At 49.5% G+C, this 117399-nt stretch overlaps 7 protein-coding genes across 17 annotated transcripts; 3 read left to right on the top strand and 4 right to left on the bottom strand.

Moving 5' to 3' along the window:
• Positions 1-1599: 1599 nt before the first annotated feature.
• Positions 1600-17906, top strand: RARG (retinoic acid receptor gamma). 2 transcript variants are annotated; one of them, XM_007081369.3, is made up of 8 exons: positions 1600-1908; positions 12936-13084; positions 13306-13447; positions 14078-14238; positions 14427-14603; positions 15000-15204; positions 15648-15806; positions 16606-17906. In XM_007081369.3, the coding sequence occupies exons 1-8, from the start codon at positions 1722-1724 to the stop codon at positions 16803-16805; spliced, it is 1380 nt and encodes a 459-aa protein (XP_007081431.1). In that variant the 5' UTR covers positions 1600-1721; the 3' UTR covers positions 16806-17906. The 2 variants fall into 2 exon arrangements, with proteins under 2 accessions (XP_007081431.1, XP_042848318.1); XM_042992384.1 differs by lacking the exon at positions 1600-1908 and adding an exon at positions 8235-8507.
• Positions 17907-20050: 2144 nt separating this feature from the next.
• On the top strand, positions 20051-34404 carry ITGB7 (integrin subunit beta 7). Of its 5 annotated transcripts, none has more exons than XM_042992380.1 (16): positions 20051-20141; positions 24759-24835; positions 25782-25985; positions 27683-27884; positions 27977-28147; positions 28877-29118; positions 29511-29669; positions 29983-30078; positions 30243-30332; positions 31331-31477; positions 31783-31976; positions 32339-32562; positions 32803-33022; positions 33163-33371; positions 33700-33857; positions 34125-34404. In XM_042992380.1, exons 3-16 carry the CDS (start codon positions 25785-25787, stop codon positions 34203-34205), a joined length of 2394 nt encoding a protein of 797 aa, XP_042848314.1. In that variant the 5' UTR covers positions 20051-20141; positions 24759-24835; positions 25782-25784; the 3' UTR covers positions 34206-34404. The 5 variants fall into 5 exon arrangements, with proteins under 5 accessions (XP_042848314.1, XP_042848317.1, XP_042848315.1 ...); XM_042992381.1 differs by having other exon boundaries at positions 20075-20260; positions 24759-24881; XM_042992379.1 differs by having other exon boundaries at positions 20076-20260.
• Positions 34405-36263: 1859 nt separating this feature from the next.
• ZNF740 (zinc finger protein 740) lies at positions 36264-44717 on the bottom strand. Of its 2 annotated transcripts, none has more exons than XM_042992378.1 (7): positions 44569-44717; positions 43175-43687; positions 40599-40748; positions 40157-40246; positions 39585-39708; positions 39160-39278; positions 36264-38190 (listed from the first exon to the last, which is right to left on the bottom strand). In XM_042992378.1, the coding sequence occupies exons 2-7, from the start codon at positions 43181-43183 to the stop codon at positions 38101-38103; spliced, it is 582 nt and encodes a 193-aa protein (XP_042848312.1). In that variant the 5' UTR covers positions 43184-43687; positions 44569-44717; the 3' UTR covers positions 36264-38100. The 2 variants fall into 2 exon arrangements, with proteins under 2 accessions (XP_042848312.1, XP_042848311.1); XM_042992377.1 differs by having other exon boundaries at positions 43375-43687.
• On the top strand, positions 44605-74025 carry CSAD (cysteine sulfinic acid decarboxylase). 2 transcript variants are annotated; one of them, XM_007081368.2, is made up of 15 exons: positions 44605-44673; positions 60421-60557; positions 60819-60945; positions 61028-61118; positions 61477-61583; positions 62013-62128; positions 62615-62694; positions 62998-63052; positions 70992-71108; positions 71185-71249; positions 71515-71596; positions 72043-72242; positions 72450-72501; positions 72666-72755; positions 73647-74025. In XM_007081368.2, exons 2-15 carry the CDS (start codon positions 60432-60434, stop codon positions 73818-73820), a joined length of 1482 nt encoding a protein of 493 aa, XP_007081430.2. In that variant the 5' UTR covers positions 44605-44673; positions 60421-60431; the 3' UTR covers positions 73821-74025. The 2 variants fall into 2 exon arrangements, with proteins under 2 accessions (XP_007081430.2, XP_042848310.1); XM_042992376.1 differs by lacking the exon at positions 44605-44673 and adding an exon at positions 44700-44909.
• Positions 74026-75211: 1186 nt separating this feature from the next.
• Positions 75212-75661, bottom strand: LOC102956274 (40S ribosomal protein S17-like). Its single transcript, XM_007081549.2, has one exon. The coding sequence runs from the start codon at positions 75659-75661 to the stop codon at positions 75212-75214; it is 450 nt and encodes a 149-aa protein (XP_007081611.2).
• Positions 75662-90669: 15008 nt separating this feature from the next.
• SOAT2 (sterol O-acyltransferase 2) lies at positions 90670-101215 on the bottom strand. Of its 4 annotated transcripts, XM_042992375.1 has the most exons (16): positions 100175-101212; positions 99969-99974; positions 99641-99696; positions 98980-99116; positions 98566-98625; positions 98171-98278; positions 96415-96691; positions 95912-95981; positions 95060-95144; positions 94509-94554; positions 94173-94302; positions 93097-93194; positions 92574-92672; positions 91932-92067; positions 91292-91437; positions 90670-91089 (listed from the first exon to the last, which is right to left on the bottom strand). In XM_042992375.1, the coding sequence occupies exons 1-16, from the start codon at positions 100275-100277 to the stop codon at positions 91039-91041; spliced, it is 1608 nt and encodes a 535-aa protein (XP_042848309.1). In that variant the 5' UTR covers positions 100278-101212; the 3' UTR covers positions 90670-91038. The 4 variants fall into 4 exon arrangements, with proteins under 4 accessions (XP_042848309.1, XP_042848306.1, XP_042848307.1 ...); XM_042992372.1 differs by lacking the exon at positions 99969-99974 and having other exon boundaries at positions 100202-101211; XM_042992373.1 differs by lacking the exon at positions 99969-99974 and having other exon boundaries at positions 100205-101211.
• A 354-nt stretch (positions 101216-101569) lies between these two features.
• IGFBP6 (insulin like growth factor binding protein 6) lies at positions 101570-105699 on the bottom strand. The gene is made up of 4 exons (XM_042992371.1): positions 105164-105699; positions 103029-103168; positions 102724-102843; positions 101570-101924 (listed from the first exon to the last, which is right to left on the bottom strand). The coding sequence occupies exons 1-4, from the start codon at positions 105489-105491 to the stop codon at positions 101802-101804; spliced, it is 711 nt and encodes a 236-aa protein (XP_042848305.1). The 5' UTR covers positions 105492-105699; the 3' UTR covers positions 101570-101801.
• Between the last annotated feature and the right edge of the window lie 11700 nt (positions 105700-117399).

Below are 117399 nucleotides of genomic sequence, written 5' to 3'. Positions count from 1 at the left end.
CTCTGGGCCTGCCCATGCCATGGTCTCTGTGTTTCATTCTTAGTCCTTCTCTGTCCTGCATCTCAATCCATTATGGTTCTGGCTGATAGAGGAGTTACCGAGACTGGGGTGACTTTCTTTCCCCAACCCCTCACTCCCTAGAGGGTGGTTCTGGGGCTCCTGAGAAAGCCAACGTTTCCCTTATCAGAACAGCAGGAGAGAAACCACCTGCCTAGCACTAGGATTCCCATTTCCTCTCTTCCTCCTTCCTTTCTCCCTCCCTTGAGCTCGGGTTTAAAATCTCAAGGGGCAGGCTACATTGGAGGGAGGATAGGATGTAGGGAGGTCTTCCTGGAAGCAGAGGGCTCAGAGAAGACAGAGAAAAGGAGATGGAGAAGCAAAGTAAGGAGAGGACAAGGAGAGGAGCTCCCTGGCATCATACCTGGCACACAGTGGCCATCAGCATCTATGGATTTGAAGGAGAGAATGCAAGACTGGTTAGGGAGTGAGGGAGGGGTAACTGGAGACAGAGAACTGGGAGAGGAAACTGGGAGAGGAGTATTGAGGAAGACAGAGACAGAAGGAAATGCTAATTACAAGAGAGGTATTGAGGAAGAGAAGGTACAAAGAGAAATAACATGAGACACACAGCATGTAATATTTGCCCTATATCATTCAAAACACTTTACATATGTTAAATCATTTAATCCTCGCAACAGCCTTATGAAGTGGGCCCTATTATTATTCCCTGTTGACAAATGAGGAAACTAAATTCAGCAAAGAGAGATTAAGTAACACGCCCAAGGTCCGGCTAACAAGTGGTGGGACCAACTCAGGGCACCTGGCTCCAGAGTCAGTGTTCCTACTCACCGGACTGCAACTCCTCTTCAGAGAGGTGTAGGGCCCCAAATTTACAACAGAGATGTTTGCTTTTCCCGGGGTAATAGAGAATTTGAATATATATATATACACACACACACACATATATATGTATATAGACACACATGTATGTGTGTGTGTGTGTGTGTGTGTGTGTATATATATATATATATATATTTTTTTTTTTTTTTTTTTTTTAAATAAAGTAAGGTCTACACCCAACATGGGGCTTGAACTCACGACCCCAAGATCCAGAGTTGCATGTTCCACCACTAAGCCAGCCACGCGCCCTGAGAGTTTGGATCCTGGCTCCACCACTTACAGCCATGGGACCTTAAGCCAGTCACTTAACTTCAGTTTCCTGCTCTGTGAAATGGGAATCATAATTCCTACTTCACAGGGTTGATGTGAAGGTTGAATCAAGTGTCTAGCCCACTGGTGCTTAATGGTCCCTTCTCAGCTTGGGAGTCCTCTCTGCCAGGAGTCCTAAGACCATTATTCACTTTGGAAACCAGTCTACCTTTCCCTGGGGAGTTTTTCTCAACCTGTATTAGCTCCTGCCCTGCCCTCTACCATGTGGTAGAGGGCCCTGAGGCAGGGCAGTACAGACCCTGGAAGCATACTGGGAAAAGGCTCCAAGTGAGAGAGGGCCATGGGGCTTGGAACCTTAGGGTGATCATTCTCTCATCCCTCCCTTTCCTCTCTTTCTCCCTAGGACTCTTGGAGACCCAGTGGGCAGGCCAGGAAGGGCGGGCACGGAGCCTCCCAGGCTGGGGCAGTGGGCATGGGCGGGGGCTGTGGCTGAAGACCTCCCCCGCCCACTGCAGACCCCAGGGGATTCAGCCTCCCTCAGCGCAGCTGCCATGGCCACCAATAAGGAACGACTCTTTGCAGCGGCTGGTGTCCTGGGGCCTGGATCTGGCTACCCAGGGGCTGGCTTCCCCTTTGCCTTCCCAGGGGCTCTCAGGGGGTCTCCACCTTTCGAGATGCTGAGTCCTAGCTTCCGGGGCCTGGGCCAGCCTGACCTCCCCAAGGAGATGGCCTCTCTGTGTGAGTCTCAGGGGCCTTGGGGGATGAGGGCAGGTGGCAGTAGGAAGACTTTTGGAGGGTGGGTGCTATAGAAAATTGGCACCCTAGTTAGCGAGACTGGCAGGGATGGGGGTTTGATCTAATGGAGTAGATGACAGGGGTGGCCATGACAGGAGGGGGTTTGGATGTGGAGCAAATGGCATTGTTTGCAAATGAGAGTTCTCTTGCCCAAGATGTCTAGAATGTTGGGGTCTACAATCGCCTCCTGAGTCAACCGGCAGTGGGAAACACTTTGCATGGGCAGCCAAGGCTGGGTCTGGTGAAGTCTGAGGCTTCTGCCTGCATGCAGTGGTGGGTACCAGGAAGCACCCTGGGGAATGGAGGAGTCTGGAAGGCCAACCAGCTGACTGTGATAGAGAGGTGATATTGTTCTGAATTAGGGGCAGGCAGCACAAAAAGGAAATGAAATGGAGCCAGGTGCCCAAAGATGTGTGGGGTCAGGAAAGTCTCTTGTTGGTGCTAGGGAGGGTGGAATCAGTTGCAAAGAAGGTGGCTCTTGCACCATAAGTAATCCAGGGAGGTGGAGGGGGTGTTTCCAGAAGCATCCTCTCCTCCAGCCATGTGTGTTCTGGATGCCTCCCCTCCCTCTAGGTCTGGCATGGTGCCCACGTGCTGCAGATCCCTACTTGTCCCTCAGGCCTGCCCTCTTTGGGTTAAGCTTTTGAGTGCTGACAGCAGACAAGCCTTAGGCCTCTCCTCTTCCCTCTGGATCTCCTTTCCTCCCACTTGGTAGTTGGTCTTCTTGACCAAGCCATTACAGGCGTGGGTGCCCATGAGCTGGAGGGCTGGACCGCCGGGTTCAGTGGGGTAAAGGGTGAACATGTGAGAAGCCCTCACCTGGAAACAAAGAGAGGTGATGGGAGGAGAGACACAGAGAAGGGCAGCTCCAGAGGCACAGAAACAGAGATGGAGAAAAAAAGACAAAAAGATAAAGACATCCTTTATAAGTTCCGCAAGCTCAGGGAGAGGGAGGTGGGAGAAAGGGGCCCTGCCTTCAGGAGGGGCAGTTGGAGGGTCGTGTGTATGTGCAAAGAAAGGGGTGACTAGATGGGGCTGGCAGCTTTAGTGGAAAGACTGTGCTCATCTGGAGAAGGCGTGTGTGTGTGTGTGTGTGTGTGTGTGTGTGTGTGTAGACCACATGCAGTTGTGTGTGCACAGCATGTCCCCGAGACTCTGCTCATATACAAAATTCCAGTGTGTGCAACAAAGAGTCAGTGTGAGGAGTGAGGCGGTATTTAATAGGGCTGCTGACGGTGTGTCTGGTGTTTGGTGAGACCTGCCAGTGGCATGTCTGTAGCCCAACAGGGGTTATTTGGGTGGCATGCAGGTGAACAGGAGAGCACAAAGCCCCCCTTTTTGGAAACCTCAGCTGGGCTTCCCCTACCTCATTTACACCCCATGAATCTGTCCCAGGGCCTGGGGAGGTAGGAAGAAACCATCCTCCCACATGAATGCACTTCTTGCAGAGAACCACACGACTCGGTCCCTTGGGACTTGAGTTTCTCAGGTTGTGGGAGAAGCCACTAAGGCAGAGGGAGGAAGGTGGGAGAGGAGAAAAAGAATGGTAGTGGGGGAATGCTGAGAGCCAGTGGCCAAGCCCCCAGGGAAGCTCTCCTTGGGCCCCTGTGCCCTGGACGCATGGAGATCAAGGTCAGGGATCAAAGTAAGGTCAAGACTGGGGGAGGGGTCACCCTGGGCTCTATCCCCCAAGGCTGCCCTGAAGGAGGGGGTGGGGGCCAAAAGGAGAAATCCAAGGGAGGAGCCAGAACCAAGGCAGGTAGCTGGGGAGGGTGCGGCTGGCAGCAGGAGACAGGCCCGGGCAGAGAGATGTTGGTGGGGTGGGGAGGAGGGGAAGGCTTGGGTCCAGACAGCCTGCACGAGAGTGGGGCATGCAGCACCCAGTGGTAAATGAGGAGGCAGAGGGGAGAGGAAGGGATCCTGGAGTCTGGGAGACCTCCCACAGTGGGAGAGAAGCTGAGGGGTGAAAAGGTCTAGTCTCTCATTTCTCTGACCTGCTGTCCCTTTTTTGCCTGGAGCCACCCAATGGAGGGGGATTGGAGGCCTAAGTCTGATGCCAAAGCCACACTCACCTTGAGTCTGTGTCTCTCTCTTAGTCTATGGGAGGGAGGGTGGTCCATGAGGGAACCTGCAACTTCTCCCTGAGGCTGCCTCCAGGATCCTACTGCTGGGTCCCTAGCACCTTGGAGACATCCACGTTGAGAAGGGAAATCTTGCCCCACCCCTTGGGGTTCTCCAGGGGCCTGAGTGGGTAAGGCAGGCATCTCAGAACCCTGTGGTGGAGGAGAGGAGGGGCGGCGGGAGGGGGGGCATGTGCTGCAGAGACAAGCACAGGCCTGTGTGCATGGGAGAGCAGAGGTGTGTATGTGTGTGCACGTGCGTGTGCTCACACGTGTGCATGAAACCCTGGGCTCCGTGTCTCTTTGTATCTCCGTGCTTATGAACACTGATGTGTTCTGTTTGCTTTGACAAGACTACAGGGAACAGAGTGGGTCGGGAGGGACCCACTTCCCTCTTCCCCCTCTCGAGGAGATGTCTGTGGTGGTGAGGACCTAGCCCTGTTTATCCTCTGAACTTGGTGACGGTGTCTCTGGGGCAAGGAGCCCAGGCGGCACCACACTAAGTCACATGGAGAAACTGAGGACAGGCTGGCACAGGAAGAAAAAGAGTTCTACTTAAAAGCAACTGAAAAAGAGAGACTCAGAGACCTAAGCAAGGTGACAGAGCACTACACAGGCCAAAAGGCACAGACACAGAGAGAACCCAGACGCTGGGAGAGGCCAGCAGAACAAGCAGGCGGGTAAGGGTGGCAAGCAGGCGGCAGTGAGGCCTCCTCCAGGAAAAAACCCCAGCCGACTGCCTCCTTCCCTTCCCCTCCCCTCCCTGGTCTCCACCGCTCAGGCTCGGGCTCCAACTCCAGGCCTACACAAACGGGGCTTTGATTGCAACAGGAAACCTCTCCGGCGGGGGGAGCTGGGCAAGCCGCCGCCGCTGGGGCCCAGGCTGCACCCCCCCTCTCCTGGCCCCCTACCCAGTCCCAGCCCCCATCCTGCCCAGCGCTCCTTACACCCCTGCTTTGGGCCCCGTCCCCCATTCACACCTCCCTTCTCTCTTCTGCTGCCCCCTCCTCCAGAGACCCCTCCCCACCGCCCTTCAGGTGGGACTCCTAAGTTAGGACTTACCCTTGGGGCGGGGCTTCTTGCTTTGAAATGCCCCCTCTTCACCTTTTTGAGGGAAGGTTTTGGAAGAAAAGGAGAATTTAGTGGGAGGAATTCAGAGCCAGTTATCCTCCAGCCCCATCCAGAAGGTGGCAGGAGGGGGGAAAAGGAGGGGTGCATAAGGAGTTAGCTGTTCCTCCCTCCACAGTCCCTCGTTGGCCAAACTCATCCTTGCCAGGGTTGTAGAGGCTCTGAGGGGTGACCATACAAGACTCTCAGTGCTAATGGCCTTGTTAGTGGGGGAGGGGTATGCTTCTCTTTGCCTCCGGGGTCTTGACTTTGTGGGGCTCTAGCGGGGAGGGGTGCACTGTGATGGTGGGGATCATAGATGGGGACAGGGGTGAGTCAGGCAGCAACCCCCCCTCATACTCCCACCAGGCTGGTGGAGAACATCTGGTTCCCATGAAATGCTAGAAGGCTAATGGGTCTAATTGCTGCAATAAGGGCTGGGGGGACTTTGGGGATAAGAGGGGGCACTAGATCCCCCCCATCCTCTTACCTTCTCCTCAAGGCTGTACTAAGACTGCCTAGAATGGGGGGTTGGGGTTGACGGGAAGGGTGGGCCTGGCACTCTAATGCCTTGTCCCTTAAAGGCCCCCTCTCCCTGCAATGCCTGGGAAGCACCACAGATGGGGTGATGAGGAGTGGGGTGCATCTGGTGAAGAGAAAGCGGGGGCTATTGAGGACTCATGACTTCCTGGAGCCCTCCACCCCCCTCCTGTGCCCCACTCCCAACCCCCCTCCCTGTGGCCTGGCCACTTCTGGTTCTAATTACCAACCAGGCAGGCTTGACTTAATTGGGACCTTTCAGATTTGGGAGGAGAGGGGGGGTACTGACAGCCTGGAGTTGACTAATCAGGGCTCTTTCCCCCTGGTTGGGGGGTATTTCCCATTTTGTACCTTTTTTTTTTTTTTTTTACCACTGCCCAGATTCTGATTCAGAAATCTATCATCCCCCCCTTTTTTGGGGGTGGGGGAACTGGCTTCAGAAATGGGGTATTTCAGGTTGGGGGCAACAGCAGGGAGCTCACACTGGGTTGGAAAGAACACTGCAGTCCCGCTTCATCCCTACTTCGAGCCCCCCAATCAGGCCTGGCACCCCGCGCCGCCCCCCGCATCCACAAGCCTGGCCCTCCTTCCCAGCCCTGCCCCCCCCCCTCCCCGTACCCGGCCGCCACCCCGGCCCCTCCTCCGCGCCCGCCTTCCCTTCCCTGCCTACTCTGGCACCCCTTCCTGCTTTTTATTCTTCCAAACTGGCGCCCCACTCCTGCAGCACCCCCAGTGCGCCCCCCACCCGGTACAACAGATTCTTAGAAAAGCGCGCCCCGCCCTGGCCCAGCCACAGCCGCCAGGCGGGGGAAGGGGCCGGCCGGGCGCCTCTCCCGCTCCCCCGGCGCTCCCCGTGTGAGCCGCGCTGACAGAGCCGGCTGGGCCGGCCCGCCGGGCGGCCCGGCGGCCGGGCGGGCGGGGCGCGGGGGAGGGGGCGGTTTCCGGGAGTCGCCGCCGCTGGAGCTGTCCCGGGGCCAGGGTCCCCGATTCGGCCGGGCGGCTAGGGCAAACTCTTGACGTGGCCAACCCCCCGCCCCCCTCACCCCCTGCTCCGCCGGGCGAGGGCGCTCAGTGCCCGGAAGGGGCTACCGAGGGGACAGCGAGGCGGCCCTCTGAGATCTGAAGGGCACTCAGTGTGGCACTGAAGGGGAGAAGGGGCTGTTATTGCCAATAGGGGGGGATGTGTAATGGCTGTGAGAACAGTTGACGACCGGACCCGCAGTTACAGCCGAGAGGGGCCCTTGGCAGTTTGGGGCAACTGGCACGGTAGAAAGCCTGGGGGAGGGGAGTTGGCACTCAGCAGGGCAGCTTCGTCGGAGGCGCGGTTGGCACCGTAGGGGCAGTTTGGGGTGGGAGTTTTGTGCTCTGAAAGTGAAGTCAGGTTCGAGAAAGGGGCAGTGAGAGACGCGGTGGAGCGCCTGGGGAGCGTCGGTCGCGCGACGGGGCTACGGGGACTGGGGAGGGAGGCAGCCCGGGCCGCGGCGGAGGGAGGACAGCTCGGGCTAGGAGGAGTAGACTCCAGGCAGCGCAGGAGGGGGCGGGGGACTCCGCGGCGGCGCTGGCGACGGCCTGGGCGGGGTGGGGCGGGGCCGGGTCAGGAGGAGGTGAGCGCGCCCGGCCACCCGCCCCGAGGGGGGTTCCCGGAGAGTTCACGGCGGGAGCGCGCTCCGGCCCTTCGACCGGGGGTGGGGAGAACGGGAAGGAAGGAGGAGGCCGCGCGCGCCGAGCCGCAGGAATGTACGGTTCGGCCTCGAAGCGCGCGCGCGGAGGGAGAGGGAGGAGCCAGGCCTGGGAATGAGGGGGTGGAGGTAGTGCAGGTCCCCGGGCCCGGGAGAACTGCCCCGCGCTGGGAACCCGCATGTTCCCCTCTCCTCCGTCTTCCCTGACACCCCAGCCTGTAATGACTGGTGTGCAAAGAGTGTTGGGAGGGATAGGGGGAAAACTCAAAAGGAAATGCGTGTGCTTGGTTCCTCTATTCCTTCCCCCCATCCCGGACCAGGGCACGCGCCGAAGTGCAAATGCGTGCAAAGCCTCGGGGCTGTGGAGAGAGAATGCTTGCAAGCATTTTCCCGAGCCAGATGTGCTTGCACAAATATGTGCTTGCATAGATGTCTGTGTGCCTCTGTGATTTTATGTGCGTGCAGAAAAAATGCATGCGCACTATTGCATATTTGCAAATATGCGGCGCCTGCCTAGATAAATGCATGCACGGGTATGTGTCTAAGCAAGCGCGCGCGCCGGGTGCGAGTGTGTGTAAGTGTGCGCTCCACTCCCAGCTCAGCTCGTCTTAGTGCCCGGCCCCCTTCGCTCTCCAAGCCCCACCCCCCACCCCTCCGGGCTTCGCTTTTACAAAAGGTCTCCCCAGTGTTAGCCGCGGAGGCGCCCAGAGCGAGCCGGCCCGCGGCCGAAGCGGCGGCCCTGGCTTTGCGCCCCGCCCAGTCCCTTTCCCCTGCTGGGGATCCCCCTCTTCCCCGCCCACCCCTTACCCCCCATGCAGCCTGGCGCCCTATGCTAGCCCTCCCCCTCCCCCCCTCCAGGAGCGGGGCGCCGCCGGGGGAGGAGGGGGAATCGGCTGCGGGTCCTTGGTGTTCCTAGCACCCAGCTTCCCTCCAAGCCGGGTCGCGATGTACGACTGCATGGAAACATTTGCCCCGGGTCCGCGACGGCTGTACGGGGCGTCGGGGCCCGGGGCCGGCTTGCTGCGCAGAGCCACGGGCAGCTCCTGTTTCGCCGGATTTGAGTCTTTTGCCTGGCCGCAACCCGCCAGCCTGCAATGTAGGTACCAGAGCCCAGGGGTGGGGGGTGGGGTGCAGGAGAAGCAGCGGCTCACTCTTTCCGTGTGTAGAAGGTGGAACTGGGGTGCAAGCGGAGATTCTCACCCTCTCTATGTGAGGGGCGGGTGTGTACGAAAGAGAGGTACTGGCCCTTTAAACGTGGGACTTCAGCGACTCCTTTGGGTGTGTGCATTAGTGTTTGGAGTGTGTGTGGTTTTTATGGTGGGTGTTTAGGTAGGAGCTGTGGTTGATGCCACTCCAGAATTCCTGGGGATAGGGAGAAACCGAGGTGTTATTGGTAGCTTGTGCCCGCAGGTCCGTGGCCCCGGAGAGATACAGCACCCAGGGCCGTGGGTGGCATTAGTAGGGTCCATGTGGGAAGTTGAGAGCGTAAAAAATATTTGCAGAGCGTGTGAATCCCTGGAGTGTGCGGCGCCTGGCGTCGGCGGTGTGGGTGTGAGGGTAGGGGGTCTCTCCACGCAGTGTCGCCCTCCGACAGCGTTGGCAGGTCCTCCGCACGGCCCTATGTAGGGATGTTTGTGGCGTGAGGCCGGGAAGGCGGGTGCCCCTGCGTGGCTGCGGGGGCGGTTTTGGAAAGTGCTGCGTTCGAGAGTTCATCCTGTGTGTTCTTCGTGCGGGGTGCACCGGGTTGTGCACACAACCAGGAGAAGGCTCGGCTCTGGCGCCCCCTCCCCCATCTTAAAAAGCACTGTGTGGTAATGTGTATAGGATTGTATGCAGAGAGATGACTTTTTCCTAGGGCTCCAACACACACAACTTCAGTAGGAAGCGTAAAGTTTAAAGCAAAGCCTGTTTATGGTGGGGGGCGGTGGCCTGGAGGAGGCAGCGGCACGGAGAGTAAGACTACTGGGTCCCCAAATATCCATCTTCCCCTCTCTGTGAAATGGGAGATGCCAGGCCTGGGGCCCTGGAACCCCTTTCCAGAGCGGTAATAAAAAGCTGGGGACTGAGAGGCAGTAAAAATGAAGTCCAGATGAGAGGCGGCTTTGAAGCCTGGGCCGAAGTGCCTGGCGGGGGTGGGCGTAGGGAGGAGCCGAGAGGGGAGCCTGGAACACCCCCCAAATTTACCCCGGGCTGGGACCGCGCTGGTAGCCCGGTGCGGACGCCGGCGCGAGGGGCTTGGGGGCAGCTGGGAAGGGGCGGGTGGCGGGCGGGGCGGCGGGCGCTGGGGGAGTGCGCTCGCGGGGTCACCGAGCCCCCGCCAACGCGCCTCGCTGCTTGGCACTCGGCAGCGCTGTTTACGAGTTCGGCTTTTTTTTTTTTTTTCTTTTTCTCTCCTTCTTTCTTTTTTTCTTTTCTTCTTTTCTTTTTCTTTCTATCTTTCTTTTTTTTCTTTTTCTTTTTCTTTTTTTTTTTCTTTTTTTTTTTTTTTTTGGTTCCAGGGCACAGCTGCTCAGATTTAACAACTCCGAGACTGAAGGAGGGAGGTGGCAAACAGGAGACGTACTTTGGGGTGGGGTGCGGCAAGAAGTAAAAGTGTGGCATTTATAGGGTGGAGAAAGCATGGAACTGTTCTTGCTTTGCACCAAATCCTGGTGAATTCTTAACCTTCCTTTCACTGTCCAATAGAAAGGGGAATTGGGGTATGTTGGGAGGGGTGCTGAGGTGGAGAGACTCCCAGGAGGGCTTTTTGTGGGGGCTGGGTAGGGATCCAGCCCTTTCCAGGAGCATGGCAGCCCCTCCCCCTCCCCCCCCCCCCCCCCCCCCCCCACTTGGCTGGCAGTATGGTTTTGCATTTCAATTTGGACCAATTAATTTGGCCTCTAGGGTCTCTGTGGGCTTCAGGCCTGCTCCACACACTTTTAGAAAGTAGTTGAGACCTGTGTCTAAAGCAGGGAAGGAAAGAGGTCCCTTGAGGGGAGGGCCACATGGTGTGTTTGCGGGTGTTTGGCGGTGTCCTGGTGCTGTGCTGGCAGGCCCGGGTGTTTGTCTGGTAGCTGAGCTGCTGTCTTGCAAATGGGAAGCTGGATGTTGGGGGGCAGCCTTATGATTTGTGCATTCACTTCCACAGTGTGGCTGGAGTGAGTGTGCCTTTACGCCCGCCTGTGTGCTCTTCGGTGCCAGGGGCCTGTTGGGATATAGGAAGCCATTGGTAGTATGTCTACTTTTGTGCCCTGACTGTTGTTGATGTGTGAGAGTGTCTCCAAGGAGGTGTGTATCAGATTGTGAGTCTGGGCTTCTCAGTCCTGCGCCTCGCAGCTGGGAGCGTTTACAGCCGGTTATAAAGAGTTTGTTTGAAGCTCCGCTCAGCCTGGCCAGGAATTTCCTCAATTTCAGCAATTTGGGCTTTAAAAGGAGAAAAACCCAGAGCCCACCCCCCTCCTCCCCAGCAGGGGCCCCTGCCTAGCCTGGGAGCAGCATCCCGATAGTGGGGTCTCAGCCCAGGGCTGAAGAAGGGAATCTGAGCAGGCTTGACCCAATTAGCCTTCTTGTGCCCTTCACCCTCAGATTGACCAGAGCCACTGGGGCGCACTCGAGGGTTCAGGGGGCCGAGTTGTGCCAGAAGGGTGCCCAGAAGGGGTGACAGTACCACTCAGACAGGAAAAGCTGTCCCCAGGCCTGTCTCCTTGCGGCCCCCAGTCTTTATAATTGCCTGGCACTGCCCTATGCCAGTCTGACCGCACCCAGGGCCCTTTCGCAAGAGAGGAAATGAGGCAGCGCTCTGCGGGCAGGGAGGGCGTCAGCGCCTGAGTGAGCACCACCCCACGCACTGGCCTGCGGGCAGCACGTGTGCCCTCCTAGGACTCCAGGAGGGGTCCTGAAAGGCATTCCAGCCAGCCCCACGTCTCTCAGTGCCCCTCCTGGAGTCTCCCTCCCTGGGGCCTGAATAGACTCGAGGCACCTTCTTTCCTCCCCTATTCTCTGCCCTTTTCCATTGGGGAATCTCACTCCAGCAGGATTCTTATGCTAATCGTGTCGGTGTGTGTTGGGGGGTGGGGAGGGCTTCCCTCCTGTGGGGTGGGTGGAGCTAGCCCGGAACCCCGGCATCCTGGGCATTCCTTCTGCCCTTCTGGCTGTCTGGGGCGGACTTTTGACCAGGTGGGCTGCAGCGGGTTAGAAGGAAGAAGGTGCTCTTGAGGTGGGTGCGTGGGACTCTCCTTAGGGAGGGTCTTAGCGTTTTCTTGCGTTAACTTGGGCCCTCTAGGTTTGGGCAGCGGGTCCTACAGGTTGAATAATTTCTAGGTTTTTCTGCCTCTGAAGATGAACCACAGACCCCAACCCCCCCCACACACACCGAAAAAGGTTTACTGAGCAGCCTCCTGAACAGAGGGTGCCCACTCCCACCCCTTCTGTGTGGTGTGGGCCGAGGCCCCGTTTGAGCTGCGATTGGGTATTTGTGGGGAAAGTTTAGGAGTGAAGACATAGGCTCAGAGAGGGTCCAGAGATAGCTCCCCTCCCCCTCCCCCAGGAGCCCTGTTTACCCACTGTCACCTGACTTTTCCCGCTTTGCTACACCCCCAACCGCTTCTCAACCTGAGGCTCTGAGCAAATACCTCAGTCTCTCCTTCCCCGACTTTTTGACTTCTCAGACTCCCTGCCTGGCCACTTAGGTCTAGTCAGAGAACCTGAGAGCCTGGGCTCCACCATCAGTTGGCAGTGTGTCCCTGGGCTGGTCACTTCCCCCCCTTGGCCTCAGTTCCTTCAGGTGTAAAATCGGGCTGTTGCATATCTGCTAACCTACTTTTCTTGATACCTGTGTCCCCTTTGCTCCACTGCCTCAGTGGTTTCTGGGAAAAAGCACATTGGCCGTTATCTGGGGCGGGGGGGGGGTGCGGGTATGAGAGGGAGAAGTTGGAGGATTATTTACCCCGTACTACTTGAGAGAGAACAAGGTCCTCTTTGACCTCGGGGTACCTGGGGTACTGAGTCATTTATCCAGGCGCGAGCTACAGGTGGCTGGTGCTTGCCTACCCAGCCCCAAATCTATTGCCTCAGGAAGAGGAGGATGATGGGAAGTAGATAACCCAGCAAGGTGTACCGATGTGACAGAGAGTGACTGAAGGGTGCAGAGCCACAGCCCATAATCCCTCCACCTACCCACTTCACAGCTGGGGAGACTGAGGCCCAGAAGTTAACTTCCAAGATGGCCTTGGCCTGGAATTTGAGGAACCTCGCAGTGTCATGAGGGCTGGAAGTATCTGAGGGCTCGGGCTGGCACTGTTGTGCAGGGAGACGGCCAGACTGCGGCGGGAGGTGCACTGGTAGCCGTCGTTCGGGGCTTTCTGGAAGTGTTTACTATGGGGCCGTGCGTGGTTGTTGGGACTTTAAGCCGCTGTGGTGATGATGGTGTTGTCATCTCTGAGCTGGAGGGACAAGTGGGAATGGGGTGTGCCTGTGTAGTGAGGATGCCGGGGAGATCTGAGGGGTCCTTTTCCCCCGACCCTCATGTCATTGCTTTCCCCCTCAGCGGTGGAGACGCAGAGCACTAGCTCAGAGGAGATGGTGCCCAGCTCGCCCTCGCCCCCTCCACCTCCTCGGGTCTACAAGCCGTGCTTCGTGTGCAATGACAAGTCCTCTGGCTACCACTATGGGGTCAGCTCCTGTGAAGGCTGCAAGGTGTGTGCATAGTGGGGGTGGGGCGCGCTGGGCCTCCGGGTCCAGACCAGAGGGGCAGGACGCTGTGCGTGGGTGGCCATTCCCGCGGAGTGGGGAGGAGCTGCTTTGCACACACGTGGCTCGCAGGCTGGGTCCAGCCTGGGGCGACCCGAAGGGCCTGTGAGAGAGGCTGGTACTCCCAGCATCCTGCTTCACTGCCCACCCCCCACCCCCAACTCCAGGGCTTCTTCCGCCGCAGCATCCAGAAGAACATGGTGTACACATGTCACCGCGACAAAAACTGTATCATCAACAAGGTGACGCGGAATCGCTGCCAGTACTGCCGGCTACAGAAGTGCTTCGAAGTGGGCATGTCCAAAGAAGGTAGGTCCCTAGCGCTGGCCTGAGCAGGAGCCCTCCCGCCCTCCCCTGTCATTGCTGCCCTCTTCCCACTGGCCACCCCCACTTCTCTGACCTCTGAGACCTGGCCTGCCCTGGGATGCTGCCTCCTCCCTGGCCAGTCCTGTTTGGTTAGTGCCATTCACCTAGGAGGCCCCACCCCTTGCCATTCTCCCCTCTCAGAGCTTAATCCTTCCTCTGAATGAGTGAGTGGGGGTTACCTACCGGCTCACTTTGCCCTGTTTTATGGGGAGGTTGTGGGGGGGGGGGCTTGCCAGTCCCCTCCCCTGCGCCATTGTGCTGCCAAGGCTATAAGTGGATATCCTGCCGCCCGCATATCCTGCCCCCCCTCCCTAGCTCCTGAGGGGTGACAGGAAGGGCAGGATGGAGCCGAATGGCTCTGGAAGGGAGCAGGGGCTGCAGGCCCTGGGTGGGGCTGGAGAGAGCCAGCCTGGGAATGGGAGCTAATGTAGGAGCTAGGGAAACTGAGGCAGTGGTTAGGGTCCCGGGGAATAGATGTTCATGATAAGGACTGAGCGCATGATATTAGGATGAGAGGGGATACCCAGAGGGAGGTTCTGAGGGTCCCGACCCTCCCGTGCCTTTGCCCCCAAGCTGTGCGGAATGACCGGAATAAGAAGAAGAAAGAGGTGAAGGAAGAAGGGTCGCTTGACAGCTATGAGCTGAGCCCTCAGTTAGAAGAGCTCATCACCAAGGTCAGCAAAGCTCATCAGGAGACCTTCCCCTCACTCTGCCAGCTGGGCAAATATACCACGGTGAGTCCAGTGAGGTCAGGGGATTGTTCGCTTTGGGGACTAGGTATGGGTTGTATTGAGGCCATGGTCTGGTGCTGAGGGACAAGGAAAGGCAACAGAATGCAGAGGGGGGAGCTGGGGGTTTGGGTGGAAGGAAGATAGCCCCCAGGGTGGGGCTTAGCTTGCATTCCAACCTGCCCTCCCTGTAGAACTCCAGTGCAGACCACCGGGTGCAGCTGGATCTGGGGCTGTGGGACAAGTTCAGTGAGCTGGCCACCAAGTGCATCATCAAGATCGTGGAGTTTGCCAAGCGGCTGCCTGGCTTTACAGGGCTCAGCATTGCTGACCAGATCACTCTGCTCAAGGCTGCCTGCCTAGACATCCTGGTAAGTTAAGCCCTGTGGCATGTCTCCCACTAGGCCTGACCCTCATGTGAGGCCAAGGAGTTGGTTTACCACAAAGATTTCATTATCTCTCCTTCCCCCTCCATTCTGGGACTCCCCAGATCGCCTTTAAACCCAAGCTGTTTTTTTTTTTCATCTTAACTCCCCTCCCCAAGACTCGATCCTACGCTTCTGGATGCTCTGCCTCCTTCTGACTCCCCTTCCCTCCCCAGACTTCAGATTCTCCACCTCTGCCTTCCTCCCCATGCCTGCTGCAGGTTGCCCTCTTTCTGGACTTAACCTCCTCACCTTCCACGTACATCCCATTGCCTCTTCTCCCCACCGGACATGTGGTCCTCCCCAGAAACAGCACTAACCCTCCCCCTTGCCCACCTCCAGATGCTGCGGATCTGCACAAGGTACACCCCGGAGCAGGACACCATGACCTTCTCTGATGGGCTGACTCTGAACCGGACACAGATGCACAACGCCGGCTTTGGGCCCCTCACAGACCTCGTCTTTGCCTTTGCTGGGCAGCTCCTGCCACTGGAGATGGATGACACGGAGACAGGACTGCTCAGCGCCATCTGCCTCATCTGCGGAGGTGCAGGGGCGCCCCCTGGCGTTTGCTCAGACTCCTTTCCCACCACAGCCCACACCTGATCTCTGACCCGGCAGGAGACCTTGGTCCCTCTCCCTGGGATTGTTGCACCTGCCCCATCCACAGACTTCTCAGACCCAGGACAGGCCCTCTAGCACCTTGGAGCATAGAACAAAAAGGAGAGAGGAGCCAGAGAGAGCTGAGGAGGTCCCAGATACTGGTGCTGAGAGAGGGGTGTGGGCAGGAGTGATTTACCAGAGGGGAGAAGGTACAGGGCGTGGAGCAGGGGAAGTGGCCTGGGTAGGCCCAGGAACAATAAGGCAAAGGGCTGATAGGACAGAGTTTGGGGCTTGGAGTGCCATAGGTCAGGGACAGCTGGGGATCAGCCACTTGTCACTGTGTCCCCCATTTCTTTCTCTTTCACTGCACTGTGCTTGTTCCTGTAGACCGCATGGACCTGGAGGAACCTGAAAAAGTAGACAAGCTGCAGGAGCCACTGCTGGAAGCCCTGAGGCTCTATGCCCGCCGGCGGCGGCCCAGCCAGCCCTACATGTTCCCAAGGATGCTCATGAAGATCACTGACCTCCGGGGCATCAGCACCAAGGGTTAGTCATGAGGGAACCTCCCCTCTCTCTCCCTGGAGCTGTTGGTCTCCCAGCACAGGCAGGCAGACAAGCAGAGACAAGAACAGAGTGGGTGCGAACCGGGCGGCCTACGCTCTGGAATCCTAGCTCTGCCACGGGCTCGTGGGGAGACTCTGGGCAAATTCCTTTACTTTTGGTACCTTGTTTTCATGTTTGTAAACCGGGCTATACTTACATCTACCTCATAAGCTATCGAGAAGGCTAAACGAGTTAACACAACGGGCTTAGAACCGCCCTGAATTAACGATGCCATTCCCCAGTTGCGGTAGCTGCATTTCAAGTGCTCAGTGGCTAGTGATGACTGTACTGGACGAAGCAGATAATGCCATCATCGCAGAAAGTTCTGTTGGACATTGATGGTTCAGAAGGGTGCCTGGCAGATAGTAGGTGTTCAATAAATACTAGCTATTGTTACGAATGTGAGTAAGAACAGGCCTAGCAACAATTGGCGAGTCGCAGACATGGGAGGATGGAGTGCCTGGGGAGTGGAGGTGACAGTTGGACTCGGTGTGATCTTTGAGGAGATGGTCTGAAAAATGGGATGGCTTGAAAGAATGGCAACGGGCTTGGCAGAGAAGGCAGGTAGAAGCTGCAGGCAGAGGAGTGGCCCCCAGGAACTCTGCAGAAGGGAGAGGGTGAATCTGAGACAGACAAGTGGCAGGCTTGTGCTGGGAGCCCCTGGAAGGCCAAGAAAGGTTAGCGAGTTGGCCTCAAGGGGCATGGGCCTCTGTCCCCCTGAACCTTTGTTCCTCTGTTGCAGGAGCAGAAAGGGCCATTACCCTGAAGATGGAGATTCCAGGCCCGATGCCTCCCCTAATCCGAGAAATGCTGGAGAACCCTGAAATGTTTGAGGACGACTCCTCGCAGCCTGGTCCCCATCCCAAGGCCTCTAGCGAGGATGAGGTTCCCCGGGGTCAGGGCAAAGGGGCCTGCAGCCCCCAGCCTGACCAGGGCCCCTGACTTCCCCTGCCGTGGGGGTTGGGGCTCCAGGCAGCAGACTGACCATCTCCCAGACACCGCCAGTGACTGGGGGAGGACGAGCTCTGCCCTCTCTCCACCCCTTCCAGTGAGCTCCTTGTTTTTGCCAAAGTTTCCAGGGGTGCCTCTGTGTTCATCCCCTTCTTGTTCTAACTGGCTCCCTTTCCTGTCTCGGGGTCTGCCCTTCTCCCACCAGGAAAGAGGGCAGAGGGGTGAGCCTGGGTTTGGACTCTAAAATCTCGGCGCTGCCCCTCAGACACCAGGGTCCCAGGCTCCCCAGGGCAGGAGGAAGACCCTGCCAGTTCCAAAGCCCCTTTCTCTGCCAGGTGCTTAGGCCTCTGGGAGCAAACAGGAACACTAGAGACCAAAAAAGGGGCACAGGGGGAGGGCTGAGCCCACCCTCTTGCCCCTGCCCTTGGTGCCTCATGCTGCGTAATGCACCTGCCGGGCTCACACTGCCCTCTGTGCCCCATCCTCGTGCCAGGTCAGGTTGGGGCAGGCTGGGCCCTGCATTTCTGTGGAGGGCCAGAGGGTGAAAGGGACAGATGCACGTACATTCGGCACCTCTTTGCTTGGGCCCAGAGTTGACCTTGTGCCCTCCGTTATAAGCCCCTCCCCGAGCCCTGTCATGTGCCTTGGGCTTCCCCTGCCTCCCATCTCAGCCACCGGGGCAGGGATGCTCCTACACTACAGAGGGGCCAGGGGATCCCTCTCCCCCTAGTGCCTTACCCCCCTTGATCTCCAGAGCAGCTTGGCCCAGGGAGTGGGGGGTGGGCGCTGCTTAGCTGGTCCTTCCCTGACCCAGAGGAAACCTCTATTTATTTATTAGCTTTTGTTTACACCCTGGACTTGACCCCTTCCTCCAGGGGTCTTGGGAGGGGGAGCCCAGGGCCCCTGTGACCCCTCCCTTCTTCCTCCAATCCCCAGTTTGTATTTAGCTGCCAAATAAGATTCCCACTGGCTCCCCTTTTTCTCTGGGGGGTCAGGGTGCTGTTCCCTCCCCTCTGTTTACATCTCCCCTTCCCCGCTGTATCGCATATTGCTGAGTTTTCTATTTTTGCAAAATAAAGTGATGGAAACTCATGGCATGTGGCTCCCTCTGGGAAGTGGCAGGGGACATGACTAGCTGACCTGGAGAGGGACTGGGTGAGGAAGGTGAGCTCCCAATCTACCGGATTTTGCAGCTTTCTTAGGGAAACCAAGGAAATCGGATGAAATGTGCCTGGATGGCGGTGGTGGGAAAGTGGGGTAAAGGGAGCCCCCAGGAGCTTACCCCGGGAGGCGGGTGTCTGGGCCTTCCACAGCCACCAGGTGTGTGTGTTCTTAGACTGGATGCGGTGGGCCTCTGGGGAGGTGTGAATGGGCCCGGAGGTCTTTTAAGTTGTCCCCACCCCCAGTTATGTGTATGTGCATATCTGCCCATCTCTGGGGAAGGGGTTCATGGAAGCTGCACTTGGTTCTCGTGAGGGTCTCTGGCACCAGAAGAAAAGAACGGCAGCCTGCATCTAAGTTACATTGTTTCTGTTTTACACCACCCCTCCCTTTACTTAATGAGCTCCCTGACTCTACGACCCCACTATCACCTTACAAATTACTCCCGCTGCCCCTTCTGACCCCACCCCACCCCGTGACCTCATCCCCATGACCCCACTGTTACCCTCTGTACTAACATCCTTGCCCCTCCATGCCTCCCCTCTGCAACAGCTCCCATCCTCAGCCCGCTCAGGCCTTCCCACTGTGCCCCTGGACTCTCCCCCCTCCCTCTGTGACTCCCCCTCCACGCTGCCCTCCCCCCACCCTGGGGCCCACCTTCTTCCCTGGGATAGCACCCTGCCTACCTTGTACCTTGCCACCTTCAAGAATGACCTGTGCTTGTGGGAGAGAGAGGGGTTGAGGATGAGGGAGTAGGGGAGAGAGAAGATTGAGGAAAAGCAGAAGAAGAAAGTGAAAGAAGCTCTAGAGGAAACCACAGGGCCTGTGGGGAAGAAGGGGTCATCACCATGGTAACCCCTGGTTGTGGGGGAAGGGTATAAGGTCCGGTAGCCTGAGGCCAGCCGAAGAAGCCCACCTCCCCCCACCCCTGTCCCCAGTTGCTCCTTCCGGCGGCTACACTCCTAAGACCCACCTGATGCTCCCTGTGCACCCACTAAGAGATGGGCACCTGGCTCGGTGCCTCGCTTGTCAGTCCCTGCTGCCCAGAGTGCCCCTTCGGGCAGATAAGACAGACCTGTGACAGATCTCACATCCAGTTCCTTCTGAGTTCCCTGTGGTCAAGTGTGGGCCAGGGCCAGGTATTTTCCACACCCTCTTCTCCAGACAGGCTTCATCCTTGCCATTACCGCACTCTCTGCCTCCTCTACGCCTTTCCCAGCCGCCACTGCTGTCTCTGCGCAGTGGCCTCCCAGTCTCATTCTCTGAGCCCGGCCCTGTGTCTTTCTCCAAGTTCCCAGTGCCCCAACCTTGGATTTCTCAGCCTCTCCGCTTCTCACCGTGTTACTTCTCAGCCACTGAGTCTATTTTCAAGCCCTTAGGTTGTGCCAGGCTCTCTTGTAAGCAATTGGTAGGAGTCACCTCATTTGATTCCCGCAACAATCCTGAGTGCCACTTGACAGATGAGAAGAAGCCACAGGAAGGTTAAGCAACTACGTAAGTTCCCACCGCTGTAAGTGATAGAGCCAGGATTGGAGCTCAGGCAGTTTGGCTCCAGAGCCCATGGAGTTAAGCATCCACCATCATACAGTGGGCACTCGTTTTTCAAAATTAGAGCCTGTCGCCACTGATTTCCCCCTCATTCCAGGACTTACTACCTCCATATTTCTAACTTGCTATCGTGTTCTTGTGTGAAGAAGTGGAAGGGTCCCATCGATTTGCCAGGCAGGCAGACCAGGGTTGAAAACCCAGACCAGCTAGTTATTACTATGTGGCCTTGGGCAAGGATATTTATTTCTTACCTCTGAGCCTCAACGTCCACCTTTCCCTCTTAGCCTCTACATCTGTAAAATTTGACCCCGGGGGGACATTAACATATGGATATGTCATGAAGTTGTTGCAAGGATTAATGACAATATTGTGATATGCCCGGCATGTAGTAGGTGCTCAGTAGACAGACGAGCCTCCGTGCTTCCTTTCAGATCCCTGTATTGTCAACCCCCTTGGCCCAGTTCCACCCCTCTGGGCCCCACCTTCTAGATCAGTTACCCCACCACCCCGAAATCTCCCCCACCCCACCCCAGGGTGTGTCACTTCCTCCTCTGCAGCCTCCCAGATCAGTACACAAAGGCCGCCGCGGCTGGAGGAAGGGCTGCTTTGCACGCACCTGTGAGTACCAGGGCACCAGCCCTCCAGCCTCCTCTCCTTACTAGCCCAGCCCCCACCCCTGCTCCCAATCTCCCGGGAAGAGGACGCTGGGCTCTGACCCCAAGACACCCAGGGTTCAGGTGAGACTCGAGAAAGGCTCTGAAGTCCTTTCTGCATTCCTGAGATCCTCATCCCTGTTCCCTCCAGCTTCTCAAGCTCTCTCTCCCCGCCCCCCCCCCACACCCCGTACCCTCCTCACCTCTCTCTCCTGCATGTGTTTCCCAAAAGTGGGCCTGGAGGGAGGCAAAGAAGGAAGGGGATGTATGACTGCTATCATCTGAGTGCCTGCCATGTGCCAAGGGTTATGTCATGGTAGGGCTCTCCCAAGAGGACTCCCCAGCTGCTATCCCTGCTGCCTAGTGCCTGGTGCTCAGCTCAGATCTGCCAGTGGCACCTTGGCTACGGTGTCCTGGGAGACTGTGGCAGCATGGCTCGGTTCTCTTCCCTCCTTGGGACACTGAGTGGGCAGCAGAGGATTCCACTTGATTTGGAAGATCTGGATAGGTTGGGAAAATGCTCTGTTTCTCAGGTGCTGAAGGGGGTGTTAGGGTGTTGGAGTCCAGGATAGAGCCCAGGAAAAGGGAACAACCACAGGGGGGAAAGAAGACTGACTGAAGAGGACCCATCAAGGGAAGAGAAAGGGGATTAGGTGGAGCCCACTGGAACTGGAAGGGAGAAGGCACGGCTTTTGATGATGATGGTGCCTGGGTTGGAGGCGAGGAAAGTGGCAAACAGACCGAGTCCCGACCTGTCTTCATCCCTGTTCGTTGTGTGACTGTGGGCAAGTCACTTATCACTCTGGGATTCAGGTTTCCATTTGTAAGAGGGGATTGAGTTAGACAGCTCTGCCTTCCTTTGGTTAGGGTAGGAGAGGAAAAGGAAGTAAAACAAAGAACCGTAAAGACACGGAGAAGAGAAACGCAGCAGAGGGATGTCATCAAACTTTTGAACAGGAGGGTGGTGGGGGAGAGAGAAGGAGACAGAGAGAGGGAAATTAACAAGTGGCAGGCCATGTATCCCCAAGTAAGAAATGAGGGGGACAATTGGGAGAAGGGGGTGGGGGAACGCTGTCCAGAGAGTCCCAGGGGCTCCCTTTAGGGGACATGAGTGGGCTTGAGGTCTCTGGTTTGTCTTATCCTGGGGGCCCCACCTGTAACACATGAGTCAAAACTGGGCTTTGTGCTACAGCATCTCAGGCCTCCTCGACCACAGGCGTGCAGAGCAAGCGGGGCTGAGGTTACAGTGAGGCTGAGCCTGAACCGGCCTCGCATGGGGGTGGAGGTTCCAAGACATATATATACTACACCTGAGGTCCCAAATGGTGCACAGTGGGGAGCAGGACAGCTGAGGTCACCCCACCCCTTCCCCATTCTGAATCTAAGCCCAGGCTGGGGCGGATGCAGACGTTTTGGGACAAGGAGTTAGTTGGCCTTTCTCATACACACACCGCCAATAGGAATATAAACTGGCATAGTTGCGAAGGCGGTTGCGTCAGCAATCACTCGCCAGCATTACAAATGATGCCAATTTATTGACCCTACAAATCCTCTTCCCAGGATTTATCCTCCGGATTCACTTGCACACATGTGAAATGATAAATGCATGGGTTTTCACTGCAATAGTTTTATTTATTTATTTTGAGAGGGGGCAGAAGGCAGAGAGAGAAAGAGAATCCCAAGCAGGCTCAGCAGAGACAGCACAGAACCCAGTGCAGGGCTCGAATCCACAAACTGTGAGATCACGACCTGAGCGGAAACCAAAAGTCAGATGCTTAACAGACTGAGCCATCCAGGCGCCCCCAGCATTAGTTTTAACAGTGAGCAATTAGAAACAATTTAAATCCCATTGAGAGACTAACTGGGATATGATACATCCATGCCACGGAAATGTATACCGCTGTGAAAATGAACAAGGAAGTTCTTTATTTTCTTGAGTAGCAGGATCTCCAAGAAAAGCAATTAAAAGAAAAAAAGGGGCACCTAGGTGACTCAAGTCAGTTAAATGTCTCGATTTCGGCTGAGGCCATGATCTCACGGTTCATGGATTCGAGCCCCACATCGGGCTCTGCGATGACAGCATGGAGCCTGCTTGGGATTCTCTCTCTCCCTCGTCTCTCTGCTCCTTCCCTGCTTGTACTCTCTCTCTCTCTCTCTCAAAATTAATTAAAAAAAAAAAAAACATTAAAAAAATCTTTTAAAAAAAGAAAAAAGGGGGACAAACCCGCATGTATTCTAGAATTGTGATTGATTGTAGACTTCTGTCATGTGATTCTACCATTTGGAGAGAATATGTTTTTTCACATTAGTTTGTGTATGCATAAAACAATCTCTAGAAGGATTATCAGCAACAAAAGATAACTTAAAATGACGGTTATTCATTTAGGGTAAGGTGTGGAAATGGGAGGAGGAGGATGGGCATGGGAGATTTCTCACTATCTCAATGTTTTGATTTTTGATAAGATACACATAAAATTGATCATTTAGCCCATTTTTAAAGTGTACAGTTCAGTGGCCTTAAGTACATTTATGATGTTGTGCGACCATCACCACCATCTAGTTCTGGAACTTTTTCTTCACTCCAAAAGAAGACTGCCCATCAAGAAGTTATTCCTCATCCTCCCCTCCCTCCCCAACCCCTGGCATCCACTTTCTGTCTCTGTGGATTTGGGGAATCAGAATACTTCACATAAACGGCATCCGACAAGATGTGGTCTTTTGTGACTGGTTTCGTTCACTTAGCCTAGTGTTTTCAAGGTCATCGATGTTGTAGCCTGAATCAGCACTTCGCTCCTTTTTAGGGCCAAATAATGCTTCACCATATGGATGGATCACATTTTGTTTAGCTATTCATCAGTTGATGGACGTTTGCTCTGTTTCTACCTTTAGGCCACTGTGAATAACACTGCTTTGAACAGTCACGTACCAGTTTTTGTTTTAATTTACTGAGGAATTATCAAATTGTTCCCCACAGTGCCGTGCCACCAGCAACGTATGATGGTTCCATTTTCTCCACATCCTCACCAACACTTATTTTCTGTTTTATTTTATTTTATTTTATTTTATTTTATTTTATTTTATTCTAGCCATTCTGCTGGGTGTGTGGTGGTATTTCACTGTGGTATTTGATTTGCATTTCCTTGATGACTAATGGTGTTGAAAATCTTTTTATGTGCTTGTTGGTTATTTGTCTATCTTCTTCAAAGAAATGTCTATTTAAGTCCTTTGCTGTTCAAAAACTGGGTGGTTTGCCTTTTTGTTGTCAAGTTGTAAGAGTTCTCTATATATTCTGGATACTTATCAGATACATGATTTGCAAATATTTCCTCCCTTTCTGTAGCCTGTCTTTTCATTTCATAGTGCTCTTTGATGCACAAGAGTTTTATATTTTTATGAAGTCCAGTTTATCTATTTTTTTCTTTTGTTGCTTGCGCTTTTGATGTCATAGCTAGGAATCCACTGTCAAGGCCAAGATCACAAAGATTTACCCTGACATTTTCTTCTAAGAGTTTATAGTTCGAGGGCTTACATTTAGGCCTTTGGTCCATTTTCACTTAATTTTTGCATATGTTGTGAGGTAGGGAATGAACTTGATTCTTTTACATGTGGATATCTAGTTATCCCAGCACCATTTGTTGGAGACTGTTCTCTCCCCATCAAATAATTTGGCACCCTTGCTGAAAATCGATTGGCTATAAATGGATGGATTTATTTCTGGACTCTCCATTCTATTTCATTGATCTATATGCCTATCTTTATGCCAGTATCACGTTGTCTTGATTACTATAGCTTTCTAGTGAGTTTTGCAAGTGAGAAGTGAGAGTCCTCCCATTTCATTCTTTTTCAAGATTTTTTTTTTTTTTAATGTTTATTTTGAGGAGGGGGAGGGGCACAGAGAGAGGGAGACACAGAACCAAAGCAGGCTCCAGGCTCAGAGCTGTCAGCACAGAGCCCGACCTGGGACTCGAACTTATAAACTCCGAGATCATGACCTGAGCCAAAGTTGGACGCTTAACCAACTGAGCCACCCAGACACCCCACAATTCCATATAATTGAATCAATCCATATAATGGATCCGTATAGGATCAGCTTTCCCACCTCTAAAAAAAAGGCCATTGTGATTTAACTTTTTGAGTTTTAAAGTATGGTTATGGATTGCTTATTCAAAATTTTAATTAATACATTTTTTAAAATTAATATGTTTTTTAAAATCAGAAATTTGCCTAGAGGTCATTCCAGGAATTACCCTGCCACAGGCTCTTTCTCCAGTCTATATTTGCTTTGTGCAAAGGACAGGAAAAAGAAAATTTTGTCAACCATGGCCTGCCTTCCTCCGTTATCCCAGACCTTCAGAAAGTTTTCTTATGGTCTAATTTTCCTTCCTCTTGCTACCGTGTCGGCTACCCTTCCCTGCTTCTTTCACACACTTCTTCATCAGCTCCAGCCTTCCTTCCTCTCATTCCTATTCCCCGACCTTCCTCCTTTATTTAGAATCCTTGACCTTCTTCCTGTACTTAGAATCCAAGATTATGAAAGCTGCAAGGACTGCCAGATTATTTATTCAACTCTCTCTCTTTACAGATGTGGAAACTAAGGCCCAGAGAAAAAGTCTGACTTGCCATACAGCCAGTGAGGGACTGAAGCAGGACCAGAACCCGGTCTGTTTCCTGTTCGGTTCTGATTCCACTGTGGCTTGCAATCTTGGTGAATAGACCTGGGCAGATGTAGACCTTAGTGCTTCCAGGCCTACTCCCCAGACTCTTGTTAGGCCGTTTTGCCCACGTTGGCCCTAGGGAAGTCTGCACACAGGAGGGACAGGGTTTGTCTGAGGCTCCTACCTAGGCCTGGGACCTGCCCCTTCCCAACATTTTGAAGAAACTGCTGAATCCACAGGGGAAAGTGAAACTATGAAGGGAGATAAAGATTTGGGGTAGAGGTTTTTTTATTTTTTTTCTTGAGTAAGCTCTACACCCAAGGTTGGGTTTGAACTCATGACCCTATGAACAAGACTCGCGCTCTACCGACTAAGCCAGCCAGGCACCCCTGGGGTAGAGTTTTGAGAGTGACAACCACAGACTCACTTTATTTTATTTTGTATTTTTTATTCTTTTTTTATTTTTTACATTTATTTACTTTTTGAGAGACATAGACAGAGCACAAGTTGTGGAGGGCAGAAAGAGAAGGAGACACAGAATCCGAAGCAGGCTCCGAGCTGCCAGCACAGAGCCCCATGCGGGGCTCAAACTCACAAACCGGAAGATCACGACCTGAGCCGAAGTCGGATGCTTAACCGACTGAGCCACCCAGGCGCCCCTTGACTTACTTTATTTTATTAAAAAATGTTTATTTATTTTTGAGAGAGAGAGAGCAAGTGGGGGAAGGGCAGAGAGGGGGACAGAGGATCCTAAGCAGGCTCCGCGCTGACAGCAGCAAGCCTGATGTGGGGCTAGAACTCACAAACCCTGAGATTATGACCTGAACCTAAGTCGGACACTCAACCCACTGAGCCACCCAGGTGCCCCAACCACAGACTAATTTTAGAGGACTGAGAACCTGGAGGTCCTCCCTAAGGACCCATGTGTCCCCCTTTGTATCGTATTGCAGGCCATGGTGGCTTTGTCAATGGTCCTTGTTTTCCTGCTGGCTCTGAGCCGAGGTGAGAGTGAATTGGATGCCAAGATCTCATCCCCAGAGAAGGTCACAGAATGGGGGGATCCTGATCTGTCCCTGCCGGGGTCCTGCCAGCCGGCCCCCACCTGCCAGAAATGCATCCTCTCACACCCAAGCTGTGCCTGGTGCAAGCAACTGGTAAAGATGGCTCTGTGGCCTTTGAACCCTGTGTATGTGTATGTGCAGGACGGAGATAGGTTTGCAACTGCGTGGTTTTCCGGGTGCTCTCTGCAGTCCTGTGCGTGACTGAGTTTGTGCACATAGGACTCCTGTGTGTGGTTGTGTGTGTGTGCATACTCAAGCATGCAAGTTTCCTGTGTGTATATGTTTGTGTACCTGTGCGTTTGTGTATATACGGAAAAGACTTGTAACCATAAATTTGGAGGAAGTGTGTCTGTGCTGGAACTCATGCTTGTGTACAGGGAGAGGGACCTGTGGTACGTGTATGCATGTGAGGAAGTGCGTTTGTCAGCCTGGGCAGCCATAACAAAACTGGGTGGCTTAAGCAACAGGAATTTATTTCTCATTGTTCTGGAGGCTGGGAGTCCAAGATCAACATGCCAGCCAATTTGGTTTCTGGTGGCAACCCTCTTCTTGGCTTGCAGGCAGGCTGTAGACAAGCTCTCTGGTGCCTCTTCTTACAAGGGCATTAATCTCATCATGAGGGTTCTACCCTCATGATCTCATCTAACCCTAATTTCTTCCCAAAGGCTCCATCTCCAAATGCCATCACACTGGGGGTTAGTCTTTAGCAGAAAGTGTGTGACTGGGTTTCTGAGTCTGTGTTGAGGGTGTGTGTACCTCATAATGTTCCTAAGGTATGTAGCAGCCTGTGGCTGGGGGAGTAGAAGGGAAGGAGTTAGAAGTGTGTACACCTCGCGGAAAGGCTTGATCTGCCTAAGTGGCCAGGAAGGATGCTGGGGAGCAGGTGTCTCCCTGGCTGGTCAAACAAGGCTGTTCTTTGCTTTATGCCTTAAAGAGACAGGGCTCATGGAGTGACAGAGCATGGCAGGTAACTGAGTTGGGGGCGAGGGTGAGAACAGAACTGTCTCCCTCAAAGGAAGAGGGAGAGTTAGATGAGAGATGAGGGCAAACTCACCAGAAGGAGAAGGCACAGCCACAGTGACTGAGCAGAAGCTGAGCCAGCCCAGGAATCTGGGAGGACCGGAAGAGGAGACTCAGAGTCAGCAGGAGGCAGAGAACAGAGGTGCCAGGCAGGGGCTTTGGGGACAGTCAGATATGTGTCTGCCTCCTTCAATCTCTGGACCTGAGTCTGGCACCAGGGCCAGTTGAGAAGCCATTGTAACTATTTCCTTCCTCTGCCACTTCCCAGCCAGTCCCAGGGGTGCCAGCCAACTGGGGGGAGGGGGTGTCTCCTCTTCTGTCCCTGTCCTTCCCCTTCCCAGGAATTTAGCCTGGGTCTCAGCCTGACCCCCTTCCAGTTTGGGCCTAAGCATGCAGGGGAGGTTGGACTAGGAGGCCAGGCTCCTCTTTTTCTTGTGGTAGTGAGGTCCCTGAGATCTCAACAGGAAGTCTGTGGCCCTAGGGGGAGGAGAAAGGTAGGTGGCTAGGGAAAGGGGGTTGTCTAGATAAGGTGGGGGCTGGTGGGGTGCTAGAGGAAGCGGGCTCTGACAAAGACAGGACGAGGTGGCTGTTGGGGGGACCGGGAAGGGAGGGCATCCTAAGGGCTCAGGGAACTGACCGCGAGGGGAGGGTTAGGAGCGGCCGGCATCCCGGGGGGTCAGGGGGAGGTGGGGGAGAGGTGGTCTGGGAACAGGGCTGGTGGGGGGGGTGTGGAGGACTAGAGTCCCCGACGCGCCTCCCCTTGGGCGCAGAACTTCACCGCGTCGGGGGTGGCGGAGGCGCGGCGCTGCGGCCAGCGACAGGAGCTGCTGGCCCAAGGCTGCCCCCCAGGGGAGCTGGAGGAGCCCCGCGGCTGGCAGGAGGTGCTGCAGGACCAGCCGCTCGGCCAGGGCGATCGCGGCGAGGGGGCCATCCAGCTGGCGCCGCAGCAGGTCCGGGTCACGCTGCGGCCGGGTGAGTCAGGGGGCGGCGGGCTGGGCTGGAGGTCCGGGCTGAGATTCGATGGCGCTCGCTGACCCGCGCCATCCCCCACCCCGCTTCCCCAGGGGAGCCCCAGCAGCTCCGGGTGCGCTTCCTCCGGGCAGAGGGCTACCCCGTCGACCTGTACTACCTTATGGACCTGAGCTACTCCATGAAGGACGACCTGGAGCGCGTGCGCCAGCTCGGACAAGACCTGCTGGCGCGGCTGCAGGAGGTCACCCACTCCGTGCGCATCGGTGAGCTCGGCCTCTACCTGCAAAAGCCGCTTCTGTCTCTGCCAGCGTCCTGGGCGCACAGGGGCCCTGCCTGCCCTCTCCCGGTTTTTAACAGACCTGGCCAGGCCCTGGGTTTCTGGCGTCTCTCTCCCAGAACATCCACCTTCTAGGACAGAACTGGAGGGGATTTAAGAGACTACGGGTGGGGGTAACCGAGGCCCAGAGTCTGGCCAGACCGCGTTCAGACAGCTCCCAGGGGTCAGACAGCACACTCTGGACCTGCCAACCCAGATACTGCCCTGATGCCACTTTCTCAGCCCTGTCTGTGTCTCTAGGAAAAGGTCTAAATGTCCCTGTCCCTGGCTGCGGCTTCCACACTCACACCTGCCCTATTCAAGATCCCCTCCTTTGCCTCATGCTGCTACTACACCTACACCCTCTCCTTCTTCCTCGGGAGAGAGAGATCCTGCCTGACCCTCCCCTCATCCTCCTCTTAATCTCCTCCATCCCCCACTGCCCTGAGTCAGTGGCCTAAACCCTTTGTCCCTGCCAGGTACTCAGTCCCTGTGCTCTAGGAGCACCCGCTCTCGTGATCTCCTCTGCTCCTCTCTGACTGTCCCCCTCACCCCCCACTTCCCATGGACCTTTGCCTTCTGAGTCCTCAGCAGCAGACCTCCTTCCACCCTGCTGCTGGCCAGTGACTTTGGGGACAACCTTCGCCATTCTCCCCCCCCCCCCCCCCCACCCCAGGCTTTGGCTCCTTCGTGGACAAAACGGTGCTGCCCTTTGTGAGCACAGTGCCCTCCAAACTTCACCACCCCTGCCCTACCCGGCTGGAGCGCTGCCAGCCTCCCTTCAGCTTTCGCCACGTGCTGTCCCTGACCTCGGATGCTAAGGCCTTCGAGCGGGAGGTGGGACGCCAGAGCGTGTCTGGCAACCTGGACTCGCCTGAAGGTGGCTTTGATGCCATTCTCCAGGCTGCGCTCTGCCAGGTGAGGAGGCGAGGAGGGGATCTGAGTCTGAAGAACCCTTTGGGGCCAAGACTGCCACCTAGGGTCATGCAGTGCCTGGTTCTGGGGGTGCTCTTTGTACCATAGTCACTGGAGTTTGCATATTTATTTTAATAATTTCCTGGTGGATTGGAGTAAAATATCTTGAGGAAGAGGCATGTTTTTCTAATTCATAAGAAGGCCTCCGCTAGCAGCAGCCCTGTCTGGGGGATTGGGGGGAAGCAGGGAGCTAGAAATGGGGGAGGGTGGGATGGCGGAGGGGGGGGTCTGGGTATGGAGATAGACAAAGTGACTCAGAATGAGGCTGGCAATCCTTGGCTCATGGAGCCCAGGTGCACAGCCTACCTCCACCCCCACCCCCACCCCGATTCCAGGAGCAGATTGGCTGGAGAAATGTGTCCCGACTGCTGGTGTTCACTTCAGATGACACATTCCACACAGCTGGGGATGGGAAGTTGGGTGGCATTTTCATGCCCAGCGACGGGCACTGCCACTTGGACAGTAATGGCCTCTATAGTCGCAGCCCAGAGTTTGTGAGTCCCCACCCTGGCTCCACCCCTCCCCATCCGAGCCACACCTCCTCTACTCCCAGACCCCCCTCTCCCCAGCCTCCTTGTCCTTACCAGTGACCACCCTGCCATCTTTCCCACCAGCTCCTCGCTCCATGTGCCCCCACTGCTTAGACAGAACCCTGTGCCACCCCACTCCCTAGCCCCTTCTGCCTTCCCGAGCCTCCAGGGTTCCTCTAGCTGGTGGAGCCCTGGTTCCTGGATTTCCTGGGCTGAGGGCACCTTGGATGTTATGGGGGAGACCTGTGGTGCTCACCTTTCCCTGCTCCCTGCCCAGGACTACCCCTCTGTGGGTCAGGTAGCCCAGGCCCTCTCTGCAGCAAACATCCAGCCCATCTTTGCTGTCACCAGTGCCACACTGCCTGTCTACCAGGTGAGAGCTGATTGAATGCCAGACCTTCCCACTTCAAGCCTTTCTCAACTTCCTCAAAGACCCCATTCTCCACCCCCCACCCCATATGCCCTCCTTCAAGACCCGCAGAAGCCCATTTCCCTAGAGCTGTGACCCACCATTTCCCTGGACTCCTCTTAACTCAGGAGCTGAGTAAGCTGATTCCTAAGTCCGCAGTTGGGGAGTTGAGTGAGGACTCCAGCAACGTGGTACAGCTCATCATGGACGCCTATAATGTGAGGGGCTGGGACCGGGGGAGCATGGAGAGGGCGGGCACTGGGAAGGGGCCTCAGGTGGGGGGCAGCAGAATTATCAGGGACTGATCACTTTTAGCAACTACCTACGGTTTGCCTGTGGCTGTCATTCCTAGTTCATCTGCTCAATCTTACATTCTCAAATCTGAAGTGTCTGGTTTGGGCCGAGCATGGAGCCCTGCACTGGGCAAGGAAGGGAAGGAACACTCACTGAGCTTGTCTTTCATGCCAACCACTGTCCTAAGTGCACATACTGTTTGCCGTCTCATTTAACTCTGCTAAACCCCTGGTTGCTATTATCATCCCTATTTCATAGGTGGGGATACAGACACAGGTCCCTGAATGACTTGCCCGAGGTCACATAGTTAATGGACGGAAGGGCTGGCATTCGTGCCCCAGTCAATCTGTACAGAAAGAATGTGACATCTAGAGCCTACTTTCACTAAGCTTACAAATAATTCAGAGATATTCTTCACAGGAACCATAGAGTTTTACAGGTAGAGGGAACCACAGAGATTCTTAAGTGCTTCTTGGGTTTAGGTCCTATCTCTAACCATGCTCTAGGCTTCTTAGGACAGGGACCACCATGTCCTAAACCCATGGTGAGAAAATTTGAGATGGTACCAAATTTCCCAGGGCAAACTCGATTTAAAGACTCTGCCCTTTATGCACACAGGTTATGTGTCGTCATTTGGGGTTTGAGAAGCAGCCACCGCACATTGACAGGGCCCCCCCCCCTCCACAGTGGGGCCCTTGCTGCAGCCGCAGTGAAATGCTAACCGAGAGGCCTCTAGCTCCTGTGTGATGCACCCAAAGTTCTCACAGTGCCCTTCCTGCAGAAATGCCTCTTGACTGGGCAGAATGCAAGGGGTCCCCAAAGCAGGCTGGGGCAGGTCATGGCAGAATTTGGAAAGGCTGGAGAGGACACGAGGTGGGGTTTGGAGTCCTGCCTTCACGTGGTTACTTGCTCTCTTCCACAGAGCCTATCATCCACTGTGACCCTCGAACACTCTCCACTCCCTCCTGGGGTCCACATCTCTTATGAATCTCAGTGTGGGGGTCCTGAGGAGAGGGAGCGTGAGGCTGGGGACCGGGGCCAGTGCAACGAGGTCCGAATCAACCAGACGGTGAGAGCCAGCCGAGATAGGCAGAAGGAAGGAAGTGGGGGTGGGGGGTGGGAAATTGAAGCAGGCAGGAAAAGATGGGGGGCAGACACAGAACAATGCAAAAGCGTGGGGTAGTTCTCCATCCATCCTTTCTAAAAGGCTTTAATGAGCAGCTTCCTCCAGCAGGCTTCTACGAGATGGGTGTTAGCATGGGCTTATCCCTTAATTTCCTAAGGAATAGGTTTCTGGATGATCAATGGGTTTGGTGTCATGTGTATGTGTGGGTGCAGGATCTCAAGTCTGATTTCTGCCTGCACTGTCCTCAGGTGAATTTTTTGGTTACTATCCAAGCTACTCATTGCCTCTCAGAGCCCCATCTTCTGAGGCTCCGAGCCCTTGGCTTCTCAGAGGAGCTGACCGTGGAGTTGCACACACTGTGTGACTGTAACTGCAGTGACACCCAGCCCCGGGCTCCCCACTGCAGTGATGGCCAGGGGCTGCTGCAATGCGGGGTGTGCAGGTGAGGATTCCTGCTTCCTTTCACCCATGTGACTGTCCACACATGACCAGCCCCGGTATCCCTCCTCTGCCTTCTGTCCTCCCACTGGCCATCTCCAGACCTCTTTTGCCAGATGTCCCAAGACTCCACCCTTATTTTCATGTGCAGCTTCCCAGATGTGCCAGGACCCTCCCCTCCCCCCGAACTCCCTCTGCTCTCTTGCTCCTTGGTGCTCAACTATACACTGGCATCCGTTCAGCCACTCATCTCTCTCCAGTTCTTTTGAGAGCTTAGGTTTAGAGGATCCTGGGAAAGATAGGTCAAGGGATGGTCAAACTCTCTGACCCACCTTTCCCTCCTCTGGCTCTGTCTTCCCCTCCCAGCTGTAACTCTGGCCGTCTGGGTCGACTCTGTGAATGCTCTGAGGCTGAACTGTCCTCCCCAGATCTGGAATCTGGGTGCCGGGCCCCCAATGGGACAGGGCCCTTGTGCAGCGGGAAGGGACGGTGTCAGTGTGGACGCTGCAGCTGCAGTGGACAGAGCTCCGGGCCCCTGTGCGAGTGTGATGATGCCAGCTGTGAACGACATGAGGGCATCCTCTGTGGAGGTACCTGCAGACTTTGGGGGAAGGGTGGGGTCAGAGTGGCTCCCAGGATATTTCGGCTCTGGGAACTTCATGGCACTAAGGGCAAGTATCAGACTTTGGTGTAGGAGTTGCAGCTATCTGGCACACTTGAGAGGGAATTGGACGCACAGAACACTTCAGCTCTAGGCATCCCGTGGTGGCATGTGATGTCCATTGTGTGTGAGGAGAATGGCTGTCACCCTGAGCGTGATTCTGTCCCAGGCTTTGGCCGCTGTCTTTGTGGAACGTGTCACTGTCATGCCAATCGCACGGGCAGAGCGTGTGAGTGCAGTGGGGACACGGACAGCTGTGTCAGTCCTGAGGGAGTGCTCTGCAGTGGGCATGGACGCTGCATGTGCAACCGCTGCCAGTGCCTGGATGGCTACTACGGTGCCCTGTGTGAGCAGTGCCCAGGCTGCAAGACGTCATGCGAGAGACACAGGTGATGCCTCCCGTCTTGCAACTTGGGAACAGGGGCACGGTGGGGGTCGCTGAGCCACTCCCACCTGCCCACCTCTTTCTGCCGTGTGGTGTGGGGAGCACAGCTGCCCAGCTGGTAACCTCTTGGTGTCCACTGGACAGGGACTGTGCAGAGTGTGGGGCCTTTGGGACCGGTCCCCTGGCTACCAATTGCAGTATCGCTTGTGCTGATGCCAACGTGACCCTGGTTTTGGACCCTATCCCGGATGATGGCTGGTGCAAAGAGAGGACCTTGGACAACCAGCTGTTCTTCTTCCTGGTGGAGGAGGAAGCCAGAGGCAGGGTCATACTGAGAGTGAGAGCCCAAGAGAGTAAGTGGGCAGAGATGCTGCAGACGTGCCAGAGGGAGCCCCGCAAGTTTGATGGGTGGGGCTTCAGAACTCTGGGCTTGGGCAGGTGAAGATAATGGGAAACCAGGTAGGGTTTGAAGCAGAGCAGTGAGTCCAGGCAAAAGCAGAAGTGATGGACCAAGTGGACAAAGCTAAGGCCCTGGGCACCACAGAGATAACCTCGGACCCTGCTGGGTTCCCTTTGTTTTCAATGACAGGCAGGGCTAGGGAAGCTGGACACATTGTGGGCAACCGTTGATCAACCCCTATGCCCCAACCCCCGGAAGTCTGTGTTGTTTCTTCCCCACAGGAGTAAATCACACCCTGGCCATCGTGCTGGGCTGTGTGGGGGGCATCGTGGCAGTGGGACTGGGGCTGGTCCTGGCTTACCGGCTTTCTGTGGAAATCTATGACCGCCAAGAATATAACCGCTTTGAGAAGGAGCGGCAGCAGCTCAACTGGAAGCAGGTAGGAGACTGTGTCCTACCCCACTGGGCTGGGTTTTGCTCGCTTTCTCTGGTTAAGACCGCTGGTCTCCGCTTCCCTGCCCCACCCCCAACCTGGACTCCTCCGACCTAGCTCATCCCCCTCACTTTGGTCTGTGCGTCCTCTGCCCCACCCCTCTGCTAACTTCCATCAGCTCTGGGGGTGCTGCTCAAGTTCCAGGCTGGCCTCTTAGGACTAGGTAAAGGAGCAGTAGGGAGGTTTTTCCTCATTTCCCATCTTCTTCCCCAGGACAGCAATCCTCTCTACAGAAGTGCCATCACGACCACGGTCAATCCCCGCTTTCAGGAGGCAAGAAGTCCCTTTCTCTGAAGGGGGAAGAGGCACACTCATCCCAGGACTCTTCTTTTTCTCAACAGCCCAGTAGGGCACTGCTGGGGAATGGTCACCACCTACTTCTCAGAGTGACAGTCGAGGGCGGCCTCCCACTGCAACCTTGCTTCCCTACCTCACAAGGAGTGTGGGCTTAGTTCCCCCGCTCCCTGTATACAATAAAGAGTCTTACCTCAGAGCACAGCTGTCATCTTGCTTCACCCAAGGCCAAAGCAGGCTGTGGAGCCTAGGCCTCGGGAAAACTTGCTCATTCCTCCTCCTGCCACCTGAGGGTGGGGAGAGGTCCTCTAACCTGGTGTGCAGGAGATTCAGTATGTGGCTGCCTGGGAAGTGGCTGGTCAGGGTGGGCTAGTGAATCCTCCGGTCATGCATTTGTAGGACTACAGAACCACACTTGGAGAAACACAGCTGGTACCTGACCTTATTTCGTTCTGCTGTGCATGTTTTTTCTCTTATTCAGAAGTGATATCCTGTTTTCACTTCTACTTGTTGCTTCTGTGGAGTTTTACATGGTGGTTTCTCGGATGCAGGACATCTGGGGTGGTTATATTTGGGGGAAAAAAGGATAACCACTTTGGCCCCAAAGAAAAGGTTTCCCAAAAAAGAGTATGTAGAAAAGCCCCATTTTCTTTTTATTTAAATATCCTAAATATATCACGAAGGAACATACACTGCACTTTAATGGTAAAAAGATACAAGTTTATAACATCTTATAAAAACTACCATTTAAAAGTGATCTTGTTCATTTGATATTCCCCTCCCCCAATAGCAAAATAAGTATATTAAAAAAAAAAAAAAAAAGGGTGGGGGGGGGAGGGAGGGAAGGTGGGAGGGAAAGAGGAAGAGTAGGAGGGATTGTTAAGATAAAAGCCCCAGGACTGCAGCAGAGGCAAAGAGCATCTGGGGAGAGGGTTAGAAGTTGTGGTGGGACCCCATGTCTCATTTAACCCTCCAATGTCAAGCCATGGGGCACAATCAGTAGCTAAGTGATGAAAGGCTGTAGGGGGGTGTAGGGGGGTGGAGAAGAGATGGGTGCAGGGCAGGGCTAGTAGGGCCTGGTACAGTGGCCCACCTGGAACGGGTGCTACTCTCTTTCCCAGGTCCCCAAATTCCATGTCCTGGTCTCTGAGAGCCTGCCCTATCTCCCTTTCCCTTCACTCCACACGCACCTGAGGCATCTGTCCAGTGCTAGGCCCCACCAGCTAAGGAGGGCTGGGGTGTTGGGCCCAGGAGCCTCTGCAAGCGCTCTTAGGCTGTGGTTTCCCTGGGGTGTAAGTGGGGCTCCTGGACCCTCTGGGGGGGGGGGGCTGAATCACTCCTTTTCACCTCTTTGCTCCTTTCTCCTCACACATCACTGGCCCCAGATCCTCAACACCTGGACAACTGAACGAACCACCTGCTCCTGAGTTTCCCCCACACCCAATCCTTGGCAGGGGTGCTTCCAGTACGGTTCTTCACACATCTGCTCACACATTCCCTCTCTCCCACCCACCCAGGCAAAAGGCTGAGGCTGTGGGGGGCCAGGGCACATTCTGACCTAAGCACACGTCCATACACGTAGGCGCATAGGTCACTCCTGGGACTCCAGCCACCCACACCCCAACTCTACACAGATTAGCTGCAAGTGACAGTGAACAAAGCCTCCTATTTTCAAAAGTGCTCATGGGACAACTGTTTTCTGAATGTAGCCTCCTTCTGAGAATACACTGCCAGATGTGAATGATCAACTCTGGCCCCAGCAGAGCCCTCTAACAGGAAAGGGGCTCACTCACACACAGGAAGATAACCTGCTTGCAGGGACAACAGGGCAGCTCCAAGGACCGAGGTCTAGGTTCTGGACCCTATCAAATGGAAGTGCCGGCATAAAGCTAGAAGAGCACAGGTGGCAAACACATTCCCTAGTGTCTCTCCCAAAGGATCTCAGGTGCCATCAGGGAAAATCTGAAAGGTGCCACACCTTTCTTTTTCCCTGGAATCCTCACATTTCAGAGGTATGGACGCCCCCCGCTTCACTCCCCCCCCCCCGCCCCGCCCCAATCTCCTCCTGATTAGGTAACAGCTAGGAATTTTCTGCTGCTGTTCACTACATTTTGGAGGAAATGAAATCACACTTCCCGGAGTTGCCATCTCAGATCCCCACTGACACCTTGGTCAGGTTCACCAAGCATCCAGGATTACGCCATGATTACTCCCCCAACAGGTCAGGGCAGGCCACAGTGGGGGTCAATCAACCCCCTGAACCTTCCATAGCAGGAAAAGGGTTTCTTATTTCACTTTAGAAAATTCATGTTCACAAGCTCTGGCTTGGGTTAAACACCCTAACCAGCCTGTTAAATCAATCTAAAAAACTCCCTCCAAAACAAAGCCCTTCAGTCCCCTAAACCGAGTTCCTCAGCTCTTGCTGGGACCCCAAGCACCCTTCATGGTGGTGGTGGTGGGGGCTGCTTTATGTCATCCTCCCCTGAGTTGAGGGCCAGAAAAGGGTTTGGCTCAATAATATGCCATCTCCAAGCATACAAACACAAGCACACATGTGAATGAACACACTCATGCACACGTGCGCGCGCACACACACATACACCCCTGATCACTTTTTTGGGGGCAGATAAGGTGGTGGTGTTGGGGCAGAGAGGAGCAAAGAATACAGTTAACAATAAAACCCACAAAAGGTTTCCTCCTCAGTCCTTTCTCTGCAGCACCTCCCTCCCATGCATTCTTTGTCGGGTAGGGATGGCCATTAAGAAGGAAGTCAAGATCTTGTTCTTTGGGACCAAAAGCCACACCCCTATCTCCTTTACCTGAATACAGTGATAGGACTGGGCAGGGAAAGCAGCTCACACTGCTCAACAGTCATGTTAGGGGACACCAAACTCCTTTGTTTCTTGAACAGTTGTTGCCCAACTTGGGACTAGTCTCGGGTTGTTCCTAAGAGGGCACAAGGAGAGAGAGCCCACTTTGATATCCATGACTACCTGCTCGACACCTTTGTCTGGCTCAGGAGTCAATGGCAGCGAGGTAGCCACAAACCATGTCCAAGATCGAGTGCCCAAAAGGGGCACGGAAGGGCTTCATGGGCCACTCTCACCCAAGTTTCCTCCAAAAGGCACTTGAGCTGACCCCATTAGGTACCAGTGTGGCCTGGGCCATTACATCAGCCCTGGGCACAATTCTTGCTCTTTCCCGAAGGAAATCAGAGGTACCTGTCCACTCCGGTTGGACCCAGCCCTCATCTGCTCCTCTCACCATTCTTCCTTCTGTCCCTACAGTGTATAAGGAGGCCAAAGTAAGCTCAGCTGCCATCCCTGATCCTACTCTCCTTCAAACAGGAGGTGAGGTGCAGGGCTGCAGAACACTGAGGATCAACTGCAACTAAAAACTCAGTTTTGGGGAGGGCTGGACCAGCCATAGTCCCTGCTTTGACCAGGGCTCTATGCCTCCATATTACCTTTATCCACAGTGTACCTGCTAAAATTGCTTTTGAATAAACAAAAACAAGAATAGAACAAACAAACAAATCCCTCTCCCCAATCCTTTCCATTTCAGCTGCCAGCTGGAGTCCAAGGTTGTGGGAGCCACACCAGTCTTGGTCCTGTACCTTGAGTCCCCACCTATAACCTCAGCCAAGGGTCCAGGGACTAGCTTCCCTACCCAGGAATGCTGTAGGAACTTCCCCGAGATACTCATAGTCTCAGATTATTTACAGAGCTGAGGCTCTGAGGCTGCTGTCCCCTGATGCACTCTTCTGGTCTCCTGGGTCCACTCCTCCAGGAGGGGGACAGGTACAGACGGGGTGGTGGTGGGACCATCAGACCAGAGGGGGTGCGCTCTTCGGTAAATTCTTCTGATCACTCCCACCACCCAGGACCCCTTGCGCCTATAGAGAAAACTGCCCGTCGGAAGTCTTGGACTGGCACCCTTGGCACATCCGTTTGTGTCTGAGTAATCGATCTGTCCGAGAAAAACACTGAGAAGAAAGGAAGGATTAAGTGCTTGAGAGGAGAAACTCAGCTACCTGATGGCTAGTTGTCTTCCCCACACGGGAGGCACAGGTCCCATTCCATATGCCCTCAGCATGTACACAGAAGGCAGGAGCACACAGTGGTTAAGAACACAAGCTCTGAAGTCCGAATCCTGGCTCTACCAATTAGTAGCTGTGCAACCTTGGACATGGTATCTAACAGTACTTAATCGGTACATTCATCTGCAATGGGACTAAAAGTACCTACTCACAGAATGGCTGCTTTATTCATCCAATATTTATTGAATGTCTGTCTCAAGGCAGGTACAGTCCTTGGGGCTGAGGATAGAGTGGAGAACCAGAGGGGCAAATTCTCTGCCTCATGGAGTTTTTATTCTAGTATTTTGAGATTCAGTTTAAGAGGGTGGAGCAAAGCAACCAGGAAATGTTAGCTGTTATCATTTCTCATGTTTTGTTCTTGTCTTGTTTTGGTCCAAGCTCTTACATTCTCATCAGATCAGATATGACCCCGAGGGCAGAGATTGTATTTCTCCTTCCAGGAGCACCAGCTCCAAAGTTTGACTGAATCTTAGCTTTACCCTTGATCTGCTGTATCCTTAGGAAACTTAACCTCTTTAAATCTCAATTTCCCCACATGTGACATGACAGGAACACAGCTAGTTTATGGAGTTAACATGAAGATTAAATAAAATAATCTATGTCAAATATGCTCTCACAGTGCCTGGCACAAAATAAGTCCTCAAGAAATGCTGCTATTGTTATTACAATTATTCTTATGGCCCCTCCCTACAATCAGCAGTAAGGCCAGAGAGATACACCTCCCACTGAGGTACTAACTCTCTCATGGCCAGGAATACTAGATGGTCCCTTGTCAGGCAGGGGATGGGAACTGGCCCTGGTTCTTGGTGAAGGCAAAATCCACGTGTGGGGTGGATGGATGACATGTGAGCTTACCTGATGACACCGTTCACACTGGTAGGGCTTTTCGCCACTGTGCACACGCTTGTGACGCTCCAGGTGGTATTTCTGGATGAAGCGCATATCACATATATCACACTCAAATGGCTTCTCACCTGGCCCAGGTGGAGAGAGAAATTAATATAAGGAGGTACACATGGCAGGGATTTCATTTCAGGTATTTTTCCAGAAATTTTAAATTTTAGCAATGTGCAGACACCTAATGGGAAAGGTCCTCAAAGCTGCTGTTCTCAGTGACACTAGATTGTAACAGAGCCATGTGATTTCTCTAGCTCACTCACTCACCTTCCTCCTCTATTTCTAATACCCAGCCTTTAAAACAAACCCAACAAGAGCTATACACACACACACAATACAAACCATAGACTATTCTCCTCAGAAAATACGAGCAAAAGACTTACCAGTATGAATTAGGATGTGCCTCTTGAGGTGGTAACTGCTCCTAAAGGCTCCAAAGCAGTGTTCACAAATAAAATTTTTGGGAATCTTTACTTGAAAAGAACCATTTTGTTCCACTACCACCACCTGGGGGCAACAATCAGGCATGTCATAAGGGTATCCCTCTGCCTCCTTTTTGCCTCCATTCTAATCTGGGTCAATTTCCAGTTGCCGGACAAAATAATCTCTCTGATGTTGTCATCTCCCACACTGCTTACTAAGAGACCCTCTGAGGAAGAAGGTGGGTGCGGGTAAGCTGTCTGCCCCCATCAAGCTCAACACTCTGAATGTCTACCTGCCTCTTTGGCACAGGATCCCATGCTTCCCTGACCCTCCTTCCCTCACGAAGGATGTTCCAGAGAGGGCAGACATCAAATACCAAAGTGACCTATGGATGAAATCTGAGCAACACACTCACTGGCTATTAAGTGACCAAAACATCTAGGGAAAGTTTCAGGTTGAACCACAGAGGGAAGAAGAGGAGGATTACCCCATTACAAAACAGTACCAACTTGGGGATTACCCCATTACCTGCCTTTTTAACAGTCTTCTTTGAATGAGAGGCCTCAGCCAAGCTGTCATCATCTTTGCGACTACGGGACTTATCGCTGTCTTTTCGGTGGCCCTTTGAAAACAAATCAAATCTAAACTCACAGTCTATCTCAGAATACAAGATAGGAAACCAAACTTGTCTGCTTTCAGACAAGTTATAAATGAGAATAACGACCTGCCCCAAAGGTTTAGAGAAGGTACTCATCCATCCATTTCCTCTGCAAGTACTATGGTGTTAAGGGTTGTAGGTATAGAAAAGACCTTCCTTAGCTCTCTAAAATACCCATATTCATTCATTCCCCAGCTGGATCCTTTTTTCCCCAGTTCCCTAAACAGAAGCACCGAGGAATCAAAACTCGACATCTCCTGGCAGAGAGCTTGGGCCACCCAATCCCCAGGTGCCACAACAGACTCAAATGCTGTACCTGACTCGAGCACCTCAGCACATCAGGGCTACCTGCCCGCTCTCCATTCTCGGCCTGCTTGCTGGCAATCTGGCTCAGCATCATCTTCTTGCTGGCTGCAGTGGGAACCAAACTCACACCTGCTAGGCCTTCACAAGCCAGGAGACTTGCCTAAGTTGAAAGGAGATGAGGTGTCAGGTCACCTGGCAGGGCAGGGCAAAAACACGCTGCCATCTTCTATAGAACTACCTTTTCCACCCAGCCACAAACAAAGTGCTTCTCTAGGGAGTGTCCCTCTTACTGCGAAACTCTGCTTCCCTCAAGAGTCCTCCCTAACTCACCTCACCAGGAACAAGTTACTTATTTTGTCATTTATCAGCATTTAGGTATACATCAAGTGAATAACCAGGTATTATCAACACTTTTGGCATTAATAGAGTGCTAGGTATAGCATGTGGTGTGTCTGCGTGTTACTAGGTTTTCTAGGCCTTGTGAATGGGCATGAGTGTCTGCCCTGCTGACTCACTGAAAGGGGAGATTTCTAGCAGACCTTGCCTCCTTCCTCTCTCAACAGCAGATTCAGAGCCCACTTATGATTGGCAGACCTCACTGGTGCCACATATATATTCTATCAGGTTCTATAAACATGTTTATCAGTAAAATCAGGTCATTTCTCCCTTTGGATTTTAAACTCCCCATGTGCCGTCAATTGTAAGAGATATAAAAATTAAATCACTTGGAAGGATTTTAGGATTGAATTATCACTTTCTCTTGACTCCCACAGTCATTTAGCTGTGTGCATATCCATATATTTTCACATCCTCTGTTCTATATACACTTTAGACAATACTTAAACAAAGGATGATTAAGAAAATTTCTTTTTTATGGCTACCTTCTTCCAACTGACTTAGTCTAGCCAGCACTAGAGAATTTACTCTTTTTACTGAAAAAATACCTTTTTTGGGGGGGGGGGTGGTGAGGAGGAAGAAACACTTCAAAAAAATAGTCGGTCAGCAAACTTCCACAAGTGACTTATTACAAAAATTCCTCTTAGAAATTCCTTTTAGGGGCACCTGGGTGGTTCAGTTGGTTGAGCATCCGACTTCAGCTCGGGTCATGATCTCACCAGTCCCAAGTTCGAGCCTCATATCAGGCTCTGTGCTGACAGTTCAGAGCCTGGAGCCTGTTTTGGATTCTGTGTCTCCTTCTCTCTCTCTGCCCCTCCCCAGCTTGTGCTCTTTCTCTCTCTCCAAAATAAATAAACATTAAAAAAAGAAAGAAAGAAAGAAATTCCTTTTAGTATATCCTAGGATCCCTTCTCTCTCCTTCAAGGGCTTTGGATAGAAAAGTCTACAGGTGAAAAGCTTAGCTCTGCCATTTACACTGTACAATCTTGGGCAAATTACTCTACCTCTTTGGGCCTCAGTTTCCTTAAATGCAAAATGTTTATGAGAGTATCTACTCTCACATGGTTGATGGGAATGAAACTAAGGTATAAATGTCTAGCAGGGCCCAGTTAGTGATTAGTGAAAGGCAGTGTTCTCAAAACAAGAGTGAACATGATGCTGTGAAGTGGGTTGCAAATAAAGAAAGAAGAAACTGAAGGGCTCCTAATCTGCATGGAAAGGAGGAAGCTATGCATGCAGCTGGAAGGAAGCCAATTATACTGTAATCAGGCTGCCATCCTGGTGAGACTGGTAGGGGAGGGTCCCTGGAAGAAAGCTGGGAGCAGCTCTGGGGGTGCCTGCACATGGCTTTGCTATCCAGACTTACAACAACCTATTACATCATCCTGTCTCTCCAATCCATCCTGTACCCTCACAGTGACAATTACTTTCTAAATACACTGACCTGACATCACTCTGCTACTTAACATTCTTCAGAGAGTTCCCATTCCTTACAGAATAAAGTCTAATTCCTTAGCAAGGCATAAAAAGCCCTGGGATTATACTCTTACTTCTCTAGGAAACAACTCCCTCACCCTAACTTTTCCCTCTAGCATTACCTATCCTATCCCCCTCACCCATTTGAATCTTTTCCTCCTTAACCAGCAAACCCTGTAGTACTCCTAACCTCATCGCATTCTCCCATGCCTCTAGGCCTCTGCCCATGCAGTTCTCCTTATCTGACTGCCCTGTTCTGCTTGTCTACCTAGGAAAATCCTCTGTATCCTTCAAGCTCCATCCGCTTTTTTCCATCCAGGCAAAGGTACCCTTCTCTCCTCTGCAGCGTACATACCTCTATTTTTGCACGTTCCTTCAATCAACAGATTCATTGATTGCTAGCCAACCACCATGCAAGGTATTGTGAATATAAAGATAAATAATAGACTGTTTCTTCATTTCCCGCCCCCCGCCCCACCCCGACTAGCCTGGAAGCTTGCTGGGGACAGGGACAATCTTATTCATCTTTGTATCCCCAGCACAATGCCTTGCATGTAACAGGAGTTCAATTAATTCCTGTTGAAAAAAAAAAACAAATGAAGCATTCACCAGACTGTTCACTCCCTCATGCCCCTCAGCACTTAATGAACCAAGTGTAAGCTGAGTAGTTGTTTTGCAATGTCCCATCAGTGCCTGTGATGCAGAATAGCCTACCTCCTTCATTTGACTGGAAGCTCCCTGAAGGCAGGGGCTGTGGCCTGTCTCCTTTCCTTCCTCTAGATCTCCCCCTGGTGCTTAATACAGAGCTTGGCTCACTGGGTTGGTCAATATGTTGACTAGGACAGCATTCAAGAGTGAAACTGCAAACACGCTTCCCAGTGATCTTGAAGGAGGAGGATTCTATAGCTTTTTACCTGAGCCATGCTGATTTCTCACTTATGCAACCCAAAAGTTCAGGAGTTTCTCAATCCACCTTTCCTAAGACACTGTTGTTTGAAGAACTGTCACCAAATCACTGTAACAACTCCTTCATGTCCCTTCAGTCCTGCTGCCATATTGAATTGCCTTTGTCTTCAGACAGAGCTTAGTGTCCTCCAAGGGGAAGATGGGTGTTCCAAGAATCCCTGGACTCTGCCTGGATCCTGCCTATGGTCTGAAGAAAAAGCTTGCCAGTCTTGGTTTTCCAACTGAATCCTCTCGTTGAAGTTCACGATCTGTTTCAGAAACCTGAAACCAGAAAGGAAATGGGGCTGTTAGGTGCAACATTCTCAGGACATACGACCTGTGGTAGGTTGAACTTTTTTTTTTTTTTTTTTTTTTTTTTTTCTGGGCGCTTTCCGTGAACCTCAGAAAGAGGACATTAGTCAAGCAGAGTTTTCTTTCTAGGTCAGGAGTAGAAACTGGTCTCCTGGGCAAAGAGGAGCTGCCAACAGGAGTAAAAGTAATTGGGGCCTCTCATAGAGGAGCCGCAACGGGCCAACTGCTTGGATTTGCCATCTTAGGAATAGAAGGGGGCGGAGGCCCCTCGGGGCTTTTGTGCCCAGTGGGCCGGCCCGCGAACCTCGCACTCTATTAAGGAGGCCAGAACTGGGGTAGAGGACAGCTCGAGGGCTATCGCTGGACGCTTGAGCGGCAGGCAGCAACCGGACTGGCAGTGCGCGCCGGGCCGGCCCACACGTGCACGTTCTCCGATTCCGCCCGAAGGTACGGAAACTCGCTGCGGAGGTGGAAGGCAGGCAGGCGGACGGACGCCGGCGCTGCGCGTTCCCTCCCTCCTCCTCCTCCAGCCTGCCAGCCAGCCACCCAGCCGCAGCGCCCCACCGCAAGAAGCCGGAGGAGAGCGCCGAGAAGCGCGCGAGGTGCGTGCTCGCGCCCGCGTCCCCGCCAAGCAAGCCCCCTCCGCCGGGCGGGCGACGCGGCCGGACTGGCGGGCCTGGGGGGCGGTACGCGCGCGCGCGCGGCCCCTTCCCCTCTCCGGCCCCCTCCCTTCGCCACGCGCCCCTCCTCCCTTCCCCTCCCCCTTCCCGCGCGGCGCCCCACGGCCTGCGAGCTGCTGAGGCGCTGCCGCCGGCCCGGACGACGCTGCGCTCCCTGAGGCGTGCTTCTACCTGCCAGGCGCGGCCTCTCGCAGTCTCCCCCGCCGCGCGGCGCCTCCTCCAGGTCCCAGCGCACCGTGCCAACCCCGTGGCCGTCGCTGCCCTGCCGGGACCGAGGCAAGTTTACAAACACCAACCCGGGGCCCGTTTCCCCGGAAGTACTTCCCCCTCCCCCTCGTCCTCTTAGCCGAGCCGCAATATCCACTTCCGGGCTCGGAGCCTGGACCGGCGGGAGCAGCCAGAAAGGGGGTGAGGCTGAGGACGCTGGGAGGGGGTGCAGCTGGTGAGTGGGCGGTGCCGGCGCGCGGAAGGACGGGAAGAGGGAAGACCGGCTGTACGGCGCGTGCGCCATGGTACGGGCGCGCCTCGGCGGCCATCTTGGCTGAGGGCAGGAACGAAGACAGTGAAGTGACGTTCTCCGGGAGCTGTTTGATGGGTTCTGCTAGGTGGGCTGGTTAAGTAGGGCTCCTTGAAAAAGCGCCATCTGTCTCCCTTCTTCGCGGACGTTTGCCGTGTCGCTTCTCAGCCTGGAGCCCCAAATAGAGCCTGAATAGTTTGTACTCAGCCTTTTCACGTAACTCGGCCGAGATCCTCTTTATCTGAGTTTTCTATCAGGCCCAGCTCCGAGGTCCTCTTATCTGAGTTTTCTATCAGGCCCAGCTCGGCAGATTTGGGGGGCGCCCAGTCAGCTGGGAGAAGAGTTAACTTTGCACGGGTCTGCCGTGTACACACACCGCGCACCCCGAGGCCAGTCTTGTTACCTTATACCGCTTATTCCTTCATTCCAGACTTTCCAGCTTCTGACACTAGTCTCCTCGTCTGGAGGAAGAAGCCATAGGACTCCCCTCAGTAGACTAGTTCGTTAGAGACTTGGTGATGCAGGGTGGCCCCTGGGCCCGGCGTTAGGAAAATGGAAACTGGAGCCTGTCTTCAAAATCTCCCAACTTTAGCTATTCGGGAGAGGTCCCACTAAAGATGGACTATGTCAAGTGTACTTAATGGAAGGAAATGTCAATTCGATTTAGGTCCCAGCTTCTGCTGTAGGTGCCATCAGGTTGTGTGTTTAGAAGAATTAATTGAGATATCAAAAGAAAAAAAAATACGAAAGAAGAAAGGAATTCCCAACTATTTGTATAATACAGGTTTCATTTCCCTGAGCAATTCATGTTTTGAGCCATTGACCGCAAACCTTGGTGCTCTTAGACTTGTAAAATTGAGATAACATAGAGAAACGTCATCAGAAATGAGTCTTTAATTAAAAAAAAAATTAGCTCATATTTATTTTGGCAAGTCCACACACACAAAAGAATAAAAGGCAAAAAATGTTAAGTTTCCTCTTCTATCCTATGCTCCTGGAGATAGTCACTTTTATCAGTTTGGCAAATACACCTCCAGGCTTTTTTCTTTTTCTTTCTTTATAATTTTTAAAAATGTTTATTTATTTTTGAGACAGAGAGGGACAGAGCATGAATGGGGAGGGGCAGAGAGAGAGGGAGACACAGAATTCGAAGCAGGTTCCAGGCTCTGAGCTGTCAGCACAGAGCCCGACGCGGGGCTCGAACATGTGGACAGTGAGATCATGACCTGAGCCAAAGTGGGACGCTTAACGGACTGAGCCACCCAGGCGCTCCAGGCTTTTTTCTATGTTCATACAAAACTTTTCTTCTCTTTTTTTTTTTTTTCATCCAGAGTATATTTATTGAGCACCTACAGTGCAAGACACAAGTGCTACATTGTAGACATCTAAGTTCTTTAACATTTTAACAGTTGTTGCATAAAATTGAAACTTATATTGGTACTTTGATTTGTCTAGACTCATCCTGATGAACATTTAGGTTAGTTCCATTATTTTGTTTTATAAACAGTGCCATAAGGAATATCTTTATATAGGTATCCTTTTGTGCTTATGGATTTGTAGATAGGATATGTGCATTTGAAATTTTAATTCTGTAAAATTGAATTTCAGTTTGTAACAATTTACATGCTCACTCAGAACCACGTGTGAATGTCTCCATTTCCTACAACATAGCAATACTGGATACTATGAATTTTCAGTGCAGTTGCCAATTTGATAGATGAAAAATAGTAATTTCATCGTTTAAACTTGCATGTCACTAATATTGGAGTTGACAACTTCTGTTGCTTCTTTTCTAAGTTATATTAACTTTTTGTTATATGCATTTAAAATCCTTTCTCTTAGTTTTTCAGTTGTCTTTCAGCCCCCCCCCCTTTTTTAGAGCAAGTTATGCTTTATGTGAAAATATTTGAAATCTCCTATCAAAAATAAGAATAAGACAGGAATGTTTACCATCAAAGCTAATATTGTACTGGAGCTCCTGGCCATTGAGAAGTCTCATTATTTTCATGTGGTATATTCATCTAGAAAGGGAATTAATTGACAAAATACTAAAACTAGTGAGCTTAGCAGCATGGCCAGATATGAGGTTAACAAACAAAAATTGTATATATCAAATATAAGAACAATAACATCATAAAAATGAAATAATCTCACAGTAAGAATATTACATTTCTAAAAATTTTTTAATGTTTCTTTTTGAGAGAGGGAGACAGAGCATGAGTAGGGGAGGGGCAGAGAGAGAGGGAGAGACAGAATCTGAGGCAGGCTCCAGGCTCTGAGCTGTCAGCACAGAGCCAGACTCAGGGCTTGAACTCACAAACTGTGAGACCTGAGCAGAAGTCGGATGCTTGACCGACTGAGCCACCCAGGTGCCCCCAAGAATATTACATTTCTAGAAATAAATTTAACAGAAAACTACAAGTCATATACTAAGAAAACCAGACTATCTTAGTGAAAGACAAAAAGGTCTTAGTTAAATGAAGAGTTTTACCATGTCTGTGAATAGAAACGCTTGTGTAACGGCATAAGTTTTTGGCTTAGATTAAGTTAAGTTCTAATTAAAACAGGACTTTGCATGGAACTTAATCTGATTTTAAATTTTTGATGGAAAAGAATAATTGCAAAGAGAGCAAAAATTGTTTTGGAAAACATGGAGTGGGTAAAATAACGAGGGGGGGGATAAAGCCATGCGTTATCTTTAACCACTTTAATGGTGTCTTTCTCTATACAGAATTTTAGAAGTTATCCATAGTCAAATCTGCCTGTGGCTTTTGGGTTTCTCTGATGCTATCTCAAGATTAAAAAAATATTTCCCTGTAGTTCCTTCTTTTTCTTTTCTTTTTTTTAATTTAGTCAGTTAACATGTAGTGCAATATTGGTTTCAGGAGTAGAACTCAGTGATTCATCATGTACATACAACACCCAGTGCCCATCGTAAAAAGTGCCCTCAATACCTATCACCCATCTAGCCCATCCTCCACACACTTCCCTCTGTCAACCCTCAGTTTGTTCTCTATTGTTAAGAGTCTCTTTGGGGCACCTGGGTGGCTTACTTGGTTAAGCGTCCGACTTTGGCTCAGGTCATGATCTCTTGGTGTGTGGGTTCGAGCCCCACATTGGGCTCTGTGCTGACGGCTTGGAGCCTGCTTTGGATTCTGTATCTCCCTCTCTCTCTCTGCTCCTCCTCTACTTGTACTCTGTCTCTCTCTCAAAAATAAACATTACAAAAAAAAGTCTCTCCCCATAGTTCCTTCTGACATTCTTATAGTTGTATATTTTCAGCTTTTGTCTTTCTGCTGCAATTTATTTTTGTGTATGGTAAGAGGTAGTTAGAAATGCCAGACCTAAAAGTAACCAATACTGTAGTGGGAGAGGTACTAGCCTAGAATTCAGAAAATCAGAGATCTAGGCTTGCTGTTGTGTCTCCTTTGTAATCTTGGACAAATTAACTCTGGACTGAGAGTCCTCATCTTGAAAGCTGGGGCGAATAAATAAATACCTTTCAGGCTAATTTCTGGCTCTACTGCCAGGATCAAATGAGGTCATAGATGAGAAGGCTTTGAGAAAGAAGAAAACCCTTTGCAAATTTTCTAAGTTATCATTAATACAGATTTTTGGTCTATGCAAATAAAATGTAAGTGGAATGCAGCATTATTCCTCAGTATCAGGTAATAGTTGGTCTATTCATCCAAATGTTTATTGAGTGCCTTTGTACAAGACCTTGGGGGAAGGGAGTGGAGAGTTGGGAAGATGAAAACTATCTTTTTTTTTTTTTTTTTTGAGTGCCTGTTTTGTATTTAGTGCTTTCCTTAAAGATAAGACCTTAACCCCCCATGACTTTACAATCTAGAAGCAGAGAAATCACTGTACATATGAGGAGAATTGGTGCCTTTATGGATGTGGGTATTGAGTCCATGGGATTTGTTAGCAGGTGGACAGTACAGAGGTCGGTGTTGTCACTTTCTAACAATTAGCCTGGCAGAAAGTGCTTTAAGAAACTGCCCTGGTCTTTTTTGCCCACAGGCAGGCCTCCTCCTGCGTGACTTCCCTAACTTCTTTGGCGCTGCTCTTCGCTCAGGCCCACCCTATCAGTTATTCAAATAGTATCCTAACAGATTCCTGATTAGTCTTTTCCTGCACCAGCTCTTTATCACCTTTAAGACCTGAATGTTTTCCCTTTGAAGACTGCCCTGGGCCAATCTGAGCAGAATTAACCAGCTCTGCCTTTCCTTGTGAGCATTCCATTCTGTTGTGGCAAGTGAGCCTTTATTTTACCTGTTCACCTCCCTACCGGTCTGTCAGCTGGAGCTCACAGGGCAGACACAGCCCCCCAAGCAGATACTGAGTCAGTGTTTGCTGAACTAGCTGAGCCCGTTCCTCTCTCTGAGAGCCTTTTGGGTTGTGTAATAGAAATGAGCACTATATAGCTGGCTACCTTTGTGACCAGTTAGACCTTTTTAATCATAGTGGATCAAGGAGTTGAGAAACCATGTGATGTACTAAGGCCATTCTTGAGCCTGGTGATTTTTTATATTTTAGAGTTCTTACTGCTCCTTAAATTCCTTAATTTTTCTTGTTGATTAAAAATAACCTTTATTTTATGGGGCGCCTGGGTGGCTCAGTCGGTTGAGCGTCCAACTTTGGCTCAGGTCATGATCTCACGGTTCGTGGGTTCGAGCCCCGCATCGGGCTCTGTGCTGACAGCTCAGAGCCTGGAGCCTGTTTCAGATTTCGTGTCTTCCTCTCTCTCTCTGCCCCTCCCCCACTCGTGCTCTGTCTTCCTCTGTCTCAGAAATAAATAAACATTAAAAAAATAATTATTTTAATTACACATGTAATATGAAGTTATCATATAAAGTTTTAAAAGTATAGGTGTATAAGAAAATCAAAATAGGGGCACCTGGGTGGCTCAGTCAGTTAAGCTTGTCTGCTCTTGATTTTGGCTCAGGTCATGATCACACGGTTCGTGAGATCGAGCCCCATGTCAGGCTCTGTGCTGACATTGTGGGAGCCTGCTTGGGATTCTCTCTCCCTCTCTCTCTGCCCCTCCTCCGTTGTGCATGCATGCTCTCTTGTCTCTCAAAATAACATGAAAAAAATTTAGAAAAGAAAATGAAAATAATCTGTAATTCCAATATCCAGGAATAACTTATTAATATTTTGAAGGCTTTTTCCATCTTTTTAAAGTCTTTTAAAAATGCATGGGGAATGACTGCTAACAGGTATGGGGTTTCTCTTTGGGGTGATGAAAATGTTCTGGAATTAAAAAGTGTGAACGACGTACAACTTTGTGAATATCCTAAAGAAAAAACAACAACCCACTGAATTGTACAATTTAAAAGGGTGAACTTCCTGGTATGTGAGTCATATCTTTTCTAAAAAAAATTTTTTTAATGTTTATTTTATTATTTTTGAGACAGAGAGAGACAGAGCACGAACGGGGGAGGGGCAGAGAGAGAGGGAGACACAGAATCGGAAGCAGGCTCCAGGCTCTGAGCCATCAGCCCAGAGCCCGACGCGGGGCTCAAACTCACGGACCGCGAGATCGTGACCTGAGCCGAAGTCGGACGCTTAACCGACTGAGCCACCCAGGTGCCCCATGTGAGTCATATCTTAATAAAGCTGTTATTCTTCTAAAAATGTTTATAGATACATACAGTGTTGCCTTTTTCTGACCTGAGAGCAAGTTGCAGATATCATGCTCCTTTTCTGCTAAATGTTTCCCCATATGTAAGAATATTCTCTTACATAACCACAATCCAGTGATCAAATTCAGGAAATTTAACACTGACCGAATACTAATATTTATGATGCCATGCACAGTTAGTTTCCACCAGTTGTTCCAATAATGGTCTTTGTGGCAGGTTTTTTCTTCCTTATCCAGGAGCCGATTTAAGTTCACACATTCCTTTTTAATTTTTTTTTTTTTTTTTTTGAGAGAGAGAGAGTAGGATTGGGGGAAGAGCAGAGAGAGAGAGAGAGAGAGAGAGAGAGAGAGAGAGAATCCCAAGCAGGCTCGGAGCTCTGTGCTAAGCCCGACATGGCCCTTGATCTCATGACCAAGAGATCATGACCTGAACTGAAATCAGGAGTCAGACACTTAACCGCTTAACCGACTGAGCTACCCAGGTGCCCCTCAAACATTCCTTTTGATTGTAATGTCTCTATTTCTGGAACATTTCCTCAATATTTCTTTGATTTTCACGATGTTGACATTTTTGAAAATAACAAGTTACTGGGGTGCTTGGGTGGCTCAGTCAGTTAAGCGTCTGACTTGGGCTCAGGTCATGATCTCACAGTTCGTGAGTTTGAGCCCTATGTCAGACTCTGTACTGACAGCTCAGAGCCTGGAGCCTGCTTCAGATTCTGTGTCTCCCTCTCTCTCTGCCCCTCCCCTACTCATGTTCTGTCTCTCTCAAAAATAAAAACATGAAAAAAAAAGAGAAAATAACAAGTTAGTTATTTTGTAGAATTACACTCAATTTAGATATGCCTGTTAAATTCAGGTTATGCATTTTTGGCAGAAATGTGACATGAGTGATGTTGAGTGCTTCTCAATGCCTTACATCAGAAGGGCTGGTATGTCAGTCTGTCCCATTATTGGTGATGTTGCCTTGAATCTTGGGTAAGGTGGTCCACCAGGTTTCTCCACTAGAAAGTCACCATTTTTCCCTTAAAGTGTTTTTTTTTTTTTAAGGAAAGGAATTTTGCAACATAGCCCATAGGAAAAAAGTGAAGCTTTATCCAGGTTTTACTGTGATGCTGATGTTTTTGAATGAGAGAAAGATGTGACAATATTTGAGGATTAAATGAAAAAGAAAAAAAAAATCAGTCGAGGATGAGGAGGCAGGAGATCAGTCAGAATCTAGATTTGAGTAACCAGTGGAAGATGGTTGCCATTCATCAAACCAGGACACCTAAGAAGAGTGTATTTGAGAGGGCTGATGTTGAGTTCAGTCTTGGAGCTACTGAGTATGAAGTGCCCATGAGACTTCTAAGTTGGGCAGGCGGCTTCCTGGACGTGGACTCAGGAGAGAGGTCTGGAATGGAGGAGCTACCAGGAGGTAGCCCAAAGCACAGATGCAGTTGTCTAGGGAGTGGTGCAGATTACAGGTAAAAGAAGTATTGGGACAGAGCCCTGAGGGACTCCAGCATTTCAGGGAGGGCCAGGGGGAGGTGAAAATGCAAAAGGAACTGAGAAACAGTTGGTGGTAATCCAATGGAGCCAGTGAAAGAAAATGTTGCTCGGATAAGGGTGATATGTGCCCATTGGATTTGGAAGTTCTTGGTGGCTTTGAAGGTGGAAGCTATGTGGTGGGCTGAGGAAAGCATGAGAGGAGAGAAAATGAAGATGGAGTGGGGACAGCCCTTTTAGGAAGGTAGGGGGCAGCTGGAGTGGGAATGTGTGAGGTTTAAACTATTTATTTATTTATTTTTTAATGTTTATTTTTGAGATAGCACGAGTGGGGGAGGGGCAGAGAGAGAGGGAGACACAGAATCCGAAGCAGGCTCCAGGCTCCGAGCTGTCAGCACAGGGCCTGATGCGGGGCTTGAACCCATGAACCATGCGATCATGACCTGAGCCAAAGTCAGACACTTAACCCACTGAGCCACCCAGGCGCCCCTTGGTTTAAGCTATTTAAAATGCTGTGAGAAAGAAGTAGTAGGAAGGAGAGTTGAAGAAGTGAGGGGATAACCGAGAGGGTATCCTTGAGGGAAAAGGAGAGGAAGCGTTTAGACCAGTGGTTTCAACTTGGATATCTATAGGGCCAGGCAGGTAATGTAGATGAGTGAGGTGGGCTGGTGTGGACTGAGGTGAAACAGAATGCAAAATTTTAAGGGCCTATGTCTCATGACCTTGTGATGAGAGATTACATCTTCACCCATCGCCATGAGCTTTGCAGCACCCCCCTGTGAGAGGAACATACATCCTCACCCCGCTGCCCTGGGGTTTGCCTTGGTCAATGGGATATGAGCGGATGTGCCATATGCCAGGTATGAGCAGAACTTTTAAGAGTCATTGCGTGGTTTTCTCTGCCTTTTGTTCCTTTCCTTCTGCCATGAGAACATCGTGTCCCAGATAGGGGCTGTTCCTTCAGCCTGGGTCGTGGAATAAAGGCACGTGGGTCAGGACTAGAGCCAACCCCACCACCAATGTAAACCATGAAAGAGAAATAAACTTCTGTTGTTGCAAGCCCGTGGGATTTTGAAGCCGTTAGTTACCACAGCAAAATTGACTAATGCAGATGTTCAACTAAAATGAAACCATTCTAAGATATCATATTGTACTCAAATTAAAAAGATTCAGAAGTTTGATAGGCATACTCTGCCACCGAGGCCAAGATCACGGGCACTTTCGTATACTGGTACCCTCCGGAAGTTGGCAATCCTTATCAAAATAACAAATGCAGATGGCTGTAATAAAAGGGATAATAGGGGCACCTGGGTGGGCTCAGTCAGTTGGGCGTCCCACTTCGGCTCAGGTCATGGTCTCGTGGTTCACGAGTTCAAGCCCCGCATCAGGATCTGTGCTGACAGCTCAGAGCCTGAAGCCTGTTTCAGATTCTGTGTCTCCCTCTCTCTCTCTGCCCCTCCCCCACTCACCCTGTGTCTCTCTGTCTCTGAAAAATGAATAAACCTTAAAAAAATTAAAAAAAAAAAATAAATAAAAAATAAATAAAAGAGATAATAGTAAGTCTGACAAGGATTTGGAGAAATTGGAACCCTTGTCCAATACTGATGGGAATGTAGGATGGTACTGGCACTTTGGAACGCAGTTTGGTAGTTCCTCAAAAAGTGAAACACAGAGTTACCATACGACCCAGCGATTCCACTACCAGCTACGTACCCAGGAGAATTGAAAACATGTGCCCACACAAAAACCTGTACATTTATGTTCACAGCAGCGCTGTTCACAATAGCCAAAAAGTAGACACAACCCAAAGGTCCGTAAGTTTGGTGAATAGATAAATAAAACGTGGTATATCCATGTGATGGATTATTTGGCTGTAAAAGGGAATGAAGTTCCGATACGTAGCCGCTATGTGCTACAAAAATGAACGAACCTTGAAAACATTATGTTCAGTAACAGAAGCCAGTCACAGAAGATCATATATTGTATGCGTCTATTTATATGAAATGTCTGGAATAAGCAAGTGTGTAGAGGCAGAAAATAGGTTAGTGTGGTGGCTGGAGGTATAAGGGGGCGGGAAATGGAGAATGAGGAGTGACCACTGATGAGTTTCTTTTTGGGGTGATGAAAATGTTCTAGAATTAGTGATGGTGGCTGCACAATTTTGTTACCGTATATATAAAAAACACCACTGAAATGCGCAATGCAAAGGGGTTTGTTTTGTGACATGTAAATTATATCTCAATAAAGCTGTTCTATTTAAAAAAGAATAGGGCACCTGGGTGGCTCAGTCGGTTAAGCATCCGACTTTGGCTCAGGTCATGATCTCGTGATATGAGAGTTTGAGCCCTGCATTGGGCTTGCACTGACAGTGCAGAGCCTGCTTGAGATCTTCTCTCTCTCCCTCTCTATCACTCTCTCCACCCCTCCCCCACTTGCACTGTCTCTCTCTCTCTCTCTCTCACTCTCTCAAAATAAATAAACTTAAAAAAAGAATATAGAAGTTCTATATATGCTGATAAAAGGTCACCTATATATTGTTAACTGAAAGAAAACAAGGTACAAATCAGTGATTATATGCTATCATTTGTGTGAAAAGAGAGAAAGTAAGAATACATAGTCACATTTGTTAGTATTTACAGTAAAAACTCTGAAAGATTACCCAAGAAACTATTAAAAATGGTTACCTGTGGGAGTGGAAGGGGGAATGGGGCACATGGAATGGTTGGGGATTAGACTCTTCACTATTAATATTTTTTATATATTTTGATTTTTGAACTACCTGAATATAGTGCTTACTCAAAAATAAAAATCGGAAAGAAAGCATAATGAATGCAAAACTGCAATAATAATAAAGGGTCAACTCCAACTACAGATGATTGCCAGGCCTTCTGATTTTTTTCACGAGGAGCTGGAAGTTATAGTATTGTCAATCACTTTTCAAAGTTTTAAAACAGGGGCACCTGGCTGGCTCAGTTGGCAGAGCATGTGGCTCTTGATCTTGGGGTCGTGAATTCGAGCCCCACATTGGGCCTAGAGATTATGTAAACAAACAAACAAAACATACTGTACAAACCAAACAAAACCACCTCTGTGCATGAGAGTTGGCTCACCAGTGACCTTGCTTACACTGTGAGCTTCATGACAGAGCTATGGCATTTCCATCCCCCACCCTTTTAATTAAGTAAGCACTATGCCCAACATGGGGCTTGAACTCACTGACTGAGCCAGCCAGGTTCCCCTAGGGCTATGGTCTTTTGCTCTCTATTGTACCTCTAGCGGCCACCAAAGTGCTTGGCATGTACTAGATACTGAACAAATACTGAAAGAAGGAAGGGAGGAAGAGAAGGAGGAAGTTGGAGGCGGTGGGGGGGGGGGTATCCAGAGGGCAGATAACACAAAACTGAGTGCTTTTATCCTCTGAATATGGTTACTACCTTCATTACAGTCCCTGGGATTCCCTTCACCTCTCTCCTGTGTTGGAGGTATTTGATTTGGTCTGATTCTCCTGTCTTTTGTCTATGACCTGGTTTTGGTGTATTTGTTTGTTTTGTTTTATCCCTGGAAGTCTTCAGATCCCCCGTTGTTCTAAAATAATATTATAATCTGTCTTTGTTTTGGTCATTCAGTGGATTCTTTTAATCTATCTTTCTGTTTTGTGGCACCTGGGTGGCTTAGTCGGTTGAGCATCTGACTTCAGCTCAGGTCATGATCTCACAGTTCGTGGGTTCGTGCCCCGCATCAGGCTCTGTGCTGACCACTTGCTCAGAGCCTGGAGCCTGCTTCAGCTTCTGTGTCTCCTTCTGTCTCTCTATCCCTCCCCTGCTCATGCTTTGTCTCACTTTCTTTCTCAAAAATAAATAAATGTAAAAAAAAAAATTTAATCTTTCTGTTCTTTACAGATGTCTTTGATTTCCTTCCTCCTTTTCTCCCCCCGTCTATTTCTGAAACTTTTATTACTCGACTATTGGGCCTTCTGGATTGATCTAAAGTTCTTTTCTTTATCCATCTCTTTATATTTTTATCTTTCTGTGTGATTTTCTTGGCTTCCTTTTATTTCTAATTTTTCATTTCGGTTGTCATATTTTTAAAATCCTAGAGCTTCTTCATGTTCTCTGTGTATTCCTTTTTGAGGGCGACCTATTTTTTAATGAATGCAGTATCTTCTTGAAATTTTGAGGCTTTCTTCTCCCTGCATTTCTCTTCTTCCACCAAATGCCTTTTTTCAGTTTGTCTTTTTACATCTGTGGTTCAGGTTAGGGGCTTTTCTCAAGGGTCTGGTAACTGGCTGGCTGGCCACTCCCATCGAAGAGGGAGGCACTCAGGCGTATTAGAAGGCCCAAGTGCATGGGTAGGCCATATTGACTTGTGGGCACCACTGACCGGGTGATCAGGTGAAGACTGAGATAAGAGCATCAGGAGGTCTTTTCTCTGGGGCTATCAAGGTCAGTTTCTCTGGAGAGGAATCCTCTAGTCTCCTGGCCCTAGAAGGCTCACCTCTGGCCACTGGTTCTGAATGCTGGTTAGAAGAAAGGAGCTGATGTGATAGTCACTTCCTTCTCACCCTCCTCCACTCAGTGCAATGCCTCATACTCACCTGCTGTGGTTCCCTGGCCTCCCTAAGTCCCACCCTACCTGTTTCATTTTCTCTAGAAAACAAATCTCTTGCTTTCTTTGGAAGTCGGGGGAAAGAAGGAGAGTTTCCTGGCTGAACAGGTTGGGGGAGGAGAGTGCGGGTTTAACTGTTCGGTACACAAACTTACACAACTCCTTCCTGCCTTCCAAGATGGCTGGTGTTTTTAATTCCTGAGCCCTTCTGGGCTTCTGCCCCAAGAACCAGCTCGTTTCCCATTGGCATGGCCTTCTGCGGACACACTGGTTTGACTTTCTGCCATTTGCTAAACCAGTTACCACTTCTCATCTGCTTTCTATCATCTATGATTAATGACATCTCTCACCTCTTGTCTCTCTTCTCATTTGCTTTATTCTCCCGGCTTTAAAATTTCACTGATGCAATTTTAGCAGTTTCAGGAAGGAAGAGTGGTAAACGTAGGTGTTTAACCTGCTGTGTTTAATTGGAATGAGCACGGAGACCTTGAATTTGTAGAGATGTTGATTTGAATGGTTGGGTGGCTTTTACTAGCAGAATCCAGTAGTCCTGGTGGATTTGGTAAGAGAAGGACTGGCCAATTGGATTGGGGTTTCACCGGGTGGATTTGGTGGAAGCACCAAAGGGCCGGGGAGTTGAGGATTTTGCACAAAGAGTGGTTGAAACGACAGAACATACAATCTGGGTTGCAAAAGTGAAAGGAATACAGGTGTGGGAGTTGATGGTTAGAGGAGTCGATGGACTAGAGAGCCCATGAAATTGGAAGAAACTTGTGAATTTTTTAACAAATGCTACTTGTTCCTACCACCATCTTCTCAGCTAGGGGCTAAGGCCCTATTCCTAACTCCATTCATGTTTCTTTGCTTTTGTCCTTCTTCCTTTTAAAAAGAAAAACTCTTTGCAGGCAGGGGCCCTTCCCTCTCTAACGTTCCCAGGGCAGGATTGCGTATGGGGAACAAGGGTAGTGATGTCTCATCTCCCCGTTTATCCCTGGAGGACACTGGGAGTGCTAGAGCCCTCACCTCCAGTTTTCATTTCTGAGCCATGACTGAGGTGGAATGGGTAAAGCAGGTGCTGGGAAGGCGGCCACACACAGTCTTCCCTGTAGACCCTCTCTTCCGAGCTTTGGGAAAAGCCTCCCTCCTGGCAGGGGTCTCTCGTTGCTCACCAGCTGTTCCCTCCTTACAAACCTGGCAACCTGTTTTCTACCCACACTGAGCTCCTGTGAACACCAGTAGATGCCTTGGGGGTTCTCTCTTGAAAACCCCTTATTTTACAGAAACTGAGGCCCTGAAGCATTCTCACTTCTGGCCCAGTGGTCTTTGCACCACAGCAAACTCAGTGCCCGAGAGAGCCGCGTGAGAGGCAATCGAGCATAATGGTTAGGAGCAGGGGCCTCAGAGCCTGACACACGTGGGTTCAGACCCAGCTTGGCCACATGCCGGCTGCGTGATCTCAACAAGTGATATACATAGTACCTCTGGAATCTTAGAGGTACCTCTTCCTCACCTTTAAAAGTTGGTAATAGGGGCACCTGGGTGTCTCATTTGGTCAAGGGTCTGATTTTGGCTCAGGCCATGATCTCACTGCTTGTGGGTTTGAGCCCTGTGTCGGGCTCTGTGTTGACAGCTCAGAGCCTGAAGCCTGCTTCAGATTCTGTGTCTCCTTCTCTCTCTCTGTCCCTACCCCCCTCTCAAAAATAAACATTAAAAAAACCCTTAAATGTGGGTAATAAACTTACCCTAAACAGTTGCAAAGATGATGATAATACATATTAAGTACAGAGTGTGGCATATAGTAAGTGCTGTCTTTCTTTGCTTCTCTCCCTCAAGTCTCTCCACCCAAACACCCCACAGCTGCCACCTGTCAGGAGAGCTAAAGTGACATTGATGAAGGATTGACTCTTTCATTCGCAAGGCCTGGGTCAGCTCTCCTATTTTCCCCAAACCCAGTCTGCTGAGGGAAAGTTTAAGGGTGGGACCACTACGGTCCCTTGAACCTGTGTTTTCAACTAGCGTGGGGTTCCAGCAGCTGTTGACAGATTATATCAGAGCAGCCCACTTTGAGGAAGGTTCCTCTTCATGTTTCCTGGATCCTCTCGCCCCCTCATTTGGGGCGAGGGTTCCTAAGCCTTGGATTTCCCCTCTCTCCTTGACCATCTCTCCGAACATTCTCTCCCATGGGGAATGGAGCCCATCACAAGGCTTTAGCTGTACCCTGACTCTTGAATCTGCTTTCTGTTCTAGCAGTTCATCAGAACTTTGGGCTGACCTCCTCAGTCCTCTATCCTTTCCTACCCACGCCACCCTTATTCAAATGTGGATCACTTCTTGCCTGGTTTACAGGAACGCCCTGTTAATTCTGCAACCCTGTGCCATATACTGGTCTTCTGAGCGTCACTTTCATCACATTATTCCATGCCACAGAGTCTTTCAATGGCCTCCTGTTTTCTGCAGGATAAAATCCAGATCCTTGGGCCTAGGTGGCACTCAAGCCTCCCCATAATCATGTAGCCCTGCCCACCCTGCCTTTGCTCCCATATCATCTTTGCAGACCTCCCTCCAGCCAGCCTGGCGCCTTCACTGACCTTCCATACTCTTTTCCCATGTTAGCTCATGGCAGCCCCCTGTCCCCGAATGCCTCTCCCCACCCCCCATCCCCCACTTTCGCCAATCCCATTTCTCCTGCCCACTTTCAAGATTCAGCCCCAGTCCCACTACACATCTTCCCCAGCCTTCAGCCGCCACCCATCTCCTCTTTTCCTCAATAGCCCTTGGGGGCCGCATCCAGACTGCCCTGGGCTGTGACTGTTGCAGGTGCATCTGTGTCCTCCCAGCAGACAGGGGGACTTTCTCAGTCCCCAGCACCCTGTCGTGAACACAGTTGGTGCTCACTTCAAACAACGGCTTTCTGTGTATTGAGCACCCTCAGCCTGCGGGGCACAGGATGACACTTGTTTAACAAAATGCTTACTCAACATAACCCTTTTTTCTTCCCGCTCTAGGAGAGGACTTTGGAAATCAGGATGGGTCTGAAAAGCCTCTGGGGGTTGGGATGCAAAGAGATAAACCATTTCACCTCCACCTGTCTCTCTCTCTCTCAGGCTCCCTCCCCCTCGGTCTCCAGGGTCACCTGCGGCAGTTTCCTGCCCTGGCTGCCCTCATCTCCCTGCTGAACATTCCCCATGTCCTCCCTGTGGTCGTGGTCGCAGCCAGGCCCCACTTCAGCCCTCTCATTCTCTAGTCCTTCTGGCTGTTCTCTTAAACCCTGATGTTAATGTTTTTGCCTGTCATCTCATCTCCCCCTTCTTCATGTTAGCTAATGATTATTCAGGGACTTAACCCGCTGTCCCTGTCCCAAATCTGTAAGTTCTCTTTGGGGCAAGGGTCATGAGAGTGATCTCATGGTCATGTGACTGCTGCCTATACCTCACCCCCTCTGCTGTCCTGGTCCTAACACTCTCAAAGTTAGTTGTGTGCCCTGCCTCTGGCTCACTTGAACGGAGACCTGAGTGGAAAGGTACGCCTCTCGTCTTTGCCTTGCGTGGGCAGTGGCCACGAGTTTCCACCTGCTCACCACGAACTTTCCTGCTGTTGCTACTGACTTTCTCCCTGGGCCCTCACTTGCCCTTGTCTGTACAGTGAAGGCTGGGACTGGACTGCAGGACTGGGGCCATAGGCTTGTTATAGGGGTTGGGATTCTTGCTGGTCAGTTCCAGGTGGAGTACACGGGCTGAGTAGGGAATAACTCCTGCTTTGCTCACAGATTTTATCCTGATGGCTGACTCGAAACCACTCTTCTCCCTTGATGGGGACCCGGTGGCTGCCGAAGCCTTGCTCCGGGATGTGTTTGGGATTGTGGTGGATGAGGTCATTCGGAAAGGGACCAGTGCTTCGGAGAAGGTGGGTCCTTTCCCCCTCCTCCTGCCGTGCATCACACCTGGCTCAGAACTGTCTTCCTCCCACCAGGCTTCTCCCCAGAATTCATCACTGTCTCACTGGGTGCCTCAGGGATTCTATCCTGGGTCACGCCGTCTTTACCCTGGTTCATGAGTTGCTTTGGAAATATTTCTAACTCGTTTTCAGTGCAAGTTGAGATGTGGCTTGGGCAGCCAGTCGGTGGAGTGTCCACGGGCCCCCAGAATCCCCTGCTTCTCTTGCTAGGTCTGCGAGTGGAAGGAGCCAGAGGAGCTGAAGCGGCTTCTGGATCTGGAGTTGCGCAGCCAGGGCGAGGCACCAGAGCAGATCCTGGCGCGGTGCCGGGCGGTGATCCGCTATAGCGTGAAGACCTGTGGGTCCTGGGTCGTGGCGGGAGGAGTGGCCGGAGTTTGCCCCGGCAACTCCACTCTGAGCTCCCCGCCCCCCTTGTCCAGGTCACCCGCACTTCTTCAACCAGCTCTTCTCAGGGTTGGATCCCCACTCTCTGGCCGGGCGCGTTATCACTGAGAGCCTCAACACCAGCCAGTGAGTCTTCCCAAGGCCCCTTCCCCCACCTTCCAAAGGATTGGGTTTCAGGGAGACATAGCCCTGGGGGAAGGAGGAGAATGGTTTTGCTCCCCACCCCCTGCCCCCTGTTTTCTGGCATCTCTACTGGCAGTTTTTCTCCTTGTACCCTTTGGGCTCCCTTTCTCCCAGCTTTCGCATGCCTCCTGACCCCAGTTTTTCTTCATTCTTGCTTCTCTGGCTCTTTGTCACCAGCTCATTCCTCCCTTTGGACCTTTCCTCACTCAGTGTCTCCACCTCCTTTTTCTACTCCTCTGAGAGTCTGACCTGGCCAGCCCTCCCTCCTCTTTTCCCTTCTCATCCCTCCCTCTCCTGGCAGGTACACTTATGAAATTGCCCCGGTGTTCGTACTCATGGAAGAAGAGGTGCTGAAGAAACTCCGGGCCCTGGTGGGCTGGAGCTCTGGGGATGGGGTCTTCTGTCCTGGTATGTGAGAAGGAGGAAGCCTCTCTCTGGCCTTTTTGAGGGTTCCTCCTCTCCCACTATTCTCATGTTCTGTGCAGGGAGGGGTGACTCCTCCTTGTTTCCTCTCCAGCTGGGCTTGGGCCAAACCAGAGAGAAGCTGCCCAGTCCTCTGTATCCTCATGTTTGCCAAGCAGTCCATGGGATCAGCACTCCAGTGCCTGCTCTGGGGAGGGGAGGCACCATCCTGGGTCAGCCCAGGACGTGGAGGGGAGTAGTCAGGGGGATCTGCAGATCCTGGGGCTGTTCTGTGTTGTCAGCAGGCCATTTGCAGAGCCCTGGGAGCCAGTGTCTCGTGCTTCTTTGATCAGTTCTCCTGGGTGGAGAGGTCAGGGGCAGCAAGCTCCAGTTTTGACCCACTGCTCCTCCCTCTTGCCACTCTCCCCGTGACAGGTGGCTCCATCTCCAACATGTATGCCATGAACCTGGCCCGCTATCAGCGCTACCCAGATTGCAAGCAGAGGGGCCTCCGGGGACTGCCACCCCTGGCGCTCTTCACATCAAAGGAGGTGGGAAGAGGTTCAGACCTACCCTGGGCCTCCTGATTCTAATCTTCAGCCAGCTGAGTCAGCCTGCCCAGACCCATCTCTTCTGGGGCCAGCCTGCCCCCAGGCAGAGGTGCTCCCTTCCAATCAAGGGGCTGAGTAAAGGCTTCCGTTCACCTTGCCTTCTGTCTGAAGGTAGCGAAGGGACAATGAGTGCAGCGGACATAGTCCACACCCTTTCTACTCAGAGTGTGGTCTGTGGACCAGCAGCATCAGGATCACCTGGGAGCTTGTCCGAAATGCCGGATCTCAGGCCCCAGCCCAGACATACTGAATCTGAATCTGCATTGGAACCAGACACCCTGGTGATCTGTGGGCACAGGAACTTTTGAGAAGCCCCAGTCTACGGGGTCTCATCTACTGGGGCTCGCACATTTACCAGTCTCTCCCTTTCCCATCCTCCCTGCCCTCTTGCCCCCAGCCTAATCCGCCCTCTGCCTTTCTCCACAGTGTCATTACTCCATTAAGAAGGGAGCTGCTTTTCTGGGACTTGGCACCGACAGTGTCTGGATAGTCAAGACAGATGAGAGGTGAAGGTCCTTCCGTTCACATGGCTCAGACCCAGCGTGGCACAGTGTACCTTCCTGCTGCCAGAAGTTCTGGGCTCAGGCCCATGCCCCAAGTGGGCTTTTCTCCCCACTGTTCCTACAGAATTGCCACTTCTGTCTACCAGTGTCTCTAGCCCTGTCCCCTGAGATCCTCTCACTCCCCTTAGGGAAAGCTCAACATTGTGGCCTCTGCATAGTGAACCCCACATTACCCTGTTCTCAACAGGTCTGCCTCCTAGCTGAGAAAACCCAATACTTCTTTACCCACTCAGTTTTCTTTTCCAGAGGGAAAATGATGCCTGAGGATCTGGAGAGGCAGATCAGTCTGGCTGAGGCTGAGGTGAGTGAGTAAGGGGCACTGGGACAGTGGAGCAGAACCCCTTGGTCTTTTCTTGGAAGGTTCTCTGGGCTCTCCCTACTGAAGGCACTGTTCTTTCCTCTTCTTCTTCTTTTTTTTTTTTTTTTAAGTTTTTTTTTAATGTTTATTTATTTTTGAGACAGAGAGAGACAGAGCATGAACAGGGGAGGGGCAGAGAGAGAGGGAGACACAGAATCTGAAACAGGCTCCAGGCTCTGAGCTGTCAGCACAGAGCCCGACGCGGGGCTCGAACTCACGGACCGTGAGATCATGACCTGAGCCGGAGTCGGATGCTTAACCGACCAAGCCACCCAGGCGCCCCTGTTGTTTCCTCTTCTTGACCTTGGTGCCCATCTCCCCCATGGGCTAAAGTGATCAGTGGGAGCGAGGACACTCTGTGCTGCTCTCAGGGACTTTGCCGAGACCCACAGGCAGGACTGGACCCGAAGAGACAGGAGCAGACCTGAGTCACTGAGTGGAGTTTCCAGGGTGACACCAGAAGGAAGATGCTGGGGACCTAAGTGTAGCGTGGAAGGTTTCTGTGAGCTGGGAGGCTCTGTGCAGGGAGAAGCCCAGGAAGCTGTGGCGACCAGCGGTGAGGCTTGTGCCAGCTCCGAGCAGTGGGAAATGTGGAGGCCCCAGCACTCCCCACTGACTGGGGGCCCGTGTGAATCACTGCAGCCACCTTGGAGGGCATTTTGGCACTTTCTATAAAAAAAAATTTTTTTTTTATTTGGAGGGGTTTTTAATTTTGTTTTTGTTGGTTTTCTATTCTAATAACTACGTAGTGATACCATTTTGTGATAGAGTTTCCTTAAGAATTAATGACGTTGAGTATCTTTTAAAGTGCTTCTTTGCTCTCTTTATAGCTTCTTGGTAAGTTGAGCGTTCAAATGCTTTGCCCATGCATGGACATATATATATATTTTTTAATTGAGTATAGGTGACACACAATGTTCCACTCGTTTTAAGTGTACGACGCAGTGATTTGACGAGTTTGTGTTAGGCTGTACTCACAAGTGTAGCTACCATCTGTCACCGTAACAACGCTATTACAGTGTCATTGACTAGATTCCCTATGCTCTGCCTTGTGGCACTATCTCTACAAATTTTGTTATATTTTGCTTTTTATTAAAAATTTTTTTTAATTTAAAAATATTTTTAAAAAAGAGAGAGAGACACACACAAATGTGAGTGGGGGAAGGGCAGAGAGCGAGGGAGACACAGAATCTGCAACCGGCTCCACGGGCCGAGCTGTCAGCACAGAGCCTGACGCAAGGCTTGAACTCAAGGATGGTGAGATCATGATCTGACTCGAAGTCAGACGCTTAACTGACTGAGCCACCCAGGCACCCCTGCAATTCAATGGTTTTTAACAGAGTTGTGCAACCATCACTACAATAGATGTTAGCACATTTTCATCACCCTAAAAAGAAACCTTGCCCCCTTTAGCCATCAATCCCGTTTTCCCCAAACCTCCTACTAGGCAACACTAAGCTACTCTGTGTCTCTGTGCATTTGCCTATTCTGGATTTCTCATGGAAATGGACTTACACTATGCACGGTCTTTTGTGATGAACTTCTTTTACTTGGCACCCCGTCTTCAAGGTTCATCCTTGTTGTGGCGTGTGTCAGTACTTCATTCTTTTTATTGGTGGATAATATTCCATTGTATGGAATAGACCACATTTCGCTTATCTGCTCATCAGTTGATGGACACTTGGGTTGTTTCCACTTTTTGGCTATTACGAGTAATCCTGCTCCGAACATTTGTGTACAAGTTTTTGCATGAACATACATTTACATTTCTCTCGGTTATGTACCGGGAGCAGAATTGCTGAGTCATACAGTAACTCTGTATTTAACTTTTGAGGAGCCGCCAGACTGTTTTTCAAAGTGGCTACACCAGTTTTTCAAAGTGGCTACACCAGCTGTCCTACCAGCAGGGTGTGAGTGTTCCAGTTTCTCCACATCCTCAACAACACTTGTTATTTCTCTCTTTTTTTGCCTCATTTGTTTAAATTTAAGTATAATTAACAGCGTTATATTACTTTGAGGTGTACAACGTAGTGATTCAACAATTCTATACATTACTCAGTGCTTACAACAATAAGTGCAGTCACCATCTGTCACCATGCGTTATTACAATATTGTTGACTGTATTGCCTATGCTGTGTTTTCATCTCCATGACTTCTTTATTTTATTACTGGAAGTTTGTACCTCTGAATCCCCTTTATCTATTTCACCCATGTCTCCACCCACCTTCCTTCTGGCCACCACCAGTTTGTTTTCTGTATTTAAGAGTCCCTTTCTTTTCTCTTCTCTTCTTTGGTTTGCTTTTCTTTTTTCTCTTTTCTTTTCTTTATTTAAAAAAAATTTTTTTAAATGTTTTATTTATTTTTGAGGTAGAGAGAGACAGAGCATGAGCGGGGGAGGGGCACAGAGAGAGAGAGGGAGACACAGAACCTGAAACAGGCTCCAGGCTCTCAGCTGTCAGCACAGAGTCCGATGCGGGGCTCAAACTTGTCAAACTGCGAGATCATGACCTGAGCCGAAGTCAGATGCTCAACCAACTGAGCCACCCAGGCGCCCCTTTCTTTCCTTTCCTTTCCTTTCCTTTCCTTTCCTTTCCTTTCCTTTCCTTTCCTTTCCTTTTTTTCTTTTCTTTTCTTTTCTTTTCTTTTCTTTTCTTTTCTTTTCTTTTCTCTTCTCTTCTTTTCTTTCTTTTGGTTTTTTTTTTTTTAGATCCCACATATAAATGAAATCATATGGTATTTGTCTTTTCTATCTGACTTATTTCACTTAGCATTATACCTTCTACATCCATCCACATTGTTACTAATGGCAAGATCTCTATGTATCTTTTTGATTCTAGCCTTTCTGAGAGGTATGAGTGGTATCTCATTGTGGTTTTTATTTGCATTTACCTGATGATTTATGATGTTAAGCATCTTTTCATGTGTCTGTTGGCCATCTGCTTGTCTTCTTTGAAAAAAATGTCCATTCAGGTCCTCTGCCCAAATGTAATTTAATTAATTATTATTATTATTATTATTATTATTATTATTATTATGTTTATTTAGAGAGAGCGCGCAAGTGCAGTGGTGGGGGAAAGGGCAGAGGCAGAGGGAGAAAGAGGATCCTAAACAGGCTCCATGCTTAGTGCAGAACCCGATGTGGGGCTTGATCCCACGGCCCTGGGATCATGACCCGAATGGAAATCTCAAGAGTTGAACACTCAACTGACTGAGCTGCCCAGGCACCCCTATGATTTCATTTCTAAGTACTCTCTACACCCAATGTGGGGCTTGAACTTACAACCCCTAGATCAAGAATTGCATGCTCCACTGACTTAGCCAGCCAGGTGCCCCACTGCCCGTTAAAAAAAAAAAAAAAAGTTCTTTATAATGTTTATTATTATTACTGTTTTTTTTTTTTTTTGAGAGAGAGAAAGCATGTGCAGGGGAGAGGCAGAAAGAGAGAGAGAGAGAGAGAGAGAGAGGGAGAGAGAGAGAATCCCAAGCAAGCTCTGAGCTGACAGCAGTGAGCCCAATGTGGGGCTCAAACCCACAACCCATGAGATCATGACCTAAGCTGAAGTCAGACACTCCACCGACTGAGCTACCCAGGCACCCTTGCCCATTATTTAATTGGTTTATTTGTTTGTTTGTTTTTTTTTACTTTCTCTTTTTGATTTTAGTGGGTGTGAAGTGTTATCTCCCTGTGGTTTTGATTTGCATTTCCCTGATGACTAATGATGTTGAGCATTTTGCCACATACTTATTGGCCATTTGTAGAACTTCTTTGGAGAAGTGTCTATTTGTATCCTTTGCTCAGTTTTTAATTAGGTTGTCTTTTGTTTTTCAGTTGTAAGCATTCTTCATCTGTTCTAGATAGAAGTCCCTTATCAGATATGTGACTTGCAAATAGCTTCTTCCATCTTGTGGGTTATCTTGTCACCTCCTTGATGGTGTCCTTTGAAGCCAGAAGTTTTAGATTTTGATGGGGTCCAGTTTATCTAATTTTTCTTTGGTTGCTTGTGCTTTTGGTGTCATGTATACAAAAGCTTTGTCTAACCCAAGCTCATGAAGAGTTATTCCTATATTTTCATCTAAGAGTTATAAATTTGTTTTTATTTTTGGCATGCCCACCTGAGTTTTACATTTTTTAAGATTTTAAAAACACTTTTTAAATGTTTATTTATTTATTTATTTTTTTTTTTTTAATTTTTTTTTTTTAATTTTTTTTTCAACGTTTTTTTTTTTTTATTTATTTTTGGGACAGAGAGAGACAGAGCATGAACGGGGGAGGGGCAGAGAGAGAGGGAGACACAGAATCGGAAACAGGCTCCAGGCTCCGAGCCATCAGCCCAGAGCCTGACACGGGGCTCGAACTCACGGACCGCGAGATCGTGACCCGGCTGAAGTCAGACGCTTAACCGACTGCGCCACCCAGGCGCCCCAATGTTTATTTATTTTTAAAAAAGAGGGAGACAGAGAGAGCAAGTGGGGGAGGGGCGGAGAGAGAGGGAGACCCAGAATTTGAAGTGGATTCCAGGCTCAGAGCTGTCAGCACAGAGTCCGACGCAGGGCTCAAACTCAGGAAGGGTGAGATGATGACCTGAACCGAAGATGGACGCTTAACTGACAGAGCCATCCAGGCGCCTCAAGTTTTGTTTTGTTTTGTTTTGTTTTGTTTTTTTACGTAAGTTCTCCACCCAGTGTGGGGCTTGAACTCATGACCTTGATCAAGAGATGCGTGCGCTACTGGCTGAGCCAGCCAGGCACCCCAAGAGTTTTATATTTTTAACTTTTACATTTAGTTCTATAATTTATTATGAGTTAATTTTTATGTATGACAACAATGTCTTTTGCATGTGGATATCCAGTTGTCCCAGCATCATTTGTTGAAAAGAATATTTTTTTCCCAACTCAGTATCTTGACATCCTTGATGAAAATCAGTTGACCTTAGTAAATGTGAGGTGGTATTTCCAGATTCTCAGTTCTGTTCCATTGATCTGCACGTCTATACTATAGACCACATTGCCTTGACTGACGTGGCTTTGTAGTAAGTTTTGAAATGAAGATGGGTGAGCCCTCCAACTTTGTTCTTTTTCCAGATGTTTTTGGCTATTCTGGGTCCCTTAAATTTCCACATGCATTTTAGGATCAGCTTGTCAATTTATGCTAAGAAGCAAACTGGGATTTTGATAGGGATTATGTTCAATTGGTAGATCTATGAACATGGGATATCTTTCCATTTAGATATTCTTTGGTTTCTTTCAACAATGCTTTGTAGTTTTCAGAGTATATGTTTTGTACTACTTTTTAAAATTTATTCCTAAGTATTTTTTCCTTTTAGTGTTATAAGTGAAATTGCTTTCTTAATTTTATTTTCTGATTGTTCATTGAAAATATATAAAAATACAGTTGACTTTTTATTTTTTTATTAAAATTTTTTTTAACGTTTATTTATTTATTTTTTATTAAATTTTTTTTTAATGTTTATTTATTTTTAAGACAGAGAGAGACAGAGCATGAACGGGGGGGGGGGGGCAGAGAGAGAGGGAGACACAGAATCTGAAACAGGCTCCAGGCTCTGAGCTGTCAGCACAGAGCCTGACGCGGGGCTCGAACCCACGGACCGTGAGATCATGACCTGAGCTGAAGTCGGACGGTTAACTGACCAAGCCCCCCAGGCGCCCCAACGTTTATTTATTTTTGAGACAGAGAGAGACAGAGCATGAACGGGGGAGGGTCAGAGAGAGAGGGAGACACAGAATCCGAAGCAGGCTCCAGGCTCTGAGCCATCAGCCCAGAGCCCGACACGGGGCTCGAACTCACGGACCGTGAGATCGTGACCTGAGCTGAAGTCGGACGCTTAACCAACTAGCCACCCAAGCGCCCCTACAGTTGACTTTTTAATATTGATCTTATACCCTGAAAACTTGCTGAATTCATTTATTAATAGTTTTTTTTAGTGGATTCCTTAGGACTTTCTAGATAAATATTATGTTATTTGTAAGTAGAGATAGTTTTGCTTTTTTCCCTTCTAATCTGGATGCTTTTTACTTTATTTTCTTACCTAATTGCCCTGCTAGACCCTCAGTATAATGTTGAATAGAATTGGGGAGAGTGGACATCCTTGTCTTGTTCCTGATCATGGGGGGAAGGCTTTCAGTCTTTTAGCATTGAGTACGATGTTAGCTGGGGTTTTTTTGTAGTTGCCCTCTATTAGGTTGAGAACATTCCCATCACCTTCTAGTTTGTTGAGTAATTTTATCAAGCAGGAGTGTTGGATTTTGCCGAATGTTTTTCTGTGTCTATTGAGATGTATTTTTTTCCTTTATTTTGTTGATACTTGTATTACATTAATTGGTTTTTGGGTGCTACTCTGAGCTTGCACTCCTGGGACAAATCAATTTTGTCATAATGTATAATTTTTTATAGGTTGCTGATTTTTTTAATGTTTTTAAATTTATTTTTGGGAGAGAGAGTGCGTGGGAGGGGCAGAGAGAGAGGGAGACCAAGGATCCAAAGCAGGCTCCGTGCCGATGGCAGAGAGCCTCATGTGAGGCTCGAACTCATGAACTGCAAGATCATGATCCGACCTGAAATCAAGAGTCAGATGCCTGACTGACTGAACCACCCAGGTGCCCCTTATACATTGCTGATTTTGATTGGCTAGTGTTTTGTAGTTCTTGTGTCTATATTCAAAGAGATATCACCTGTGGTTTTCTTGTGATGTTTTATCTGGTTTTGGTAACAGGATGACTTCAGAAGTGTTCCTCTTCTGTTTTTTGGACTTTTTGTGAAGAACTGGTATCAGTTCTTTTTCAGATGTTTTATAGAATTCATCAGTGAAGCCATATAGGCCTGGGCTTTTCTTGGTGGTATTTTTTTAAAATAGAAATTCAGGGGTGCCTAGATGGCTCAATCGGTTGAGTGTCCAACTTCGGCTCAAGTCATGATCTCGCGGTCTGTGAGTTTGAGCCCCGCGTCGAGCTCTGTGTTGACAGCTCAGAGCCTGGAGCCTGCTTTGGATTCTGTGTCTCCCTCTCTCTCTGCCTCTTCCCCGCTCATGCTCTGTCCCTCAAAAATGAATAAACGTTAAAAAAATATTTTTTTTTATAGAAATTCAATTTCTTCACAAACTTTTGTAGTGTTAGAATTTTATAAATACCATTTTGATCTTCCAGTAAGACATTAACATTTTCTGAAAGCATATGAGCTTTGGAAATAGACCAGCAGATAGACCTAGGATTGAATTCCATCTCTGGAGCTTCAGCTTGGGGGTAAATTTCTTAACAGCTCTGGATCTCGGTGTCCTCACTTGCAAATTAAGGAAGACAGTAACATTTTGCTCCACAGGCTGCCTAGGTCAGGCATTGCAATAAGAGTTTCGAGATGGCCTCGTCACCAGGCTCTGGGTAGCTTTTTTTTTTTCTCTTAATGTTTATTTATTTTTGAGAGAGAGAGAGAGAGCACAAGCAGGTGAGGGGCAGAGAGAAAGAGAAGGAGTCACAAAATCCAAAGCAGGCTCCAGGTTCCGAGCTGTCAGCACAGAGCCTGACACGGGGCTTGAACTCAAAAGCTGTGAGATCATGACCTGAGCCGAAACTGGACACTTAACTGACTGAGCCACCCAGGCGCCCCAATTTTTAAAAATGTTTTTATTTATTTATTTTGAGAGAGAGAGAGTGTGGGGGAAGGGGCAGAGAGAGAGGGAGAGAGAACCCCAAGCAGGCTCCACACTGTCAGCACAGAGCTGGACAAGGGGCTCCATCTCACAAACCAGGAGATCACGACCTGAGCCTGTATCAAGGGTTGGATGCTTGACCGACTGAGCCACCCAGGCGCCCCTCTGGAAGGTTTTGCGATACCTTCACAGCCTCTTTCCCCCCTGTTTTTCTGCCACAGGGCTCTGTGCCATTCCTGGTTAGTGCTACCTCTGGCACTACTGTGCTGGGGGCCTTTGACCCCCTGGAGGCAATTGCTGATGTGTGCCAGCGTCATGGGCTGTGGCTCCACGTGGATGTGAGTGGGACTGAGGCCTGAGGGTGGGGTGGGCCGAGCCAAGGCCAAGGCCCATGTTATTCCTTTTGCTCCACAGGCTGCCTGGGGTGGGAGCGTCCTGTTGTCACAGACACATAGACATCTCCTGGATGGGATCCAGAGGTGCATACGGCCACCTACTTCCTGAATCCCACCGTTCAAATCCTTGCTCCAGAGACTAGTCCTGGACTAGGGAGCTTCCGATGGGAGTGAGGGAAGGGGGTTGGGGGAAGGGGGATTGGAGAGCAGACTGCTGGGCTGGCATGAAACTAAAGCCCCTTTACCGGAGATGTGGAAGAGTGGGGGGAGCGGCGGTGGGCGGGGGGGGGCTCTGGTTGGGCAGCTTGAGGAGGAGCCGGCTGATCTGGCTTTGCTGTGCCCACCCCAGGGCTGACTCCGTGGCCTGGAATCCCCACAAACTCCTCGCGGCAGGCCTGCAGTGCTCAGCTCTTCTTCTCCGTGATACCTCGGTGGGTCTGCCCTGCCCCTGTCCTCACCCTACCTCTCACCCTGGACCTCTGTCTTCCTCCCTGTCCCAAGTCAGAGAGGGTCGTGGCCTTGCTGTGTCCTTCTCACCGTCCCGTCTGAAGCTGAGTAGCTTCGACCACCCGAATCCCCTGTAGTGCTTCCCCACCCCCGCCCCCACTGCGGCGCATCTTCATGCAAAGGAAAATGTGTCCAGCTTGAGGTTGTAATTGAAGGGCTCCTGGGCCGAGTGTGGGGAGAACTCCGGGTGTTGGGAGAACACCCGGAGAAAGGGGCCTGAGTCAGCTGGCAGCCATCTCAGGAGTTCTGCCTGGTGCCAGGGACAGAAGGGGTGGGCTGAGCTAAGAAGCCCCCCTGTGCGGCTCCAGAGGGAGCCTTGGTAGGGAGGGTGGGGTCTGACAGTCCTCCCCCCTGCTCTCCCCACCGGCAGAACCTGCTCAGGCGCTGCCATGGCTCGCAGGCCAGCTACCTCTTCCAGCAGGACAAGTTCTACGACGTGGCTCTGGACACCGGAGACAAGGTGGTGCAGTGCGGCCGCCGTGTGGACTGTCTGAAGCTGTGGCTCATGTGGAAGGCGCAGGGCGGGCAGGGGCTGGAGCGGCGTGTGGACCGGGCCTTTGCCCTTGCCTGGTAGGAGTGGCGTCAGTCTGAGTTCCTCTCTCCCGGGGTCCCTGTCCAGTCCTGTCCTGTCCCACCCCCGCTCCCACGCCTTCACCCCTGCACCTCACATTTTTCTTGCCCTCAGGGTCTCTTGGCCCATTCTCTGGGTCTCTTCTGTTCCTGTATCTCTGCTGCTTTTTCCTCCTCCATTTGTGATTTCTCCCTCTCTGTTTCCAGGTACCTGGTGGAGGAATTGAAAAAGCGAGAAGGATTTGAGTTGGTTATAGAGGTATGACCAAGTCTGCTCTTTGGCATCCCTCTGCCCCTCCCCCCCCCCCGCCCTCCCCACCTCAGTCTGTCCCACACAAAAAGCCCTGATGCAGAAGAGGGGCAGTGAGAGGGGATCATCCCCCCTTCCACAGCCCACACCTTCTCCTCCCTCATTCCTCCCAGCCTGAGTTTGTCAACGTGTGTTTCTGGTTCGTGCCCCCCAGCCTGCGGGGGAAGCAGGAGAACCCAGATTACAGTGAAAGGCTGGCTAAGGTAGGTTCTCTCTTTTCTGGCTCTGGTTAGCCCAGTTGAGGGAATGGTGACGCATCTGGTGTGTGTCTGCCCCCTGCTGGCTGTGAATGGCATAGCACGTCCCTTTGCTAGTTTGCTCCTGAGGTGGGGACGTGAACTGTAAAAGGGCACCAGCTTGTCCTCATTTCTGTGGGGGTGGGGATGGGGAATAAGGTATGTTTTTGGAAGACAAAAGGAAGACAGAGAGAGATGTTCTGGGAGAAGTCACCAGTGTGCGGTACGTAGTCTGTGGGAGTTCTGCTGGGTGCTCAGGCCCAGGACAGACGCTTGAGGCCTTATTCACTGATGCTGGGGGCAGAACAACTCTATAAGGCCAGTCCAGACAGGCCTCCTAGAGGAAAGGAGATATGTCCTGTCCTGGTCCCTAAGGATAGATTGGTACTAGATGCTGCAGATGGTCTGAAAGGACAAGAATGTTCTTGCCTTTGAGGAGTTATTTCGAAAATTAGAGTTGCCTATTTGAAACCAATATGTTTGATGCAATCTTGTAAATTACACAGTAGATCACAAGGTACAGATCACAACCATTCCGGGAATTCAGAGAGAGGAGAAGAAGGTGTTAAAGATGATGAAGGCTAGATGTTGGACTAAAGCAGTGTTGGGAGTCAGGGAACAATCAGGATTTGGCAGAAAATGGCCTGTGTGACAACTTGGAGATAGGTAAGGTAGGAAATGATACAGAAGCTAGAGAAGACCAAGCAGGTTGGATGCAGTGGAAGAGGTGAACTGGGGCCAAGGTCAGGAGCTGAGCAATGAGGACTCCCTCTGGAAGGTGGTTGAGTGAGAGGGAAAGACATCTCGGGGAGCCTGACCTGAGGCTGTAGCTGGAAGTTCCCTTCACCCCTTCCACAGGTGGCCCCAGTACTCAAGGAGCGCATGGTGAAGGAGGGCTCCATGATGATTGGCTACCAGCCCCATGGGACCCGGGGCAACTTCTTCCGTATGGTTGTGGCCAACCCTGCACTGACCCGGGCCGATATGGACTTCCTTCTCAATGAGCTGGAACGGCTAGGCCAGGACCTCTGAGACTCCTCCTTGCTGCTGGCCTCGACACCCCCCCCACCCTCACTGTCTGTGTGTATTCCCTTCCTGTGTTACCAAGAGCAGAGTGATCTTAACAATGTTTATATGTGTTGACCCACTGACTCTTCTATGAAATATTTGCTGTTGGGATGCCTGGGTGGCTCAGTCAGTTAAGCATTTGACTCTTGATTTTGGCTCAGGTCATGATCTCATGGTTTATGAGTTTGAGCCCGCACTGGGCTCCACGCGGACAGTGCGGAGCCTTCTTGGGATTCTCTCTCTCCCTCTCTCTCTCTGCCCCTCCCCTGCTCATGCTCTTTCTCTCAAAATAAATAAACAAACAAAAAAATATATATATATGTATTAGGAGGCTATTTAAACTACAGTACATCCACATGATGGAATGTTACTCTGTCACTAAAATTATGTTTACAAATGATTTTTATTGATATGAGAAAAAATGATTTTAATTTAATGTTATATTGAAAAAGCTGGATACAGGACTTTATGTATAGTGATAGCTGAGCTATGTTCAAACACACATAGGGAAAAAACTGATAAAATAAAATATGCCAAATGTTAATAGTTTTCCCTGGGATGGGATTATAGGTAATTTATAATTCAATTCTTTATACCTTTTGTGCTCCCCCCTTTTATTATATAATGAATATGCATTACTTTTATAATAGGGAAATAATAAAGTTAAAACTTCAACTATATTTTTTGGTATGTTTTGAAGTTTGTTACTTTTCAACCAGATAATAGAGAATGGGAATTTTTTTTCTAAAGGCAGGTGTAAGAGGGGCGCCTGGGTGGCTCAGCTGGCTAAGCGTCCAACTTCAGCTCAGGTCATGATCTCACAGTTAGTGGGTTTGAGCCCTGCGTCGTGCTCTGTGCTGACAGCTCAGAGCCTGGAGCCTGCTTCAGATTCTGTGTCTCCCTCTCTCTCTGCCCCTCCCCTGCTCATGCTCTGTCTTTCTCTGTCTCAAAAATAAAATAAAAACATTAAAAAAAATTTTTTTTTTTTTAAAAAAAGAAAAGAAAAAGAAAAGAAGAACCCAGCAACAAAACATCCATCTCACACTTACAATCCTGGACTATTGTTGCTTTTCAGTCACTTTTCGGGAAAGAGACAAATTAGCTACATAAGTTGTTTTGTTTTTGTTGTCCAAGGTTTATTGAAGATCTCACAGCCCAGCAGAAAGATTCAAAGGGCTCCACGTGGCGTTTTTTGTTGTTTTTTTTTTTTTAAATTTTTTTAACGTTTATTTATTTTTGAGACAAAGAGAGACAGAGCATGAACGGGGGAGGGGCAGAGAGAGAGGGAGACACAGAATTGGAAGCAGGCTCCAGGCTCTGAGCCATCAGCCCAGAGCCGGACGCGGGGCTCGAACTCACGGACCGTGAGATCGTGACCTGAGCTGAAGTTGGACGCTTAACCGACTGAGCCACCCATGCGCCCCTCCACGTGGTGTTTTGAAACGCATCCCAACCATAGGCCAAGTGACCTGCAGGTCGGACAGACTGGCAAAGTGCAAGGGTTTCAATATTTCCCTGGTGTGAGGATCTACCTCCGTGCTCTCCTGATCCGGGGCTGAGACCTCAGGACCATAATTTTCTCTCTTTTCTCTCAACAGCTTGACAGAGAGCCGTCTCACTGGGCCTCTCTGAATGTGCTCCGTCTGATGCGTGACAGCCTGCTCTCTTGTTGCAGAGCTCTTGCTGGGAATAGTGGCCATCTCCTTGCACACGCGGTTGCTGGTGCGGACGTAGCTACCCGTGTCGTACTTCTCCGTGACGACCTGGGCTGCCTTCTTCATGGCTTTGGTGCCAACGCGGCCCATGTTGGCAGGTTGGGTAAAAGAGGAAACAGCGCTACCCAAATTATTAAGGACGAGTGACAGATTTCCAGTTCCTAAAAATACCGTTTATGAGAACAATAATGTGGTCATGTAAAAATCATCCAAAGTTATTTGAAGAGGCAAATATGGATGGTACAAACCATAGCAAAAGAACATCCAAATCGCAGACCCAATTCTCTTGACAATTTGGCCTGGGGAAAAAGCCTTTCTATTCAGAAATTACTAATAATTCCCTTATAAACTTGTTACTCTATAAATGGTATTTAACTTCTTCCAAATAATAAAGTTGCTTGAGAGTATTAATAATTTGAACTCGGGCGCCTGGGTGGCTCAGTCGGCTAAGCGTCTGACTTCGGCTCAGGTCACCATCTCACTGTTCATGAGTTCAAGCCCTGCGTCGGGCTCTGTGCTTACTGCTCAGAATCTGGAGCCTGTTTCGGATTCTGTGTCTCCCTCTCTCTCTGACCCTCCCCCGTTCATGCTCTGTCTCTCCCTGTCTCAAAAATAAATAAAACGTTAAAAAAATAATAATTTGAACTCTAAGCCCTATTCTTTTTTTTTTTTTCTTTAAATGTTTATTTATTTTTGAGAGAGAGCGTGCAGGAGAGGCCGAGAGGTGGGGTTGGGGTGGGGGACAGAGGACCCAAAGTGGGCTCTGTGCTGACAGCAGAGAGCCCAATGTGGGGCTTGAACCCACAAACTGGGAGATCATGACCTGAACCAAAGTCGGAGGCTTAACTGACTGAGCCACCCAGATGCCCCTCTAAGCCCTATTCTTAAAGAGTTCTACATATCTGCAAAATGTCTTAAACTTAGTAAAAAAGATAGACTAAAAAAAAATATATCCTTATTTTCAACTCAAAACAAAGCTAGAAAGCAAAAACAAAGACTTCAAAATCCTTAAATCATTTCCATTTGAGAAATATTTTTAAGAGAAGGTTGGAAAGATAAGACCTAGAATCAGTTGATCACTGGGTTTTCTCCACTAGCTTTATAAGCTAATGCTTCTACTCTTTTTTTTTTTTTTTTTTTTTTTTTTTAAGTAAGCTGAATACTCAACGCGGGCTTGAACTAACAACCCTGAGATCAGGAGTCACATGTTCCACTCACTGAACCAGCCAGGTGCCCCTACTTTCCTATTCCCAAAATTCAACCTCGGTGGCTCAGTTGGTTAAGCCTGTGACTTCTGCTCAGGTCATGATCCCACCTGTTGAGTTCAAGCCCCACATGAGGCTCTGTGCTGTCAGTGCACAGCCTGCTTCAGATCCTCTCCCCTCCTGCCCTTCCTCCCTCTGAAAAATACATATTTTTTAAAAATTCAACCTTTTTTTGGGGGTGCTGCTAGGTTGGTACATGTCGAGGGACACCCATGGCGAGGAGGGCTCAGCTTGAACGTGGAAGGCCCTGGCATGAGGGTGAGCAGGCTGAACATCTTCCTGAAGTCGCATCACAGAGGACACGAGAGACCCCAGTTCGTCGCCTACCCCCATCTCCATATCAGGTCCAAGCCCTTTCCATGGAGAGATGGTAATCGTACTCTCTATTCCATAACTCTCACGTGAATCCACTTCTGACCTGCTGTGAAGAGGACCACTACCCAGTGAGGACCACAGCCCTGGTTCAGACCATGACTCTGCACACGGACCAGAATAGTATATGGTACCTTTAGCTCACCTTCCTTACTTGTATCAAATGATGACCCGTACACCGATCTTTCATCCCTTTGCTTATGGCAGGAGATGGCTTAAATAAATAACTTAGATTTGTTCACGAAAAAAGAAATTCAGCCTCTAAATCTCTGGATACAATATGGCAGTCTCCCTCCTGCTCTCTCTCTCTCCTGTCACCATTTATACAGAGCTCCTGCTATGTGTAATTCCTTTTGCTGCCTTCAAAGAGCTTGAGACTTAAGAAGTCATCCCTCACCCGAGGCATGTCACTGCCCCAGGCCTTTGCACCTGCTATCCCGTTTTGCCTCAAAATTCATCTTTCTACGCGGTTTGCACCCTCGTGGACTTTAGATTTGTGTTCAGTTGTCATCTCCTTTGGGAAGTTTTGCTTGAATATTCTACTAAAAAATTACATTTTCACCTTCTGTTCTTGCATCTGCTATTCTGTTACCTGCCTTATGTTTCTCCATGGCATGGGTCAGTATCTGGCATGGTCTATATTTCAGTTTATTATCTATCTATCTATCTATCTATCTTCTATCAATATATATATATATTTTTTTTTTCTGTCTCATCCGACTAGAATGTAAGCTCTGGGAGCTGCTTCCTAAAATGGAGTCTGATACTTACCAGATGCCTCATGAGCTCCAGGTAGTAGTCGACTTGCTCTCAGTCATGTAACTTCTAAGTGGTGGAGTCAAAGCCAAATTCAGGCCATCTTTCTTCGGTTCTTCACCACGGACCTAGCCTGCTTCTGTTGTCGTGTGTACATAAATCACAGGTGTGAGGGTGTTAGGGCCGTTTTACTAATTATATGCTGTGAATTTACTGCTTGTGGGAAGAAGGAAGTCATGCACAGGTTCGGACATCCATCTTGTCCTTGGCCTGGAGAAATTGTATTTTGCATCAAACAGCAAATAAGGATGTTGAGAATACCTACCTGGGTGGGTTGCAATGTTGGAATAGGTTTTGTCTGGTTTTGGTTTGGTTTTGGTTTTGGTTTTGGTTTTGGTTTTGGTTTTGGTTTTGGTTTTGGTTTAAAGCAGTCTAAATGTTCAAGCGGCCAGACTCCACACAGCTAGGGAAGAGAAGTGGTACCTTCACAGAGAGGTCATGGGCCGAGGGGCTAAAAGCTGTGTGGGGCACCTATGAAATGGTAGCTCTTGAGGTTGATGGTAAGAGCCTTTTTAAGAAAGTAGATGAAAAGGAGCAAGCTACAGTAAGGTCAGAATTTGACTCAATACTTGGAACTTTTCTTATGTACCTTAGGTCCTTATCTGGCTGGTTCTCTTCTGTTTATGTACCTTAAAAAAAAAAAACAAAAAAACAAAACCTTTTCATTTTGAAATAATTTGAAACTTACAGAAAAGCTGCATGAATAGTTACATAGAACTTCAATATGCTCTTTTTTTATTTAAAAAAAACTTTTTAATGTTTATTTCTGAGACAGAGAGAGACAGAGCATGAGGGGGCGGGGCAGAGAGAGAGGGAGACCCAGAATCGGAAGCAGGCTTCAGGTTCCGAGCTGTCAGCACAGAGCCCAACGCGGGGCTCGAACTCACAAACTGTGAGATCATGACCTGAGCCGAAGTCGGCCACTCAACCGACTGAGCCACCCAGGTGCCCCAATATGCTCTTTACCTAAATGTATTAATTTTTCACATTTTGACAAATTTTCTTTATCATTCTTTTATATACATACTATAACATTTTTTTCCTGAACCATCTGAGAGTGGGTTTTATACAATATGCCCCTTTATCTCTTAATACTCTGGTGCATATTTCCTAAGAACAAAAATATTATCTTAAGTAGCCATAGTACAATTAGCAAATGCAGGAAGTTTAACATTGACATTATACTTTAAAGTCCATATTCCAAAATTGTCAATTGTCCCAATAGTGCCCACGGTGGCATTTCCCCTCTCCAGTACAAGATCCCAGGCTAGGATCATGTATCGCATTTTGTTGTTATATTTCTGTTTCCTTAAACTAAAGTGAACTAAGCTTAATTGAAATAGTTCCTCAGCCTTCTTTGTCATTAATGGCATTGACATTTTAAAAGCATACAGGCCAGTCATTTTAAAGAATGTTCATCTATTTGTTTTTCCTGATGTTTCCTCTCAACTGGATTCAGGTTATGCTTTCTGAGTTGGAATGTGATATAAATCATGTATGTTCTTTTCAAGGAAGTACTCTCCAAGGTCCACAATGTCCATCTGCTTATTGGTGATGTCATTTGATCAAGATGTTGTCTGGTTTCTACACAGTACAGTCACTATTTTCCCCTTTGCAACTGATAAACAATCTATGTGGAGTCATTCTGAGATTACACAATATCCTCTTCTGCTTGTACTTCCCCAGCTAGATTTAGTATCCACTCATGATCCTTGCCCAAGCCAACTTTCATCATAATGGCTGCAAAATGATGATTTTCTAATCCCAACATTCCCTCCACTTTTATCATGTGGCATTCAGTTACAAAGAAGAACCCTCCTTTCTCCTTATAAATTCACTCATTCATTCACTCATTCATTCATTCATCTATTTACTATCAATATGGGACTTTGTTTTATTCAATAAGTTATAATCCATTTCTATCCTTACTTATTTTACTGTTTATTTTTATTTATTTATTTATTTATTTATTTATTTATTTATTTATTTAAGTGAGAGAGAGAGAGTCCTTGTGAGCTGGGGAGAGGGGCAGAAAGAGAGAGAGAGAGAGAGAGAGAGAGAGAGAGAGAGAATCCCAGGCAGGCTCCATGTACAGCACAGAACCCAATTCCGGGCCCGAGGCAGGGCCTAACCCCAGGACCCTGGGATCATGACCTGAGCCAAAATCAAGAGTTGGTCACTCAACCAACTGAGCCACCCAGGCACCCAATGCTTACTTATTTTAATGTGCTCAAACTGTACCACTTTTAGCCATGAGAAGCCCCTTTAATCTGGCTCCTATGTCCTTTTGGCATGATTTGTTTTGTTTTGTTTTGTTTTGTTTTGTTTTGTTTTTAAAGCACTGCCTTTGTTCCTGGTACAACAAAAATGTTCCAGGCTTATCTTGTGCCTTCTCTGCTCCACTTGGAATCAGCCATGTCTTCAAGGAACCCTAATTCCTTTTAGTGGAGAATGACATTTAGACACCACAATCTAGGCACCAGGTGTGTTCATAGTTCCTGGGTAGATTTTAGGGACTTCTAAAATTTAAACTAACATCCTTTTGGATCTCCCAACCCATCTTAACTGTGCTAAGGGAAACAAAAGGCCAGAGCTTTAAAGAGGGGAGTGATATTTCCCTGGAAGATATCACAGGGGCAGCAGAGAAAATGGATTGATAACCAAGCATGGTGGGGATGGGGGGTGGGGGGAGAATCCAGAACACAGAGTTGTGGTGCTTCATTCTTCTCTCTCTCTCTCTCTCTCTCTCTCTCTCTCTCTGTCTCTCTTTAGAGAGGTTTTTTAATGTTAAGTGGTACCTTAACTCTTTAATGTTAAGAGTGCCTTGTTGGGTTTTGTACAAAGAAGGCAACCCTTGGTTTAGCATTGTCATTACAAGTTTCATAGAATAATAGGTCTTGGAGTTGAAAGGCCTCCATAGGTACTCGCTTGATACAACCTTGGCCTTAAGGCAGATTTTTTTACACTGTATTTTACAAATACAGCTGCTGAGGCTGAGCAAAGCTAAGGTTCTTGACAAAGTCACAAAAGTGTCTCTTAAGCAGAAGATATAGTTTATTCTGAAAAGGAATTCCATTTGTTTGTAAAAGTCACCATCTCTTTAATATTATCCCCCCAAAGCAATAATTCTGTGCTTTCTTTTCTAGACTGATAGTTTGTCAGTTGTTGAGATCCAGTTTCCACATGTTAGAGGAATTCAGTGGTCTGATGGCCTAGTTTTGAAAAATTCCTGAAGTTCATTTTTAGCAAATTCTCTGGTGCCAACATAATTAGCTTGCACATTTCCTTAGTTTGTAGTGTGTTATTTTTAGTTTTTTTCTTGTAACCAAGAAAGTTGGATGAGAAGTTTAAGTGTTTTTACGTCAACCGGAGGTGTTTTGGTGCTGTTCCCTTCTGCCAGAAAAGATAGACTTGAGGGTTATATATATCAGGTATTGATACTGGGATTTCTTTGGGGGAAGATTTTAAACCACATAGTCAATTTCTTTAATAGATGAGGGCTATTGAGGGTTGTGTCTTCTTGAGCAAGCTTTGGTAGTTTTGTCTTCCAAAAAATGGCCTATTTTCATCTAAGTTGCAGGATTTATTGATATAAATTATTATTATTATTATCTTATTATTTTTAAAAGTTTTTAATGTTTATTTTTTGAGAGAGAGAGAGCAAGTTGGGGAAGGACAGAGAGAGACACATACACAGAATCTGAAGCAGGCTCCAGGCTCTGAGCTGTCAGCACAGAGCCTGACATAAGGCTCAAACCCACAAACTGCGAGATCATGACCTGAGCTGGAGTCGGATGCTCAACCAACTGAGCCATCCAGGCACCCCTAATTATCTTTTTAATATCTGTAGAATCTGTGGTATTGTTACCTCCCATTCCTGATACTGATGATTTGTGTCTCCTCTCTTTTTTTCTTGTTCAGTTTAGTTAGAGGTTTATTGCTATTGACCTTCTTAAAGAACCAGCTTTGGTGTTACTGAGTTTCTTAATTGTTTTTCTACTTTCCATTGATTTCTGCTCTAATCTTTATCCAAGTGAGTTTTCCAGATTGGCCATATTCAGTGCATACTGTCACACGTTGATGACGAAAGAGCAACATGTCCTGAGGACAATGAAAGCTTTGCTTACTACAAAACTACAGTAATCAAGACACTGTGGTCTACAGTATAGACATATGGGCCAAATTAATAGATTGAGAATCCAGAAATAAGCCCTCACATTTCCAGTCAATTGATTTTTAACAAGGATGTCAAGACAGTTCACTGGGGGAAAGAATAATCTTCTCAACAAATGGTGCTGGGACAACTGGATAGCCATATGCAAAAGAATGTAGTTGAACCCCTTTATCACGTCATACACAAAAATTAACTCATAATAAATTATAGATCTAAATATAAGAGCTAAAACCGTAAAGTTCTTGGAAGACAATAGAGGAGTAAATGTTAGTGAGCTTGGGTCAGACAAAGCCTCCTTACATATGTTACCAAAAGCACAAGCAACCAAAGGGAAAAAATAGATAAACTGGGCCGCATTGAAATGTAAAAATTGTGCTTCAAAGGACACTATCCAGAATGTGAAAAGACAATGTACAGAATGGAGGAAGATATCCACAAGTTATATATCTGATAAGGGAGTTATATCTAAAATAGATGAAGACCTCTTACAGCTCAATAATAAAAGACAAATTATCCAATTTAAAAAGCGGGCCAGGGATCTGAATAGACATTTCCCCAAAGAAGATACACATATGGCCAATAAACACCTAACAAGATACCCAACATCGTGAGTCCTCAGGGAAATCAAAGCCACAATAAGATACCACTTCGTATCCACTGAGATGGTTATAACAAAAAAGAGGAATAACACATGTTGATGAGGATGTAAAGAATGTGGAACTCTCATACACTGCTGGTGGAATTGTAAACTTGTGCAGCCACTTTGAAAAACAGTCTGGCAGTTCCCCAAGGGTTAAATACAGAGTTATCATACGACCCAGGGATTCCACTCCCAGGTATGTACTTAAGAGAAATGAAAACATACCTCCACACAAAATCGTGCACACAAATGTTCATGGCAGCATTATTCATAATAGCCCCAAACTGGAAACAATCCAAGTGTTCATTGTTTTAGTCAGGGTTCTCCAGAGAAATAGAACCAGTAGGCTATATATAGATATCTATAAGAGGAGATTTATTGTAGTAATTGGCTCACCTGGTTATGAAGGTTGACCAAGTTCTACAATCTGCCATCTGCAAGCTGGAGAGCCAGAAAAGCCAGCAGTGTAACACATTCTGAGTCCATAGGCCTGAGGACCAGGGAGCCACTGATGTCACTCCTAGCAGGAGGCTGCAGGCCCAAGAACCAGGAGCTCTGATCTCTGAGGATAGGAAAAGATAGGTGTTCAGCTCAAGAAGAGAGTTTGTCCTTCCCTTGCCTTTTTTTTTTTTTTTTTTAAGTTTATTTATTTTGAGAGACCGCATGAGCGAGGGAGGGGCAGAAGGAAGAGAGAGAGAATCCTAGGCAGGCTCTGCATTGTCAGTGAGGAGCCCAACTTAGGGCTCCATTTCGCCAACCAGGAGATCATGACCTGAGCTGAAATCAAGAGTGGAACACTCAGCCAACTGAGCCGCCCAGCCTCCCTTGCCTTTTTGTTCCATTTGGGCCCTTAAAAGATTAGATGATGCTCGCCCACATTGGTGAGACAGGATCTCTCTACTCAGTCTACTAAATCAAATGCTAATCTCTTCTAGAATACCACCACAGACTCTTCCAGAAAAAAAATTTTTTTTCAACTCTCTGGGCATCCCTTAGCCTAGTCGAGTGGGAACAAAAAATTAACTGTCATATTCATCAGCTCATGAATGAGTAAATAAAATGTAGTATATCCATACAATGGAATGTTATTTGACCATACAAAGGAATGAAGAGCTGGTATATGTTACAACATGGTTTAATTTTGAAAACGTTATGCTAAAAAAAGAAGCCAATCTTAGAAGACCCTGTATGGTATGTTTCCATTTTCATGAAATATCCAGAATAGAAAGTGGATTTATGACTGCCCAAAGCTGCGGGGGGGGGGGGGGTGTTGAAGAAAATGGAAAGTGATTTCTAATGGGTATAAGATTTTAGAGAGTAGTGATGAAAATGTACTAAAATTGTGATTAATTTTATGTGATTTACATAATTAACTTATGATTAATTAAATGTACACAAATCTGTGAATATATTAAGACCATTGACTTGTGAATTGAATGGTTTATAAATTACATTTGAGTAACGCTAAAGTATATATACTTGAATAAAGGTGATATACTACATATGTATATATCTTTCCCTCTAAAACCAGGAACAAGATAGGTCCACACTCCCTCTTTCTATTTAATATTGTACTAGAAGTTCTAGCTAGGTAATAAGGCAAGAGGAAAAAAAAACATAAAAATTGGAAAGGAAAAAGTAAAATTGTTTTTATTTGCAGATGACATGATCATCTATGTAGAAAATTCTAATGAGTCTACAAAAATGCTACTAGACCTAGTTCAGCAAGGTTGCAAGATATAAGATCAATATACAAAAATTAATTGTACTTCTGTACACCAGCAACAAACTATTGGAAGTTGAAATTAAAAGGCAATATCATGTACAATATCATCAAAAAAGAAGAGAGAAATATGTATGGACAACTCTGATGAAAGATGTGCAAATCCAGTACATTGAAAACGAAAAACATTGGTAAGAGAAATTAAATAAGTCTTATGTGGAGAAATATGCAATGTTTATGGGTTGAAAGACCTAATATTGCTGAGACACCAGTTCTCCCCAAACTGATTTATAGATTGACTGTAATCTCAATAGAAATCCCAGCATGGTTTTATAGAAATTGACAGTTGATCCTAAAATCCATATGGAGGGACACCTGGGTGGCTCAGTCGGTTAAGCATCCTGTTTTGGCTCAGGTCATGATCTCACAGCTCATGAGTTCAAGCCCCACATCGGGCTCTGTGCTGACAGCTCAGAGCCTGGAGCCTGCTTCAGATTCTGTGTCTTGCTCTCTCTCTGCCCATCCCCCACTTGCTCTGTCTGTCTCAAAAATAAATAAACATTAAAAAAATTAATTAAATTTTATAAACTAGTGTCGTTTTATTAATTTTTTTTTTACATTTATTTTTGAGAGACAGAGCACAAGTGGGGGAGGGGCAGAGAGAGAATGAGACACAGAATCTGAAGCAGGCTCCAGGCTCTGAGCTGTCAGCACAGAGCCCAACATGGGGCTCGAACTCAAACCGTGAGGTCATGACCTGAGCCAAAGTCAGACGCCTAACCGATTGAGCCACCCAGGCGCCCTAAACTGGTGTTGTTTTAAAAAATAATAATATAAAATCCATATGGAAATGCAAGTGATCTAGAATAGCCAAAACCAACTTTAAGAAAGAAAAAAGTTGTAGTAGTTACGCTACCTGATTTTGAGACTTTTTTTTTAATGTTTATTTTTTGAGAGAAAGAGAGAAAGCATGAGTGGGGGAGGGACAAAGAGAGAGAGAGAGAGAGACAGAATCTGAGGCAGGCTCCCGGCTCTGAGCTGTCAGCACAGAGCCCGACCGGGGGCTCAAACCCACGAACTGTGAGATCATAACCTGAACTGAAGTTGGATGCTTAACCAACTGAACCACCCAGGCACCCCTGATTTTGAGACCTAAAGAGAGTTTTAGTGATCAAGACAGGGTGCGAGACAAATAGATCAATGGAACAGAAATGGGTCCAGAAATAGATCCACATATATATGATCAATTGATTTTTAACAAATGTGCAAAGGCAATTCAGTGAAGAATAGGCTTTTTGACAAATGGTTGTGGTACAATTGGCTGTTTGTAAGCAAAATTAGCTAAATACCTCATGCTCTGAAAATGTGAGGAAACTGAAAACCTCATGCACTTCTGGTAAAAAAAAAAAAAAAAAGTAGATGGTTCCTGGTCTAGCCATTTTGGAGACTATCTGGCAGTTTTTAGTGGAATTAAACATATCTTAAAAATTAGTTCCTAGGAAATCCTAGAGAGAATCCCTGTTTCCTTAAGCCCACACTAAATGTCCACTACTAGGTTAAGGCATACATAAAAAATCAGTGTGTGCATATATAGAATGCTACACAGGTATCAGCAGAAATGTACATATTTGAATGTAGCACCATTTATGTATCTCAAACAGCGATGAATATGAATGGGATGAGAATTATGGCATAAATTATTTCATATAAATTAAAAAGGTAGAGTACAACACTCTATTTTTCAAGCATACATAGAGATGTGTCATGTATTACAGTGAATCTGTCTGGCACAAAAGGAGATGACAGGAAGGGATGGGTACTGGAGTAATAAGCCATACTAAACTATGAAGAGACACCTTTGTAGACCCAGGATTAACACAAAAGTGAATGGAGGTGAGAAAACAGCCACAGTGAGCCCAGACAACTTTTTCCAGAAGGAAGCTGAGAAGTAGGAGCTTCATGAGGATGTGGGGCTAAGAGGGAGAAAGTTAGAGATGGGACATAGTGGAGAAACATATCTGGATGCTTATGGGAACCATTTGGTAGAGAGGAGAAAGGAGGGGGCTGACACCGGGAATTCATAAAAGGGACTTAGTGTTGGAGATGGTGAGAGGCAAGAGAATGGTCTGTGATGGAAAGAGGGCGAATTCCTTCAGCTCATAGGAGGGACTTGGAGTGGGGAAAAGCTTAGCGTATGTTTGTATGTTTTGGGGGGATCGTAGACTTGGAAATGGATGGTGGGGAGAGAAGAAATGAAATTGTTTTGGCAAGTGGGAAGGGAGTCCTCCAGATTAATTGGAAGATCATTGGACATTGCTGAAATGCCCATTTGAGGTCTGTGTTTCAGAATTGCGGAGTGTGTGTTATAGGAGGAGGGCTCCAAGCAATAGAGCAAGGGAGGAGCAATATGGGAGGGAGAAACTCCAGCTAGGGCAGTTATGGAGGCCGCAGGCCACTGGGCCAACACAGACTGGGGAGGGGACCACAGGAGAAGGTGGGTGTTATATGGAGGTCCCAAGACAGGCAAGGAGATTTGGATAAAAGACTGGACAAAATCACAGAGGTGAAGGGAAGGTGTTTGAGGCAGAGGATGGGCACAGAGTTTGAGGGACACAGATAGGGGAGAAGAGAGGAGACCCTTTCTAGGAACAAGGTGGTTTCTAGCCCAGGAGGAGAGCCCTGCTGGGCGGGAAGGTGGCCGCAGAACTCTCCCCTGCCTCACATGCATACCCCCACTCCAGGCACTTCCCACCCCCACTGACATCCTAGAGGGAGGGCTGGGGCAGTGCTGCTCCCACCCTCTGTGCACCAGGGTAAAACAAGGGTACCATGAGGGCTCCGGAGCCTGTGCAAAGGAGAGACTTTCTGGTCTGACTCACTTCTACTCAACTTCAGTTCAGCCTAAAAGTGTTCTGCTCTAGGTGCCACTGCCCTGTTCTTGTGCCAGGAGTCAGGGCAGCAAAGCACCAACAAGGGCTTTGGTGGACAGGGGGTCCTGGATGGAGCCCCATTGTATACAAGCCTTAGTACTAGGACTAAGTTGAAGAACCCAACGCAAAGTGAGTAGACAATACCTCCCTGACATTGGATTAATTTCCTTACCGTAAACAAAAGCTGTAATTTTGAAGAAGAAGGACAGCTCGGTTTGGTGTATTCTAAAAAAAAATTTTAATGTTTATTTACTTTTGAGAGAGAGCACGAATGGGGGAGGAGCAGAGAGAGAGGGAGACACAGAATCCAGAGCAGGCTCCCGGCTCTGAGCTGTCAGCACAGAGCCTGACACAGGGCTCGAACTCATGAACTGCAAGATCATGACCTGAGCTGAGGTTGGACACTCAACCGACTGAGCCACCCAGATGCCCCTGGTTTGGTGTACGCTAATGCAGTGTTTCTCAAAGTGTGGTTCCCAGACCAGCAGCGCCAACACTCCTTGGGGATCGGTTAGCAGTGCTAACTCTTAGGCCACCTGGATGAATGAATCAGAAACTTCTGCGGCCGGGCTCAACTGTCTCTACTAGCAAGTTCTGGAGGTGATTCTAATGTATGCTCCAGTTCTAAGGGAATTTCCACTCCCATCTCCAAACACATGCCTCTCCTAAGCCATCTTGCTGCTGGGCCCAGGGGCAAGATGTGCAAGTGAGGGCTTGAAGTTCAAGTTAGTGAAATGAAGGCCTAATGTGGGGAGACCTGGCGAGGAGCTTCTTCATTTTCACCACACAGGAGTCTGGAGACTGGCTTTGGAGAGCCCCTGTGCTGAGGTCAGGACCATGGGCGATCTTGAAAGAACATGACTCAGAGGGCCTTGACTTTACAGGGATGAGGTCATCATAGGTGGTTTTCCTGCCTACCAGACAGCATAGGGACCACTGAAGAGTTATAAGACAACTTAAGAAAATATCAGGAGCACTTAAAGAGATTCAAGTAGTGTACCAAAAAACAAAAACAAAAACAAAAAACAAAAACAAAAAAACAAAAACCTTTCTGGAACTAAAGAAACATTTTTTCAACAAAACAAAGTCAGTATATGTATTGAAAGAGAGAAGTCTGGTCACTTCTGAGACTCAAATTAGTGGCTTGGAAGAAGAAGTGGAAAAAATATTTCAAAGCATGGAGAAAATAATACGAAGAGATGGAAATAGCGAGGAAAACATGAGACTTGGAGAACAGATCCAGTAGTCCTAACATTCAAATATATTAGCTCCAAAAGAGTGAAAAGGCATAGATGGAAGAGAGGCAATAATTTAAAAATAGAAGAATATTTCAGTGACTTGAAAGAAAGATCTGCGCTTGTAGACCGAAAGGGCACAGGAAGACCAAAAAAAGAAAAAAGAAAAGAAAAAGAAAAGAAAGAAAAGACAGACATCTAAGCATGAAACTCCTGAATTCCAAGATTAAAGAAAAACATTTTCAAGTTTCTAGACAGAAAGAGCAAGTTCTGTACAAAGGGAAAAGAATCCAATTGACCGGGGACTCTTCATCGGCAGCACTGGAAGCTAACTAACGTGGAGACAGTGAAAGAAAAGGACGGTTGCCCAGGGACCTCATCCCCAGCTGGAAAGCTTTCACTTGTCAGAGCAAAAGAAAGATATTTGGAGCTATAGAGGATTCAAAGAGTATATCAATCTCCTGTCTCACCTGAGGAAAATACTTAAGAAAAAATTTGGTTAGGGAGTAGAGAAGTCAAGGTAGAGGAAGATGAAGGGGAGGAGAAAACCCTGCAGTGAGCAAGAAAGTTGGCAAAATATCATACTGTTAAATGTTCATGGAGCTTGACAGACACCTAATTATATCTAGGAACATAAGTACTGTGCTACCTCAGCCAAACCTAGGAATTGGAAGCACAATAAGAAAGATCAGTAAAAGCATTCTAAAGGTCTCTCTTACTGGGGTAGAAAATAAAACATCTGGCAAGAAATAAAACATTTTAATGGAAGAAACAATTGGCATATTAAAAATGATGGTAATGAAGTAGGTATTGGATCATCAGTGCTGGGAAAGAAGGTAACTATCAAGGGAATGGAAAGGTTTAGTAGAACTTCCAAAATAACAAGGGAGCAGGGAAAGGGGAACGGATAGCAACTTGCTATGGAATGATTAAAGAGCATACAAGACAAGGGGCGCCTGGGTGGCTCAGTCGGTTGAACGTCCGGCTTTGGCTCAGGTCATGATCTCATGGTCCATGAGTCCGGGCTCTGTTGACAGCTCAGATCCTGGAGCCTGCTTTGGATTCTGTGTCCCCCCCTTCTCTCTCTGTCCCTCCCTCCCTCATGGTCTGTCTCTCAAAAATAAATAAATGTTAAAAAAATTTAAAAAAAAGAACATACAAGATGATATAAGAAATGAAACCAAGGGGCGCCTGGGTGGCTCAGTCGGTTAAGCATACAACTCTAGTTTTGGCTCAGGTCATGATCTCGAGGTTTCATGAATTCAAGCCCTATGTTGGGCTCTGCACTAGCAGCATGGAGCCTGCTTGGGATTCTCTCTCTCCTTCTCTCTCTCTCTCTCTCTAAAATAAGTAAATAAGCATTAAAAAAAAAAAAAACCTCAGGCTATCATTTTAAAAATTAAATTTAATTTAAAAATTAGAAAAAAAGATCCTCTCCTTAGAGTGACTACAAAGTCTGGCTTCTGGGATGGTTGTGAACGTGAATATTTTGACCTTCTGAACCCATACAGTCAGGACACTCTTCATTTTAAGGTCCACTTTATAGCGGTGGATACTGTGGCTCACGAAATGAAAATACTTGTGTAAGGTCTATACGGACAGTTCCTCTCCTGGGTCTGTGGAGGGAAAGGAGGCCTGCTATGTGCCCTTTCCAAATGTGCTAGAGGTTGACAGGAGTAGAAGGATTAAGGGGTGTGGAAACATGAACTGAGGAAGGAAGAGGTGGGAGGAAGGCGAGGTTGGGTTTTGGGGAGGGACAAGGCACCAGAAAGGCGAGGCAAGATGCCACCTAAGACCCTCAGCCCCTGCCAGCACAAAGTCTTGCTGCTGTAGACACAACTCTTCAATCATGCCTGTCCAATGTGGGCCTTCAACAAATAATGAAGGGAGGAATAAACAAATGAATGAATAAAAAGGGATACAAACTTTATTATTGTATTGGAAGCAGTACAAAGAGTCAAACCTTTCTCAGACCTTGATGGCCCTCATTTCTCTAAGTCACCCCACATTCACCAAATCTATAAGATCCTTCAAGTATCCCCAAGTCTGGACAGTGATGAGGTAGGAGGGGGCTCTATGCCCAATCCGTGGGGCTTGGCGGCTCAAGAGCCACCACCACAGTGAGTTTGTGCTTAGCGGTTCTACAGGTCCTCAGATCTCAGTCCCTGGCATTCCCTGCTGGGGTCATGCCTGCCAGGCCCCCTTGACTTGGAGCTAGATCTAGGAATGCAGGGAGAGGTGCTCTGGTCCGAGGCTTTGCAGGCAGAGAAGGACTTGGTGGCGTCCTCTGGGCAGTGACAGTGCTCTGACTTCTAGGTATGGCAGGACCAAGATCGAGGTGTCACCAGCCCCCAGAAGGTTGTCTGTACCAGAGAAAGGTGAGTTATGCGTGAGTTCCTTCCTGTCCCCACCCTACGCATCCAAGACATGGGAGCCCATCACCCCCAAACCAGGCCTAGCCCCTGACCATGGCTATTGAATTGGGCAAGAACAGGGGGCTGGCTCTTGGAGAGGGGAGGTGTGTCCTTCTGGATGGGGAGCTGAGGGAGGGCGGTGGTCCCTTACCTGGGGTAGGGGGCAGTGTCGCCGTGCATACCATTCCTGGCAGTACAGGCTGACTTGGATGCCTTGGCCCAGAAAGAGCAAGGTCCACATTAGCACATTCCATGCTGGGCCTGTGTGCCGGTCATGCATCATGAAGTTCAGCAGCCCTGATGCAGGAGGAAAAGTTGTTACCCCAATTCCAGTGCCTTGTCTCCCTGGATGCCCCCCATCCCCCCATCCCAGGGTACTGGGAAGAGATGGAACAGGAAGGCATCATTGAGGAAGATCTTGAGCCCAGCTCTGGCAACCCATGGAGGTCTCAAGCGGCTCATGTAAAACCAGGATTCCTCAGTTTACACATCAATATCCTGGATCTCATACTAAACCTCCCAGCCTCATGCCAGTTTTCTCTCCTTTGTCTCCCTCTATGTGTGCCCTGCTCAGATGCTCCACTCCAGCCAGAAATCTTCTCTCACATCCCCCAGGATACCTCCTGCTGCTTCCCTCCCTGTTCCCAAGTTCCTCCCCACCCCAACTTTCATGCCTCTTCCCAGAAGGGTATGTGGCCTCCCCCATCCATCTGGAATCTGCAGGAGCAGGACTCCTGGCTTCCTCCCTCTGGATGGCTCCCCCTCCAGTGGCACACAGAGGCCAAGCTCACCTCCAAAGACAAGGAAGAGCATGAGCATGACCGGGTAGAAGAATCCCAGGACAAAGCAGAAGATGTACTCATGGACCACTGCAGAAACCAGGAACACACCCAGCATGGCTGCCCCTCGGGCCCGGCCACCGAGAAGCTGGCAGGGGACGGGGGAGAAGGGTGGAATGAGTCTCTCTAAGACTCTTCCACAAAGAGTCCCCTCCTTAAGGAAGCCAGAAAGTATACAGTACAATGGAAAGAATATGAGATTTGGGGGTCTCAAGGGGTGATACGTCCTACTTAAGTTCTTTGGGCCTTACATGCAATTTTTTAAAGGGGACATAATAATACTTACTTCTCAGGATTACAGTGCAGATTATATATGTGAAAAGCCTTGGTAACTGAGAATTGCTACATGCATGTTTCTTAGAAGTCTAAGGAGGAGAGAAATGCTCTGTGGAGGGGTGGGGTTAAGAGTAAAGAGGGAAGGAAGTTAGATCCTAAGAAGGATTTTCTGCCCACTGGGTTGGGTAGAAAGGAGCAGATGAAAGTCCAGGGGGCCCCTAGGTCTGGAAAAGGCGGATGATGCAGAGGAAGGGAAGGAGAATGTTCTGGGGAGGCTACATTAACTGTGGGAACTGAGGGGGTCTGCAGAGCCCATACCCACAGCCCATCTTGATAGACGTAGCTGTACAGCCAGTCATGGACCACCACGTTCCAAGTGCGGTAGTAGTTGGAGAAGGACGTCGAATTCCACCAGTCCTGGGGAAGAGTGGGGTCAGGGTTAGGGGAAGGAAGTGAGCATCAGAGCCCTGACTCTTCCCAGGCCCCAGTGGCTTGCTCCCTGCACCCTATCCCAATGTTCTCCCACAAGGGGCTGGGCCCTGGCCGAAGAGGGACAGCAAGAACTTTCCCTGCAGTCTCTCCAGGACCTGAGGCCCACACTCCCTCCTTCATCCCCTCTCAGGAGAAGATGGTTCCAGTGTACCATGCACACAGAAGCAGTTAGCCCTGGCTAGTCAAGAGGTGGACAGGTGGCATTAGAGCCACACCCAGAGGAGCGCATTTCTCACGTGAGAGCTTGACAGCATGGCTGAGGTGACATCCAATGGAGCCATCATCCTCCCCAGATCGCTCCCCAGACCTCCCTGCACCCAGCTCCCAAGTGGCCAGGTCCAGGCCCCACCCGATAGAACATTCTGTCTCCAAACCGTAGCATCTCTGCGAAGGCGTTGAGCCAGCAGTGGAGGAAGGCAAAGAAGATGAGCAGCAGCATGAAGATGCCTGGTGAGTGGGGACAAGGGCTGCATGTCAGACTGCCCACCTGGCTCCCTTGGGAAGCCCTGAGGGGCCCTCATCAGCAACCAGGGCCCCAACTCCTTCCAGCCAATTATTTGTCACTCACAAATTCTTACATTCATTAATCCATCCATCTGCTCATGAACTCCAAGCCACATGTCGGGGATGCACAGATGAATCTCAAAGCCCTGGCCATTGGCAGTTCACAGAGTGGTTGGAGAGAGAGAAAGAGAGAGAGACAGAGGCAGAGATCGGGACAGAGACATGTCCAACCATGCGTCAAGGTCAAATGTGCTGGGAGCTAAGCACGGGGGGCCATTGAGGTGCTTGGGAATGCAGAGCAAGGGGTGGGTCATAGTGACTGATGGCTAAAACTGACAGGCTTCCTAGAGGAGGGGGCATCTCTGTTATGGGCCTCCAGAAACGGACTGGAGTTTACAGCTGGAAAATGGGGAAAGGTCATTCCAAGCTGAGACACCAGTATGAGCAAAGGCCCGGAGGCATGAAAGTACATGTCTTTCAAGGAATGGCTGAGCTTGTGGCAGGACGAGAAAATAGGCTAGGCTGTCGGGGAAGGGGTCTTGAATGCCAGGCCAAGGGGTCAAATCTTATCTGGAGATGCCAGCAATGGGGAGTGACTGGAGTTTTGGAAGCAGAGTAGGGAATGATTAACCTGTAGGAGGGAAGTTCAACCGGGGAGCAGTGTCAGGGGAAGGTGGGAAGATTGAGAGGGAAAGCAGGCAGGTGAGGAGGCCGATGTGGAAAGAGGGAGTGGAGTGGCCATCTGAATGAACTGAGACCCTGGCAATGGAGCAATGAGGAGGCGGGGGACACATGTGGGAGAGGTTTCTGAGGCAGGAGGTGTTGAATCTGACTGAAGAAAAGGAGTGAGGGGAGGGAGGAGCCCCCCGCTAAGACTTCCCAGGGTGCAGCCCTCCCCAGCCCTGCCTTCGGTGGGCATACCTGGCAAGGTGGCGTGCATGATAGACAGCACCAGAGCCCGGGTACTGAAGGGCTCCCGGCTCATGTTGGCAAAGACGGGAACGCAGAGGCGGCCCAGGATGAAGCAGGCATAGAGTACGCAGCCCAGAGCCTGGGGAGCGGTGGGTGGGGGGTACATAACTTTGACAGGGGTCACTAGCAGCTGCCCCCTCAACTCTGGAATTGGATTCTGGCCCAGCACCTGCCTCCTCTTACCTTAGCCCCACCCTCTGACCTCCTCCCCAGGCCTCCCGGACCCCACTTCCAGAAATGCCCCACTCAGTCACCACAAGTCACACTTCTACCCCATCTTCTGACCTGGGCAAAGTTCTTGGCCACGTAATTCCACCTGACATTGGGTGTCCTGCAGCAGCAATGGGGACAATATGTTTTTAGTCTTTTTATCTTTTAGCTTGTTCCATACCCACTGGTACACAGGTTCTAGGGCCCTTTCTCCGAAGCTCCCTCAATTGCTCGGTCCTGGGAGGATTATCTAGGCAGGTAAGGGTCTAGAACACTTTGGACTTTCCCCAATAGACATGGCAAATGGATTTTTAACTTGAAGGTCAACTAAAGTGCAACCATCGGGAGGTTGCTCCAGACCAATGGGTTTCCCAGGGTGCAGGATTTTCAGTGCTAACACTGGGACAGCCCAGGGCCAACCCAGGACAGTTGGCCACCCTTGTGGGTTGTGCTTGGAGAAGGCTTGGAGAAGGCGTAGTCTGTCTGACACCTATTTCCCATTTTTATTATGGGATGCTTCCTGAGAACGTGGTCAGTGCCTGAGGCTAAAGGCCTCAGAGAATGGAAAGTAGAAGGCAAGGTCCCTGATGGGTCTGGGCATTTGGGAAAGAGGAGCAGGGTCTTACCTGGGGTAAGTCTCCCTGTAGATTAGTGTGGGGCAGAAGAGGAAGTAGAGGTAGCTGGAGAAACTGGGGGCCCGCATGCCCTCACCTGGGGAGGAAGGAGAGGGCTTGGATCAGTGAAGTGGGGAAGGAGACAGGGCAGGGGAAGTGGAGGCTGGGACTGGTGGGTGGAGGCCTGGATGGGGCAGAGGTGCGGAGGAGGGGGGGGTGGAGTGGGAGGGGCCTGACATTGGGTCTGGAGGTACAGTCGGGAAGGTGAAACTAGGCAGGAGCTGAAGCTGCTCTTTGATTACCCTTCTTTTGCTTCCATTCTAGGCACCCTACTTTCTGGTGCAGCACCTGCTGTGGCCAGAGTTTCATTTGGCATTTATAAGCTCCACCGCCCATTCTTTCTCTCCTTCTGCTCTGACTCCCCCAACACGTTTTAAAAAAGATTTTATTTTTAAGTAATTTGTACACCCAACGTGGGGCTCGAACCCATGACCCGGAGATCAAGAGTCACATGCTCTGCCAACAGAGCCAGGATATACGTCCATCGGATCTTAAGTCCAACACTTAACCACTCGGTCATCCTGGTACCTCCTGACTTGCTAATATGAGGCTCTCATACTCTGGGTCTTTCCAGACTAAGCCTGGAAATTGGAAAGCGCCAGAAGTCCTGGGCCACAGAGGTACCATATCTCAGAGGTGGGACCGGAGGATGCCTAATGACTAAAGCCCACAGAGTCTAGTTGGAGGTCAGAATTCTGCCCTGGGAGCAACACAGGCTTAGGAAGTCAGAGCTTTTATGAGAATCCTGGTATGGCTGGCTTCATTCAAACAGCCAAAATGACTGAGTTCAAAGCAGTGCCTCACCTCCTCTGGCACAAAGGGTTCCAGGCACAGCCTCTCTCAAGAAGGAGTAGCTCTTCATCAGGAGCCTGACCTGAGAAGGAATGGAAGGGAGGTTAAGTTGCTGTGTGGCTTTGAGCAAATCACTTAACATCTCTGTGCACTTGTTTACCGAAGAGAGAGGCCGGCGGATTGCAAAATCTGTACGATCAAAGCCCATACTTTATTTTTTTGTCGGATAGTCTTTTAACCTAACACAGGTAGCTGCTGGGATGAATCAGGAGTAAAGACGTACAGGAAACGCCAGGGGCGGAGCCTCCAACCAGCCAACCCCCCTGACTCCTTGCAAAATCCGATTACTTTTGCATAACAGCAAATATCCTTGGTTCCTGCTGGTGCCCTCAAATCCTTCCAGATGGACTCCGCCCCTAGTAACTAGCTCCGCCTCCACCAATACTGTAGTATCAAGTCCCCTTCCCCACAGGGGCCCTACCCCAGCCTCGCCTGCCCATCACCCCATCACCTACCTGCTCAAAGACCAGGATACAGCGGGAGGCAGGCGGGAGCTGATACTTCAAGGCCACGTGGACGGGGAGGACCCAGAGCACGGTGGTGTGGGCAGCCAGCAGCATGCAGCCCAGGCCCACCCCCAGCATCCAGGCCCCTCTTGCCCGGGGCCTTGCCCACAGCCTCAGGGCCTGGTAGGGCACCAGCAGAGTGGACAGGAACATGGGGACCCACGTCATCAGCGCCAAGGGCAGCTGTCCAAAGCTGAAGATCAGTAGGTCAAACTCCAGCATCAGCCTTGGAGTAGAGAGGAAGAGACAAGGTAGACAAATGTGTGGCCCGACTTTGTCCCCTCCCTGTGCAGTCAGAACTCTTGGGAAATAAACTGAGGCATTTTGCCCGAGTTTCCAGCTCCCCATATCTGAAGGTGTTCAAGATGGCACCTCTATTGTCCCAAACTTCTAGCACAGGGCGTCGCTGGAAAAGACTGGATCGTGGGATGGGTTTGCTTACAAATGACCTTTAGAGCCCTCTGAATTTTGCGGTGTTGCAGAAGGGCTCAGAACTTTGTATGCCATGGGCATTAGAATATGAGGTTTTCAGAGTTTAACTTTGATTTTTGTCAGTTTTGTTCTTTTGGAACGTCTGTCGCTGCAGACGCAAGTTAGTGGAAAGCAGGTCGTTAGGTGTTTTGTTTGCTTAGGTTAAGAGTGTTTGGCTTGTAATGGTGAAAAGTTGGAAACAACCTAAGTGTCCCTTGGTAAAGGACCAAATGAGCAAAAGACTGGCACCTCCAGACCACAGTCGTTAAGAACAGTGGGCTGACCTGGAAAGATCTCTGAGATAGGAAGATAGGTTGTTAAGGAATGAAATCAAGAAGTACAGTGAATATCTTATTTATATAAACTTTCTACACACCGCTTCTTGGTTCTTATAGACATGTGGGGGTGAATGCATGCCAAATGCTCTAGAGGGACTCTCTCAAACCTGTGAAAACCCTTACGTCCGGTCTGGGGTTGAGAGAGTAGTAGGGAAGGACGGTCCCTTTACATGCATTTGAACTTTTTACTGAGATTTGATCCTTATACCACTCATAGAATTAACAACAGTTTTACCAGAAGGAAATACTGTTGCAGAACCTGCAGATCTTTGATCCTTTTCTTTTTACTGCTTCCTAAGCCCTACTTAGGGTGAGGTAGGGGACATGCAAATACAGACTCCCTGGGGCTACAGAGCCCTCTGAGGCTCACCCCCAGCGTGGGGGGGGGTCCTCTTTGGGGGCGTTTGCATGCATGTCTGTCTCCCCCCTCCCCAAGACTGGTAGTGCCTTAAAGACAGGGAGGGGGTCTGGCCGTCATCTCTCTAGCTCCCAGGGCAGGTCCTTGGGAGGTGCTCCATGAAGGTTGCTTGGATTGAACTTGGGAAGAACTTGAGAGAGTGGTGTGAAGCGAGCCTGCTAGCTTAATGGATCTGCCTTGGGGCAAGTTTCCTACTGAGAAGTATTTGAGCAGGCGACAGAGTGTCCCCAGAGTGGCTGACCTGGAAGGTCAGAGCAAGGGCCATCCAAAGGCTGTGGAAGGAAGAAGTCAAGGTGCATTTTAGGTGGGAATATTGCTGGAAGCAATGTTGATGTGGGTCCAGGAATCACAGGATCAAAGGAGGGCTTGTGCTGTCTTAAGCCAGTGGCAAGTGGAACACTAGGGACCTAGGGGGTGTGATCCGCGTGCCTGTCCCAGGCATGCGGGGGGGGGGGGGGTGTGGGGGGGGGGCGCCTACCTGCCCTCATCAATGAAGTCGATGGCCAGGGTGCTGATGATGAAGACGCACAAGCCGGCGATGAACATGTGGTAGATGGTGCGGAAATGCTGTACTTCCATCAGCTCGCTTGGGGGACAGGGGCCCGAATGTCAGTGTGGGAGGGTCCTCGAGGTCCCGCGGACCCGCTCAGGCACTGTACACGGGTGGGGGTGGGGTGGGGACTAGTGATTGGGAACTTCCAGCTAAAGGCTGGGCCGATCACACCCAGGGCAAATGGGGAGACTAAACTTTAGAAACCCTCTCCAAGTCTTCCCTCCAAACACCTAGAACCCGAGGATGAGAAATGAGGTGTCCTGGGACCCTCGCTGAATCCCTTTCTTTTCCTCCATCCCCTGCCCTTTAGGTGGACTTACTCAAGCAGGGACTTTCGGATGATGAAAATTTTCCGCTTCCCCAGGGATGGCTCCCGGGCCCTAAATGAAGACAGTTGTTCTGGATCAGGACCCAGAGGAAGAAGGCCCTGGGTAGAGAGCAGGGCCTTGCAGAAGGTCAATACTTGGGAGCCAAAGGCAATAGTAGAGGTAGGTCAGGGCCAGGGCCAGAGGGCAGGAGCAGGTGGAAGGTCAGGGCCAGGGCAGAAAAGGGCCCCAAAGGTGGAGGTCAGTGTTGGGCAGGCAGAGGCAATACGAGCAAAAGAGGGAAGGTTGAAGTCGGGGTCATGCCAGTGCTGGCAAAGGAAGCATGAGATGATATTTAGGGCTCATGACCCTTATGCTAGAGGAGCCCGCTCTAGCCATTCCCCAGCCCCCAGGTCCTCAGACTCTTACTTGCTCAAGGAATCTGGAGGAATGGAGGACAGAGGTCCACCTTGTGGTGGGTAGCATTGGATGGCTTCCTGCACGGCCCGATCCAGCAGGTCTATCAGCTGTCCCTGTGCTTGCTCCAACAACTGTGTCTTCACAGCCTACAGGGCAAAGCAGGGCAAGGCCCACTCTCCCTCCACCCGGGCAGCCATCCTCTGGTTCCCCGTATATCTACTGAGCTTCTTCTCTCTGAGCCAGGCGCATTGCTAAGCGCTGGGGATAGAAACATGAACAGGCACGGTTCCTGCCGAGAGGCTCCCCCCAAATTTCTCTCTCTCTGGCTTCCCAGACCAGCAGTGAGGACCAAGAAAAGACATTTCCAGCGCCAGGGCCTGGATCCCAACCACCTTGTCGTCTTTGACCCTACTCCCTTCCCCCTGTCCCCAGCCTTCCCTCTGCTGACCTTTAGCCCGACTAACAGAAGACTGTTCACTGGCTGACTCTTGGCCCCTGCCCTGCTGACCTGTATTCCAACCCCCTCCATCTTAGCCGTTGGCTCCAACCTGATCTGAAAGGTTTTGAACCCAAGAACAAATGGTCTTTATCACCAGGCTGGTCTTCGTCCCTGCCTCCTTCCACTCCCAAGACCTGTCCATCTTGACGTCTGACCCCTGACCTCCCTCACCTCCATATGTCGGGTCCATTGCACCAAGTCCAGGCCTCTGTCCTTCTCAATGTTTCCTAGGGGGTGGGGTCAAAGGGCACACCCAAGGGGGAGAGGGAGTTAGGGTTCTGTGACCTTGTACGGACCCAGAAACATCCTCTTTCCAGGAAATGCTTTCTGCAAGCTCAGCAGCCTCCCTGCCCCCAACCAGTCGATATGTAGTATCACAGTGAGGTGATCAGAAGGGGAAGTTATGGGAGGCGATCAGAAGGGGAAGTCATTTTTGCAGGGGGTGAGGCCACTGATCAGGCCCAGCAGCCTGATCTCTTTCCCAGCAGCCTGACAATACCCGGGACTGGGAAGCTACTCCATTCACCCTCTGGGGTGAAAGAGTCTGCAAGACAAGGCAAGGCCCCCGCGCTCCGAATATCCCTTTCACTTCCCTTTCCCGGCTGGGCAGTGAGGGACAGAGGCAGGGGCTGCCTCCCTTATCCTCCCAAGAGAGTAGGATCCTCCCCTGCAGCAATGCGTCTCCACCTCCAATGCCCCCTGAGCTTTCTGCACCCCCAGAGGGTGCCTCACCACCTCTGGAGCGGCGGCGCTCTTGCTCTCCTCTCGGCCCTTCTCCCTTCCGCGATCGGGCTGCCCTTGGCTCCATGGTGTGAGTCTCGACCAGGCAGTAGGCGGCTATGGAGTGTTCCCTCCCTTCCTTCACAGCCTGCCAAGCTCTTATCTCACTCCGTTCATCTGACAGCTCCAAAGACTAAAGTCCTTTCAGGAGGAGGAGACCTCCAGGAGCACAATACGTTATCAGGTCTAGAGGGTAACACTTCTCAGCTACAGGCTCGGCTCGGCTGGCTGTCCCAGGGAGGGTTGCAACACCCCAACAGCCCTACCCGACGCCCAGATGCCCAGCTGAGCAAGCTATCCCTCCCACTGGAACAGTGGCCGTGTACTGTGTACCTATGTATGTCCATGGGGAGGGGGACTTTGCCTCTCTGAGGCTTATCACGTAGGATGACTTGCCTGCCGATCTCTTTCCCAGCAGCCTGATCTCTTTCCCAGCAGCCTGAAGGATCTTTAGGTATCAGTGCACTCGGCTCCCTTAGACCGGGAGATAAGGTATGTGAAAGAACCTTGTCAGCTCAAAAGCACTGTGTGCAAGTGATTAATGTTCTGATGTGACTAATGTTCTGTGACAAGGTGGCGTTCTGGCCCCTCCAGGAAGTGCTGGGTGCCAGGACCCCCGCCCCCCAAATCAGCTCTTCCCTACACCTGCTTGGATTAGCATGTGGGCAGAAAGGGGGCAAAACAAACACTTATTCAGCACCTAGGGAACACCAGGTATCGTCACAGACCACTCTGAAGGAAGAGCGAGATTTGAATCCTCCCTCTGTCATTTACCAACTGTGTGACTTCAGGCGAACGACCCAGATAGTTTAAGCCACAGTTTCCTCCTCTGAAAAACAGGGGCCAAAGTTCCTCCCTCACAAGGTTATTGTAAGCTCAGAATGAGGTAGTGCAGGTAAAAACACAGGGTCCAGGGTCTGGCCCATGGGAAGGGCTTAGTAAATAAGAATTTCCTTCCCTTTTTTAGTAGGATGTAATAGAAGGATAAGTGCTTCGAGAGTTTCCTCTTTGTTGGGCTTCTGCTGGGGATTAGCTATTAATCCTTTCTCTCCCTTCTCCCATTGTGTCCAAAGATGAGTGTTGGAAACAAGGTCACAACTTCAGACCAAGGTCATGGCCTCAATGTCTCCCCTGCTCTCGCTCCCTGGTGGGTACTGGGGTGAGGGCTGAGGGCTGGAAACCTCCGCCAATGGCTGTTTCCTGCATCCCAAGTGCAGCAGGAGAGACAGAAGGTAGTCCACGGGAAAGGAGAGCTACTATGGGGGACGGGTAGAGAGAAGGGCAGAGGCTCCATAAATGTGAGAGGTGGACCCAGAGACGTAGGCCAGAGACCCCCAACACAGCTTTATTAACATCCCAAGCCAACACCAACCATCTTTCCATGTGTGGGGTCCCAGGGGTGAGGGGGACACTGGGAAAGGGCCTGACGGTGGAGTGTGGGGCTCAGGGCTCCCGAGTTACTCGTTCGTCACTCAACAAATGACCCAAGATGATAGCTCCGTGCTCCTGCCAATGGTCCTGCAGCCTCCCCCTCCCCGCCCCCTGCCCAGCCTTAGCCGCTGCTCCCGGTGGGACAGGAGGAGCCTCCTTCGCCTTCTGGGGACCCCGGCAGGGGCTGGCCCATCCGATCCACACACCAGCAAGGACCTCTGCGCTGGCCCTGGGAGGAGCGGCACTGGGGAGAGAGGCACACAGATCAGAGGTGCGGCACTGAGGCTCCCGCAGGAGGGATGGGAGGGCCTGTGGGTGGGGGATGGGCTGTGGGCCCCAAGTGCGAGTGTGCAGAGACCTCTGAGAGCTCTCAGGACAAGGAGACAACTTGGGTCCCTTTCTCTTGCTCTCCTCTTCTCCACCCACCAAACGGTGCCCATTCTTCTAGGCAGAACAGTAGTTCTCAAAGCGTGGTTCCCAAACCAACAGCTGCAGCAGCAGCGGGCACTGTGTTAGAAACGCGAATTCTTGGGCTGAGAGGGGCTCAGCCATCTGGGCGTTCCCAGCCTTCCATGACTCTGAGCTGCCTCGCAGATGTGAACCTCTGAGTCAGGCAATCTGGCTCCTCTACCACAGCGTGGGGCTATTCTCTAGGTTTCTGTGGGCCCTAAAAGTTGGGGGATCCTTAAAGGCAGCAGCAGTGTCTTCTTTGTGCCCCCTTTGTTGTTGTTTTTAATGTTTGTTTGTTTGTTTCTTTGTTTTGAGAGAGAGAGTGAGCACGAGCTGGGGAGGGGCAGAGAGAGATCAGGGCAGAGAGACAGGGGGACAGAGGATCCGAAGCAGGCTCTGAGCTGACAGCAGAGAGCACAGGGTGGGGCTTGCACCTACAAATGGTGAGATCACAACCTGAACCGAAGTCAGATGCTTAACCGACTGAGCCACCCAGGCACCCCTCTTTGTGCCCCTTTGTAAACTCCCCCCACCCCATCCCTGGTAGGAGCCTTGTGCCACAGGATGGAGGGGAGGAGATGTGGGGGCCTCACCTGCCGCTTCCGGTAGAAGCCCCGATGGTCACAGTTAGGCACGTAGAGGGTCTGAGCCCCTCGGTACACCTCGGTCTGGAGTTGCTGCAGCACCGAGTCCAGATGTCTGCGGCACGGGCCCTGGGGGAAGAGAGAGCAGGCAGCTCAGAACCCGTCCAGCCTACCTCCACTGTCCACCCCCCTCCCACCACCAGCCAGGTTCCCAGGATGCATGTGGGAGACTTCTCCAGGCCCAAGGGGATAGCCTCGGACGGGAGTGTGTAGGACTCCCCACCCTGCCTGCTCCCTCCCATTCACAAACGCACCATCTCCGTGTCTTGGGCACCCCCCGGACTGGGCCGGGCGGGAGTGGTCGAGGTGCCCGGATTCCTCTGTTGATCTCTGCGGTTCACATCCTGTGGACGAGTAGTCCCTGCCTGGGATTTACCCTCCTTAGGATTCTCCCCTACAGCCACAAGGGAAATGGGGGAAGAAGAGTCCAGAAATCAGCCAGATGCCAAAGACCAGAACCAAACGGAAGAGAGCCCTGTTCACCTTGACTCCCTGAAGTGGGAGGAAGGGAGGGGCTTTCCAAGTAGGAGAAATGAGGGTGGTTAGAACCTGGCTCCGTTACCTTCTCTTGGCTTCAGTTACTTTCTCCAACAAATGGTGATATTAGCTTTCCTGACAAAAAAAACCCCCAGACTAGTTTTAAAGCTTATAAGGGAGAAGCACTTTGGAAAGCAAAAACCTAGGACGAGTACAAGTACATTAGGAGGCCTTGGGCTTGGGGAGAAAAGACCTGGCTGTTCCCCCTGAAGCCAGCAGGGGGTGCACCAAGCCAGGAAGATGAGGCAGAAGAACAAGGGGTATGGGAGGGGGTTAGCAGGGACCCAAGTGGAATGTGTGTCCCCGCTGTGACCCTGCGGTGACTCAGCCCACCCCCTCCCAGGCTGTAGACATGGTTACTTTAGGGGCGCTTGCATTGGGGGCCTCTCCCTTCTGGTCTCCCATAGCTCAGCCTAGCTCAACCCCAGTGGTCCCAGGAGCAGGTACGATTCAGCCCTTAACCAGGACAGGCGGAGGGCAGGTTGCAAAGATGCAGGGAATGAAGGGCTTCTGACCTACAGGCTGCTCTTGGCTCTGGAGAAAATGTCACACGTGGTGTCTGGGGGGCCTAGGGAGAGCTCAGGATGGGAGGAAGTGAGGAAATAAATCAGGGCGTCAGGGCAAGGGAAAGGCAGGGAGGAGAGTGTGCACTGCCTGGAAATCGCCCCAGGTGTAAAATGAGATATTATGGCCCCTAAAAGGATCGTCTCTCCCTTTCCATGCCCAAAGACAAGCTCTGCTCAAGTCCCCAGTCCTCAGACCTAGACATTTGCTCCCACCTGCCTACTACCTGCAACCCAAGAGCAATTTCCTCTGCAATCCTGACTCGCATCCTTCTTCCTCCACCTTTCTCAGACCTTGCCTCTCATTCCCTCCATTTAGCACCCTACCACGACCATGCTCCCACTGCCTCCTCTGACCCACCTACACACCCCTTCCTATGAGGACCCTCTAGCAGCTTGGACCCAGGCGTTTGGGACTGAAAGAAATTCCAAGTTAATTTCTCATCCCTTTCCGTGGAAGAAACCAGGAGATCAGATGCCTGGTTGGGGGGAGGGAGTGCGCTGCTTTTATTTCCTGCCCTATCTCTCCCTGCTGCCCCCCATCTTTTGGGTTCTGACTCACTTCTGTCCCATCCACCCAATGACTCAGCCTTCTATTTTCCTCCCTAGGGTAGGGTGGGGTAGGGTGGGTGGAGGGTTCTGAGCAGCTTTAAATCATAACCCTGATTTGGCAGATTCCTTCTTTTCCCACCTCTATCCCATCCTTTTGAGGCCCCCAGAGTCTGCCCTCTGACCCCAGTGTAGTCTGACACAATTCAGGATTTGGGACACCTTCTGTTCTAGGCCCTATGTTCAGGTGCTTTGGACACCCTGATATTAAGAGGAAAGGAGGGGATATTTCTCAGTGTGTGTGCAGAATTTGGGAGTCGGGGTTCCCTTCCCTCCTTCTCCAAATGGAAGCTGAGAACACCACCTGGGTCCTTTCTCCAGCTCCGGGGTCCAGGGAAGGAGCTGGGATGCTGTGGCAGACGGCATGGCCCTAAACCCTCCACCCTCACCTTTCCCCTCAAGAGGAAATAGAAGGGGCCAAAAAGGTTGACCGCTGGGACATGTCCCTGCTTTATCCCCAGGGGCCCCTAGCTGCATCCCGGCCTTCTAGCGGCTCCCCGCCCTTGCCCCTTCATCCCCCCCCCCCCCCCACGCAAACGTGACGCCCAGGGTTAGGAAGGGGAAGCATCAATGGCAGAACCCATCGCAGGGCTCGCAGGGCTGCCCGAGTCCTTTCCAGGACCCTGCCGGCCGCTTTGCGGGTCTCACGTGGGCGGAGCAGGGGCGGGGCGCGGACTCACCCGAGGGCGCGCGCGCCCGGCGGCAGCGGCCCCGGCCCAGCAGCAGCGCCCGCAAAGGCGCCTCGTCTTCCTCGGGCGGCTGGCACTGCAGTCCTGGGGCGCAGTTAGGGGTGTAGACACCGCACTGCTGCCCCTCCCTCCTGAGACAGCCCCCAGCTTCCTTACAGCCCTCCGCCGGCGGCCCCCCCTCCTCCTCCACGCAGCCCCCTGGACAACCCGCCTGCACCCCCTGCCCGCAGCCTGGGCACCGTGCCAAGGCGGCTCCTGAGCGGGCAGCGAGCAGCAGAGTTAGCAGCAGCAGGAGCGGCAGCAGCCTGTGGGGGGTCATGGTCAGGATTTTTGCCCCGTCCACTCCTCCCAGCGCAGTCGTAGCACAGCTGCTGCCCGCCGCCGCCCCTCCGCCTTAAGTAGCCGCCGGTCAGGGGCCGGGCCCTTTAAGAGCCAGGTGAAGGGGGGTGGGGGGAGAAGGCAGGGGCATTCCCTAAACTGGGTGGGACTGAAGAGCCTCCCCCCGCCCCCACCTGGTCCTCCCCACTTTTCTCTGCCCACTCCCTTCCCAGTTTCTGTTTACTTCCCAAATTACTCTGATTTTTCTTGCTTTGTTCCCGGGACTCTTGGCTGGAATTTGGGAGCTGGACAGCTGGCTGGAGGCACTGGAGAGTGGGGAGGGGTGGAAGAAGGAGAGGACGGGAATTGGGATGAAGGGAAAAACCTGGAATCCAGCGCGGGTGTCTGTGTCCTGTCGGGGATGAAGCCGCCGCGGGGACTCTGGTGGAGAGGGGATTGTTGTCTGAGAGGGATGGGGAAGGGATGGTGTGTGGGAGTCACCAGGGAGATGTATGCCAAGGGAAAGAGAGAAGGCAGGGATGATGGGTAATGGGGTCTTGGGATAACCCACTGCTGATGGGAGAAAGTAGCCCAAGGGAGAGGCAAGGAAGAGCAGGGCCTGAGATGTTAGTGTGGGAAAACACGGGCCAGGGGGCCAGACTGGGCGATAGAACCGGTTGGGGGAAGCAAGGGGAGAGATGGGGAGAGAGTGGGGAGTCACACCTTGAATGAACAGGCTTTAACCCTAGGATCGCGGTGGGCTCATGGGAGTATCCCAGAGGGTCCAGTGTGCAAGGGCGACAATGCGCTCGCTGAACACCTGGCAGGAAGGGACAGGGTAGTGGTGAGGGATTAGCCCATTGAATTATGGAGGTGGTGGTGTATGGGGGTGGGTGGGTGAAGCACAAGTTAGCATGAACCCATACTCTGGGGGCTCTTGGGAACAGTGGACAGAAAACAGACCCCCCCCTTCTGTCATTCATCCAGGTTAGCCCACTCCTCCATTCCTTTCCTTTCTTAGCATCTGTCCCCCCCCCCCCCCCCCCCCCCCCGGGCATCACTCACTGGGTTTTCTGGATTCATCAGGTTTTGCTTTGCCCAGGGGGCCACTGGACCCGGAGAGTCTGGGTATTTCTTCCGGCTGTCTGTCTACCCCACCCCCACCTCCCACAGCGGCTCTCTGGGACAGTGCCCCACCCATCCCCAGCCTCCTAGCGGAGCCGGCCTTCCTAGAGGCAGGAAGAAGGACCGCTTCCTTTGGCAACTCACACCCGCTCTGGATTATGCAACAAGGGCCATCTCATTCTTTCCTAAAACAAGAGCTCTGGGCAGTGGCTAAGTTTAAATTCTGGGCCCCCAAGCAATAACATCAGCAAGGGCTTCCTGAACTTTTAGGTAAATACAAAAAAAAAAAAAAAAGAACTTCATTCCCAGCAGCCCTCTGCCCCCTTCGTTGGCTACCCTGGGACCCTAGAACATGAATTTGGGGAGCAGTGCCTTGCAGTGGCTCTGAGACACGGACGCAGTTTGGACAGGCTGGGAGGAGGGGGGTTGGGGGAGTGGGAGGGGGCAACTGTCCTCCACTGTGTGAAGACTCTGTGACCTCCTGCCCCAAGCTCTGACCCCAGGGTGGAGAGCTCTGTCCTGTCCCCAAATCCCTACCACTATTTATTATGCCTTGCACATGGGTTCCAGCTTGTTGCTCCTGCATAAAACAGGAAGGCCCTGGGAAGTTTGGGATGGGGAAGAGATGGTCGTGCTCCCTGCAGGATCTTGCTTCTCCTTTGTAGGTTATATTGCAGGAAAGCCCAACACTTGGCTAGCCTCTCATATCCGCCACTCCCTTCTCAAACAGATTCCCCCAGGTTTACTGCTCCCACCTGCCCAGCTTGTTCCCTCCCTGCAGTGCAAGCTGGGCTGAGCAGTCCAGCACCACCACGGTACTGTTGCACGGTACTGCCCTTTCTCCACCCCTCCAGTGTGGGTGTCCAGAGCTGTACACCGTGGGTGCTGGAATCTAACCAGTGTCTTCTTTGCAGACTGAGACTCTTGGACTCTGCTTTTCCTCCCTTGGGGATGCCCTTCACCACAGCGCCGGGAGCCGTGGGATCTGAAGCACATGGTGAGTGCTCAGGATGGAGTGTGGGTCAAGCTGCAGTCCTTTGGGACTCTGCCCTCCTTGAGAGAGAAGAGTTTGCTGAAAGCTTTTCCAAGGCTGTGAAAACAGCTTGGGCTATTGCTTCGGCTTTTCCAGAGGTAAACTCTGCTGAGCCTCCTCCTCCTCCTGTACGGGACACTGTCTTCTTTGGATCCCTTATGCTCTGTGACTCTCACACCCAGTAAAGGAAAGGGCCTGCCTAGAGCTTTGAGTCTGAGGAAAGACAAGTGGTGGCCCATTTCACAGGCAGAAAGCTCCGGGGATGCAGATCAATGATCACATCACGACATGGCCAAAGTCTAGCACGGGCTAGACGGGGACTCTTCTGATAACCTCAGCTGGCCTCCAGCCTTCGGTCCCTGCAGTCTCCACAGAGCCTTCCAGTTGGTCCTGGTGCACACAGTTCTGACCATGGGACTCTCTCCTTCTCGAAGGCCTCTGGTGGTGCTCAATGTCCCCTGCCCCTCACCCCGAAAAACCTGTGCTCCCATCTACCATCCATGGCTCTGGGACAGTGACCCTGGGAGCACACTCTGGTTCAGCCAGCTGGTTGGGTCACCTTTGCCAGAACCCCGTGGCAGTCTCCCATCTCTGGGGCTGAACTGAGATTAGGGGAAATGAAGGTGTGGCCTAATCGGGGCTCAGAGGACAATTCTTCCTCTGGATTCCAAGCATTCATCTCACGGGGACAGAACCCTTATTCTCTTCAACACAAACCAAATCCCATCACTTCGTCCTCACCTGCTCAGCAGGCAGGCCAGCTCTGTGCCTTCCTTTGAATTCATCCACATTATTATGCTGCTGTCGTCAATTTTTGTTTATCCTTTCGTGTGTCTTACTTTTCCCGTTAGATTGTTGGTGCTTTGAGAACAGGAGCCCCACACCCTCTTCATCTCCGGGCCCCCAGCTACTGTATAAGGAGTTTGGAATTGATGCAAGTAAAAGTTGGTGTTTTGGGTGGGAGCAGAGATAGTCCTGGGGGAGAGCATTGAGAGGTAAGGGGGCACACTGTACCACTTTTGGAGGCTCCACCATCACTCCTGTGCTTCCGGGCTAGCCCAACCCACCCCAGGAGGTCTCCTGGCCCTCCCACCACTTCAGCCGTTCTCTCTCTTTTCTTCTTCCTCCTCTTGCATTCAGAGTAAAGGCCGAAGCGTCTAAGAGGCCCAGAGTATGGTAGGGTGCAAGAAGAGAGGGACATCTGGCTCCAGAATAAGTTAAAGAGGGCATCCTGGAGAATGAGGCTTTATAACAGAGCTTGGGAGAAGAGATGGGAAGGCAGCAGGGCATTTTTCTAGACTGGGCTGGAGTCGGCCAGACAGTTGGGAACGGGGAATCATTAGTGGACAAGAAGCAGCAACTGGGGATCTGAGATTTGCTTCTTTGTAATTAAATGAACAAAGCGTATTCAATAGATTCATAGAGCCTTTATTTATGTGGATATAACTAGCTTAGATGGACGTAATAGGGAGACGTGGTGCTCTCTGAGAGCTTAGAGTTTATATCTCTTCATCCAACACATACTTCATAAACACTTACAAAAATCAACAAGGCTGCTAGGGTATTCCAGGATAGAATGTAGACTGTTGCAAACGAATCTAACTGTATTACAGATCTATGACATAAGCACACTGAAGGTGGTGAGGGGAAAAAAGGTGCTGACCTCAGTAACTCTAGAAAACAGTGTTTTGACTGGAAACTGTAAGGCTAAAGATAAAAGGCACAGCATAATCTATATAAACACTGTGCTCTAGTTGATACATTTTCTCCTGGGTTTATAGGTTACAAACTTTGGAAACTGCTTTAGATGTAGAGCAGTGTTGAACAAATAAGTTACGGATATTGGGAGCCAGGTTTCTCATTGCTGGTGGGAGAAGTTACAGATAAGTAAGGGGAATAAAGTAGAAAATAAAAGTCCAAGTGCATACTGATTGTATTAATTTGTTAGGGCTGCTGTAACCAGGTACCATAAATTAGGTGGCTCAAAACATCAGAAATTTATTGTTTCACGGTTTTGGAGGCTAGAAGTCCAAAGTTAAAGTGTTGGCAGGGCCATGGTCTTTCTGAGACTCTAGGTAGAATCCTTTCTCGCCTTTTCCTAGCTTCTAGTGGTGGCCATCGATCCTTGGCATTCCTTGGCTTGCAGATACATCAGGCTAATCTCTGCCTCTGTAATCACATGGTCATCTTTACATTGGCTTCTCTCTGTGGGTATCTGTCCAAATTTCCCCTTTTTATATAAACACCAGTCATATTGAATTGGGGCCCACCCTAGTGATCTTGACTTAGTTAAATCTGCAAAGACCCTATTTTCTTTTTTTTTTTTATTTTTTTTTAATGTTTATTTATATCTGAGACAGAGAGAGACAGAGACAGAGCATGAGTGGGGGAGGGGCAGAGAGAGAGGGAGACACAGAATCCAAAGCAGGCTCCAGGCTCTGAGCTGTCAGCACAGAGCCCGACGCGGGGCTCAAACCCACAAACTGTGAGATCATGACTTGAGCTGGAGTCGGTCGCTCAACCGACTGAGCCACCCAGGCGCCCCACAAAGACCCTATTTTCAAATAAGGTCACACTCTGAAGTGTTGGGGCTAAGATTTCAACATTTCTTGTTTTGAGGGACACGATTCAATCTATAACACTGATACAAATAAGTGATTAAATAAATAAATTAACAAATAAGTGGGGAAGAGGAGACAGATCTTCCTTCCAGAAGACTTCCAATGTGTGTAGATACTCTGACCTCCAGAAGGTAGAGCTTAACAACTCTCCCACCTTGGGCTAGACTTGGTGATCATGCTTCTAAAGGAAGGAAAAATAGTAACTTCATAGGGGAGACACGTGGCAAACACTACCTTAACCTTGTGATCAAGGTTAACCTCACCAGTGATTGTCAAATGGGTATTCATGTATCCCCCCTCCCCCATATATGACATGGGAAGTACTTCACCTCTATGAATTTCTTTCCACATATCCATAACCCAATCCAACTGCAAGAAAAACATCAGACAAATCCAGGTTGGGGGACATTTTACAGGATACCTGGCCCATTTTCCTCAAGACTGTCAAGGTTATGAAAACCAAAGAAGGACTGAGAAATTGCCTCCAACCAGGGGAGACTGGGGAGAGATGACAATGAAGGCAGTGTGGTACTGTGGATTGAATCACAGATTTTGATCAAATCCAAATAATCTTTTAAAGGGGGGAGGGGCACACCTGGGTGGCTCAGTTGGTTGAGCATCTGACTTCGGCTCAGGTCATGATCTCACCGTTTGTGAGTTTGAGCCCCGCATCAGGCTCTGTGCTGACAGCATGGAGCCTGGTTTGGATCCACTGTCCCCCTACTCTCAAAAATAAATAAACATGAAAATATTTAATTAATATATATATTAATTAAAGGGGGGGAGGGGCAACTGGCTGTCTCAGTTGGAAGATCATGTGACTCTTGATCTCAGGGTTGTAAGTTCCAGCTCCACATTGGATGTAGAGATTACATAAAAATACAATCTTAAGGGATGCCTGGGTGGCTCAGCTGGTTAAGCATCTGACTTTGGCTCAGGTCATGATCTCATGGTTCGGTTTATGAGTTCAAACCCCGCATTGGGCTCTCTGCTGACAGCACGGAGCCTGGAGCCTGCTTTGAGTTCTGTATCTCCCTCTCTCTCTGCTCATGCTCTGTCTCTCTCTCTTTCTCAAAAATTAGTAAACTTTAAAAAATTCTTTAAAAAATACAAATAAAATCTGGAGTGTAGTTAATAGCAACATACCAATGTTGTCTTCTTAGTTTTGGCAAATATACCATGGCCATGTAAAATATTATCAGTGGGAGGAACTGGGTAAGAGATATTGGGCAACTCTCCACACTATCTTTGCAACTTTGCTATAAATCTAAAATTATTGCCAAATAAAGAGCTTATTAAAAAATATATATCACAGTAATGGTTTCACCTCAGTTTCTAAACAAACAAAAATTTTGTATGTCCCATGCCCTGAGCTGAAGATAGAGAAATAAGTAAGATGGCCCCCTGCTTCCGAGGAGATCACAGTCTATAGAGGATGGCCATGTGAATTACTGACAATGATAATAGTAATAATAATGATAATGGTCAATAAAAATAATAGCTTACATTATCTAATACTTTCTATATGCTGAGAACTGCACCAAGCACTTTACATATAATTCTCACTGTAAGTTATTAAGATGGGTGATGTTATTATTTGCATTGTTCTTCCTATAGGGGAACAGTAAGTCTTCAAATAGAGAAGTGACAGAGCAGGGGTTTGAACTCAGATTTCACTTGAGCCCTCTGTGAGCTGCTTCAGTGTTGTCAACCTCCTAGTCATCTTTGACGGTGTTGCTGGAGGGTTTTGTTCAGAACCATCTGCTGGGCAAATACATCTCCAAAAGACCTCTTTAAACATGATCACTTGGACTGGGAAAAGGGCCATTCCACAGAGCGTCTGTGGTTAAATTCTGAGCCTTTAATTCTGAGCCATGGCCAACATGGCTATCAGAACATTAGGCATCGGAGGGATTACCTAGGATCCTAATGGAATTTTCCACCTGTCCCTATTTCAAACCCAATACGTCTAAAATCACACTTATTTTCTCCTCCCACGAACCATTCCTCAACTTTCCTATTTTGGGCTTGGTCTCAGCACTCTCCCAATTTCCCAATCATCTTCCATGCTTTTCTCTTTTCTCCTGAAATTACCTATTCCTGTTGCTTTCCCCCATCTGGTCTTAAAGTGTTTCCATTTCTGTGGCCACCTTGATTATTTGGGGTCCCATTGTCTTTCACCTGGACCATGACAACAGTTTCCTATAGACTGTCCAGTTTTCAGACATTATCTACTCTGTACCCAGACTATTCTTTCTGAAATGAAAGTAGAGCATATAATTCCTCTGCTCAGAAACCTTCAGTGACTCCCTATTAACTCCAGGATCAAGTCCAAATCCTTGGTTTTCAATCCTCTTGTTCTATAACCCCTATTATTACCTTTCAAGAATCACCCACCCTGACCAAATATGCTCTTTGAATTCATACTTTGGAGCTTTTATTCGTAATTACACTCCTAACCTTGCCCTTCTTCTCTAGCCTTGTATTCTCTAGTTTTTATGATCAAGTTCTGGGTGAAATTGAATAAGTCTTTTCACCCTGATCCCAAGAAACTCACAGTCTCTGGGGAAAATAGACAAGGAAATCAACAATGACACTATGTAAGGATAGGAGGGATCAAAGACTAAGTGACACAGAGGAAGAAAAACTGAAGCTTGCCTGGGAGAATCAGAGAAGGCTTCACAGGGGAGATGATGCTTTGGCTGATTGTTGGAGTAGAAACTTATTAGGGAGGGAGTAAGGGGAAGGCTTCTAGGCAGAGGGAGCAACACCTGTCTTTACCAATCATGTGGCTGTCCATCATGTGTCTTCTGTTAACATTTCTGATAGTTTGTCTTGTATTTCTAGCACACTTTCATATACCAGATCTTTTCTTCTTATAACTGGCTTATAAATGCCCTTAGATTAGGGGCCATATCCTCTATTCCCCCATCCATAAAATGCTTGTTGCAATATCCACTTTGTAGAATTGTTATGTTAGGGGAAATTCATGTGATGTACATGGTAGGCATCCAGTGTTTTTGTTTTTGTTTTCCTATAATGAATGGAATGAAGTGTCTAACTCAGTTCCTGGCCCACATAATATACTCAGCACTTAATGAATGAATGATCCTACCCTGGTTCAAAATCGTTGTGTTCACATCTGAACTCTGCTTTGGAAGGCCTCATTGGATGGGAAAAGATCCAGAGAGATGCAATATTTCAGCAGGGTGAGGATACCTGCCCGTGAGAGCTAACCAGATGAGGGCTGTCCAGTCTGAAGAGGAGACAAAGATGTTGAGATTCAACTGAAGTTCACTGAATGCTTATTTATATTTTGCATAATTTCACAATGTTCTATTACCATCTCCACTTTGCAAATAAGAAGGCATATTTAGAGACACGAAATACCTGGCTGAAGGCCACACAGCTGGACGGTGGGATCCACTGGATTCCAAGTTCAATGCTTTTTACACTTCAACGTAAAAACTTTCATGATGTAGAAAAACATTAAGGCTTTGGATAAGCTAAATACAGACTTGTTTGCTAAACTGTCTAAATACTCAAACCACATGTAATTTCTAGAGCTAGAGAGAAGTTGTTTTAAGGCAAATAAAAGGAAGGGCAGACTTGTGTTCAGGGTAGGGTAGGAAGAAACACAAGAAATGTATTATTATGATAAGCAGGACAAACTGGAAAAGAAAGAAATTAGAAAAGAATTAATAAAATCATAGGTATAAGATCCCTGGCAAGTCATGAAAAGACTAGACCTCCTCTTTTACTTCTTCTTGAGCTATGAGAACACCCTCAGCCTAAATCTGGCCTCTTTCCAAAGGCAACCTGGAGTTGTTTGAGGTCTGGGTTCCTACCCTTCTGGGCAGGCCAGCTGTGCCCTCTTTATTACCTGTCTCTGGCAGAGCTGTTGAAGAAAGTATCCTAGGCTGTAACAAAACATTGGTCATAGTAACTATTTCTTTTTTTCCTCCCTAAAATTTTGGCTTGAGGGCCTAGAATTTAGTATTAAACAACCAGAGTAAGTTTAGGGATATAGCAATTAAATCTCATACATCACACTCAAATACAGCTGACCCTTGAACAACATGGGTTTGACCTGGTCCACTTATAGGTGGATTTTTTTCCCGATCAACACGATATAGCACTGTATTTTCTCTTCTTTGTTATTTTCTTAGGAATATTTTCTTTTCTCTAGCTTACTTTGTTGTAAGAATACAGTATATAATATACATAACATACGAAATATGTGTTAACTGACTGTTTACGTCATTCGTAAGTCTTCTGGTCAACAATGGGCTATTAGCAGTTAAGTTTTGGGGGAGTCAAAAGTTACACATGCAGATATGCTGTATTTATCGGGAAAAAAAGCCCACGTACAAGTGAACTCGCACAGTTCAAACCTGAGAAGACAAGACACAGACTGGAAGAAAATATTTGTAAATCACATATCTGATAAAGGATTTGAATTCAGAATATATAAAGAACTTTAAAAATGCAATATTAAGTAAAGCAACTCAAGTTTTAAGACGGGGCAAATGACTTGAACAGACATGGTCACTATCTTTATTGTGGACCTATTAGGATTAGCTATGGAGGCCAGCCTCAGGATCTTCATCTGCAAAAAGGAGATAATAATAAGAGTCACCAAAGAAGATAGACGGATAGCAAATAAGCATGTGAAAAGATATTCGATATCGTTAGTCATTATGGAAATGCAAATTAAAATCACAATGAAATACCACTACATATCTATTAGAATAGCTACAATTAAAAAGAATGACAATGCCAGTATTGGAGAGGATGTGGAACAACTGGAACATTCATCCACTGCTGACAGGAATTTAAAAGGATACAACTGGGGCGCCTGGGTGGCTCAGTCGGTTAAGGTTAAGCGTTCGACTTCCGCTCAGGTCATGATCTCACAGCTTGTGGTTCTGTGCTGACAGCTCAGAGCCAGGAGCCCGCTTCAGATTCTGTGTGTCTCTCTCTTTCTCTGCTCCTACTCTGATCACGCTCTGTGTGTCTCTCTCAAAAATAAATAAACATTAAAAAAAATTTTTTTAACTGACACAACTATTTTTTTTTAATGTTTATTTATTTATTGAGAGACAGAGAGGGAGAGAGAGAATCCCAAGCAGGTTCGGCACTGTCAGCACAGAGCCGGACTTGGGGCTTGATGAATCCCTTGATGAACCTTCATGGCTTCATGAACCATGAGATTATGACCTGAGCCGAAATCAAGAGTTGGATGCTTAACCGAGTGAGCTACCCAGGCGCCCTGATACAACTATTTTGGAAAACAGTTTGGCAATTCCTCAAAAAGTTAAGCATACGTCCACTATGTGACCCAGCCAGTCACTGCGAGGGGCTTACCTAAGAGAAAATGAAATGTATGTCCATACAAAGATTGGTGCGTGAACATTCATAGCAGCTTTATTTGTAAAAGTCAAAAATCAGAAACAACTAAATGTCCATCCATCAACAGATGAATCATTAACAAATTGTGGTATGTCCACACAGTAGCATACTACTCAGCAATAAAACAGAATGAACTAGTGACACATGCAGCAGCAACACAGACGGATCTCAAAATATTTATTCTGAATAAAAGAAGCCAGACATCCCTTCCCCACAAGAACGTGTGTGTGTGTGTGTGTGTGTGTGTGTGTGTGTATTAAATCTGTGATTTCACTTAAGTAAAGTTTTAGAATATGCAAACTAAACTAGTGACAAAAAGCAGATTAGTTTCCTGGGGATGAGAGGGTGGGAGGGAGGGATTACAAAAAGAGCACAAAGAAACTTTTTAAAAAATGTTTTACTTATTTTTGAGAGAGAGTGCAAGCGAGCAAGCGAGCATGCGCGGGGGAGGGGCAGAGAGAGAGGGAGACAGGGGACTGGACATGGGCTACTCGCTGACAGCAATCGGCCCAATGGGGAGCTTGAACTCACGACCCGTGAGATCATGACCTGAGCCGAAGTCCAATGCTCAACCGACTGAGCCACCCAGCCATCGCCAAAGAAACTTTTGGAAGTGATATTATGTATGTTCATTGCTTTGACTGTGGTGAAATTTTCATGGGTGTATACATAATCTATTAAATTGTGCACCTTAAATATGTAGGGCTTATCCTATGTCAATTATATCTCAATAAAGTTGTTTAATCAAATACAGTTAGATATCAAACACAAATTGTCAATCAAATCCTGAGAATGTTAACAGATTGATGATTCACCAAAAGGGCCAGCCCCACACCTGGAACCCAAAGATGAGGAATTCTCGAGTGGAATCACCAACCATTAGTAACACTTGGGAAACACCTTCTTCTGCCCTTTCACCATTTGAGGCCCTAACTAGCTAACTAGTTTCTGGAAGGAGCCAGGAGACCCTGTGTTGTGACTCTGAGAGCCCCCCGGGCTGTTGCTTTCTGGTTGCCTTTGGGAACAGCTGAGTTGAGGTTTGGGGTATTTTTTATAGTTTAGGAAGGGGAGGTTGAAGAAAGCAATAAAAGAAACAGGAGCTGGAGATGAGTTGGGGAGGGTAATTCCAGATTCATGGAATCCAGGGGCTGGAATGGCGCTAAGAGACCACATGCTTCAAAATTTTTGTTTATGGGTAAGAACACCAAGACCTTGACCTCAGGCATAGAACTGGGGCTCTAATCCAGATTTCCTAATTTCCCATCTACATTTTCTTCCATCACCTATTTCCATCATGCCAAGTGGCCACTGTATATCTAGCAGAGACAGACCTATATACAGAAGTGACTTTTAGGTAATGAAAGATTGTAAAAAGTGCTTAGATGAGGTGCAAATGAAATGGTATGAGAACGCAGAGGAGGGAAAACCCTCTGATCTGGAAGGGACATCTGGTGATGGGAGGCGACCTGGGCAGCCCTCCCGAGAGTGGTAATAAACACCCTTTAGTAGGTGCTCAATAAATATGAGTATCCTTTCCTTCATATAATGACTTGGGCCTAACTTTCCTTAGGTTACACCCAAAGCTTCCCTTCCGTAACAGCCAGAGGTTTCATGCCATCGTGGTTTTGCATCCGAAGTTCTCTTTTCCTGGAATGAACTGTCCTTCCCAGAATGAGCGGAAGGTGACAAGACGTGGAGCTCGGGGGGGGGGGGGGGGG

This window comes from Panthera tigris, chromosome B4 (genome assembly GCF_018350195.1).
Source record: "Panthera tigris isolate Pti1 chromosome B4, P.tigris_Pti1_mat1.1, whole genome shotgun sequence".
Taxonomy (NCBI): domain Eukaryota; kingdom Metazoa; phylum Chordata; class Mammalia; order Carnivora; family Felidae; genus Panthera; species Panthera tigris.
This window is presented reverse-complemented; position numbering and strand designations above follow the sequence as displayed.

Excerpts from the sequence above, each read along its gene's own strand:
- SOAT2 (XM_042992375.1), bottom strand. The coding sequence starts at position 100,277 with ATGGAGCCAAGGGCAGCCCGATCGCGGAAGGGAGAAGGGCCGAGAGGA. Across the intron at positions 94,303-94,508 it reads TGGCCAAGAACTTTGCCCAG|GCTCTGGGCTGCGTACTCTA; the intron begins GTCAGAAGATGG and ends ACCGCTCCCCAG. Across the intron at positions 91,438-91,931 it reads GCTCTTCCTTGTCTTTGGAG|GGCTGCTGAACTTCATGATG; the intron begins GTGAGCTTGGCC and ends CTCCTGCATCAG.
- ITGB7 (XM_042992380.1), top strand. The coding sequence starts at position 25,785 with ATGGTGGCTTTGTCAATGGTCCTTGTTTTCCTGCTGGCTCTGAGCCGA. Across the intron at positions 28,148-28,876 it reads CACCCACTCCGTGCGCATCG|GCTTTGGCTCCTTCGTGGAC; the intron begins GTGAGCTCGGCC and ends CCCCCACCCCAG. Across the intron at positions 31,977-32,338 it reads CTGCAATGCGGGGTGTGCAG|CTGTAACTCTGGCCGTCTGG; the intron begins GTGAGGATTCCT and ends TTCCCCTCCCAG.
- LOC102956274 (XM_007081549.2), bottom strand. The coding sequence starts at position 75,661 with ATGGGCCGCGTTGGCACCAAAGCCATGAAGAAGGCAGCCCAGGTCGTC.
- RARG (XM_007081369.3), top strand. The coding sequence starts at position 1,722 with ATGGCCACCAATAAGGAACGACTCTTTGCAGCGGCTGGTGTCCTGGGG. Across the intron at positions 1,909-12,935 it reads CAAGGAGATGGCCTCTCTGT|CGGTGGAGACGCAGAGCACT; the intron begins GTGAGTCTCAGG and ends TTTCCCCCTCAG. Across the intron at positions 13,448-14,077 it reads AGTGGGCATGTCCAAAGAAG|CTGTGCGGAATGACCGGAAT; the intron begins GTAGGTCCCTAG and ends TTTGCCCCCAAG.
- ZNF740 (XM_042992378.1), bottom strand. Across the intron at positions 40,247-40,598 it reads TGCTGAGGTGCTCGAGTCAG|GGCCACCGAAAAGACAGCGA; the intron begins GTACAGCATTTG and ends TTGTTTTCAAAG. Across the intron at positions 39,279-39,584 it reads GCACATCCTAATTCATACTG|GTGAGAAGCCATTTGAGTGT; the intron begins GTAAGTCTTTTG and ends CACCTGGGCCAG.
- IGFBP6 (XM_042992371.1), bottom strand. The coding sequence starts at position 105,491 with ATGACCCCCCACAGGCTGCTGCCGCTCCTGCTGCTGCTAACTCTGCTG. Across the intron at positions 103,169-105,163 it reads CCGGGCGCGCGCGCCCTCGG|GGGAGAATCCTAAGGAGGGT; the intron begins GTGAGTCCGCGC and ends TTGTGGCTGTAG. Across the intron at positions 101,925-102,723 it reads GCTTCTACCGGAAGCGGCAG|TGCCGCTCCTCCCAGGGCCA; the intron begins GTGAGGCCCCCA and ends CTCTCTCCCCAG.
- CSAD (XM_007081368.2), top strand. The coding sequence starts at position 60,432 with ATGGCTGACTCGAAACCACTCTTCTCCCTTGATGGGGACCCGGTGGCT. Across the intron at positions 61,119-61,476 it reads GAGAGCCTCAACACCAGCCA|GTACACTTATGAAATTGCCC; the intron begins GTGAGTCTTCCC and ends CTCTCCTGGCAG. Across the intron at positions 61,584-62,012 it reads GGATGGGGTCTTCTGTCCTG|GTGGCTCCATCTCCAACATG; the intron begins GTATGTGAGAAG and ends TCCCCGTGACAG.